The sequence below is a fragment of the Dasypus novemcinctus genome, chromosome 15, assembly GCF_030445035.2.
Source record: "Dasypus novemcinctus isolate mDasNov1 chromosome 15, mDasNov1.1.hap2, whole genome shotgun sequence".
Classification (NCBI taxonomy): Eukaryota; Metazoa; Chordata; class Mammalia; order Cingulata; family Dasypodidae; genus Dasypus; species Dasypus novemcinctus.
Window position 1 is genome coordinate 15,951,539 of NC_080687.1, and position 144,179 is coordinate 16,095,717.

At 40.2% G+C, this 144,179-nt stretch overlaps 2 pseudogenes; one reads left to right on the top strand and one right to left on the bottom strand.

Annotated features, from left to right (window-relative positions):
• Positions 1-38,125: 38,125 nt before the first annotated feature.
• On the bottom strand, positions 38,126-83,039 carry LOC101421155 (pre-mRNA-splicing factor ISY1 homolog pseudogene; annotated as a pseudogene).
• A 9,265-nt stretch (positions 83,040-92,304) lies between these two features.
• On the top strand, positions 92,305-92,787 carry LOC105747015 (large ribosomal subunit protein eL21-like; annotated as a pseudogene).
• The last annotated feature ends 51,392 nt before the right edge of the window (positions 92,788-144,179 follow it).

The following is a 144,179-nucleotide window of genomic DNA, read 5'->3' on the forward strand; positions in this document are numbered from 1 at the left end:
AATCTGAAAAGGAATGACTATTATTTTTATTATAGAATAAAAAGTTTTGCACAGTGACAGGCAAATAATAATAGCTTAAAACACCTCTTTCGAAAGGAATGAATAAATGAATGACACTAGATAGGAAAGAAAAGAGAAGGGACAGTAAGTAAAGACTGGCCCAGAATCAAGGAAGTGTTTCTTTAGGCTAGGCTATTTGAGCATGTGTGGAGGCTGAAGAAGAGATACCACTAAAGAAGGAGAGTTTTGGATATACAATGATGGAACAAGCTAGTTCGGGATCAAGAGCACTGAGGAAAGAATGGTCTTGGGCACAAACTTAAAAACTCAAGAGAAGAAAAGAAGGTTTTCTAATAAAGCAGAGCAGTAATAAAGAAAAAATGAAGTTGAATTGGTTCACATTGTACGTGTGTAACTTTATCTCCGTGAAACAGGTAAGGATGTTGATGAAGAACAACAGGTTAGGAGCTAGGTAGACAGCTCTGGTGGAGTTTAGGGTATAAATGATAGTAATTAATTGCTAATGAGTTTAAATTAGTAAAAAGGGGCAGATTAAATTGCCATATTATGTTACAGAATTTTAGATACTTTGTTTTAGGTTTAGTTGTAATGATCTAATACTATTTCCTGAATTTTGATCTAGATGTAGGCAGTACAACAACATCTTGGCTCTGTGATAAATGAAATATGTTCAGATTCCACAATCAGTTATACTTCCTCTGGGAACCATTCTCCTGTCACCTCCCAAGAACAGGCTGATCCTCATCTTGTTTTTGCTTGGTTTCTGACTCTGATGGAGGAAAGAGAAGTGAAACACATCGAATGAAAACAGTAAGAGATAGTTTCTCATGCAGACATTTAGAAAAAGGAAATGTGTGCCTTGATAGAAAAAAACTCTCCCTCAATGACTGTAAATAAATTCTATATCATTTCTTGTACCTTTGAATGAATCTTGGTCATTGAGTCTGCAGACTCAAACTGTGCATACAAGACCTACGTAGTTCTCTCTTGCTGTAAGTCAGGATCTCCATATGTCCCATGTACTCAAATTTGCTAGTTTCCTTGCTAAGAGCTCTACTGTGTGTTTTCCCCTATGGGTAAAGGACAACTTCTCCTTGTTGTAATCACTGTGGAGGCAGAGTGCCTGCCAATGCCTTGACCCATAGTGAAGTCAGTAAATGACAGGTACTAACAAAGGGAGCATGGTGGCTTTCCACACTGCTCAGCAATATCAGGAGTTCCTCAACTCTATGCTTATCTCTGTCGTGACTAGAACTTTCTTTCAGGAATTACTTAATGGTAAGGGAGACCTCAAATCACTCATAGGAGAAATTACCTAAGTTAAAGATAGTAGACTGGGGGTTCACCCACTATTCAACCATAAATTTTATGCTGATTATTTGTTTTAGTTTGCTAAAGCTGCTGGGAGCAAAATACCAGAAATGGGTTGACTTTTACAATAGGGTTTTTTTTTTTTTTTTTAGAGAATACTTTATTAGTTTCTGTAATCAAACCCATGTAGATAAGACCTTACATATTTAATACAGTGCGTTACCCCTGTACAAATGGGAAAAAAATTAAATTTAACGTTTCTAGACCAATATGGCTGTTAATTTCTGTACAATGCCAACTCAACATGGTACAACTGGGATACTTTTTCCAAAGTTGACAGCACAGCTAAAGTTTCCAAAAATTCAAATTATATATATATGTATATATATATATTTATATAAAAAGACCAATAGCAGTATGTTATGCATCAATAGCAGCAACAGGTTTTCCAGGTTCTGCAGTCATCTGAACAAAATTATAGAGACATCCAGCACACTCCATTAAAAAAAAAAAAGAAAAAAAAAGTAAAAAACAAAAATCCCAGAAAACCGAAAGTTCTGTTACTGTTATGGTACCTGGCACCATTTTTTATTAGCTTCTCAATCATCATCTGGAAAGAAAACATTCTAGAATAACGTCATTAAAAACAGGTCTGATATAGCACGGTCACTACTACGTATCATAAAGCAGGTACAAGATATTTTACATTCACAGAGGTATGATACAGTATTGTCCTACATCTATAATACTAGAGGATACAATTAAAAAAGGCATTATTTGAGACTTGATTCTACTTTTCCAGCAGAGGGCCCAAAGGATGGTGTGACACAACTCTGGTAAAGAAATGCACCTTCTTAGATAGGATTTTCTATAATTAACGGCACAGTTCTAAGGACATTGCTCTTCATGAACATCAGCTAAAAACTGTAAAAAACAAAAATAAAAAACAAAACAAAACAAAAATCACTGGATTCATACAAAGATGACGGAGTGGTGGCAAGCAGGATTCAACCTAACTAGTATTTTACCAAATCTGTCATGTTTGAATGGTGAGAGCTCCATGGAAGAAAGGATAGGCCAAGTAGCAATTCAAAGCTTCGGGCCACAACCAAAACACAGCATCATTTCAAACAGAAGCAATAGCCAAACACTGCCCATTTGAAATTATTCAAGGATGCTGACCTCAATATTTAATCATCTGTTCACTCATCCAGGAAGAAGGGGAGATCAGTCATTGTACTTTGATTGTGTTCAACTAAATTACCTTGTTACAAAAATAGCAAGCTGCCAGAATAAAAAATAAGGCTCCTCTATCCAGCACCAGTTATCTTCAGTTCTTCACCACCAAGCCTAAAAACACTATTACCACATTCAAGGACATAAGGGAGCAAAGAAACCACATCTGATGTATTTATTAGCTGGGATCATCACACTGTTCAGGCTGAACTATTCCTCTGTGGTTATTTTCTGCCTATTCTGGTATTTTCATCTAACCATAAGGATTTTAGTTCTAAATTATATGCACTCAAGGAATGTGTGCACTTATTTGTAAATAAGTTCTGACTGAAGACATGTGGCCATGAACAGAGCATGGGTTATACAGTAGATGCAAGCTTGCAAAGCTTCATTTTTACTGGTACAGCAGCTATGTGTCAGTATAAATTGCTCCTATGTCCCCTGTGCATCTCCAAGCTCTGGACAGAATAATGTCACAGACCATTTTATCCCTTTGGCTGCTGGCATTATCTGACTTCATTCTCCCTCTTCCCTCCCTCCCCCTACCCACCAATCCCCTGCAATAAGCCATGGCCATTAAGATTTTGTTTCTTCGGTTTTGATCGCCTGAGGTTTGATTGGTCCAGTTCTAACAGGTTTGGCGGCTATGGTGGGTGCAGGGGATGGCTTTTCTTCTACTTTTTCCTGACAGACACCAGGAGGGTCAGTCAGTGTTTCAGGAGGTTTACTTGATTCACTGTCCACTTTCTGGGCTTTGCCTCCTATCTGTTTGCTCTGTTGCTGTTCAGAGAAGAACCGTTGCGTGGACTGAAGAACCTCTGCTCTCTGCTTTGCCAACAATAGGGTTTTATTAGGAGAAAATCTTACAGTTCTGAGGCTGTGAAAATGTCCAAATCAAGGCATCATCAGAGATGCTTTCTCAGCTTCTCAGCTTCATTCGATCCTGGGCTTCTGCCACATGGCAAAGCAAAATAGCAGCAGATCTCTGCTTTCTCCTCCAGGCTCACTTTCTCCCGGAGCTCAGCTATGGGTGATCAGGTCACAGAATGTCTCTTCCTGGGCCTCATCTCTTCAACATCTGGCTGCTCCACTGAGAGGCCTTGGGCCTCTCTCTCAGTATCACAAGGTTTCCTCTGCCTTTCCGTAGCTGTAGGCAATCTTAGAGTCCTCCTCACATGACCTGGTAAAAATGTCAACTCTTTCTGTCTGTGTTCCATTTATATAAAAGGATTAGGACTCAACCTGGTCCTGCAATCTAATCAAAGGCCCTGAACTGGTGTGATCTAATCAAGTGATCTAATCAAAAAAGACCTTAACTAAATCTAACCAAAAGGTCTAACATAAGTACGTTTACATGCACAGGAATGGATTAGCTTATGTCTGGGGTCCACCAAAGACTCAAACCAGGACACTTTAATCCAGGTCCTTGGCCTTGTATTTTGAGGTACCAAATTGACTAACTTCCTCACTAACCAGCTCCTCTACCACAGTTTGAGCCTGCAGACTTATAAAGACTGTAAGAAGAAGGAAATCCAAGCTGCATCAGGCATACTTTGAAGAGAATTATGATGGAAGTATTTACTAAAAAGTCCTGACAAATAAAATACTATATATGGTATGGCTTATTTGTGAATCTGAGCTGTTTCAGGCCAATTGTCTTTATAATCCCACAAGTGCTTACCGTGCTTACCAGCTGATCCATATTTTGATATCAACTGCTGGACATGACTGAGATGGTGAAAACATTCTCCTGGGATGGGAGTAGAGATTCAAACAAGTTTTCTTAAAATAATGCCAGTGTGTGTGGAATTTATTTTTTATTTTTTCTTTTTTTTTCTTTTTTTTTTTATTGACTTTGTAATAATATTACATTAAAAATATATATGTGAGGTCCCATTCAACCCCACCCCCCCCAGCAACACTCATTCCCATCATCATGACACATCCATTGGATTTGGTAAGTACATCTTTGGGCACCTCTGCACCTCATAGTCAATGGTCCACATCATGGCCCATACTCTCCCCCATTCCATCCAGTGGGCCCTGTGAGGATTTACAATGTCCGGTGATTGCCTCTGAAGCACCATCCAGGGCAGCTCCATGTCCCAAAGACGCCTCCACCTCTCATCTCTTCCTGCCTTTCCCCATACCCATCAGCCACCATGTCCACTTTTCCCAATCCAATGCCACCTCTTCTATGTGGACATTGGATTGGTTGTGTCCATTGCACCTCTATGTCAAGAGGAGGTTCAGATTCCACATGGATGCTGTATGCAATCCTCCCACTTTCAGTTGTAATCACTCTAGGCTCCATGGTGTGGTGGTTGTCCTTCTTCAACTCCATCTTAGCTGAGTGTGGTAAGTCCAATAAATCAGATTGTAGGTGCTGGAGTCTGTTGAGGCTCAGGACCTGGCTATCACATTGTCAGTCCAGAGATTCAAATCCCCTAAATATATCTTAAACCCCAACATTAACTGCACCTCCAGCACATTAGCATGAAAGTCTTATGAAGGGAGATCCCATCTGAGTCCAGATTCATCACACATAAACACCATTTCCAAAGAGGGGCCATCTGACCTGGTAGTTAACCCCATCGGCCATGACCATAACTCCCATGGGTCTCTTTAGCCCTCAAAGGAACCGATATCTGGGGGTTGTATCTGCTTTATCTGTCTCTCTGACTCTGCTCAGTTGTGCATAAGGGCAATCCTTCTGCCAGCCTCCAGACTCTTTTTTAGAAACTCGTAGCCATATAAACTCATTTCTCCTTCCCATTTCCCCCTTACTTTAGGTCAAACAGCATTTTAAAGTCATGTTATTTTATGTAGACAGGGATATTCTGCTAGTCCGCATTAAACCTTCTGTATAAGGTCATTTTCCAGTTGCATCATCAGTTGGTAGTTGATAGTGGTCCCTCGGTGCCAGGGAGGCTCATCCCCGGGTGTCATGTCCCACGCTGGGGGGAAGGCATTGCATTTACATGCTGAGTTTGGCTTCGAGACTGGCCACATTTGAGTAACATGAAGGCTGACAGGAGGAAATTCTCAGGCACAATGTTGCTCTAGGCCTTGTTCTTATTTTAGGCTTATCAGCTCACAAGCATAGTCATTAGCATCAGGGGCTCACTGTTGAACCCTCACTCCCTCCCGGTCCCCGCCGCTGCACCTGGGAGACTGTCGCTGTTCCCCTAGGGACCACGACAGAGCAACACTGGCCAGGAACCCAGTACCCCCCCTGCTGTGGTTTTTAAATTGTTGCCACTATGAGTATATCCAAACATTACCATGCACCCTGGACATATGTTCTGTACAGCTCCCTGTCAGCCATATATCACCTGTCAATGGCATCCCATACCAGTATCCCTCCATTGCCATTGTTGAAACACTCTGTGATCCAGAACTCCCCGAAATTTGAAGCCCAATATAATGTCAGGGTCCCTTACTAGGGAATGGCATATAGCGATGGGTTTAAAGGTTAGATAAAGAATATGTGTTGACTTGGAAAAAATTCTACATCCTATCTTTTTCTTTTTTTCCCCTAATTATTGAGCTTCTCTTCACAGGAGCCCCTAGTACCAAAGCCAAACAAAGACATCACAAGAAAGGAAAATTACAGACCAATTTCTCTAATGAATCTAGACGCAAAAATACTTAACAAAATGCTTGCTAATCGTATTCAACAACACATTAAACGTATTATACACCACGACCAAGTGGGATTCATCCCAGGTATGCAAGGATGGTTCAACATAAGAAAATCAATCAACGTAATACACCATATAAACAGATTGAAGGAAAAAAATCACATGATTATATCTATTGATGCAGAAAAAGCATTTGACAAAATACAGCACCCTTTCTTGATAAAAACACTCCAAAAGATTGGAATACAAGGAAATTTTTTGAACATGATGAAGAGTATATATGAAAAACCTAAAGCCAATATTGTTTACAATGGAGAAATCCTAGACTCCTTCCCTCTAAACTCAGGAACAAGACAAGGATGCCCACTGTCTCCGCTCCTATTTAACATTGTCTTAGAAGTACTTGCTCGAGCACTGAGGCAAGAACCAGAAATAAAAGGCATTCAAATTAGAAAGGAAGAAGTCAAAATTTCATTATTTGCAGATGACATGATCCTATACATAGAAAACCCTGAGAGATCTACAACGAAGATTCTAGAACTCATAAATGAGTTTAGTAAAGTCGCAGGTCATAAGATCAATGCGCAAAAATCAGTAGCATTTCTGTACACCAATAATGAGCAAGATCAGGAGGAAATCAAGAAACAAATACCATTCACAATAGTAAATAAAAAAATCAAATACTTAGGAATAAATTTAACTAAAGAGGTAAAGAACTTATACACCGAGAACTATACAAGATTGTTCAAGGAAATCAAAGAAGACCTGAATAAATGGAAGACTATTCCTTGTTCATGGATAGGAAGACTGAACATTATTAAGATGTCTATCCTACCAAAACTGATCTACACATTCAATGCAATCCCAATAAAAATCAACACAGCCTTCTTTAAGGAACTAGAAAAACTAACTATGAAATTTATTTGGAAAGGAAAGAGACCCCAAATAGCCAAAGACATACTGAAAAAGAAAAACGAAATTGGAGGAATCACACTACCTGACTTCAAAACATACTACAAAGCTACAGTGGTGAAAACAGCATGGTATTGGCATAAGGAGAGACACATAGACACATAGACCAGTGGAATCGAATTGAAAGCTCTGATATAGAACCTCACATATACAGCCACATAATATTTGATAAAGCCACCAAACCCTCTCAACTGGGAGAGAGTGGCCTATTCAACAAATGGTATCTGGAGAACTGGATAGCCATATGTAGAAGAATGAAAGAGGATTACCATCTCACACCTTATACAAAGATCAACTCAAGGTGGATCAAAGACCTAGATATAAGAGCCAAGACCATAAAAACCTTAGAAAGCAGTGTAGGGAAACATCTACAAGACCTTGTAATAGGAAATGGATTTATGAATATCTCACCAAAAGCACGAGCAGCAAAAGAACTAATAGATAAATGGGACTTCCTCAAAATTAAAGCCTTCTGCACCTCAAAGGAGTTTGTCAAGAAAGTAAAAAGGGAGCCCACACAGTGGGAGAAAATATTTGGCAATCATATATCTGATAAGAAACTTATAACTTGCATATATAAAGAACTCCTATATCTTGAAAATAAAAAGATAAACAACCCATTTAAAAAATGGGAAAAAGACTTAAACAGACACTTCTCCGAAGAAGAAATACATATGGCAAAAAAGCACATGAAAAAATGTTCCAAATCTCTAGCTATCAGGGAAATGCAAATCAAAACTACAATGAGATACCATCTTACACCCATAAGATTGGCAGCTATGAAAAAAACAGAAGAATACAAGTGCTGGAGAGGATGTGAAGGAAGGGGAACACTCATCCACTGCTGGTGGGAATGCAGAAGGATCCAACCATTCTGGAGGACAGTATGGCGGTTTCTCAAAAAACTAGCCATAGATTTGCCATATGACCCAGCAATACCACTGCTGGGTATATACCCAGCAGAACTGAAAACAATGACACAAACCGATATATGTACACCAATGTTCATAGCAGCATTGTTCACTATTGCCAAAAGTTGGAATCAACCCAAATGCCCATCAACAGATGAGTGGATCAATAAAATGTGGTATATACACACAATGGAATACTACTCGGCTGTAAGAACAAACACACTACAAACACATGTGATAACATGGATGAATCTTGAGAACCTTATGTTGAGTGAAGGAACCCAGACATTGAAGGACAAATACTACATGACCTCAATGATATGAAATAACCAAGCTGCCCTAGATAGCAAGAGACTGAACGATAGGCTTACAGGAAATCGGAGGGTGGAGGAAGGATGTGAGCCGATGTCTGCAGGGGTGGAATTTAAAACGAGATGGTGGTAAGTATGAACACAAAGAAGAGATAAAAGGGGGGCAAGGGGTTGCCTTTGGTTGGGGCTTTGCGGGTTTGAGGGGGGCTGGGGATGGGCGGATGGGTAACATTGCCCAAAAGTGGGGGGAGGGAGGGGTAGCATACGAACACAGGAGAGGGTCAGGTGTTGGTGGAGAGTAAAATGCCGAGAAAATCATATCAAAATATAATAAAGAGGGTTACCTGTTTAGAATGCTCGGAGGGGAGAGTCTGATGCAGGACGGGCTCCTGGGGAATGTCTAAATGCTCATTCTGCCAGAGTGGGTGACACCATGGGGTAGAAACCCAAGTAGTGGGAGTGGGGGTGGACCCACATCCTGGGGAGGACTAATGCCATCAAATAGAGGGAACTGTATCCCTCGAGAGAAAGGGTGGCTCCCAGGGCATTGGGGCAGTTGAGCAAGTTAGGCCCTGAACACTATTCCATCTATCTCTGGAAGTGGCTCCTCAGGAAACAGAGGTTGGCTGTCACTGTGGGCACCAAGCTGGAAGGGAAAATGGACGTTAAATGTGTGGAACCAAGGTAAATGGGGGGTAAGAGAGGAGTTTCTTGAGAGTACACAAGGATGGATATAAAACATGTAATATTACACCATAACATATAGGAGATGACAGACTGATAATGTAAACCATAATGTAAAATATAGGATAACTAAGAATGTAAAAAACTGTGTATCCTAAAGTATGCACCACAATGTAAGCACAGATGTCACCTTGTTTGAAAGCTATTGTCTCAGACTCTGTACATCACGTTAAGTAAATATGATGTGAATAGGGTGTAAGAGTATCGCTGGGGAAGGGAAAAGGTTTTGTGGTGGATGTATGGGAGGGCTGTATATTATATATATGCATTGCTGTGGTCTAGGGCTCCTGTGGAATTTATTATAAACAGGGATTGTCAGATATATATATATATACACACACACACACAAATATACATATACAGTTAATTATCCAATTAACCATTGGCTAATTTTATTCTTATAGTAATCATGGAACAAAAAGTGTTAGTATATTCATAGCTGTCACAGAAATCTCTGGATATGATCATGGACACTAAAAACTAGCTGTAAATATATTATTGATACTGAAATTTAAAGACAATGGAGCAGTATACTCTAAAATTTTAGAACTTATAGAGACCATAAAAATAAAAAATTCCACCATATGTTATAGGTAGGGAAACACAAATTGTGCCTAACTGGTGACAGTTGAGATTAAAATATAGGACCATTAAATTCTATCAATATCTCTTGCAACCAACTATGATGCATTTTGTACTGTCCATTTTGTAATCTGTCTTAAATACCAAAATTGCCATTGTCTTTTTATTTTGCTAAAGACTGTGTCCTGTAGGTTATATCAAAATAAAAATAATAAAATGAGAATCAAATCAATTCTGTGGATTATTTAGGCCCTATTCATATTCACTAATATTTTTCTCTTGTCATATGCAAATAAAGACAAGCTAGGAACTTGAATTATACAGCTTAAACTTTAATGCTTTACTTCCATTAAATTTGTGGGAACAAGATAATGCATTAGAGAAGAAATGAAACAATTTCCTGCTATGTATCTAAGGACAGTTGAGATGTACTCCATGGTAGCAAAATTTATTTAAACAATCTTTTAGCAAGCTAAGTGCTCCTTGAAAACAGTTATTGACTTCCTGTAATTGCCATAGGTTGTGTTCTCACCTTTATTTGAGCTATGCACATCAATCTGTATGCATCTCCATCCCCACTGCCTGCTTATGGGCAAAACAGAGTTAAGCAATATCCAGTAGCTCCTTCACATGCTATGGCCATAAATGTTTTTTCTATTAAAGGCAGCTGGATATGAAACTCAATAGGGCCCAACTTGCAAAGATAAGGAAACTAATACAGGCTATGGGCATAAGCATTGATCCACTTTTCTAGGTCAACAGCTGTTTGTCTGCTGGTCTCTCAGATTAAAGTATGAGAAAATGATGGAACATCCATTAGTGTATCATTTATTACTCCTTCATTGTCACCACTCTCAGTGCTGTGGCTTGCTTTTTTAAATCATAAATTGCTACCTTATTATTTGTTTGATTGCACTGCAAAAGCCCAAACTTAAAAAGAGCAATAAAGCCAGAATATCTTAGGTTGCCAGAGCTGCTAAAACAAATACCACAGATCAGTTGGCTTAAACAACAGGAAATTATTGTCTCTCTGTTCGGGAGGCTAGAAGCCCAAAATCAAGGTGTCAGCAAAATCGTGCTTTTTCTGAAGTCTGCAGCATTCTGGTGGTGGCTTTTAGGCAACCTATAACTCCATCTCTGCCTCTAACACTCGGCCCTCTCTTTCCCCATCTGTTTCCTCCTGTGTCCAAATTCCCTCTGTTTATAAGGACGCCAGTCAAATTGAATTAAGGCCCACCCTGATTCAGTTATGCCTCATCTTAACTAATAGGATCTTTGAAGATCCTACTTACAAATGAATTCACGGGCACAGGACCAGGGTTAGGACTTGAAACCTGACTTTGTGGAGGACAGGGTTCACTCTGTAACACAGAGTTATATGACCAAGAACCCTTTTGGATAGTTTGTGAAACATCTTTTTTCTCAGACTCGCTCAACCTGCTAGAGCTAAGGGTAGGAGTCAATATATTTTCCAAGCATCAAGGAAAGCACCATAATGAGCAGTATTTCATAAGGGAGCCTCTGGTAGAATCACAATATGCTGTCACCAATGAAGAATATTTTCATTGCATTCATTTGACAATATTAACCCAACTCAGCAGTAGACCCCTCCATTTGGCCAGACGACAGCTTCTGCTGGCTTCTTAAATATGAAAAATGTAATAAGTTTATACCTATTGAAGACAGTGGTAAATTACTCCTGACACTGTGCAATTTTACTTGATGAGTCCAGAGAATGTGTCAGCAGTTGGTGTAGTTACTTGTGAAAAACTCTCTTTTTGAAGTAGAAAAATGAAACTTAGGTTGCACTTACCTTTGCAACTGGACATCTTTAAAACTTACTGGCTTACATGTGAATATTCAATAACTATACAATACAAATTTAATCTTCTTACGCTAGATTCTGATGGTTTGGGAGAAATTTCCTTAAAAGCATTCTGGCTCAACTTCATATTTTTTGTGGCTATTTCTATTAGCAGATAAGATACTTTGTGTGATTTTAACATCTTACAGCCTGTAGTCCATTCATTCCATTAAATGCCTTCTTTCTTCACAGTCCATAGACATGGCTGTGAGAAAATCTAACCACAGAAGGAAATTTTAATTTTTAAGCAGCTGATGAGATGGCAATCTGTCTTGGTTGCTGCCATAATCTTCCATTTAGAGCTGACATGTTTATTCTTGGGCATTTAAACTGTGGCACAGAAAGCCACGAAGGGAGGCCAGTTATAAATGTTAAATTTGATTGGAAATGACATTGCAAAATAAACATGCCAAAGCACAGCAGAGCATTCTCATATGCATCCACACTATCTACCCTCATTGTACTCAGTCACATAATCTCACAGACACACAAATGCAAAGAGAGTACCCTTCTTTGCAACTCAGCTGTACTCAGGTATACACACAGAGACATACATGCACATGCAGAGAACACGGAATAATGCTGAACAATCTCTATCCATTCAGTAAAAGAAAAAAATATGACATGAACATTGGTTTAAAAAATGCCATTTTACTCAGCAATACAGTATATAAAGAAGATATTAAGGCCTATTATAAAAGAACATTTTTAAAGACACAGAAGGAAACATTCACTGTGAAAGTTCAACTGGAAGGTCTGTTTTACACATCACTCAATGCTCTGATGAGAAAACAAATGAACAAGAATAATAATTTTAAAGGAAGGAATCGTTTCGTAAAAAATATGGCCACATAAAAAAATATAAACCAAACTGGGCCTACTACCCAGAAATCAGGCAAACAAAGACCAAAACTGGATTAAAAAAGAAAATTAAAGAAAAGAGGACATTTAAAAGGCATTTTTAGCAAACCAGGGGAAAAAAAAAAACATAGTCAAGTGCGTTGGAAAATGGGATGGGTAGGGGAAAGAAATAACAGAAGGGAGAAACAAGTAGAACACAAAAATACTAAAAATCATCTCTTTCTCCATAGTGCTCCAACTTTAGGAAATTGCCTTCTATCTCAAATATCACTCAAACAGAGAATAAACTTAGGGGGGAAAATGAAATGTATAAAGTTTTAAATCCCATGCCTTTTATTACTACTTTTTCTGGGTTGCTTAAAGGATACACAGTTTGGGCTTAAGTAACAACTTGAGAGACAGAATATTCTTTCAACCTTTTGGTATGTGTGAAAATCGTATATGTGATTGGATGTGTGTGTGTATTAGTATAATGACTGGAAGTGATGGGAGAGGAATGTTGGTTGCAAATTTGCCAATATTTCTCCTTTGTCCCCTTTCAGACAACATGTCCTCTACAAATTTTGAGGCTACTACTATTAGTGGTTTTCCACGAAAGATCAGCTGCTTTTCACAAATCTGCCTTGTGGTTTAGAGACAGGCTCTGTCCTCGTACCTGATTGTCATCGGGTCTGGCATTTAACATCAAGTATAATTTGTGAAGACACTACCTGAGGTTAGCCTAGTTAGGACCATGTCACATGCAAGTGAAGAATCCATGATCATAGATGAGGCATCTGGAAGTTTTAGAGTAAGTTATAACATATGGGTTTAAATAAATAAATAAAAGCAAACATGGCCTTCAATATGTTTAAAGTGATAAATTCCAAATGGGTATGGTCCACGTTTATCTCATCTCATTTCTTTCTGGAAACTTATTTCCTTTTTAATGTAAAGCCTTCTATTTTCACCACATTTCTCCAATTTTCTTTATTTTCTGAGTTTTGACCCCAAAAAGCTCATGTCATTATCCTATACCTGCTAACATTACCCTCAAGAGTAGTTAGATAGAGATTTAGTATTATAAAATAACGGAATACCAATTGGCCAATTTAGTCTATGTGGCTGTGGGCATGGAAAGATGAAATGGTAAAATGCTAAATTGCTAAAATCAGGGAAAATGTCTAATAATATTACACAGGAAGAATCATGAAGTTCATGCTTCTGAATGATAAAGACATCCTTTTCTGACTGGACTCGATTTTTAACTCCTTCCTCTCACCTAAAATAGAGTAGAAATCCTACCTATCTTATAAGTAGGCTGAGCCCCCAGGGCACACAGATTAAGAAGCAAGAGGGCCTTGCCAGTGGGCCCTGCTTTGGAATTTGTGCTCCTGAATGTGATGGAGTTAGACTCAAATGTGACCTTTCTACACATGCTTCTTCTGTCACTTTTACTGAACCTGTGGTTGGCGCCAGAGTTTGTGTATGCTCAGGAGACTGAATCTCTGGGCTGTTCATGTGCCAGCTGAGCCCTGAGCCTCAGCAGAGTTGCAATGCCTATTCTCCAGTTCACTGAACTTACTCTGGTCAGCTGATGGGAAGGTGAGAATGGTCAACCACCACACCAGGGAACCGAGAGTGTCTACAACTGCAAACAGGAGAATTGCATCCGTCATCCATGTGGAATCTAAACCCCTCCTTGAATTAGAGGTAGAGTGGATATCACCATCCCAGGGTCCATAGGATGGAGGAATATAATATCGATTGGAGTGGACTTGCTGGTATTCTACTGTAGAACTGTTGTGACTCTAGCTATGGAAGTAATTTTATCCTTGATATGGAGATGGTGGTCATGGGAGTTGCTGAGGGCAGGGATAAGGAGAAAGAAATATGATATGGGGCATTTTCAGGACTTGGAGTTTCCAGAATGATATTGCAGGGACAGATGCAGGACATTGTACATCCTGCCATAACCCACTGGGTGGACTGGGGGAGAGTGCGAACTACAATGTAAACTGTGGTCCATGCAGTGTGGCAGTGCTCCAGGGTGTATTCACCAAATGCAATGAATGTGCCTTACTGATGAAAAACGATGTTGATTTGGGAGGAGCAAGGGGTGGGGTGGGGAGTGGGGTATATGGGAACCTCTTACATTTTTTAATGTAACATTTTATGTGACCTATTTATCTTTTTTTAAAAAAGACAATAATATAAATAAATAAATAAATAAAAATAGAAACAAGAGTGGACCTGCCACACTGTCAAAAACTGAGAATGGTGTGAGATTTCACCCCACCCACAAGCTAACAAGTTAGCCTGCCACAGTTTCATGGATTTGGCAGAAGACGCAAGGCTCCTGGGTCAGAGACAAAAACGTCATTGCTCACAGCAAAAGCAGTAGCCAGAGCATCAGTAGAGTCCCATGAATTCCTCATTCTCCAATTTCCACGTGGTGAAATGAAGGACCAAATGACACATACACCCACAGTGGGTTATATTACTTGAGAGGAACTCTTTGGAGAAGAACTTCTTTAGTTTTATAGTTAGCAGAAACAAGCTTGCTCTTTTTGAAGGGAAGACTTCTCCTTTTCTCTCAAGGTTGCTCTCATTGCAAACAAAACCCAAAGATATGGCCTAGGTCAAGGGCAGTCAAGGCCTTGCATTCTTGGCAAGACAGCAAGATGTGTATGAGCACAAGAAACCCAAGGAATAGTGTCTCTCAACAAACAGCACCCAATTAAAGAAGCCACTTCAGGGATAATTATTCATTGATGACAGACATTTTGAATAATTTGAAGATATCAAAACCATTTTGGAAATACAGTTAGTGGTGAGGATTATGCTGCAAGTTTGAAGTAATTACAAGCCAGGAGAATTAGTAACAGTCTCTACAACTTTCACTAAACTCTCTGAAACAGAAAAGTGACCATATCTGCCTTAGTTCAAACTCTAGCTCAGAGGAATATGTAACCTTGGGCAAGTTACACAATCTCTTTATGAATTAGTTCCTCATCTGTATTAACAAAGGGAATAATAACTAACTCTTGAGTTGTTGTGAGGTTTAAATGAGTTAATATTTGTAGGAAATATATGTGTGTGTGTGTTACCTACCACAACTGCCACTACTACCATCACCTTTACTATCATCACTATAATTATTACAAGAATACACCGGACAGGAATAATATGGAACACACATTTAATAGAGCCAGGACAATGAAAGAAGATAAATACATATTGGAATTAGAACAAAGATTGTTTTCTTAAGGATTTTACCAACTCCTGGTAAGGATGAAATAGAGTTGATATCAGTATCTAGTGTTGTTTATATTTGGTATTATATTTAAGTATGTAATTATACTTAAATTTCCCAATAACATCAGAAATAGTTTTCATAATATGATTTCCAATTTTTTAATTCTAATTAAATAGATTTTGTAGTTGCAATAAAGTAAATGAAAGACATCCTCACAGGAAAATAGAAGCAAGCTCTAACTAACTGCTGCATTAGTGTCTGAAGTAGATCACTTAGCTGTGCAGTACCTGGGGGATTTGCCCTACCAAGAGTTGTTTCTGGGTGGGGTGTTCCATATGTCACAGCAACACAGAACTTACCATTCATCAAAGAAATGTCCCCAAATGATTAACAATGAGCAAGTTTTGCTCAGATGTCTGCTTCCAGAAAAGTGCAAATAAAGTACTTTTCCTTATTTCTTCCACTAAATAAAACTAAAAACCCTGGACATTATATATAAACCAAACATAAGAAGAATCTGAAAGGTAGAGAGGGGAAAACATGGTGACTATGGTCTTTGGAGCCCTGAAAAAAGGCATGATGGTGAGTTTCTGGCTTTTTGGTTTTGTTTTATTTTTTGAGGGGGCTCATATATTCTAGACTTGGAGCTAGAGAAGCTACTAACACAGAAATGCCAAAAGATGTGAACAAAAATAAACTCCTGACAAAATATTGTTTCCTCTAACCAAAAGACCAGAAAAGGGGGAAGCCTAGTAGGATGGAAAACATTTAGATAATAACTGTCCTATTCCAGTCACATAAAAGACTTCAGCCCCATCTCCATCCATGCCAGCAAAGGTCAAGCCTAGAGTTCCACTTTCTCTGGGCTGTAATGAGTGACCTCAAACCTTCTGCCCCACAGTAAAAGTGTCAGAGAAGTCTGGAACTTTTATCCTGGCTGAACAGTAATGAGGTCTCCCATTGCAATTTCAGTGGAGTCCATGGGGAGAGACTTGACTGCCTTCCACACCCAGCAGTAATGAGAAACCCTATACCCTCTCTGCTGTGGTGTCAAAGGACACCTAGTGGATAGTCAGGACATTCATTGTCATCCAACAATCATGATGGTACTCCCTGTGGTGTCAGTGGAGGTCAGTGGGGAGCACGAATGAGACATCTGTCCACCCACCCCCCCAGGTAGGCCTAGTAGGGATCCAGAACACCTATCATCTCCAGATAGTAACAAGGATCACCTCACTACCTCTAATATCAATGGAGGCAAAGTGCCTGGACTTCTACCCTCATCCATCTGGCAATAATGAGGCAGCATCTTCCCTTTTCCTGCAAGAGCAATGTCAGAGAAAGCCAGCTAAATGAGAATGCTTAAATAAGATAGAGTTTCATAACATAATGCCCCAAATGCCCCACTTTTAAAAGAAACTCATTCCTCATACCAAGAATCAGAAACATTTCAATTTGAGTGGAATAAAAGCAGAGGCAATCAATTGATGTCAAGGCAAAGATGAAAAGAGGTTAGAATTAACAGGTAAATATTTCAAGCAGCCACCAAAAATTCTTCAATGAGAAATTACAAACACTCTTGAAACAAATGAAAAAACTAGAAGGTCTCAGTGAAGAAATAGAACATATAAATAAGAAGCAACTGATAGTGTAGAATGAAAAATACAATCACTGAAATAAAAAACTCAATGAATGAGCTCAACATCAGAATGAAGGGGACAAGCAAAAGAATCAATAAACTGAAATATAGAGCAATACAAAGTACCTAATTGTAAAAAAAAAAAAAAAAAAAAAGGAAAAAATCAAGAAAATAACCAAGAAAAGAACCTCAGGCTGGGAAACGGATTCGGCTCAACTGATAGAGCACCTCCCTACCATATGGGAGCCCCAGGGTTCAAATCCAGGGCCTCCTGACCTCTGTGGTTAACTGGTCCATGCACAGAGCTGATGTGTGCAAAGAGTGTTGTGCCATGCAGGGGTGTCCCCCATGTAGGGGAGTCCCACATGCAAAGAGTATGCCCCATAAGGAGAGTTGCCCTGCAAGAAAAATAAAGCACAGCCTGCCCAGGAGTGGTGCCACACACACGAAGAGCTGACAAAGCAAGATTATGCAACAAAAAGAAACACAGATTCCCAGTGAGACCTGATAAGAATGCAAATGGACACAGAAGAACACACAGCAAATGGACACAGAAAGCAGACAATGGGGGTGGGGGGAAGGGGAGAGGAATAAGTAAAAAATAAATCTTTTAAAAATAATAATAACCTCAGGGACTTACATAAGAAATAGGGAAGCAGATATGGATCAAGTGATAGCTTCCACCTACCATATGGGAGGACCCGGGTTCAATCCCTGGGGCCTCCTGGTAAAAAGAAGAAAAGAAAGTATGCCCACACAGCAAGCCAGTGCCCACACAAGTGTCCACACAGTGAGCCAGTGCCTGCATGGTGAGCCAGGGCCCCACGAGTGCCTGCTTGGTGAGCCAGTGCCCATACAAGTGAGTCACGCAGCAAGATAATGATGCATCAAAAGAGAGACAAGGGGATAGTCAAGGTGAAACACATCAAATACCAGGAACTGAGGTGGTACAATTGACAGGGAACCCTTCTCCACATCAGGGGTCTCCAGGATTGAATCCTGGTGAATCCTAGAGGAGAATGAGAAGAGAAGATAACACAGACAGCAAAAACAGCAGGGCAGGAGGAAGGGAAGGGAGAAAAATAAATAAATAAATAAATAAATAAATAAATAAATAAATAAATAAATCTTTAAAAAAATTTTGAAAAAAGAATTAGCATTCATGTCATTAGAATATCAGAGAGGGAATAGAGAGAGCTGGAAAAGTATTTGAAGAAATAATGCCTGATACTTTTTAAATTTGGCAAGACATAAACCTACCTATTCAAGAAGGTAATCTAGGTCTAAATGGATAAACCCAAGGAAACCCATGTCAAAACACAACAGTCAAAATTCTGAAAACTAAAGAAGGGAAAAAAATTCTGAAAAAAACCAAGAGAGAAAGGATATATTACCTACAGGGGAAAAACTATTAGAATGACAGCAGATCTCTCACCACAAGTCATGGAAGCTAGACTGAAGTGTCATAAGTGCTGAAAGAAAGAACTATCAACCATGGATGAATTCTGCATCCATGGAAAATATCCTTCAAAAATGGAGGAACCAAGACATTCTCAGGGAAAGGAAAATAACACAATTTTTAAGCAGCAGATCTACCCTTAAATAATAATGGCAGAAAAAGAAGTTCTCAAACCAGAAAGGAAATGATTGTTTTATAAAATAAAATCTTGACCTCAATAAGGAAAAATAACAGCTCTAACTCATGTTTGATGGTTGAAGAAAAAATAAAACACTGTTGGCTATGGGCCTAAATATATGTAGAAAAACTATTTAAGACAATTATACTATAAAGGGAAAAGGTAAAAGGATGTAGAGGATGTAAAATTTCTATACTTTACTCAAACTGGCAAAATATAGACACTAGTAGACTATGAAAAGTTATGTGTATATAATGTAATACTTAGAGCAACTGCTTAAAAAGCTATACAAAGAGATATACCCAAAACCACTATAGATTAATAAATGGAATTCTGAAAAATGTTTAAGAAACCTGCAGGAACTCAAGAAAATGAGAATGGGAAAAAAAGCAAAAGTAAAATACCATACTTAAGCTCTAACATATCAATAATTATGTTAATTGTAAATGGCCCAAATATGCCAATTAAAAGATATAGATTGGCAAAGGGGGTTTTAAAGTGTGACCCACTTATGTTTTCTACAAGAAACTCAATTCAAATTTAACAGTATGAGTAAGTTGAAAGTGAAATTATTGGGGAAGATTATCATGCAAACAGTCACCAAAAGAAGGAGTAGTAATATTAATATTAGATAAAAGAAATGATATTACCAGAAAGAGAGGGCTTTTAAATAAAGACACAGTAATTCTCAAGTGCATTCACCAGAAAACAAACTATAAAATATGTGAAGCCAAAACTGATAGAATTGAAATGAGAAATAGACAAACCCACAACTAAAGTTGGAGATTTCAACACTTCTCTCTCCACAACTGATAGAATAACTAGACAGAAAATCAGCAAAACCGCGAAATATCTCAACAACATCATCAACCAATATGAACTATTTGACATTTTTAGCACCACTCATCCATATACATTCTTTTCAAATATTCAGAGTGCATTCAGATAAACCATATGTTAGGCAATTAAGCACACTTAAACATTAAAAAAAAAAAAACCTGAATGTTTTAAATGCAGGGTATATTCTAAGATCACAAGTAAATTAAGCTAGAAATCAATAAGAAAAAAATAAAAGTAAAACCTCTAAATATTTGGAAATTAAACAACAAATTTCTAAACAATCCATGGTTCCTACAGAAACTCTCAAGGGAAATGAAAAATACATTTAACTGAATGAAAATGAAAGTACAGTATCAAATTTGTGGTACAGAGCTAAAACATTGCTAAGAGGAACATTTGTGGCCCTAAATGTTAACTTTAGTAAAGAGGAAAAGTTTCAAATAAATATTCTGAGCTCCCACTTTAAGAACCTAATAAACAATAAGGAAATCATCCCAAAACAATCAGAAGGAAGAAAATGAAGATAAGACCAGAAATCAATGAAACTGAAATCAGTAAACTAATAGAGATTAAATGTTAAATTATATAGCTCCTAGAGTTGATGTGGATCCAATGGCAGAAGGAAGCCAATCATGGTCTTCCTTTTGCTTCTGCAATATTAAAAATTAAGAGATGCAATGAGGGGGCAATGGTGTACATTTCTTTTTTTTTTTTTTTTCCATATAACCCACTCCCCACCCCCCCCACCACCACATCATTTTTGTAAATTGTATTTTTTGAAGGTACATACATCACATAAAAAATGTTAAATTAAAAAATATAAGAGGTTCCCATATACCCCCCACCCCCACCCCACTTCTCCCACACCAAAAATCTCCTGCATCATTGTGGCACATTCATCGCACTCCGTGAACACATTTTGGAGCACTGCTGCACCACATGGATAATGGTTTACCCTGTAGTTCACACTCTCCCCCAGTACATTCAGTGGGTTATGGCAGCATATATAAAGTCCAGCATCTAAATGCAGTATCATTTAGGACAACTCAAAATCCCAAAAATGCCCCCACATCACATCTCTTCTTTCCTCTCCCTGCCCTCAACAACTGCTGTGGCCACTTTCTCCACCTCGATGCTAAAATTTCTTCTATTACTCGTCACAATAATTTTATAGTAGAATATCAATAAGTCCACTCTAATCCATACTTTATTCCTCCATTCTGTGGACCCTGGAATGGTGATACCATTGCACCTCTAGAACAAGTGGGGCATCCACCATACATGTGGAATGTACATTTCTTTAATAACACCTTTATATGAGCTAGGCTTCTTCTCTTTGCATAGTCTGGAGACATTCCTTATCCACTATGGCAGTGGCCTGGAACTATGTACCTCAGAAAAACATGTTTTTACTTTTAATCCATTGCCCAGGTTGCTCACCTTGATGACGCCTTGATTTGGGACTTCTCCCAGCCCTAAAACTGTGAGCCAATAAATTTCCATTGTTTAACTAACCAATTGCATGTATTTGTTTTAGCAGCCAGTAAACTAGAACCATCACCAAATGAAAAAGGTTAACATAGAATGAGTCTTTTAATGGCTATTTAAGTACATGCACCTCCCCTCATAATCTATTACAAATGAACAGAAAAAGAAAGTCTGGAAATTCAATCTACCTCTTCCATTATGGAATAAGGTCTTAGTGGCATATGAAATGTAAATCTGATTCCTTTCACTAAAGTTTTATGATAAATTCTTAGTGCTTTAATGCCTTGATTCGGTAGTATGAGGTTGCATCCAGAAAGACAAAACAGACTCCCAAGCAAATTGAGGCATGTGTAGCAGGAATACAATTTTATAAATTTTGCAGCATGAAGCAAATCCCTGTGGCTGCCAACCTTGTCATACTACCTTGGCTGTCAAGTCCTCCCTTATTAACATGCTCCTTTTATCATTCATTAATAATGACAGCAAATAGAATAAAATAGGGACATTTCTTGTTTTATTTTTGCTGTGTCAGCACTACTTAAATATTAGATCCATTCTTCAGTGATAATATCACATTCTCTAGATTGTTCCAAAACTAATAAAACTAATGATAGCATCACTCATGCAGCTGGTAGGAAAGGGAACTTGGTATGTCTAAGTAGATCAATGTTTACACATCTTAATTGTAGCATAAAGTTTTCTAAATCTAATCTGATATTCCACTAATTGGATGATTTAGACATGCCTCTTTTTAAACCACATAAAATTATGTCATTTAATTAAAGCTAAACTTTGACATATTAGAAGCATGCACAAATTAAGATGTAATCTTAAACGGCAAAGTAAAATCAAGTTTTATTTCTGCAGATCACAGTGGTTAAGGTTGGCAGTCTTTAAGAAAGTGATAAAAAAAAGCCTATTGTTAAATAAAGACATACAATGAAATGTAAAGAGGACTCAGGCTTCATGGTGTACAGATTTGGTTTAAATCTCAGCTCTACCACTACCCTTGTTTGTAGTACATGGAAATTTATATAGACTCCCTGTTAGGGTTTGAATCATGCACCCCACAAAAAATATGTTCTTAAACTTAATCTGCATTCCTGTGGATGTGAACTCATTCATAAATAGGACATTTTGAAGATGTTATTATTAGTTCAGGGTTGACCAAATTGACTCACGTTGAGTCTTAATCCATGTTTCTGGGGACCTGATAAAGAGAGAAAATTCAGATTCAGTCAGTAGAAACCAGAAACCAGAAGACAAAGCTAGAAATGGGAGAAAGCCACATGAGCATACCAAAGGACATCACCACGTGTCAGAGGACTGTTAGCACCAGAATTCTTCAGACTTCAAGGAGAAAGTATGATCTGTCAAGAACTGTTGGATTTTTAAATTTAGTTTCCTAGGCTGCTCAAGCAAATACCCTTGAGACAGTTTAGGCTAAACAATAGAAATTTATTAGCTTATGGTTTTGAGGCTAAAAGAAAGTCCAGATCAAGGTGTCATCAAGGCAATACTTTCTCCCTGAAGGCTGGAATTCTGAGGCATGTGGCAATGTCTCGTGGTCTCTCCCTTCTCTTCAGAGTTCCATTGATGTCCAGCCCTTGCTTCCTGTGACTTTTCTCTCTCTTGGTTTGAATTTCACTCTACTTATAAAGGAATTCAGACTTACAGGATTAAGATTAATCGTATTTGAGTTGGGCCTCACCTTCTTAACAAAAGTAAAGAAGGTTAATTAAATTCAATTGGTAATCTAAACTTAAGAACATGTTTGAATTTAAGAACATGCTTTTTTCCTGGGGTATATATAGGTTAAACTACCACAGACTTCTAGCTTTCAAAACCAAGAGCCAATAAATTGTGTTATATAAGTCAATTCATTGTATGGTATTTGTCATAGCAATTCTGGCAAACTAAGACACTCTAAACCAGGGTTTTCTTATCTATTAAAATAACAATAATAATAATAACACAAGTTGATAATGTTAATTCACTAAGCTAATTCATTTTATACTCATAACCACAATCTGAGTAATCCCTTAACTTTTTCCAATGAAAAACTGAGACTCAGAGTAGTTAAATAATTCACATATGGTCATGAGGGTAGTTTGAATAGACCCAGGATTGGAACCTAGGGAGTCTAATTCCACATTCCTTTCACTATCGCAATATAAAATCTGTTATAAATGTCTTGCATGTAAGAAGTGCCCACTATAAAAAAAATTGTCCTTATTACTATTATCATTATTATCTATAATACCCCAAAACTTTTAAAAATGAGCCAAGACCTAGATTTATTACTGTATTAGTCAGCCAAAGGGGTGCTGATGCAAAATACTGGAAATCAGTTGGTTTTTATAAAGGGTATTTATTTGGGGCAGAAGCTTACAGTTACCAGTCCTTAAAGTATAAGGTACTTCCCTCAACAAAGTCTTTTGCCACATGTTGGAGCAAGATCGCTGCTAGGGTTCAGGTTTCATGGTTTCCTCTGTTTCCAGCATTCATTTATCTCTGGGCTCAGCTCCTCTGTTTTCTCCACAAGGTCACCTGTAGACTATGAGGCTGTCTAGGCTTTGCCTCTCTCCACAAGGCCAGCTGTAGACTATCAGGCAAACAGCTCTCTCTCTCTCTCTCTCTCTCTCTCTCTCTCTCCCTCCCTCCCTCCCTCCCTCCCTCCCTCTCTCCCTCTCTCCCTCTCTCCCTCCCTCCCTCCCTCCCTCTCTCCCTCTCTCCCTCTCTCTCTCTCTCTCTCTCTCTCTCTCTCTCTCTCTCTCTCTCTCTCGACTAGATTCTCTCTGGACTCAGTTGCTCTGCTTCTCTGTGTGCTTACTCTCAGGCTCCAGTTCAAAACTTCAACCTCCCTTCTCTGTGTACAGTTTCTCTGAGAGTTCCTGCCCACCAAGGTGGCAGTGATGCAACATTCTACTGATGTGGCCCAATCAAAACCTTAATCATTATTTAATCAAGTAAAAATGAAACTTCTGAATTTAATATAATATGTCCAGAAGGACAGACCAGTTTACAAACATAATCCAATATCTTTTTACGGAATTCATAAACCATATCAAACTACCACACTCTATCCTCTGAATTCCAATAAAACATTACAATATTCAAAAAACCTTATTTCAGTAACAATACTAAGTACAAAAATCATATCATAATCATATTTAAAGAAATAAAATTTGTCTTGGGACAAAGTCTCATCTGCTGTAGACCTCTGAAACTTATAAAACCATTTATCTGCTTCCAATACACAAATGGACAAAGGATAAATATTTTCATTATTGTAAGGAGAAATTGGGAGGGAAACATGAGCCAATGGTCCTCTACAGTTCTGAAAGCCTGTGGAGCACACTTCACTATATTTCAAAGTCTGAGAGCCATTCTTAAGATGATGGTTTTCCTCCTTGGGGCCACATGGGGACCCAACCTTTCCACAGGCTTCCCCAATGGCCATTTTCTTGGTTCTACCTTCATTAAGCATCTGGGTGTCTACCAATGCCTCCAAGAGCATTGGGGTGATTGCCACACTTCATCCAATCTTTGGGTTAGAATCTTAACTCCCCTGGTACAGTTAGGTGAAGGCAACATCCTCCCTAACTTTTGGCATTCAGCCTCAACCCTCTCAGAGCAAAGAGTTGACCACCTAACCTTCCCTAATCCATGGGGGAAAGGTCCACCCCTCTCAGACCTGTGGGGTGCTGACCTTAACTTCCCTAATCCTTGAGGAATGTGCTCTACCTTCTCTGTACCCTGGTGCAGCAAAACACTCACTGAACATTAGGTGGGAACAGCCACTCTCTTCACCTGCTGGGGCAAACTCACCCTCTCTTGGCCCAAGGTGAAGTCTTAATTCCAGATCTCAGCTTCCATGGTTTTCCTCTTAAAGCTGTTTCTCCTTCAATCTCTCCTTTCCATGTCCCTTTTAGTCCAAACTGACAGTGGTTTTGTTTATACAACTCTCTCAAAAAGCTTGTTGGTTTAGCATGCAAGAAGCAGGAGTCCAAGCCATCAGACAGTGACACTTTCCACAAACTTTGCAGTTTCTGATATAACTGCATCTTTAACCTTGATTGGAATTTCCAGAATCAGCTTCTGTTTTCTTTGCGCCGAAGAGTACAGTCCTCAGCTTATTTTTCTCATCTAGCATTTTGCTCTAAGCTACAAGGAGAAGAAAGCCACATTCTCCAAATTTACTTTGGGAAGTTCTTCAGCTAAATGCCCAGGCTCACCATTTTCAAATTCAACATTCCATAAAACACCAGGAGTTAATCTTGCTAAGTTCTCTGCAACTTTAAAACAAGAATCACCTTTACTACATTTTCCAATAATAATTTCATCATTTACTTCTAAGGCATCATAAAAAATATCTTTATCATCCTTATTACTAAGAGTCTCTTCAAAACAAGCTAGGCCTTTTCCATCAAGCATCTCACAATTACTCCAAAAAATACCCCTTGCCCATTTATAAAACTATGCCAGCATTTTAGTAATTGCAAAAGCACTTCCCCACTCCTCAGTACCAAATTCTGTATTAATCAGCCAAAGGGGTACTGATGCAAAATACCAGAATTCTGTTGGCTTTTATAAAGGGTATTTATTTGGGATAGAAGCTAACAGTTACCAGGCCATAAAGTACAAGTTACTTTCCTCACCAAAGTCTATTGCCATGTGTTGGAGCAAGATGGCTGTCAACAACTGCCAATAATTTGGGCTTCTTGGGTTCCTCTCTTTCCAGGATTTTGTTTCTCTCTGGGCTCAGTTTCTGTGCTCTCTCCCCAAGGCCAGCTGTACACTATCAGGCAAATGGCTCTATCTCTCTCCCAGGGGTTCTCCTGTGTCTAAGGAGTGGTCTCAATTCTCTGTGTTCTTCTCCTGTGTGTTGACTTCCTGGACTCCAGCTCAAAACTCCCAACTCTGTCCTTGTCATATCTTTTCTCTGTAAGTCCCCACTCACCAAGGGGCAGGAAACTCAATACCCTTTTGACATGGCCCAAAGTCCTAATTATAATTTAATCAATTAAAAGTGATACCTCTGACAGACCAGTTAACAAATATAATCCACTAACTATATTCACAAACAATGTTAAACGGCTACAATTACCAAAATATAAGTTTCTGTAGCATTCATCTAATATAATTGAAGCTGTCATGACATACATGTAACTTATAATTTAACTTGACAGTTTGCCCTCATTGTTTATTTTAATGCTAATCTTAACATTTGTCTTCACCTCCTCCTCTTTTTTTTTTACCTCTTGTACCACACTCCAGTCAAGTGGAAAGATTTCTTTCTCTCCTGTTAGATAGTAATATTCTTGAAAACAGGAATGATACTTGATTTACCCTTTTCTCCCCAAATTTGTGCTTACTGGCTGCCCAAGAATTGGCACACAATAAATATATGATGATGAATGGAAGGTTGCTTCCTCTTTAACAATGTGTACTTTTTTATTTTTAGTAGATAAAAAATCTAATAAAAAACAAAAGTGTTTGGGAAAACCAAGAATTCCCTCCATATTTGATTTTTCCCAAAGAAAAAGAAAGTAGGTTTTGAAGACTATTTGAAGGTAAGAAGGAAGCTTTGTGCATAAAATTCTACTTACCTATTCATGCCTGCTGTGGACTGAATTGTGTCACTACAAAAGAGATACTATCCTAATCCATAGCACCTCAGAATGCGAACTTATTTGGATATAGTTCTGTTACAGATGGAATTAGGCAAATGAAAATAAGGTCATAGTAGAATATGGTGGGCCTTTAATCCAAAATGACCAGTGTCTTCATATGAAAAGGAAATTTGGATGCAAGTAGACAGAGGGGAAAACACCTTGTGGCTACTGAAGAAGAAAATGCCATGGATTGCCAGCAAGTCACCACCAGAAACCAAAGGAGGAGCATGGGGCAGGTTCTCCCCTGCAAGTTTGGGGGGAAGCTTGGCCCTGCAGACAACTGGATCTCAAATTCCTGGCCCCCAGAACTTCAATACAATAAATGCCTGTTGCTTTAAGCCACCCAGTTTGTGGTACCTTGCTATGGCAGCCCTAGCAAATGAGGACAATATCCTTAGAGCAGCAAGGAAGAGTTAATATTCACTGTAAGAAAGAAAAGAAAGTCGTGTAAAATACCTAGCTGCTTCCACATGCAGAATGATAGAAAAATTATAAAACCTTTCCAAGTATTATATTATGTTGGGATGAAAGTAATGAGAAGTAAGCCTATACAACTCAGTGCTCAGAGAAGTTCAAGTGTCTGATTCCATAGCATCAATGCTAGGGTGTTAAAAGACCAAGGCCAGCTTGACTGAAAGCTATGACTAGAACAGTCCATGGAAATCATTCCATTGCTGGCTACATCTCTAAGTGTTTTCAAGAAATTGAAGCCCCTATTAATTATATTATATATTTCTGTCTGTACATTATTTAATAAGCCTAAAGCTATCATTCCAAGCTTGGAAAAAATGTGAGAAATAAAATCCAAGTGTCATTCACAAGAATGTTTGCTTTATGTGAGTGAAACTTAGATTTCAACATCACAGTAACTTCTTAATTCAGAAGTTAGTGATTTAAAAGATATTTTGTGATTATAGGTTCTAGTATGGCATAATAAAGGGAAGAAAATTCCTAGACCATAAAGGCCTTTGGTTACATTTCTTGGCATATGCCATAGAGAGCATTATAAAGATCAGAAATGGAGATTAAGTCTGCACATACAACATAAGCCACAAAGAATAAAGTGTGACCTTCATTTCTACATTCTAAGGCACAAAGAATTGCCCCCTAAAATGTAAACAATTATGGGACAAAAACCCATGTACTTTAGCCTCAAGTATCAAATAGGTTAGTGCCAACTCAGTCTACAACAATATGCATGATGATAGAATATTAGCTGTGCATGAATGATTTTTAATTCTAATTATCATACTGATCTGCTTTGTTACAATAATGAACTGACCATAGAGCCATCTCCCTCAATCTTTAAAATAGCTCTCTATTCTTTGCTTTATTCCTCATAACTTTCATCTGTTTTATCCCTTCTTGGCCTACTGTGGTGGATCTCCAACCCAGACCCCTGTATGGAGCACTACTCCACCATGACATCTATGATTGAGTAACTTCTAAAATGCAACCTTATAATTTCACTCTTGACCTGAAACTACACTGGTCCCTCATCATTTTCATATTCTTTATATACCATTTAAATTCCTATATAGTCTGACCTCTGCCCACTTCTCATGGTAATCTTCTGCACTCCTCTACAGTTCCCCTAAATGAACAATGTCGCAGACTATTGAGCTATCTACTTATTATATTCTTGCAATGCCTTTCCCATTGTGTAAGTTGACTGCCTGGTGAACATCTCATCTTTTAAGGCTCAGTTCAAAGCATTGTCTCTTCTAAGAGAACTTTCTGGTCCCCACCTTTTTCCAGGTGAAACTAAACACTCTTTCCTTCTAATCTACACTCTGTCTTTTTTTTTTTTTCTTTTCTGTATCTTTTTTTTTTCCTATTTTTTTTTATTTTTACACTCTGTCTTGTATCTACTTTTCTCTAACTCCTGACTATACTTTATATATTTGTACATATGTTAACATTTCTGGTTACTGAACTATAAGGTACTTGGTGGCAGAAATCATCTTATTCATTTTATATTTGCAATGTTTATATAAGAGTTGCATAGTACCTATTTGTTGAATGATTTAAAGGCCATACAATGTATTACGCCAAATATCTAAATCTCCTTCCACTTCCCCTGGTCCCCTTTTTAAAATGTCTTAGGTATCTTGAAAGTCTGATATAATTTAGACGTTCACACTAAATAAATTGCACAGTTTGTCAAATCCAGTCAAGTTCAAATTAATTTTGAGTTTTTATGACACTATTACACAGTTCTGGAGATGTGGGGGGAGAGTCATTATTCTTTTGTGAGTATATGCATGAACAATCAAGAATATTTTTCCACTACATGGGTAAAGTCACAATGACACCAGAGTTATTTCAGCCCAGCCAAAAATCACCTGGCCAATTTTTAGCAGTTTCTGGAGGTCTTTCTGATGGTTTAAGAATCAATTGTGTGGAAAAAGTAGCCACAGTAGTTGCTGAGGACTGGGAGAGGGAAGAAGAGATTGATGGGGGGGGGGGGGGGCGGCGCATTTTCGGGACTTGGAGTTGTCCTAAATGATACTGCAGGGACAGATGCTGGACATTATATATCCTTCCACAATCCATTGAATGTACTGGAGGAGAGTATGAACTACAATGTAAACTATTATCCATGAGGTACAGCAGTGCTCCAAAATATATTCACCAAATGCAATGAATGTGCCACAATGACAAAAGAGGTTGTTGATGTAGGAGGAGGGGTAGGGAGGATATGGGAACCTCTTATATTTTTTAATGTAACATTTTTGTGATCTATGTATCTTCAGAAAAATACAATTAAAAAATAATTAATTTTTAAAAAAAGAATCAATTGGGAAGCAAAGCATTAAACCTATTTGAATAGCACTCTACAGTCTGCTAGAGCAGCCATTCTCAATGTGTGGTCCTATAAAATCTACTTTTATAATATTAGTAGGACATGGTATATCTATTTCGCTGTGATGAAATTTGCATCAATAGCACAAAACATGGATAAAACTTCTGGTGACTTAGCACAAATCAGGGCAGTGGCACTACACTGTCCTCAAAGGGTTCTCTGGTCCATGAAATAGTGACTAGAAAAACTCCATCCATTCACAGGACAGATTAAGGAAAACTTTCTGTCTTACTGCAGACTAGGTGGGACAAAAGGGGAAATTAAAACTCCAGACATGAGCCATCTGTGTTCAGGGGAGGGAAGCAATATTTATGCTACTTCTATGCAACAGGAACAACAATATGAGAAAATTCCATAAAAATTGATAAACCACTAAGACCCAGATAAAAATCAATGCAAAACATCTCTGTATAGAAACTTTCAACTTAGCACACAAGACTCTTTAAAAATATCACACTTTGGATAAGCTCACTACTAAATGTTACATATCAAAAAGAAATGAAACACTATGAGAGACAAAAGTACAAAATGATAAATAGAAGAACATCATAAGAACTTGAGATAATAGAATAATCTTCAAAGAAACTATAGATCAAGAATATTTAAAATGATTAAAGGATTTATTTTAATATAATAGAAAATTGATCCCAGAAGAAAGTACAATATTAGATTCAAGAAGTAAAACAAAAAATATCAAGCAAAGACAACTATGTTTGTATATCAAAATGTTGCTTTAATTAATAAGAATAACAAGAGTAGCACTAATAATGATCATTAAGTAGGATTTGAGGATGCTCGATAAATTACAAGCATCTCCTGCACCTGTGTATGGAACTAGTTAACAAGACAGAAGGGTAGGTCGATAGAGATCAAATATAGCCTTTAATAATGAACAAGCTGATATTTGAGAAAGTGAGTAATATGGTGGCAACAATAGGCTTCTTTATAACTGAACACCAGAATTGTACTTATCCCCTCTATCACAAGCACTGCTTCCCTTGAAAAATTCGTGCAAAGGAAGAGCAGAAAGGTCCTTCTTGTGGGAAGCCAGATTCCACAAAAAAAGGAATAAAGGAAAAATCTGTGCTCAACAAGCTCAGTCCCTTTTTCAAATTCATCAGTAAGGTAAGTTTTCCTTTTTCACTTTGAACTTTGGAAAAATAGTTTTCATAAAATCATGATTGTGACAAGTGATGAAGCTGGTGTATGAATTTCAGATTAAATAACAATATTGTATCAGCGTTACATTTCCTAAGTTTAATTTCTTAAAAGGAAAAAAAAAACACTGATATATTAAGGGACAAGTTGTAAATAGCAAGCTTGCTAACTTGAAACCTAAGCTATGAGACCATAAGTTGCAGACAGAAAAGATATAGAATGTTTCTTGCAGGAAGATTTGATGATTTATAATCCTCAGGATAATCTTAATGAAGAAATAAGTAATCTTAAGAATTGACATGTTTCCTTCTCCATTATAAATAATCCTAGCATAACAGAATGTCTCGAAGTTTTACTAGAATTATGCTGTAACATAACATTTAAGAGATTATTTTCCAATTTTAAAAAGGATTCAGGAATATTCTCTTTGTATGGAAATCTCTCTAATTCACTTTCCTTACCTTGAAAGCTAAGGAAAAGTTGGCAAGCCTCAGATTACTCCCCTAAGTTATGACTTCTGAGAGGGCAAGAAATAATAGGTCCTTACTGACATGGTTGATCTGAACAAAAAGCATTTTAAAAATAGAAGTATCTGTTCCCTTAAAAATGTTTATATATGCAGACATACACACATACACACACATACTTCAGCAGTCAACCATGCATCTTTCTTCCATCAAAGGATAAAATGACATTGTGAATCAAAGAAATTGAGGAAAACACTAAGAAAAGACTTCTGGAATCCCTTGTTCACCTACCTGGATGAGAACATGAAGCTATTTTGAACTGTCTTGAGTCTCTACAAAATACATAACATAGAGATACCTATCATGGTACAATATCATAGAAAACACGGACTCTAGAGCAGTCATTCAATTTCACATATGGGTCTGTATTAGTCAAAGGGGTGCTGATTCAAAATACCAGAAATCAGTTGGTTTTTACAAGGGGTAGAAGTTTTTATTTGGGGTAGAAGCTTACAGTCCAGGCCATAAAGTATAAGCTATTTCCCTCACCAAAGTCTTTTGACATGTGTTGGAGCAAGATGGCTGCCAGCGTCTGCCAGGGTTCAGGCTTCCCGAGTTCCTCTCTTCCTGGGGTTCATTTCTCTCCAAGCTCAGCCCCTCTGTTTTCTCCACAAGGTCAACTGTAAACTATGAGGCTATCTAGGCTTTGCGTCTCTCTACAAGGCCAGGTGTAGACTATTAGGTGCATTGCTTGTTTCTCTTTGCAGGGCTTTCTCTCTTTCCTCACAAACAAGCTCCTCTGTGTGCTTACTTCCTGGGGCTCCAGTTCAAGACTCCAGCATCAAAACTCCAACTAACCCTTCTGCCATATCATTTTCTCTGTGAGTCCTTGCCCACAGAGATGTGATGATTAATGTGGCCCAATCAAAGACTTAATCATTATTTAATCAAGTAAACCTCTGAATCCAATTTAATCTAATATGCCCAGATGAAAAGACCAATTTACAAATATATTCCAATATTTCTTTTTGGAATTCATCAATAATATCAAATTGCTACAGAGTCTCACCAGTGAAATCTCCACACACCCTGACTCAAGGGTTCAACTGAGGAATATTTCAGTTTTATTTCTGTCTTCTACCTAATTGGTATCCCTGTTAACTGATAATGCTTTTGAGTTCAGTTTTGATTATATGGAATTTTAGATAAAACTTCCAAGCAGGATCCCTGGGGGTTAAGTTCATTAAGCAGAGACAGAGCTGTGAACCCTGGTACATCCTGACTCCCTTCAATAAATTCTTTCAATAAATTCTCGTTCAACACATACTGAGCCTTATGACATGAGTCAGAACCATCAGATTAACAAGAGAGCATGAGGACCCAGGAGAAAAGGTGCGCCATGTGTAAGGTGTTGGATGTCTTAGAGAGTGTGGCAGTTTTAGGGAACAGGAGTTTGAATATAAAGCAGGCAGGGGACAGAACATAGAGATCCCTGTATAACTGCAAGGACCTTACCCTGCAATGGATAAAGAGCTACTAAACAGAGCTGAAGATGAAGCAAAAATGCTTCCCATCAAATGTTGTTTTCCCTCATCAAATAGACCTTGCTGAAATGTCACTGATTAGACAGTGAAAGACAGAAATGTACCAGCAGAGTCTGAGTTTGTGGAAATGAGGCATGCATGTCCAGTTCCTGAGAGAACATTCTGAGTGTCTGAGACTGACTTTCCAATGGCGTCAGTATTATTTGAATCAATGGCTAGTCATAAAAATGGCATTATATCTATATGCGTATATGTACTCATTGTTCCCTCAGTCTACTTTTCAAATGGTTAGTGTCTTACTTTGCCAGGGCTGCTAGGGCAAACACCACACTGGTTGGTTTAAACAATTGGAATTTATTGTCACAGTTTTGGAGACTAAAAGTCTAAAATCAAAGTATCAATAGGTCATGCCTCCTCCAAAGTCTGCACTGTTCTGATGGTGGCTTGCTAGAATCAATCTCTGCCTCTGTCACATGGCAATCTGTCTCTTTTGGTCTCCTGTGGTTTCTACTTCCATGTGCAAATTCCCTTTGCTTTTAAGGATTCTTGTCATACTGAATTCAGGTCCACCCTGTTTCAGTTTGGCCTCATGTTAACGGGATCTTTGAGAACCCCACTTACAAATAAGTTGATACTCACAGGACCAGTGGTTAGGACTTGAACGTGTCTTTATGGGGTACATGATTCCACCTAACACAGTCACCATTTGAACCCCAAAAGATATGTTCTTTCTACATCAAAATACATTGACCTTATCCCAATATCCCAATGCCTTAAGCCATTTCAGTATCAACTTTAAGTCCAAAATCTCATCTGAATAAGTTATGGCTGTGGTCTGTCCTGGGGTAAAATTCCTATCCATCCGTGAACCCATGAAACCTAGGAAACAAATTATATGCTTCCAAAATACAATAGTGGGACAGGCAGAGGATAGCCATCCCATTCTAGAAGGAAGAAATTGGAAGGAAAATAGAGTTACAGATCCCAAGCAAGTCCAAAGCAACTCCAGTCTGAGAGACACCTGCAGCACCAAACTTTGCCCTCTGGACCTCCTGAAGTGGCAGCCCCACCTCTGCGTGCAGGGACATCAGCCACACTCTCCTGGTATGCTGGAATAAGTTGCCCTTTCCAAACACTGGGGTGGTGGTCCCTCTCTCTGGGGCCCAAGGACTTGCAGCCCAAACTTTGCATCTAATGTTTCTGCCCTTGGGATCATTCTTCTTTCATTTCATCCCATCTCTATACCTTTCAGTCCATCCTGGCAGTGTTTCTGCTTAAACAAAAAAACTCAATGATCTTTCATGCAACTCAAGGAGACCTGCAGCAACAGGCAGAAAGATCTTCCACACACCTTTTCTGGATAATTTTGTCTCTATTCCTGACTTCCTCTGAGATGGTTGATTGGATCCATAAGTCACATGCCTAATCTTTTTGGCAAATAGTACTTCAGCCACACTCTCTTCTGGCACCCCATTCTCTAGGCACTCACCTCCCAGGAACTCAGAGAAGGATCAGATAGAGATGCTTCTGCTTGGTCTCAGAACATGCTATCTAGATAAGCTGAGAATTTTCCAAATCATCAAGTCTGGTTCACATTTAATTGACAGTTCAGACTTCAATTTAAAGCTTTCCTCTCTTATTTTATGACAAGCAGCAAGAAGAAACCAGGAGGCATCTCCCACACTTTGCTTGGAAATCTCCTCAGCTATCCAAGTCATTGCTTATAAGTTCTCCCTTCCACCTGACATCAGACCACAATTTTGCCAACTTCTCTGCCACTTTATAATAAGGATCACCTTTCCTCCAGTTCCTGATAATACATTCATTACTTCCATGTAAGTCCTTATAGAAATACCTTTAGCATCCATATTTCTATTAGCATTCTGTTTGTGGCATAATACGTATTCTCTAGGATGATAGTGTCTTTCTACAGCTTTCCTAACTTCTTTTTGAGCCCACATCAGAATCAAATTTAATGTCCATATCTCTACCAACAGTCTCTTAAAAGCATTTAGGCTTTTTCTATGAAGCACCTCAAAATTCTTCCAGCCTCTATCCACAAAGCCACTTCCACATTTTTAGGTATTTGTCACAGCAGCATTCAAATTCTGGTACCAAAAACTGATTAGTTAGGGTTCTCCAGAGAAACAGAACTTATATATGGATTATATAAAGAGATTTATTATAAAGGATTGGCTCATGATGGGAGCTGGCAAGTTCAAACTCTGTTGCAAGCTGGAAACTGAAAAAGATGATGCTCAAGTTCTTAGTTTGAAATCCACTGGTAGATTCCCAAACTCTAAATCACTAGATCTTTAGGGTTTATCTTAAAGTATTAGTAAGTCTCACCCACAGGACAGGGGCAATTATAATAATTAAGGGCTAAAGACTCTCTCTCTCTCTCTCACACACACACACACATACATACATACACATGTTTTTTCTTGAATCTTTAAAATTACCATTTAGCTTCCTGGAATGTGTTGGAGAACAGGGGTGTACTCACTGAGACATGGAGACTGATTGCAGGCAGAAAGTTTATTAGGAAGCTCTCCCAATGTAGGGGGTCTGAAGAATAGAGTTCAGCTCCCCTGCTGGCATGGCAGGGTCTAAAGAGAGACTTCAACCTGCTTCTGGAAAGGAGAGATTTGAATTTATACAGTACGCTCCTAGGCAGGGAAATGATAGTTGACGGGAGGGGGTCAAGGATCCCAGTGAGGTGCAGGGGCCAATAGGAAACTCTAGAGGTGAAAATTTTCCCTTGTATAGCTAGAGGATAGTGGGAGAGGGAGTTATGTTTTCCTGGAACGCTGGAGGAGCAGGTGGTGCTTTGAGCTGCAGGGAGTGAGGGTCTTTATCTCACTTTATTCTCATTTCCATGTGGTTTCCTTGTTCAACCTTTGGGGAAGTGCCATGCTTTCAGACACATAGGCTTTGGGGGGGTGTCTTTCCTCAATGCATGTTGGGGGAACTGAGTCACAGCTTATTAATTATTGCAAACCTACTGAGAGGGAACCTCTAACACTTGTATCCAGAAATAAAAGCAATCCAGCCACCTCAGTTACAGCAGTTCAAGCTCAGTGGTGGTTAAATCTCTAGAAAGTTGAGGCTAACTAATTTGCCAATGCTGATTTTTAAAAACTCATTCAAATTCCTGAGTTGAGGATCTTGCAACAAAGCCAAACCCAGTGCAGTCAGGATGTGTCTTCAAGGAAAAACACAGACAGACAAAGGGAGTCTAGAGATATTTTTAGGGTCTCGAAAGTGAGGAGCATTTCAAGGTTATCAAAAGGGAAAACAGAATAATCTATTGCTCAAAACCACTTCAACCCAAAGAGGAAGAGGAACGGCTGTAAAAATCAAGAATCTCAAGGTATGGAAATCGTGGGGGGGTGGGGGGGTTGTTATTGGGGCGGGTGTGAGAAGGGTTAGCTGAACAAAAGCAAGGAGGCTCTGACTGAATTAATAAACCAGGTCCTGCATGGGGCCAAGTGCCAGTGCTGGGGCCCCACCTGAGCCATCTTATCTCTGCCGGGCCCCTTTGTCCTGCTAAAGGCAATCATTTCTACCTGATGAAGGGCTGACAAGGGACAGAGAAAATGGGCCAGGAAGAAGGAAGTAGCAAATGAATGAGCACTCAGAGACCCGAAGCTTGAGGACCTTTTGAAAGTTGTTCTCAAACCCTCTCTTAAAAACTTCACAACTTCACACAGAAACACACCCTCAGGGGGGAGAAGGTTTGAACTGAAGGTGTAAGAATAAGACCCAGCAGCCTAATTAAGCAGATCCCAATCTGCTCCTCTCGGCCCGCCTCCTCCGCCTCGGGGTCACCAGTAGGCCACTTCTACCCTTTCTTTTAAATGAGGTTGGAGAGCTGTGGAGGAGGGGTGGGGGGGGCAGGAGCTACAAACTTCAAATAAACCCAGTCTGTTCAAGTTCTCAATTAAGACATTAATGAGGGAACAACTGGGATCGTAGCTTGACTCCACAGGTCCATCTCCCCACACGTAAATGTTTCTGAGCTCCCGGCTCCAGCACCCTGAGAAGGAAGGCGGGCAGTTCATGTGCTCGGAAGGGGGGACCCGTCAAGTCGCTAAGATTTATATAAACGAGGGCATTGTGTGTTCAAAAGGAGATTGGTATGTTTGATCTCAGCCGTTATTGATTTACCTTTTCCACAAGATAACATTCATTAGGTAAGATAAGTCAATGTTGATGTGTTCCCTTTCAATTGTCAACAGGTAAAACACAGGGGCAGCCATCACACGGGGTGTAACTTCAATCCATTATCACCGGGCTGAGACAAAAGCCATTTTCCTACCATACCATTACCTGAGATGACTTATGACTCCAGGAGCACAAAACCGCTTTTATTGTGGGTGATTGCGAGTGTGTGTGTGGATTTGGGTTGCAGTTCAAAGGACTAAAAGCCGTGGAGAGAGGAAGCTACTTAGTGACAAGTTCTCAAGGTGTTTAAGGTTTGACTCTAACGTCTAATTAAAATCTACCCTTACCCGCAGCTAGGTTTCTTTTAAGCCAAACCTAATTTACTTCCTTCCCTGGACCTCAATATTTGTGAAACCAGGAATTCTTTGTAAGAACCCCAGGCCTAAAGTAATTTAATTTTTTCTCCTTTTATATAAAAATCTTTAATAAAAACAGCTCTCTGTAGAACAGGTTATAAAACAAGCAGCAACCTTGAGCTGCTACCACCCAGGCAGGACTGGGTGCAGCAGCCTGAGGGGGGTGGGGCCCCCCGAGAACTGACAGGAGGACCTGATCCCCAAGGCACCGCTCTGCCTGATGATTGACAAGTGGGAACGTGGGCTCTGGGATGAGACAGCTTCTCATTTTTCAAGAGAAGTTCTGCGGCTTTTCATGTAAAATTACATTTTTTAATGTTGGCCACTGATTGCTCCTATCCCCCCCTCAACCCAAATCACAATACAAAGCTAAATAAAACTTTGAGGCAGCCAGTTAGCAACCTGTTTTACACCCTCCAAAATAACAAGTGGATGCGTCCAGTAGCAAAATACTCGTAGAACTATCAGCACTAGAGGGCCTACCAGGGAAGGGAGGGCAGACCTCCCCACCCCAGGATCAGTAGCTGAGGTCAGAGCAAGGTCAGAAGGAATGGGTGGTGGGTTAGGAGCAGGAAGCCTTGCAGAGCGAGCCTGCCTCTCGGCAATCCCAGAATGCCCAGTGGGCGGCGGTGTTTGTGGGTTACGCTTGGAGCCAGGGGGATGGAAGGACCCCACGAGGTCCTCCAGACCCCACAGAGAGCCCTGGCTTGGTCCTGGTGTCCCAGGAGCCTTTGGGTTTCTTCGCTCTCGCCTGCAGGGTCTCGCTTGCTTGCTTCTGGAGTTCCCTCTGCTTCCTTGGTGCAAGGGCTTCCTCTCCCTCTTGCTGTGACTCCCGCGATGGCCCTGGGCCATAAGCGATGGGCTTCTGCTGCCCCCTTGCCCTCATTCTCCTGGCTGCCTTCCTGGCCAGACTCCTCCCTGTTGGCAGCATGACCTTGATGTCATCTTCCTTTTCTCCTCCTGCCTCTCTCAGCTTCCCACGTTTCCATTAATCCATCTGGGAGTGTCTTTTCAAACTTCCAAAGACACCACAACACCATCATCTTCATGGAGGAGACTGTAATCCTCAAAACCGAGCTTCTTCGTGAGCCAGCTTGGTGTCTTTCGTGGAAGAAGAAGAGGTTCTTTTTCAAATAGCTCTCTAAACCAGGTGAATCTTTTGCTGCTCCAGAGTATTTGTAATCGCGGTGTCCCGGGACCTCCTTCCTTTCATGATCCGGCATTTTAGGACCGACTTTCCCATAATCAGCTCCACTCGGCAATTTTGTCTGGACCTCAGTGGCCTTTTACTCCTAGCAGTTGGTTAATGTCATCATTCAGGTCGCGTATTCAGAATTCACCTAAACCGGCGTTCTGAATTTGAGCCATTTTTTTCGGAGGTCCTTCTAATAATCTGTTGTCCGTGTCTCAGCTTTGGGCGGCTGGGTACATTCTGAGGTGAGGAAGGGTCTTTGTTCCTTCACTTTTCCCTCTTCCAGCTGAGCTTGGCGGAATCTCACTCAGGCCTCATGCCCTTTTCTGCATTCCCAGCCAGTGTGGGTGAGGGCGCCGCTAAGGCCACGCCACAGCCTCAGGTGAGGAGGACCCCGGCCAGAACTCTAAATTAATTTAATTTTCATTGAACAGTTAGAGTGACTCGGTCCATTGAATTTCCAGCTAGTAAATTATTTTAATCAAGTTGAGATGTTTTAACAAGTCAAAGCCATTTTCCATTAAATACATAAGTATGGAGTCACTACTGTGTTAACTTAGGGCTGCTATTCCCACCCCTATCCCCTCCATGGCTCTCTCATCTGTTTGCTCATTATTTTACTTATTGTCTGCTCATTTTCTGCTCATTTCTTCTTTAGGAAGCACCAGGAACCCAAACCAGGAGCTCCCATGTGGGAAGCAGTCACCCAAGTGCTTGAGTCACATCCGCTCCTTGCTCATTTTGTATTTGCTTGCTGTCTGCTCGTTGTTTGCTTGCTGTCTCACTCATTGTCTCTGCTTGATGTCGGCTCATTGTTTGTCTTCTTTATTTTTTTTTTTAAAGATTTATTTTTTATTTATTTAATTCCCCTCCCCTCCCCTCCCCTGGTTGTCTGTTTTCTGTGTCTTTTTGCTGCGTCTTGTTTTCTTTTGTCCACTTCTGTTGTTGTCAGCGGCACGGGAAGTGTGGGCGGCGCCATTCCTCGGCAGGCTGCTCCCTCCTTCACGCTGGGCGGCTCTCCTTATGGGTGCACTCCTTGCGCGTGGGGCTCCCCTACGCGGGGGACACCCCTATGTAGCATGGCACTCCTTGCGCACATCAGCACTGCGCGTGGGCCAGCTCCACACGGGTCAGGGAGGCCCGGGGCTTGAACCGCGGACCTCCCATGTGGTAGACGGACGCCCTAACCACTGGGCCAAAGTCCGTTTCCCTGTTTGTCTTCTTTAAGAGGCACCAGGAATTGAATCTGGGACCTCTCATGTGGGAAGCAGGCATCCAACTGCCTGAGCCATATCCATTTCCTAGGGCTGTCATTTCTTGAAAGAGCAAGAAGGTAGTAAGTCATCAAGTGGCAGCCATCTGACACTGGTGTCATATATAGCTGGAAGATGAAAAATGATAAAGAGGCATTCCAACAGGACCCAACACTTTGGTTTTTGTGACACCTTGTACAAATGTGCAGATTCCTTCCTTTTTACAACTACTACTCATTTTAAGATGAAAAAATCTATTAAACATATAGAATAGAGTTCACTAAAATTAATCTTTCTTAAAGTCTGTTTTAACAATCTGTATTGAATTTCTCTCCTCTGGTCTTCCATAGCATTGGAATTTTCCTTTGCCCTTATACATATTCACATTATATCTAAATTATCTTTTTATTTGACAGTTCCCCCAGGGGATTGTACAAGCCCAAAGATCAGAGACCTTGTGCTATTCATCTGTATTATCTCTAGTACCTAAAACAGGGTCTGGTGTCAATGTTTGTTGAAGTAAACTGGGGGCTAGAAGGAAAGGAAACCAAACCAACCCTTCTGATCATAGGGCTTTTTTCTCTTGACACTTACAGAGAAAGGTGCCTAGAGTAGAAAAAAATTAAAATGCCCCCAGGTTCCATCTCTATGGAGATATATACAGACCATAAATTAATCTGATTGCACAAGGCAAGGTCATCCTTTCTTACTAGAATTAGAAGAGGTAAAAAGGGTTGAGAGAGAAAGAATGGTAGGTGGAGCAGAGGAAGCAGGTTTGGACTCTCTTTATCCCACTCAATCTCTGTGAGATCACAGTTGCAATTTGGAGATAGAGGTGTGCCTGTTTAGGCCATAGACTCTGAAATGAGCCAAAGAACGATTTAGGGAAGAGAACTGAATTGCAAGATTTAGGTTCTCTATTTTCGGTTCTGTCACAAATTTGATTTGTGACTTCAGGAAAATCTCTTCATTTCTTAAGCCCTCAATTTTCTTATGTATATAAAGAAGAAGTTGGATCACATAATTTAACAGACTGGGCATCCACCAGGTGCCAGGCCTTGCTGGAGGTGCAGGAATACAACAGTAATCAAAACAAACACAGGCCCTGCTCTCAGGGCACTCACGGTCTGAGGAAAACACATTGTAAGGAAGAAAGGCCTGTGATATTGAGTGACTTTGAGGATGAATAAAAAATCCCAAGGCTGAAAAGAAACCAAGTTCTTCTTTGGGGCTCTATGAAATAAAATATCATGAATAGATTCATTAAAAGTTAGAATTGGAAAGAGCTTTATTGATTTTCTCATTTCCCACTTAATTTTCCAACTGAGGATAATGAGTTGGGTAGGTCAAGAGAGAGGTAAGTGAGTGTGTGGGTAGATGGATAGATAGATAGATGATAGATAGATAGATAGATAGATAGATAGATAGATAGATAGATACAGCTCAAATCATACTATATATTTACTTATTTACTCTCAACAGTGTCACATGGGCAGTTTTCTGTCACTCTTAGAGGGTCAGCAGTGGTGTGCTAAGCACAGCTGGTCAGTTCCTCTGCCCAATGTCATAATCAGTCAGCTGGTGACTTCATGTTGGTAGCTTAAAATCGGCCACTGTGGAAGTTGGCAACTATGACAGATCAGGGCTTTTTTATTAAATTTAATTTTTTTTGGTAAATACACTTGTTAAGCATTTACCAGCATTCTACTGTTCTTGTAGGTCCCTTCCAACTGCTGGATTGGGCATCATTTGATCCTAGTAAAAGAGTTAATATTTTCTCCAAGAACTGTCATTTTTGTAGGAACTAGAGGGGCAACCATAAAAATAAAAAAGTAAAATGAAAAGCCTCATCCTTTAGTCTTGGAACAATGTGAGGGATTGTCCAATTCAACAAAATCCTCCTTCGGTCTCTGGAATTTGTCTAGTAGTTTGAGTGTGAGAATCCTTTTTTTAGTTTTATTTAATTGCCTCCAGCTGTAAGAATCCCTTTTGCCTCCAATCTATTGAAACCAGCCTTTTGGTTAACCTCCCTGTTTATTTAAACTCCAAACCCGCAGACTGTTTTCCCTTCTTTTGTTTTATCTTGTGCTTCAGAGACTGGAAGGTGGGTTGTAGGAGGTGGCAGGAGGCCCAGAGGCCAGGGAGCAGCACTTGGAACACAGGGGACCCCTTACTCTGCTGGGGAGGAGGCAAGAGAGTTTTAGATACAAATATTATGGGAGATTGTGATCAAGAACAGCCCAGAAGTTGAAGGTCATGGTCATGTAGGTACTTTGATGTTTTGTGACCTTGGACAAGTCACCTGTGCCTCACTTAACCTTGGGTTTCTCATATGGGGTGAAAAGGATGAGATTAAATACTTCTCAGTTACTTTCAGCTCAAAAATTCCATGATTTTCATTGAGAGGGAAATGCTATCTTCCCAATTCAAGATGCTGCTTTTTCAGTTAGGATATTAACCAGTTCTGCTGGAGTCCCTTCAGCTCCATAAAACACTGAATTTACAAAATAATGTTCCAATTACATGAAAGTTATTATTTTAGATGCCTTCGAACCTGAAAAAGAGGACTCTGAAAGAAGAGAACGGTGTATCTAAATAGACACAGAAGAATCTACTCACTAAGGGGATACACCTTTTCAAGAGGGTATCCAGTGTCCCAGACCCTCACCTGGGTTCTACTGACTATCTACCATGAAAATAAAACTAGAGGTGCAGGTTTCTTCATCTCTTAGCAGACTAAAAACAGAATAACATAAGAGCTCTACGCTTCTACAATCAGGCTTAGCACGAGATGGAGAAAAAGAGATAGCTTAGAGTTTGGCTATGTAGACAAAGACAGAAAAAGATAAAAATAAGGTAATTCTCTCATAAAGCCAAGCTTCCGGGGCCATTTAGTTTTGGGAACAACAGCCCTTCCAATCTGATTGGTGTCATAGTAGAACAGGTGCTATTAATATAGGTAGTGAAGAAATAGCTTAAAATGATCCATAAGACATTTATTTAGATAGGAACATTTGTTTTCAGAAATCTTAATTATTCTTCAATATAATGAGTCTGCATACTCAAATAGGTAAGCCTTATCTAACTGAAAAAAGAAAGGTCTCATATGGAAAACCTTCTCAAATCGTGCTCTTGTCAATCAAAGACCCTTTGTTCATACTCATCTGACTGCCTGAAATTCTCTCCCCTGCTCCTGCCACATGGCCATGTTCTCATCCCAGGTCTCCTTAAATGACATTATTGTGGGACTCACAGCAAGCAAAACATTGTTCTAAGAACATTAGGTATTAACTGGTATAATTCGTATAACAACTCTCTGAATTAGTTATTCTCATTATTCCCATTTTATAGATGAGGAAGCTGAAGCACAAGGACTTTAAGGAACTTCTCAAGATCATGTAGCAAAAACAGCAGAACTGAGATTGAAGTCAGGCAGGCTTACTGTAGACTCCACGCTCAACCATAGCTATCACCACCACCCCTGCCCCCACACACCCCTCCCGCCCCCGCCACCACCACTGTTCTTTTTCCCAGCACCATGGGGTCTTACAGTTGTTGTTCATTTAAAGTACCTGCTTATTGTCTTTCCTACTGGAATATAAGCTGTATGAAGGCAGGGACAGATGGGGCTCGTTAGTAAGTGACTTCTGTGCCTTTAGAATAGCAAGGTTTAATGCAAAGCCTGGTTCAACTGCTCAGTTTCCAAACCTACAGAGAGGATCTACTTACCAAGGATTAATTACTCTATTTTTTAAAAGTTGATTCCTTATGGGCATCAAGTCTTCATAAAAAAAAAATAAAAAACATTCTTTTGCATCTTACCTACTATTTCATAGTCAAACTATTGACAGATTCTTCATGAGGGGAAATGAGAGGTCCATAGATTTAATTTGTGATTGAAAGCTTTAAGTGAAATACTGCAAGTTTTGCTTAGGTTCCTGGACTGGAGACATACCAAATGTCTAAGCAGAAAATAACAACAAGCAGGAATGTAATTCTTCATTATGTTTCCATAATTCCATTCCATCTTAGTTTTCCCTTTGTAGACTGAGAAAAAGGACGTGAAGAGAGTGCATTCCTTTTACGTATATTGTCTAGAAAGGTCAACGTCTTTCTAAACTGTGGCCACCATTTAAATGTGGCATGTACGTGTAAGGTTTTAGGCATTCATTCCCAGGCAGGCGGTCTGGTATAGTAAAAAGGATGCCAGCCTTCGGAGCTGGCAAGCCTGTGTTTGAACCCCAGCTTCAACACTTTCTAGCTCTCAAAGTGGTTTCCTCATCTACCATGATACTTACCTGATAGAGTTATTGAGACGAATAAATGAAGTAAAAGACAGTTGGTAATTTTCTTAGGGCATAATTGGCTTTTGGTAAATGTGGCTCTGTGTTCTTCCAGCTACAGTAAATCTACTGCTTACGATAAACCTTTCAGAAAAGGTCTTGTGGATAGATATGCTTCTAGATACATTACTAAGTTCCAGAAGTTAGGATATTTTCAAAGGTAAAAGTCCATGAATGTTACTCTTGGGGCATTCAAGAGTCCAGTATTTGGGCTCCTAGGTGATTTCTGTTTGTGAGCGCTTCGAGCAGTCCTCCAAGCCTGGGGAACGCTTAGCTGTGGGAGGTCCTTTCCGGGGCAGGGCCTTGTGTTCCGGTCCTGGGGAGGGAGGCCTGTTTGCTTCAGCAACTCTGGAGAAAGTCCTTTTAGCTCCATTATGCTTGGCAGGTGTTCAGAGGGCCAAGGGCCCCAGGGAAAGCACCTCTCCCAGCTTGTGCGGTTGGCATTTATGCAACATGCTACCATCACTCTGGGGAGTCTACCTGAGCTCCCCTGTAATATCCAGGATCGCCTTGACGAAACTAGGAAGCACCTGATGTGTTTCCTAGGAAGCCCCCTCTTTCACTGTTACACCATTTATTACAGCTTTTAGCCCATCCTCCTCGTCCATCCCAGGTGCTCAGGCATCTGAGTGGGTGGCCCACAGCCCATTATCTAGGGCTCATGTCCCTGTGTACGAGAAGCACCCATCCTTACTGTCTCCATTAGATACGGTAGCGTGGTGTTACAAAGAAAGCTTCTCTGTAGGCCAAGTGAGCCTAAGATAAGAACAGCCTGTAGCCATTTCAAGAGGAGTTCCCGCACAGTTAAAAGAGAATCTTGCTATCCATAATATCAGTTCCTGAATGATAGGCTGGCAGTGAAAAGGGAAATTAAGGATTTTTGGACAATCTGGAATGGATTGTTTTGCAGGGAGACTTCTTGGAACCTCTTAAAGCACACCACATGGGGGACCAGCCACGCCTCTGCTAGTCTGGGTTCTAGGCCCACAGTCTCTTCTTTCCTCCCCACTTTCAGCCCCCACAGTAGACATGTAGACACAGAAGAAGCCCATGTACATATACTACATATGTGTTCATGCATCCTCGTGCACATGTGTTCACACATGCAAACGCACACATGCTCACCTGTACACACACAGATGAATGGTGCTGGGAAATGGTCAGCAGGCATCACTGAGGAGTGTGCTCACCTGCTAGATGGAGTGTGGTGGGTGATGGTGCAGTATCACCTTATTCTGCTTTGGATATTTGTTTCTGAACCAAAATATCTATCTTCTACCACTGCCTGATTGGAAAGAAAACATGAGCCCAGGTTCACAGCTTTAGATAGGAAACAGTCTATTCCTCCTGACGGAGAAGAAAATTTGCTTGAAGCCCGCTTTTCTGTGGTGCTGGGATTTCTGCTTCACCTTCTAGCTCGTCTCTCCTTCGTATTCTCCCAAGATCAAAATTAACAGGGTGGGAATGGAGAACACTGGTGTGTGAGCTCTTTGGGCATCGTCCTCCCGCCTCTGCCCCCCTCAGCCTTGGGCATGTGGGGAGAGCTCAGCTGATCTCTTGGGGGGAACAGGGTCTCCCCTGCCTCTGGCGCGGGAGAGCAATGGCTTCGTGGTGATGAGAGCCTGGTGGTAATCACACTTCAGTGACATCCTCTCGGTTGTGCTTCTGGGGACACTGGGTCTCTCTCCCGTGGCCAGCCCCCCACACACCCCTCCTCTGCCGCCAGCCCAGGCCCCCCATCGAGGCTGCCCTGCGGAGACCTGGCAACGTCAGCATGTCCCTGGGCAAGGAGGCCCCCAGCATTTCAAAAGGCTTGGGTTTAGGAAGCGATCACCCCGCTGGGTGAGTAAAGAAGTAAAAGCATCTGTTGTTGTTGTTTTTGTGTCTTTTTTTTTTTTTTTAAGTTTAAGAGGAAGAGGAGAAAGAGCTCAGTAACGTGATCCTTCACTAAACGCCAACCTGCTCTGAGCACAGCCAGGTAATATCCATTACACCAAGAATTTCAAAGGTTTCTTTTTTTTTTCTTTCTGAGATTCTCAGCCACAATGCTGCCCATTGTTTACACTTTAATTAACTTCTGTTTTACTGATTTATTAAAAAAAAAAAAAAGATGAATTAGCCTTCTGCTTGGAGTTGGATTATTGCAATCTGAAACCTCTCATACCTTTCTTGAGAACTTCAAAGCTCAGCAAAGGTTGTTTATGTGCAGGAAATCAAATTAGCAAAACTATTACAGTGGCTTAATGGCTTAGGGTGGTCAGGTTGATGGGAAACTTTAATTGGAAAGCTACACACAGCCCCCTCCCAGCTTGAATCTGACTCTCTTAGAGCAATTCTCAACCCTAAGGAGGTTTCTTAGCTTCTAATTGAGTGGTTAAAAGGAGATGGCTGCACTGGCGTTTGTGCAGGTAAAATCCCACGTATTTCCCATGGAAAGGTTCAAGTGAGAGAGAAGGAAGAAGGAAGTGGAGGTGAAATTAGGAGGGAGAACCAAAAAAAATGTTGCGAATGAAGACAATAAGTTGGAAAATGAGAAACATATTTGAATATGTAATGAAAATGAATTGCATAATTCAACAAAAATAAATGCTGGGTTCATTCAGAAATAAAACACCAAAGCATGTGGAATACGTTCTGGAAACCTAAAGAAGGCTGCCTGGCCACATTTTAGGCAACCCAGCAAAAGAATAATTATATTCTAGTGTCAGCACATCCTCTTTCCACAATGACCACACACACACAGAAAGGAAAAGAAAGTTATTTCTGACTGTTGTACAGTTATAAGGAAATATAAGATTCGAAGATGTAGAAATAGCTTCATGGAAATTGTATACACTGATTAGGAGCCTGTTCAAAAGTTTGTCCCAAACTTTTGACCTTGTATTTTTATATCACTTGTTCCACATTTAATAAAATGTGTTCATTTGAACCACAGTGATGCCTGGTAAGGACCCTGAAATGATCTGATAACAATAACTAAATATTCAAAAGCCTTTATTCTTTATGACCAGAAAATAACTGCATTAAACTTGATACAAATGATGTGCTTGCTACACTTGGTCCAATGTCTTTACAGTAAATGCCAAACCAAAACACTTGAACCACATCCACAGAGCTCTCCCAAACACCCAGGTGGCTAGCTGTAAAAAGGAGAAAACCAGAACAGAAAATAAACATCCTAAGCACCAAAGCATAAATTATCACACTCTAATCCTTAGTTGTTAAAATGAACAGATTCTCCGGAACAAACCTTTTCCTGTAACTCTAAAATACGTAATTCAGTGTCTTACGCTTCTATAAAAAGTGGCCAAAACTAAAGCCTTACTAGAAGTGGTCAGACAGAATTATCCCAGAATCTGATACAGACCTTAAAAAGATTAAGCTATAATAGGCTGTATAATTCAGAGTAACTTAACATGCTTCTAGAAATTGGGCTGAACCTGAAGAATTCTAGGTAATAGGCCATAAAGAAATTTCATGAGCTGTTTCTCTTTTGGGCTATAATGAAAGGAACATTAGAACTGAAGGTAGATATTTGAGCTCAAGCCCTGGCTTCTTTCCACTTAGCCATGAGACCTTGAATAAGTTTATACATATCTCAGTATATTCATCTAAAACTTGTGAGCATAATTAAAAGCATTGAAATATGATTAAAAAGGGAAATGTTAGGTAGAATATATGGTAAGAATAATTTTTTTTTTCAATCCATGGAACTACACTACACAGTGAACTCTAAGTAAACCGTGGACTGTAGTTAATGATACAATTATAAAAATGCGCTTTCAACACTGTTAACAAATGTTCCATACCAAGGCATGGTGTTAATAATAGGGTGGTATATGGGAATCCTGCATCTTATGCATGATTGTTCTGTAAATCCCCAATTCCTCTAATAAAGGGAAAAAAAAACAATGAAATGCACAAAATTTAAAACAAAAAATGAACAAAGAAAAAAAGTACCTACCTCTAGGCCTGTTGCAAAGTACCAGTTAAAGGACATTGGAAACAGAACATTGTACTGAGCCAAAGTTTTGTGCTTATATGGAATTTGAGTTTGTGAGGATGATGTTTTAAAACAATTTTCTGCTATAATTTTCAAAGCTTAATCATATAGAGCGTGAAGAGGAACAGAGTTTTTAAAGCAGGAAATCTCTTGGAGGCCCAAATATTTGGGGCCAAGCTTCCAGTTATTTTAAACACTAAATTTTCCCATATTGATACTTGATTAACAATTATGTACAAGTATCAAAAGTCTGTGACAGGAAGTGACAGGAAGTAATAAGGAAGCTCATTTGTTCACCGTTGCTCTTTGGGTGTGTTTGGACCTGAATTAGGTCATGCTTTCTCAGAAAATTTTAGAAGGAGCAAATTCAGAAACAAGGATGGCCTTTTATAATTAACCCACTTAGTTCTGAAGAAAACAGTTTGAACTCATTAAAAATTAAAACAAGGCAAATATATGTGCACGAGTGACGCATTTGCCTGGCAGCCAAGGGGTGCTGGTACAAAATACCAGAAATCTGTTGACTTTTATAAAGGGTACTTATTTGGGGTAGAAGCTTACAGTTACCAGGCTATAAAGCGTAAGTTACTTTCCTCACCAAAGTCTGTTGCCACATGTTGGAGTAAGATGGCTGCTGACATCTGCAAGGTTTCAGGCTTCCTCTTCCTCTTAATGCTCCGTGGTCCCAGCAGCAGGCTGGGATAAGTCTCGCTCTCTACTGGACTCGTTCCTCTCTGGGTTCAGCTGCTCTGCTCTCTCCACAAGGCCAGTTATAAACTATCAGGCAAATAGCTCGTCTGTCTTCCCAGGGCCTCTGCTATGTCTAATGGAGCCTTCTTTCTTTCCTCACATAGCTGCTCCGCTGTGCTTTTACTTCCCAGGGATCCAGCATTAAAACTCCCCTGTGTGCTCTGCTGTGTGGTTTCTTCCTTCAGCCCTTGGTGGGCAGGGACTCAACATCCTACTTACATAGCCCTATCAGAGCCTTAATCATAATTTAATCAAGTAAAAGTGAAACCTCTGAATCCAATACAATCTAATATGCCCAGTGGAACAAACCAGTTTGCAAACATAATCCAATATCTATTTTTGGAATTCATAAATAATGTTAAACTGCTACACATACTTAGTAAAATATAGTGCTTTCAAAATTTAGCATGCAGGTTGCAACCAATCCCAGAGAAAAACTTAATTGTGTGCTTAAACAAATAATAAAATTAATAGTGGGCTCACATTTTTAAATAGTATGGAAGTGTTTCTTAGCCCAGCTGCACCTCCTTAAAAAGTAGAAAGTGGTACCATCTCCATATACCATATGGGAAACAGGGGTCTGGCCAGAGTAAGTAATTTGCCCTGAGTCACACAGTTAGTGGAAATTTCAAGGTCAGAATTGTTTATACTCTCGGTTGCCTTTTCATCTATCAATTTGAAAATTAAAAGAAATGAGACCATTTGGTATATTCTGGCATGATTGCATGTTTTGGGTGTTCCCAGAGTTCAGTAAGAGAGCATTTTTTAGAAAGATCTCAAACCAAAATGAAAATACCAGATGTCAAGCACCTAGAGAAACTAGAGTCCAGTTACCATTACAAGCACTTAAATTAAGCATATACCCCTCCATTATAGGCTGTTGAGAGATTCATCCAGGGCTCTTTTAATTCCCAGAAGATTTACATCCACAGGAACAATCTCTGGGCAAGAGAAAGACAACAGAAAAGGGCCTTAGCTGGGAGCCAAACGGCCCATGCCAGTAAGTAACCACCCCTGGCAGTGGGGCACAGCCTGGCCTGAGCACAGAAACCAGACAAAGCCAGATAAAGCAGACTCCCCAAGAGCAGGGAACCCAGGCCAAGAAGAGGTAGGACACAGGAGGCTGGGCAGTTAACAGAACTGGGGAAACTTTGTGAGATTACTCCTAAATGGAATGAACAGCTTTTAAACTGAGTAAAGTCTGAGCCACACGACCCTGGGAATGAAGTCAGAAACAATAAACATCCAAGCGCTCGATTGGATAGCACTGATGAGAAGTGCCCAGGAATCCTTGTCCATGCCCAACGGAGGAGTCCTGCTCGGCTCAGACCCCATTCTGGAAGTTATACACTTCTGATCAAAAAGCAGATAAGGAAAGGGACTGCTTTTCAAAATGACACGGACATGGAAAGCAACATGCAGTGGGAGCAAGGCTGCTCAGCCCAAGTGCAGAGCAGTAGGAGAGACCAGTGGCAAGGAGCAGCTCCGGTCCAACTGCCCAGGTAATAAATAGCTAGGACCAGGTATTCAACAGCATGTGATAGGGGGAAGACCATTTCCAAAGGTACACAACTGAGAGAGATTTGGAATTAAAGTAGACTCAGAGGAATTAAAGACAGTTCACAAATAGTAAGAAGGCCTTTGAAGCAAGAAAGAAGCATTCCAGTGGGAGAGAAACTTTAGAAGAAATTAGACCACCCAAGAAGCATATCCTTGACCCAAACAGAAGAAAGTCTAATATTGCAACCAAACCTGGCTAAGGGTTTTCACAATTTGTTTGATGAGGCTAAAGAAAAATAATAATAATATTGAACCCCCCTAATTACACCCAAGTTAACAGTATAGTATATAGTAAGCTGTATAAAACTTCATTTTCATAGGTTGGGTTAAGCTGTTTTTTCTTGGCTAATGCTTTAGTTAATCTGGGTTAGTCATAAAGTACCTAGTAAAAGAATCCCTCGTTATTGTTACAGATAGATATTTGGACTATTTGAACCAAGATATGGTAAAACCAAATCAATAATACCTAAGGCTATAGGAAGCCTTATAAATCTACACATTTAACTCTATCTATTCTATATACCTCTTTATCACATGGAGGGAAAGAAGGGTAGACAGCTGGATGGGTGATGGTGGACAGATGGGGAAGCAGGTAAATGAGTGGTAGAACTAGATGAGCAAAAACTTAAGGGAGAGGAGAAGCAGAAGGAGACAAGTACAATTTATTCCTGCTATTAAAGCTTTGACTTATTCTCCAGTTTGTTTAATGGTAGTTCATTTCCATTTCCTTCTTATCACTTTCAAACTATAGGCTCCTAAGTGGCATGGCCAGACCTCAGTGAATTCTTTCTATACAGGAACTAGTACAAAACTACACATAAAGTAAGATTTTTTAAAAATTGAAGACTTGAAAGAACAATAAATATATTAATATTTAAGCCACTGAAAGGCAATTTTACCACAAAGGGCAGGTTTTATTACAAAGGGCAGGGATATATACTCTAAAGTAAAATTTCAACAGACTATTACTACTAGAAGGGAAATACATACAAACAAAAAATAGAAGAGGGCAACTCAAGTGTGCGTTAACCAATGAATGGATAAATCAAGTGCGGCATAGCCATAAAATGGGATATTATTCAGCTGTAAAAAGGAATGAAGTTCTCACATATGAGACAACATGGATGAACTTGAAGACACCACATTGACTGAAATAAGCCAGAAATGAAAGGGCAAATATTATATGATCTCAGTGAAACAAAATAAGCAAATTCATGGAGAATATATGTTACCAGGGGGGTAGGGAAATGGGGAATTAGCCTTAAACTGTACAGAGTTTCTATTTGCATTGATGGAAAATTTTAGTAATAGGTGATAGTGATGGTAGTACAACATTGTAAAACTAATTTTTTTGGCTGTTAAGCTTTTAATAGAAGGAAGCATCAATGCAAAAAATGTCACATACTCATTAGCATAAGAATTAATGTAACTTCAGGAATACACAGTGTGTACCACCTCATGAAAGAAATTTTTTTTAAAGATTTATGTATTTATTTCTCTCCCCTTCACCCCCACCCCAGTTGTCTGTTCTCTGTGTCTATTTGATGCGTGTTCTTCTTTGTCCACTTCCGTTGTTGTCAGCGGCACAGGAACCTGTGTTTCTTTTCGTTGCATCATCTTGTTGTGTCAGCTCTCCATGTGTGCGGTGCCATTCTTGGGCAGGCTGCACTTTCTTTCGCACTGGGCGGCTCTCCTTACAGGGCACACTCCTTGCACGTGGGGCTCCCCTGCATGGGGGACACCCCTGAGTGGCAGGGCACTCCTTGCGCGCATCAGCACTGCGCATGGGCCAGCTCCACACGGGTCAAGGAGGCCCAGGGTTTGAACCACGGACCTCCCATGTGGTAGACAGATGCCCTAACCACTGGGCCAAGTCCACTTCCCTTGAGAAAGACATTAACTCCATAAAGTTTCCTGAACTTTATGATAATTAGAAAGATTCTGGAAGTTTTTACCGAACACCTTTATCATTACAATTTCAAATGGTATCTGGAAGGAATAAAAAATAGGAGGGTCTTTATAAATGTGGTCCAAAGAATTCTAGTGTAGTTGAATCTGGGGCAATGACTGTGAAATTTCCCCAGAAGGGCTAGAGTCTAGATGGCCATATCACAATCTTAAAAAGTATCTCCAAAATAGATAGCCAGTTGAGAGGCTTCACTGAATCATATATGTGAATGTAGTTAAAAGGGGAAATTTTAGGTTATATGTATGTTCTTAGAATAAAAAGTTTAAAAACAAACAAATATAGGACTGTACAACACAGCGAACCCTAATATAAACCATGGACTATTATGACTAGTTCAATTCTAAAAATGTTCTTTCATCAGTTGCAACAAAAGTATCATACTAAGGCAAGGTGTTAATAATAGGGAGGTATATGGGAGTATTATGCATGATTTTTCTATAGACCTACAATTTCTCTAATAAAAAAAAATCTAAGAAAGAAATATCAGGGTGAGAAGTAGAGAAATAAATAATCCTGGAAATGTAGCCAGAACATCATGACAAGAGCTTACCTCCATATTCCTTCAAACAGCCCCTCTTGAAATGAACCCATATAAAATAAGAAATTCAGCACAACCAAAATAATAACAGATGTACTTTAAATGTTCCCAGACCTAAACACCTTGGAAAGCTGAGGTCGCATTCATTAAAACGGATCCCTATCTTAAACAATTTTGACACATGGGCTTGGCTTTCGTGGTGAGCAAAGGAGGCCTTTGAAGAAATCTATACCAGGCCAGCTAAGGTCTGTCATACAGGGTTTTCCTGACCTTTTATTTTTATATCACTTGTTCCAGTTTTGTCAGAACCATGGAGGTTTTCAAGTAATGGTTCATTACACTGACATTTTAAAGCAGTGCGAGCCTGTGCTTTGGAAAGGCAATGGTGGAGGTTTAAATACAGTCCAGTGCTTACCTGCAGCTCTTCCCTCTGCGTGGTGGGTGCACTCATTAATAATTTGGCACCTTCTAGCTCTTCCCAAATGGCACTACAGCTGACTTAATCAATTACCTGGACTACCTGTTATCGCATCCCCAACCCTGCAGGTGGTGAGCGCTCAGTACACATTATTTACTGGCTTTTCTGCACCGGAGGGTTTAGGCGAGCCTTGAAATGCACTTTAAAATGCTGCTGGAATGACTTCAGGGCTACGGAGGGACCAGGGGAGACCTGTAGGCAATCGGAGGCCTGGGGACTGAGAGCCACATTTGGGCAAGGTGATCCTAAGGAAACTAGGAATTCTAGCTCGCGTTTGCCCTAGAGGCAAAATGGGCCAGTACAATTGGTCCTTTCCCTCAGCAAGGTCGAGCAGTGAAGATAAGTCCTTGAAATGGCATTCTAGGGGACTGGGCTTAAAGGCGAACCCAATCCACCATTGGAGAAACGCCCTGGGTGTCTAAAGCTGCTTTTAGAAGGTAAGGGGTTAACACTATCATTCAAGCTCCATCCAGCAGAAAGAATATTTAAAGCACTCCTTGGATTTATTTTATCCACATTCATTTCCCACTGCAGTCTAATCCTGTCCTTGCTTTACCAGGATAATAAAATGGTCAGTATAACCAGAGCAATATAAGGATGTCCTTGGTGTACAGTTGCCAGGTTACAGGCCAGACCCCTTTAGTTTTTTGGGTTTTTTTTAAAGACGTTTGGATTACATAAATGATACATCAAAGATATAGGGGATTCCCATATACCCCAACTCCTCGCCCTCCCACACTTTTCCCCATTAACAACATCTTTAATTAGTGTAGTCCATTTATTACACTTGATGAACACGTATTGAAGCATTGCTACTAACCACGTCAATAGTTTACATTATAGTTTACACTTTCAATCGCACATTTTTGTAGGTTTTGATAAAATGTGTAATGCCTGTATCTGTCATTACAATTGCCAGACCCTTTAAAGCAGCACCTGTACGAGCCCCCCACCTGCCTGCCAGATTTTCTACTGTTCATTATGTCTTAGTCCCGGGAATAAATGCATTTCAGGAGGCAAGAGGAATCCCTGGCACTTTTTCTCATTATTAAGAATGAATTATTTTGAGATTTTAATTCCAGGGCCCAAAAACCCAGTTACCAACCTCATGAGAAAACGTGTGCACGTGTGTGCCTATCTAAGATAATGGCCTGTCCTCTTAGCCTTCTCACACGGACATTATTTTAGAGGTTTCTTCTCCCGTCAGTGCTTCCATGCAATTGCATTTCATGTTAATGGGAAAGGTTTTCCAGGCAAGAAACCCCTCCAGAGTCTCTACAGAATGGATGTCAAACACTGCCCCATAACTCACCTGGCCCACACCTGGAAGGATGTGGCTTTCTCTGGACTTATCTCACATGTAAACACGTGTGTCACATGGGACACAGGTCATTTTCACAGAATTGTTTTCCAATGCCATTAGACATACGCTTGCAATTCACTTCCAAATTATGCTGTGGAAATCTTATGTTTATCATATAATCCTCACTTAGGTTGGTTACACGTACTTGGCTATTCTGAACTCATTCGCCGAGTAACATCTAAAACAGAAAGCCGCAAATAGAGCACTAGAGGTTCATTTTTGTTCTATAATGCCTTTCCAAACTAAAGGTATTTTTGTTTTCCTATCCGGCATAAAATAAAGTGATTTTTGCGATCATCTTCCTGCAAACAAGTTGTATAGCCGGAGCCAAGGTCTCAACTGTCTCCACGCAGTTGTCCTCAGGCATAAATTAAGATGGTCTTTACGACATATGCACCTCTGTCCTTTTCTGATCTGAGTGGACAGGAATGGGGTGGAGACAAGAGGAAGCATTTTCCCAAAGTTGCTGCCTGTAAATGTGGACATCTATATATATCCTCATCAGTAACTGGTGTATTTTCTAGCTGTGTCTGCTTGTGCATATCGGTTTATTTTAAAGTGCTACAGTATTATCAACATAAGGCACTTATGTTGAGATGAGTCCCTAAATTAATTAAAAGGATTCGGCTATTTAAGAAAGCAACATAAGTGTGTCCAAACTGGGGGCAGACAGAGGAGTGAATCAAGAGAGAAGACACTCTTGGCCCGCCGCCGAAAGCATTTAGAGGGCGTGTGTACCAGCGGGGGGTGGGGGATTGTTTAGAGTGGAATCAGGAGGCTGTTACAAGGAGGGAAGAAGGAGATTAAAGCTTTAAAAGAAAGGATAAACTTTCAGCTTCTGAAAAAAACATTCCTTAGAGGTCCTTTGGAAATAAAAGAAAATCATCTTGAGGAAGCATATGTATTATAGGAGGAACACAATGGAAAATAGAAATTCAGATACCTCTAGAGGAAGGCTGGATGAATCAGTGGAAACTTGTTTTGCCCAAGTGTTCACCCTGTGCCTGGCACATGCTGCCTCGGTCTCAGGCTCTGCTGTGCTGTGAGATGGCCCCGACACCACTTCCTCATCCCCCAGGGCTGCACAACTGCAGTGCTCCCATGGGTCTGGGCATCAGCATGTTGCCCTATGCAGCTGGCCCCTCTCTCTCGAGGGATTTTTCGTGGTGCATGTGTCCCGCAGTAAGGTCCTGTGATGAAATTCTTTCCTAAGCCCCTGGAGTCGTCCCGCTGTGGCAAGTCCTCTTACCACAGCCATCTTGGGGAGGAAGAGTGATCGCCCAACTCCAGCCCCTCACGTGGTGTTGGGGATTGAATCACACCCTCCACAAAAGACTGCTCAAGTCCTAGCCCCCAGTCCTGGGATAGGAACCCATTTGTAAAGAGGAACTTTGAAGATGCTGCTGCTAAAGTGTGGACTCACTTGTGAAGTGGATATTCAAAGATGCTATTTAGAAGAAGCTGAATGGCATTCAGCTGGGCCTTAATCCTTGCTGCAGAAGTCTTTCTAAGCAGAGGAAATTCATCTCAGTCAGGCAGCAGAAGCCAGAAGTCAGTGGAAGCCAAAGGAGTAGACTTGAAGAGAGATGGCCATGTGACAGAGGATTGCTGGAAGGCTACTGACTTTGGGAGAAAACAACCTGTGCCTTGATGTTGGACTTCCAGCCTCCAAAAGTGTGAGAAGTAATTTCTGTTTTTAAGCCAACTGCTGGCATGGTATTTATCGTAGCAGCCCTGGCAAACTGAGACAGGTGGAAAGGCACTGAAAAGTGAGCAGCCACACAAGATGGTGTTCCCTGGAGCTAAGAATGGAACCAGGAAAGCGGATTTGGCTCAACTGATAGAGCATCCACCTACCACATGGGAGGGTCAGGGTTCAAATCCAGGGCCCCCTGGCCCATGTGGTGAGCTGGCCCATGCTCAGTGCTTATGTGTGAAGGAGTGCCATGCCACACAGGGGTGTCCCCCACGTAGGGGAGCCACACACACAAGGAGTGCGCCCTGCAAGGAGAGCCACCTTACGCAGAAAAAAAAAGCACATCCTGCCCAGGAGTGGTGCTGCACACACAGAGAACTGCCACAGCAAGGCAATGCAACAAAAAGAGACACAGATCCCTGGTGCTGCTAACAAGAATGCAAGCGGACACAGAAGAACCTATAGCGAATAGACACAGAGAACAGACAATGAGGGTGGGGGGGGGGAGGGTGGGAAGAGAAATAAATAAAAAATAAATAAATCCTTAAAAAAAAAAGAATGGAGCCAGAGCTGGGTGTATAGGATCTGAAGCAGCCCAAGTGAAATGATTATTTGGGCTGCAGGTGAGCCATCCCTGAGGCAGCCTCTCAATAGTGCCCTCTGGCCAGCGTTTTTGCACCAAGAACACTACACAAAGGGCACAGAAGGACCCTATTCACCCTGAATCTCTGCTGCATCTATCACCTGAGACTGCAAAAGAGGTAAGAGACAAGAGAGATCCACCACCTCAATGACCTTGTGTAGTGGGCCATGGGATGGACACCCCTGAACTTTGAGGAATCACACACAATGTACTAGGGATGGGATGACTTTGAAGGCCATGTGGAACCACCCTCTCTTCCTGTCCCTACCCTCCCACACACATAGTGGCTCGTAATATGATGATGAGCTTTAAAACTAACGCCGGGGAGCGGGTGTGCTCAGTAGTTTGCGTGCCTGCCTCCCATGTATGAGATCCCAGGTTCAATCCCCAGTACCTTCTAAAAATTAAACAAACAAATAAAGTAAAACTAATTACATCTATCCAGACATAATTGGTCTCTGGTAACTCTAATGTGCAGCAAGGGTCAAGAACCACTGGGCCAGCTTATCACTATTATATGTTTATGTATTGAAAAATATCAGCAATGGCAACCCAAGTTTTAATAATTGCCATGTCAGAACATCATCTTAGATTTCATAGAGAAATTATAATGGAAGATGTCACATGCTCCTTTCACCCAATTTCTCTTCAAGGGGCAGCTATCTCATAGTGTAAGCCATGCTGGGCTTAGCTGTATTCCAGTAGTCACCCAGTATTTCTGAGTCTGTCTGAGAAATAGGTTAACGCCTACCTAAAAGTTTGGCTCTGAAACTTAAATAGTCTGTGGTCTGGTGGTCTACAGGCTAGTTGAATATTCATAAATCAACAGGTATTAGCTCAAGGAGGGGTGCTACACATGCCAGATGGGAACAAGCCTACCCTTGTGGCTCCATGCAATTCATTCATTTCCCCTTGGTGGGGTCTCAGGCATCAGGAGGTGCTGAGTTGGATTCAGTCTTCTACCTCTTAGTGCAAGAATGTTGCTTCATCAGGGTAACAGGATGTCTGTTCTGTTCAAGGAGCCATGCCTGGAACATGGTAGATGTTTATTAAACATTTTTGAATAAATTAATTAATATGTCTTGAGGTCAGTCATGTAACTTCTTCAAGTCTCAGGAGACTCCTCAGTTGCATGAGGAACATTAGTGCCATCTTGATATCTTGGGGACCAGGCAAAAAGGTGGATGTGGTGTTTTCTTCCAATGCCAGGCAGTCCTTGGGCTCCTGGAGTTGACTGCTGCCATAATTTAGGAAGAAATTATCAAATGAAGAACTTTCCATTTTGTTCTATGGACCTTTGTTAGGGCCTAAGTTAGAACAAAACTTGATCAAATATTTCTCAGCAGTGCTCCTCCTGTAGACTAAACGCCTTCAGCTCCTTCTACAGTACTGAGGGAAGTTGTTTCTAGTCCTATGACTTTCAAGTCATCTTTGATGGGACAAGTGATTTGCCAATGTCCTCCTGAAATGTGTGTCAATACTCTAGGTGAGATCCGATGTGAGCAGAACAATAGTAACTTACATGCGTATAGTACTTAGGATATGCCAGGCACTGGTATAAAAGCTTTACATAAAATAACTCATTTAATCTGCTTAACAACCTATTAGGTAGGTACTACTACTATGCTCATTTTAGAGATAGGGAAACTGAGAACATAGAGAAATTTACTAATTTGGTCAAAGTCACAGAGCCCAGAAGTGGCAGAGCTGCCATGGAAAGCCAGGCTATCTGGTTGCATCATCCATGAACTGACTGAGGTGATGCAGCCATTGTCTAACAGAAGGGAACTGCCATTTTCCTTGTTCCAGATACAGCATATCTTGTAACCTAGCCACATCACCTCCTGAAACACAGAATGGTAAATTGAATCCTGTACCCCAACAAAAGATATGTTCTTAATCTGAATCCATATTCTGGTGGGTGTGAACCCATGTGTAAACAGGGTTTTTTGATGATAGTATTAGTCAAGGTGTGGCCAACTTAAATCAGGGTGCATCGTAATCTGTATGAGCGGAGGCCTTCTAAAGAGAGGAAATTTGAACACAGTCAGAGAAAGCAACAGGAAGAAGTCAGTGGAAACCAGAACAGACCCAAGGAGAGAGGGGTTGCCGCATGACGGGAGGCAGAGGGCAAATCAAGGATCCCTGAGGCTCGCGACCAGCCAGCGCCAGAGTGCCACAGACGTCAGCGAGAAAGCGTGGCTGCGTCTATGCCTTGATTTTGGACTTCTGGCTCTGGAACGGTGAAACAATAAATGCTTGCTGTTCAAGCCAACCCACTGTGTGAAATTGGTCGTAGCAGCTCTAGCAAAGAAAAACAAGCAGGGTTCAAGGACAAACGAACAGTAGAGACTTTCAGGCAAATCCCATTTGCACTTCCTGTTTGCTCTCTTGTGTGGGACCGTGGCCAACTGACTCCAGCTCTCTGAGCCTCGGTTATTTCATCTGTAAAATGGAGGTGGTGTCTGGTCTGCAAGGTGGTCATGAAAGTTGAACAAGACGATGTATCTGAAATGCTCTTGCTGTGCATGGTTCTCTGCAAAGGCTCTGGGACTCTTGTGAGGAACAATGAAAACCCCAGATAGAGCACCTGGCACAGTCGTGGGGACATAGGGGCTGATAAATAACTGTTAGTTCTCTTCTCCATTACTCTTAGTTCATTTATCCTACAGTCTTTTTCCAAGTAGGCTGCTGTGCAGTATGTGTTCCATTCAGTCAGGAATCACTTGCATTTTAGGGTCTAAGTTTAGGCCTTTTTATTTGTTCCCATTACATTTCACTGTATTAGAATCATTCCAACTTGTCATGCTAGGTTTAGAGCTTTATTCATTTATTCAGCATGAAGCTAGTCCTTAAACTTCATGCCACCACCCAATTAGATAAATATACTGTTTGTAGCTTTACTTTTTTTTTTTTAAAGATTTATTTTATTTATTTCTCTCCCCTCCTCCCCCATTGTCTGCTCTCTGTGTCCATTTGCTGTGTGTTCTTCTGCGTCTGCTGGCATTATCAGGTGGCACTGGAATCTGCGTCTCTTTTTTGTTGTGTCATCTTGCTGCATCAGCTCTCCGTGTGTGCGGTGCCAATCCTGGGTGGGCTGTGCTTTTTACAGTGGGGCGGCTCTCCTTGCAGGGCATATACCTTGCACATGGGGCATACCTATGGGGGCACCCCTGTGTGGCACAGCACTCCTTGCACATGGCAGCACTGTGCATGGGCCAATGTAGCTTTACTTTTCTAAAAGAAATATTATCAGTTAAGTACTATTTATTGTTCTGTCAAGTATTAATCACATTAGTCAATCTCTTTTTTTTTTATCCCCCCCCCTTGCAGCTTGCTTGCTGTCCGCTCTGTGTCCATTCGCTGTGTGTTCTTCTGAGTGTCTGTATTTATTTTATTTACTCCCCACCCCCCCCTTGCAGGTTGCTTGTTGTCTGCTCTTTTGCATCCATTCACTGTGCTCTCCTCTGTGTTTTTTTTAACTTGTCTCCCTTTTTGTTATGTCACCTTGCTGAGTTGGCTCTCCATGGCACTTGCGGGCGGGGTGGTTCTCCACAGCGTGTGGGTGTGAACCCAGGGCCTCCCACATGGTAGACGGGAGCCCAACTGATTGAGCCACAGCTGCTTTCCTGCAGGTTTACTTTTAATTGATTTTAAAATCTCAAAAACAACCCTGCCTATTGCCATATTGAACAATATTCAACATCCTGTTTCCTGTGAAAATCATTCTAAATTCTAAATAATTTGGTTCTATTGAAATATTTAAGTGTTTTAGTTCACTAAATAGATGATAAGCTCCTGGAAGCCAAGGACAAGTCTTTGTATTATACCTTCTTTGCTTCCACCGAGTATGTGCTCAGCAAGTTTTAATTGGGCCCAACTTCCTTTGGCAAACTAATATACCTCAGAGGTGTCCTTGATTTGGTAATGATACTGGCTCTCTGTGTTCTCTGATGACTTTCTCTCTAATGCCTCCTTTCCTATCAGGATACTGTTTACACCTTGGTACCTGGAGCCCACCTGCACCTACTGTGTCACTTGCCAGGACATCCATCTTATGTACACAGCAGCTAACATATGATTGCTTTGCCTAGTCTTCCAACAACCCAACATAGAACAATCCAACATAGAACACCTTTGCAAATGCATACTGCCATTTTCACATATTCACCAAATCTGATTTTTATAACATTTCTTTTATAGGCTAACTTCAGAACTAATGTTTCCTGGTTAAAAGCTTTTAGAAGACGGAAAATTAACAAGCAATCAAATGATCATTAAATAATTCTCATTTCTGCCATGATGGTAGGTCATTTTGGGTAAGTTTGTGAAACTATTTTATCACTTTGTTCCTCACGTATAAAACAGAATAGCCCCATGATTCTTTTTCTCTCTTGAGACATGGCTTTGGGAATAAAAGGATGGCGCGTGTCGTACTTTGATCCCTGAAAAGACTGACGTAAAGGAAGGTAACTGCTGTTAGTACCAATCTTGCTAACAGACACAATGGCTTCTTTTCATTCTCCCTGAATTTAAAAATCCTTTGCATTTTCTGTTCTGATAAGGCCCAGTTTCAACGTAAGATGGATGTTTTTCCATGAGTCACTACCTGATGAAATCAGAGCTTTAGAAATGGAGACCTTAACGCAATCTCGATTCCATTAAGGCAGACAGCGTTGTTCTAATTCCTGCTCTAATTCTTGACATAAAACTTCTCCTTTAGATGCGGTGATGACAAGAGCATTTTTTCACAAGCTTTATGATGCTTAGTTCAAACAATAACTACTGATATCAGCCGATTCCAGAGAGGGAATTGCAAGAGGTGCTGTATGTATGCATTTTAATACATCTTTTTTTTTTTTTGAAGTGGCTGCATGGTTCATCAACCCACTTAGTAGTTGCCTTACTAGTTCTCTTTTTAATTAATAGACTTGTGAATAACCACAAGCCCCTTGTGGGACACACAAACACTAAACAGATGACTAACTTGCAGCCAGCAATCTGCTCAACACAGAGAGCCTTAATTTAAGCCATACGTGGTCAAAAACAAAGGCATGGCAAGCATGCAGCTTAACGTATAGTTTTTGGTCTGTTTCAAGTTAAATAAGTCCCCGGTGTGCAGAAAGTAACCTTCATAAAAGTGAAAGCGACGGTTCTGATTTATTGCCACCCGTTAGCATAGCTCTGACCTGCTTGATCCAGGCAGGCATGAGCATCCAGAAGGACGCCGTTTAGAGCTGGGCAGGAGCTGAAGGCCAGGGGAGGTAGCAAACTACAGCGAGAGAGAGAGGAGCCCAGGGAAGGCGTCCTGTGGCAGCTTGCTGGCCAGCAGGTAACTGCAGATTCCTGTCCCGGGTGGGGAGCCCCGAACATGCTGCCACTGTCATCTGGCCCCATTTATGGACAAAACCCATCTCCTGGGGGCTGCAGGGAGGGGGCAGGGTGGCAGGTCGTTCATTAGAACCTGGCTGGAGGGCAGTTCAGCTCTGTAAACCACAGCTGTCTAATTGGTTTTGCTTGTGTGTACTGTCTTAGCTTTTACAATGGGAGTAGGCTTCCCAGCCTTTCTAATTAGATTGTTAAACATAATAGCCGAATGGCACAGCAGTCAAGAATTTGCCCTTCTCTTTGTAAAGCGCAAAATAGGGCTCAGGAAAGATTCAGGATTTTTTTCCAGCCCATTTCTCCCATCATTGTATCTGATGGTAATGAGACAGAGTTTATTTCTTTTTAAAAGCTTGCAAAGGAGCACAGGCTAGGTTGAAGTTCAAACTAAATGTCAAAACACACACATGCAATACAGTAGCAAACTTCTATTTCCTTCAGCCTCTCGTTTCCCCTAATTGGTGCCTTGTTGGCAGTCTCCACTGAGAGACCAAGAATGAAATGGGATTGGAAATTGAATTACCCTGTCACCCCTCAAGGTGGTCTCCAGACCTGGGAGAAGGAAAATTAGAAGAAGCGGGTAGGGAAAAAAAGACCTTCCTGAGCTTGTCTGTGTAGTCTCCATTTTATCCAAGGAACCGAAAGGAGGTGAAAGAAAAATGGGAGACCAAAATAAAAAGGGAAGAAGAGTAAACTGACAAGAACAAAAGGCAGGAGATGGGGTCAGCTAGATGATACCATTTTCTAAGCCTGCTGCTCCTACAGCTTTAAAAAACATTTCTCTTCATATAAAAAAATAACATTTTCATTGGAAGATCTGTGGCTCGCCAAGATTCCCTTCTGTATCTTATTTCCTTACTGGTTTTCATCATATCTGTACATTCGCCATATACGTAACATGGTCATATGCTTAGCATAATTCGGGCTCAATGTTTGTTAGAGGACCTGCACATAAGTTTTTATTTCTTTCATGTAAAAGGAAATGTATTTTCTCCTGCATCCTCCTTGCTCCCTGGAATGTAAAGCACCAGCATGTTGCTTACGTTATCCTCTGTGCCTTAATAGGACTCACCCCCAGCCACCTGGCATCTGAAAATAGTCATGGCTTCAGACACTGACTGAATTTGCCTTCTCTTTCTAAATGAGAAATAGGAAGGCTTTCCTCTCTTCTGAGGCAGCCGTGTCAAAGCTTTGTCCCCAGAGAACCCTGATCTGGTAGGTGCAAAGTCTCCACAGCAAGAAAAGAATTTTCTTCTTAAATGTGTTAAGGAAAGTAAGGCCTGGGAGAAGATGTGGCTCAGACAGTTGAGCTCCCACCTCCCACATGGGAGGTCCCAGGTTCAGTTCCTAGTGCCTCCTGAAAAACCAAAAACAAACAACAAATGACAAAACCAATTCAGGGAAGCCCATGTGGCTCAGTTGTAGAGTACCACCTTCCCACATACGAGGTCCTGAGTTCAATCCCCAGCCCCTGGAACCTCAAAAAGGAAGTAATGCCTGGCCCCAGCACCATGATGGCAGATTACTGCCTTGAGAACAGTTCTGCCATTTTTATTCTATTTTGACCTCATCCTACAGAGACAGCTATTACTTTTCAGGGTTATAAATAATAAAAGCTAGCAGTATATATCTCAAAAGTACCTTCTATTTAAAAAATGAAGGAAGGAAGGAAAGAAGGAGGAAGGGAGAGAGGGAGAGAAGGAGGAAGGGAAGGAAGGAAGGAAGGAAGGAAAGAATGCTCATCCACATTACTGAAGGATTTGGACTATTTTTTTAGACTGTTATTTTTCTCCTTACCTTATTGGTTGGATGACCCCATTCTCTGATTGCGATCTTGAGATATCTTTGCCAAGATTCAGCAATCATTCCAAAACTCAACTCTATTTATAGCCCTTTGTTTGCTACACAAAGTTCAGTCTGCCTGTGCTTTTGTTCTGTATGGCTGGCACACACCCCTTCTCCTAATGAGCATTCAGTTCAGAAGCTACAAACTCTGTCCATTGGTGCCAGGCCTGTGCATTCATTTTATAAAAATTAGACCTGAATCCCTCTCGTCAGGGCAAATGCCCTCTTGGTTGCTGCAATACTCTGGCCACTGCCCACTTTCAGTTTACCTGTCTGGAGCTGGAAAGCAATGGAGTTTAGAACTCCTTTTTTTTTTCCCTTTCACCCATTTTGTACTTCTGTCCGCCTACGGTTTACTACAAATTTATCTTCTGACTTTGACTTTACCTTCAAAACTCAGTAACTCCTCCCTTGTAGCGCTTCCCAGAAAAGTTTGTTTTGTCGATCCATGTGGTTGTTTGATAACTCTCCTCAAAATTCACTTCTGCTTTGAAATGTTGCTTGGACCTCATCTCCTAAATAGTCAATATCAAGAGGGATGTCCAAGGGAGAAATATGGAAGAAGGAATAAACTAAAATGGAAACAGACCCAGCTATATCACGCCAGAGTGAGTCATCCTTTGCCTGTATTTTCACGTGATTTGTCTCATTTGCCTTCCTGGGATCGTGGATGCTTAGGTTGAGCAGTACTTGACCCATTTACGTGGTTCCACGTGAAGTCCTCCTAGGACAAGCGATTACTGTGAAGGACATTTTTCTAAAGTGATGAGAACAAATAACATTGTATGGAAATCGTTTAAAGAGTTACAATGATCTCTTCCTTACAGCTTACAAATTTTTGAAAATTGAACCATAAAATCAGTACAGACTCTCACCTCTGGCCCTCGACCTTTCAATAAAAGAACCATGTGCCAGCAACCAAGACACTTGTGCAAAAATACAGTTGTGTAGTCAAGGCAAACCCAAATACTAGTTTTGTTTTGAAATGAGAGACCCTCCCGCATTCTGATGCCATGTGATGTTTCTCATTCCAGGCTTCATTTTGCACACATGGGTGCCTTTAAATCGGCATTCGTGGAAACAGTTTTAAAAGGTCCTGAAACTGAGAAGTGGATTATGTCAAGGACTAAAATTACTTGAGGCGTTTTTGATCATACAGATTTTGGAATATGAACAATATGAGACATGTGTCCATAATGATATGGGTATGTGTGCATTCTGTATTTCTGAGATAACACATCAAGTTTGAACAGAATGAAATTGATCCACATGCTTTATATAATATTTTATTTAGTTTAGAACAGGTGTCGCAAATAGTGTCTCAAATATGACTAGAAATGCTCCATCACACTCACATTCCTAGCAATCCTCCACTTTCCTTCTAAAAGCTTATTGACAGCTGATTTTGCTCCTTGAATTTCTAAGAAAATAACTTTCCATCTATATGTGAACATATCATTCTTATTTTTCAAGTATAAATATCAGATAATGTGACTCTGTGTGACATATGGGAGTTGGAACACAAGACTTACCAAAAAAAAAAGAGAGAGAGAGAGAGACGAAACACACATAAATCTTTCCTTAGACTTACTCCATTTCTTTGTCCATTTCTGGAATGAGTTCCAGAAAAATACTCCTGAAATTAAAAAGTCATGGGATAAAGTTGGTCTCTCATGATTCAAATGTTGTGTTTTTCCTATATATCATTCCATTTCCATTTCAGAAGTAGATTTTTTTGAAAATTACAAGCTAAAGGCCCAAGAATAGGCCTTTTAGAAACATTAAGCAGGTATGACATTCAGCCTTTTAGCTATACAAACGGAAAAGGACTAGGAATGCATGAGTGTCTTGATTTACTAATTTGCAGTTAGATAACTGTCCTTACAGGAAGAGAAAAGAAGCTCCGTCCGCCTGTCCCTCTCCTTTATTACTGAGAATAGGATAGCTTGGACCATGATTAAACCCATGGGTGTCTATGAAAACACGGTGACTGAAGAGTCAAAGGCTTGTCTGCGAGAGCCACGTCTGGACTCACGCTTCTCAGGAACTCTGGGAGCGCCTCTCAGTGGTCATAGATATGATAGGTTACGTTTTCCCAACCCAAAAACATCTCCTCTCTGCAGCCAAGCCCACGGTCACAGGTCATCCTACACAGGAAACAAGGGTGCGGGCAGAGGCGGCCTTGCAACTCCATAGTGACGGCTCCCAAGCAGGGTGAGGTCCCTTGTACTCAGAGGAAATACAAACAAATGCAGACCACTAAAGTCAGGGGCGTCCACACAAAGCAGGGAAAGCTCAAGAGATGTCATCTGAAGTCGAGGAAGAGGAAGCTCGCCGTGGACAAAGATGCTGTGCTTTGCAGGTAAACTGATTTTCTCTGGGACTGGTGTTGTTTAAGTGAGTTCCCAGGTTACAGAAAGTACCCACCTTCCATCTATTACTGGGGTCGGCAAATGGGCCACATCTGGTCAACTGCCCGCGTAGATACCACCCATGAGCTAGGAATGGTTTTTATTTCTAAGTGGTTGAAAAAATATCAGAAGAACAATAATATTTCATGACATGAAAGATTATATGAAATCCAAATTTCAGTTTTATTGGAACACAGGTACATCCATGTGTATACTGGTGGCCTATGCCTGCTTTTGGGCTACAAGGGTGGATTTGAATAGTTACAACAGAGACCCACAAGACCCACAGAGCCTAAAATATTTATTACCTGCCCTTTACAGAAAAACTTGGGTGACCTCTAATGTATTAGATTGCCAAGGCACTGGCAAGGCTTCAGAACATCGCCCATCTCACGGACCAAGGCTCCTGACCTGGTCAGCATTTTAACAGCATTAGACCATCATTTTCCCAACAGAAGTGAACAGGTATTAAATAAATAGACACTGGCAATTTGTCACCCCAGTAAACAGTTCCACTGGGAAATATCAATTGTACTGGAGCTAAGAACAATACTTCTTGCATATGTAAATAAATAATAGGGTAAATTATTAAGGAAAGTTGAAACTTTGGATATTGGTATCATAGTGAAAACTGTAACCACAGCCAAAAGTTTTGAGCGACTTTGTCAGTCACAGAGCATTGAGCTCCATCATTCAAATCTAGGAAGGATATCTTTATGTTAATACATTTATGCTGCAATTAAGAAATGGTGTGAAATGCAGATCTTGTGAATTTTTCACTGGGAGGCCTTAGTATTTACATTTGTGCCATTAGCTAAGTCCTCAGAGGTAAACATAATTTATATTCATTCATTCATTCATTCATTCATAGAATTGTTTCCTTATTCATTCATTTATTCAGCAAATATTTAGTGAGTCCAAGTGATAAATAGATGAAATAATAAGGCCTCTGCCAGCAAGCAATTTAGAGTCAGTTAAAAGGAACAGACATGTGGGCAACTAAATAAACTAAAATGTAAATATTCCCAAATAGGAAAGAAGAATACAAGCATAAAGCACCAGAATCGTTCCTTGTTTCTCTGTCTACCTAACATTGAGCACTCACTCCCAGGCCTCCAGAGGCTAAGAATAATTGTTGACATCAATTCAAAAAGGGTACATTTGAGAATTTGACAACTCCCGAACTCCAAAAGTGAGTCAGGAAAACAGGATCAATTCAGAATGAACAGGAAATATCTTCTCAGACATCTAGAGGAGAAAGGGTTGGGATGGGCCCGCGACCTCCCCACCTCTCCCCGTTCCCCATTATTGAGCACTCCACCAGCAGAAAACAGGAAATAAACATATTTCGCTTTGCTGCTTTGAGTGTACAAAATGTGCAATCTAAACTAGGCCTCAGGAGAAAAGTCATGCTGGATTTTTATTCCTGGTATGTGGTTAAACATGTTTTCATGTTGTCAGAGATTAAATAATTAGGAGAACATGGTCAAGATCAAAAGGCAGCCCCATGTCACAACCAATTAGGAGGCTATTACAACCATGACAACGCGGGATTCCCGCTGGTGTGATACCTGCTTTAGCGAACCATGTGGGCTCAATATGAAGCTAGATTGTGTACTCTAGGACTTTTCATTTAAATCTTATTAAAAGAGCTGCAATCCAATAAATACCAAAATAACTGAGGTAAAATGGATATTAAGTTAAACACAAACTAAAAGAAAAAGAGGTGGTCACTGGCTTATAAATTAGAACTCCTTTCTTGAGGAAGTCCAGATAGAAATATTATAATTTTATACACAAGTTAAAACCTATCCCAGCCCAATATATTGTAAAAATCTTTTTTTTTTTTTTCAAGTCTGTACATTCTCATTAAGAATGGAATGTGTTGATAATTCATACAGGGCATCTGAAGGGTCATCTAAATTAGCACACTGCTATTACATCGGTATTTTTGAGTGATCTGTTTGTTGCCTAATTTTATGGATTGAATGAGCCAGAAAACCTCACCTGAAACTTCCCCTATGCAGTACCCTTGTAAATGTTAAGTGAATTAGAAATCGCAGGAGTTGAGTTGAATCGTGTCCCCCCAAAAAGGTGTGTTCCAGTCACAAGCCCCAGGCCCAGGAATGTGAGCTTCTTTGGAAATAGGATCTCTGAAGATGAGGTTAGTCACGATGGAGCCAAACTGGAATCCAATATAACTGTTGTCCTTATGAGAAGAGGAAACTTGAACACAGACAGAGAAAGCGAATGGCCATGTGACAGGGGCCGCCACCGAGTTATACCCAAACCAAGGAACACCAAGGAACACGGGACTGGCTGCAAGCTTCCACCAGAACCCTGGAGCCCTCAGAGGGGGCTGATCTCAGGCTTCCCGCCTCCAGAAGCGGCTGGCAGACAATGCATTTCCACTGTTTCAAACCACTCAGTTCATGGTCATTTGTCACGACAGCCCGGGGGAGCTAGGCCACCTGGTCACCAGACAATTCCAAAACTGGAGCCTTTTTGCCTTCTGGAGTATTTGGGGCTTCAGATATGGAGACAAGTGACAGAGCCCAGAACTTTGTGAGAGCAGAACAGTGGACCCAAGCACTGAGGCCCTCCAGATGGAGCCAGCCCCCACACACATGGGGTTGGCTATTTTACTCTGTTTAGTTTCTCACCACAATTCTTACATGAAAATAAATGTCCACACAGTTATTTTTTAAAAATTTCTCTATAAGAAAACACCTGAATGACTCCCGGGCCAGACCCCCTTATGAATAGCACTGAGGTCACACCTACTGACCCAACTACTCTTACCTGCCATTTGCAGGACCCCGTGTTTCCCCATTCTGAGGTGCTCCCCTCTGCCCAGCATCTTCCTGGAAGCCAGAGATGGCTCTGATTTGTTGCAACATCCTCTACCCACACTTCCTGTGATGTTTAGGCTATTGTGTCAACTTGGTCAGGTAATTGTGCCCAGTTGTTTGGTTCAGCAAACACTGAGCTAACTGTAATACAAGAGCATTTATGGACTTCAGTCATGACTGACTTTACTGCAGTGGTAAATCATAGAGAGCTGATTACAATTACATCAATCAGGGAGATTGCCATCAGCAATGAGTGACACTTTATCCAATCAGTGGAATGCCTTAAAAGGAGAAGTGACTCCAGCATTGAGTGAGAATTTCCCAGCTTGTCTTTGGACAGCCAACATCTCCCACAACTTGTCAAGAACCTTCATTGGACTTTCATTGCAGCCCCTGGTTGCAGCCTGCCTGTGAAACCTGGACTTGTGCATCCCCACAGCTTTGTGAGAGACTCTTATAGAATCACATACTATTGACAGATATCTCTTGTCGAGTCTGTTTCCCTAGAGAACACTGACTAATACACTTCCCATATTGTTTTGCTCCAGTCCCCAAGACCAAGGCTTGCACCAATAAAGGACTGCCCCTGCTGCAGGCCATGCAGCAAAGACCTTGGGCTGCCACCAGCTCCCTCCTCAGGCCCTCTGTCCCTTCAGTGGCTGGACTCTGCTCTAAATTTCTGACAGTCCCGGAGACAGCTGTTTTCTCTGCAGCCTCTCTGTGTCTCCAGCATTTTTCAAGTCCTTGTCTGCCCTCTAGGCAGCTGAAGTGTCATTGCTAACCCCTGCCCAGGGTCCCCACTCCATGCACATTTGCCCCAGCTCCCCAAGGATCCTTGACTCTCTCCCTCCACACCTGTCTGCTGCTCTCCTTGTGGCCCATGTTAAAGCCCCGGCAGACAACAGTCTTGCTTTAGGGCCTTGCACTTAGGACAGGTGTCCTGGTCACTCCTTTTCTGTGCTCCCTCTTTCTGCAGGTCCTTTGGCACAGATGCTTGACCCTAAGTGTGACCGCTCTTTTATTTTTAGCACAGCCTTCCTTTCCCAGGGTGCATACCTACCAAAAGGGGACAGGATCTGGAAGGGTTTTTGTAAAAGCTGCATGTTGTACAACCACTGCCTCCCCCAACCCTCAGCCCAACCTCGGCTGAGCGTCACCCTTTCTGGTGGATTCTTCCCCCTGTTCAGCTGACCTAACTTAATGGGACATGCCTGTCTATCAGGACCCACCCCAAGGAGCAACATCCCGATTTCCTCTCACAATGAGTTTTAGATATTCAAGCCGAGATTTTAGAGAACCAAAACTTAATATAAGTGAACAGTATGATGTAACCACTAAAATTGCTAGTGCTGTCTTAAGCTGAAAATCTATACGTATGGCATCCAGATGGAGAGAAATAAGAGTTGCATCAGACTGTCTGCTGCTCAGACTTCTCAGGCACCAGGAGCAATGCTGGCAAAGGCACTTTTAAAGAAAAATTCGGCTAACTATGCTAAGTCTATGTGATAGTTAGGCTAATGTATGAACTTGGCCCAGGTGATTGTGCCCAGTTGTTTGGTCAAGCAAGCACTGGGCTAATTGTAATACCAGGACATTTATGGACTTTAGTCATCAGTGAGTTTACTGCATAGATGCCTGATTACGTGTCTGTCAATCAGGGAGATTGCCATCAGCAATGAATAACGCTTTATCCAATTAGTTGAATGCCTTAAAAGGGGAAGTGATTTCAGCATTCAAAGAGAATTTCCCAGCTCATCTTTGGACAGCCAACATCTCCTGGAAACTCATTAAGGACCTTCATTAGACTCTTACTGGAGCCCTGGTTTGCAGCCTGCCTGTGGAACCTGAACTTGTGCATCCCCACGGTCATGTAAGAGAATCTTATAAAATCTCATACTATTGACTGATATCTCCTGTTGATTCTGTTTTCCTAGAGAACCTTGACTAATACAGTCTATAAAGAGGTAACTCAAAGGGTGAGGGGCTAAAAGCCAGCCTACTTAATCAGTAATTGAAAGGACTATGGATGTTTAAAGCTGTACAACAAAGGGGAGGCATGATTCCTGGTTTCAAAGAGGAAAGGTTATCAAGCATATGAAGAGGTTACCTTGTTCTGTGCTGCCTAGATAGGAAACTAGGCCAAATACCTAGATATCCCAGGAAAGCCGAATTAAACTAAATATAAATGTTCCCTCTCCTTCTCTCTTTCCCTTCTCCTCCCTTCTCCTTTTTTATTTTCTTTCCAACAAGAGACCTACCCAACCAGGGCATCTGCGGCCTGGTAAAGTAGCCTTCTCCCTTTAAAGGGGGAGAGGGGCTTGGGCAGGGGCTGGGCGCCTCACAGGGTGGGACAAGCTCTAACATTTCTTCCAATGCTAAGGTTCTGAGATGAGAGTCGTCTAGCTGCCTGAGAGCAGAAGAGGCTCCCCAGCTTATAGGGACCATTCATCCATCCTATTGTGCCTTTTCTTTAAATGGTATCAATACATCCTCATCATAGAAAAATTAGAGAAAACAAATCACTAATAATAATATAGATAAACACCGTTGGTGTCTTTAGCTGTCACATATATATCTGTCCTCAGTTTTCCAGTCCCCTTAAATGTTAGGAATGGTGGTTCTTGATTTTCCAATGTTCTCTTTTTCAATCTCACGTGCTGAAATTTCTTTTACTGAGTGTTTTCATCCCATGCAACTATTCCTTGGAAGTTGAAAACCAGAGACTAGTTGATCTACTGGTAGGAAGGCAGAATTAGGAATTCCTGAATAAAAAAGCTAAGAGAGGCTTCTCTCAACTTTGAGATTCTGCATAGGAAGACTGGACAGTAGTAGAATGGAAAAGAGCCTCAAAAAAGTGGCCATCTCATTTCAGCCGCCAGCCTCAACTCTTCAGCACATCTTTAGTACATGGCACGAGCTAAATGGGATAGCTATTTTTTCCCATGAATCCAAAATTATGAACTTGGGATAGTGCCTGTTGTGGGTCAAAAAACTCCATACCCTCAGCAGAGAAAAAAATCAAATGAAGAGGTCAGGCAGAGGGCACAGGAAGGTCACCTCACCGGACAAGTCCCGCCCTGGGCAGGGTGGGCTTTGAAGTGCCTTGCCAGGTGTGTGTAGGAAGAGTTCTCTTCAGCATTGTCAGGAGAAGGCCACTTTGCCGACAGCCCCGGTATCTCCTCCCATCTCTTGGTCAGAGGAGTGTGACATGAACAAAGCTCCACAAAGAAGGGGAAGCAAGGGTGAGGGGGAGAGGAGAAGCAGCTTCCACTTCACCCCTCTCCTGTCCCCAGCCCCTTGCCCACCCACCCACCCCCAAGATTTTTCAGTTGGCGGGAATGTAGAACATGGCCACCGACGGCCCACTCTAAGATGGGAGGTGCCTCGTTAGTCTCTACGGATTTCACAGAGGAAGCAACAACGCGTATAAAACTCACTCAGAGATCTCACTAAATTCTTAGACTCCACAGTTCCAGAGACAAAGAAAAGCTCAGTCAGAGGATCAGAGCGGCCAGCCTCCTCCTAGGTTTTTCCTTTCAGCAGCAGTAGGCCCCAGGCCCACCCCAGGCCCCCCTAGACCCCCCCAGGCCCTGAGGAATGCTGCGGGCCTTCTTGGGAGGCTCGCTTGGGCCCTGGCTTTCAACTTGCTTCTTGCTTCTGAAGTTAGCCCGAACAATGGAAACAATTCCTTTCCATGATTAAAATCTTCCACCCTCTAAAATTAGTCCCAGGAAATTAGAACACCCGTAATTGTAGGAGGCCACACAATCCCAGCAGTTTAAAGTGGAGTCATTTACGGAAATCACCGAGAAGGCGAAGTCCTTAGAAGATATTTCCTCAGGACTTTTTGTCCTATAACTTGGGGCCATTAAAGGGTCATCAGATCTCAATGGCCCTCAGTCTCCCAGTTATTAAATGATTCCTGTTCAGAGATAACATGGAACTGTTAGCAAAGAGAAGTTGTGACATGCTGGCATTTCCTCACACAAAGTGAGAGCGATCAATGTGTACTTTGTGTGTGAGTGTGCATGCATGCACGGGCATTTTTGATTAGAGATCCATGAATTCTAGATTCTGTCCTTCGCTTTTTTCTTTGTCATTACAGAAAAAAAATAAATCACAGAAAATCCAGGGTCATATTTCCTCCTTTTCACACTGTCTATGCTCAAAAGCTGATGACAGAAGAGCTTTATATAGCAATATACATGCATAAGATCAATCTTATTACAAAATGTTGGCAATGCAGCCCTGCAAATGAGCCCTCAGTTATCCAGCTAATGAAAATGACCCTGCATTTTCCATAGAAAGAACTGCATTTTTTATAAGCATCCTTTCTTGCTAGAAAAGGCTATCAAAAAGTTTCTGTGATTTGGCCAATGCCCGGCTTGAACCCCTGCCATCAGGTCACCGCCTCCTAGGACCCAGAAAGCTGCACTGAGGTTCAGCTCAGGGGAGGAAGGCGAGGAAGGAGTGGAGACACCAGTGTTTTCCAGGGGTTCAACCTCAATTTCCTTCCATTTGTCGTGAGCTGTTGAAACATATTCCTTAATGGTCTTCATTATTTCGGAGTCCCTCCCACCATGTGCCCACTGCCTTCCCTTCCACTCATATATTGTCTCATTCTCTGTCTATGAAATCATTGGTTTCAAAGCAGTGCCTTTAGGACTTGAAATTCTGAGCATAATTATCCTGTCCCCAATCTCTCCCTGCATTTCCCAGGTGGTGTCATACGTTTCAATCAGTCCAAAATGATCCTTGTCGCCTAAATTTGAACATGCATCATCTATCCAGCACATAGTTATTGAACTTTTACTACAAGAAACATTTGGCCAAGACCAGAGGTATAATACCAAAACAAAGTGGACACAGCCCTGCTCTCGTGGAGTTAGTAATCTAGAGAAGGGACTCAGAGAGTCACAAATGACACAATTCAGTAGAAGATCAGAAATCTTTTTTTTTTAAAGATTTATTTATTTATTTATTTCTCTCCTCTCCTCCCCGCCCCACTCCGGTTGTCTGTTCTCTGTGTCTATTTGCTGCGTCTTCTTTGTCCCCTTCTTTTGTTGTCAGCGACGCGGGAATCTGTGTTTCTTTTTGTTACGTCATCTTGTTGTGTCAGGTGTCAGGTCTCCGTGTGTGCGGCACCATTCCTGGGCAGGTGCACTTTCTTTCGTGCTGGGCGGCTCTCCTTATGGGGCGCACTCCTTGCACTTGGGGCTCCCCTACGCAGGGGACACCCCTGCGTGGCACGGCATTCCTTGTGCACATCAGCACTGAGCATGGGCCAGCTCCACACGGGTCAAGGAGGCCCGGGGTTTGAACCGCAGACCTCCCATGTGGTAGACGGACGCCCTAACCACTGGGCCAAGTCCGCCTCCCAGGTTACAAAGTACCATGGAAATCCAAATCATTGAGCACTAATCCAGCGTGAGTGGTCAGGGCAGTATCCTGCAACAGTGCTCTGAAGCTAAGGTGTGAAGTATGATGTGTAGGCAACTACACAAGGGTGGAGGACTCTGCAGACCCTGGACAGAAGGGGTGGCTCGCCTTCCAAGAATGCACCTCCCACTCAGCGGCACCTGGAAAATCCTGCTTCCCCTCTAGGAACCATTCAAATGATGCTCCCTCTTGGAGAGCCTGACTGCATTCTCCCAAACAGAATCAGCCATGCCCTCCTCCTCATTGTGCCACCGAGCCTTTTACAAACATGTACTAAGCAACTACTGGTCCACACACTGGGATACAACTGTAAGTGAGGCACAGCCTCTGTTCTGAAGGTTTGACTGTTTAGGTAGGTGATCTACAAGAAGGAAAAGGCAATACAAAGGTGAACACAGGGCAGGGTCCCAAAGCAGGCTTTGGAGGGTCAGGGGCTCCCCGGGGGGAGGACAGGTCTGGGCTGAATTCTAAAGAAGAAGAAGAGTCAGTCAGGGGAAAAGAGGGGCTTCTAACTCAGAAACATAGCGGGAGTAGAAGAATCAGAAAAATGAAAGTAGCTCAGAATTGCGGGAACCCCAAGAGTGTGAATAAGTGCCAATTAGAGATAATGCCAAAAAGTCAGGTTGCAAAGGATGCTAGGGAGCTGGGCTTTAGCCTGAAAGGAGAGGAACCAGAGAAGGATTTTCAGGAGGTGAGTGATGTGCTCAGATTTACATTTTAGAAGATCTTCTGGAAGAAAGGATGAGAACAGGCAAAACTTCAGGCTGCCACAGAGTTGAGGGCAGAGATGGTGGCCAAGGTGGTGGTGGAGATAATAAATTGATTCAAGAGATGTTAGCAACAGCAATTGTGGGGAGCTTGGCTGGGGGAGGGCTGGGTAAGGAGAGGGATCAGGGAAGACTCCCAGGTTCCAGGCAAGTGATCAGTGATAACGAGGGTGGAGCAGCTTGGTGGAGTAGAGAGCCCGCAGAGCTGTGAGTCAGGTTCTGGAATATGAGCTTCACTCCCGTGGATTGTATGTCTTAGGCAATTTACAAAATAACTATGAGTATCCTCCTCTTAAGATAATGTTTACCTCGGAATATCAGTATAAGGACTAAGTGAGATAACGGCTAGGAAAATTATAAAGTGCAAACCACTCCTCATGTGTCTTCTTAATGTCTTATTGCCATTACTGTTCTTGTATGGAATGGGCTTATGTCTACCCAGAGCGAAGGATTTCACAGGCCCCCCAAATTAATGCACCATGGAGTGGCCCCAGCAGGTGCTTAGTCTGTAAAGGGCCACAGCCGTCTGTTTATCAACTATCAACAGACCTCTGAATTTATTCTGGACAGCATTGTCCCTCACTATGGGGCAATACTCTCCAGCCTCCCTTATTGCTAGCTCCTCTGGGTGGAACTTCCAGAAGTGCTCCTGAAAGACTGAATGCATGACATTCCAGGCACCATTTACAGTTCTGATCAGTATGCAGATGAGAAGGCTGGGGTTCTTGCCACCATACTGGGCCATGAGGTTAAGGACTTTACCCAAGAATTAAAGAGGAGAGATCTGGAAGAAGTTTGGGTCCCTGCAGCTGTGGAGTCATTGCCCAGTCCTCAAGTGTTCTGCCCTGTGTTGATCTACATGAAGAAATAAATATATTCCCCTCTTCTTTAACCTACTGTTTTTCAGGTCTTTGTAACTCACAGCCAAACCTAATCTGAAGTGATTCATCTGATATCCTAATAAGTCATCAGTAGTTTTATCTCTAAATATAAAGAACTGGAAAAAATAATGTGGGTTATGTAATTAAAAAGAATGCCATAATAACATCTACAAGTTTAAGTAAAAGGGCAAGGGGGAAGAGACCAAATCTAATCTTTAAAAAGGCATTCCATTTACTTTGACAAAACTTTTTACATTGAAGTAAACATTTTAAAAAATTTTCCACAAATAATGGTAAAATTCTCTCACTTTACAGTAAAAAAAAATCAATATTCACTGTTATATTTCTACCATATTCATTGATAATTTTCTTTTTTAATCTATCTTTTCCAGGAGACTGGTTGTTGTGAAAATCTTAAATTCAGCCTTTTAAAAAAGCATTTCAAAGCAAACCTACTCGAAAATTCTCAGAGAAGCAGGAAAAACAATGTAATTTCCCTGGATCTATTTGAAAAAGTTGGATGAATTTCACTCACCTTCTCTTCCCACAAATTCTTTTTTGGACCAAGACAGAGTATGGAAAATTTCTATGAAGAATTTGATATTACAATAGGTGAGAAAGAAATAAAGTTGTAGGTAAAGTGCAAAGTACACAGACAGACTTTGGGGTGAAGGCTGTCATAAAACAATATTTTTTAAAAAGCAAGCACTTGCCTGGAAACTTTAAAGAAAACTTTAAATGTAGAAAGTATGGTATTGCTATTTTCTAAAAGTAAAATTCATCTTTATCAACCTTATACTGTTTCATGTCATAGGCACAGTTTCAAAGGAAGACTTGTTGACTCAACACAGACAAGATTCTGGAGCAGCGAATGAAATAGCTTACCGTCTCCAGCAGATGTTCTGCTAGTACATTTGTCTAGTCAGTCCACCCCAACCCCCCCAACATAAGGACTTTTTCAGCCCTTCACCCCTCTCCTCCAGTTCCTCCATCTATGCTTATTTCAACAGGGGACCCGACTCTGACTTTACAGAGAAAAGCTGAAGCCAACAAATGGGAACTTCCACCATTTTCAGACAACACACAGACATGCTCCCTCCATCTGAACGCCCATTCTAGGTGCCTTTGCTTCTTGTCACTCAAGAGAAGATGTTTATTTTCCAGGCTCGAACAATCACTGCACCTGTGCCTTTAACTCTATCTGCCCCCCACACTGCTGAGGATTGGTCATGCTCCCCACAAAGACAAGTTCAAGTCCCACTCACCAGTCCCGGGGGTGTGAAGCCATTTGCAAATAGGACCTTAGTTAAGGAGTGGATTCATTGGTGAATAGGATCTTCGAAGATCCTATGTAGATGAGGCCAAAGGGAATCAGGGCTGGCCTTGATGCATATGGCTGGAGTCCAGATAGGTCAAGGAAATGTGGACGCTGTGATGGTTAGGTTGATGTGTCAACTTGGCCAGGTGATGGTGGCCAGTTGTTTGGTCAAGCAAGCACTGGCCTGATTGTTACTGTGAGGGCATTTCATGGATTTAAATCATCAGTAAATTGCTTGCATCTAAGGCTAATTACATCTGCAGACGGAAAAGATTGCCTCCTACAATGAGAGGAATCTCACCCAAGCAGTTGAAGGCTTTAAAGGAGAAGTGATGATTTCAGAAGTCAGAAGAGAGAATTTCCATCTCCACTTCAGTCAGTCAGCTTCTTCTAGGGAATTCATCAAAAACCTTCATCAGAGTTTCCAGTTTGCAGCCCGCCCTCTGGAAATCAGATTTGTCCCCCACAGTCGCATGAGACAGTTCTTATGAAACTCTCATAATATTTACATTACGCATATACGGTATACATATGTGCTGGTTGGCTCTGTTTCCCTAGAGAACCCTGACTAATACAGATTGAGTCAGTCAGAAGAAGCCAGGAGTCAGTAGAGGCCAGAATTCATCAGAAATCAGACACAAGGAGAGAGAAACTGCCATGTGCCAGGCAGAGGTGCAAGTCAAGGAAGCCCAAGGATTGAAGCAAACCAGCACCAGAAGAACACCACAGACTTTGGGGAGAAAGTATGGCCTGCCAAGAGTTTGATGTGGGGCTTCTAACCTCCAAAATCAAGAGACCATATATTCCTGATATTTAAGCTAATCCATTGGATGGTATTTGCTATAGCAGCCCTAGCCAACTGGGACATACAACCTCCCTGGAACTTCATTCCAGCGATTGCTACTTTTCTATCTTGAATATGCACTGCATCCATCCCAAATGCATCTGTATCCCTCCTCTTGGTGGCTTCTTTTCATCCCCTCTCTGATCTCTTTTATGGCCAGGTTTCTTTAAAGCACTTTCTGTCTGTGCTGCCTCTGTTTCCCTCTCATTCTTCCACTGGTTGCAGTAGGGCTCCTGCCCTCTTTGCAATAAAGAATCCTAAAATCTATCGATTTCAGCACATTTAATACCTATGACTTTCCTCTCGAAATTCTCTTTTCCCTTTCTGTGATATATTGCTTTCTGGTTTTCCTGGTCCTTTCCCGAACAGTCTGAAAGTTCGTTACCTCCCACATGGGCATTTAAAACTTGAGGTTCCTAAAAGATATGTCCTATATCCTCTCTACTTCTTTCTCTACCTATGCCCAAAACTCCAGTTATTCCCTGTGCCCCAAGAAGTGCCAGATGTGTATCTGCAGTTCAACCCTCTCCTCTATCACGTCCAGTTAACCACATGGTGATTTCACACTCAGTATGAACCACACTGAGCTCGTGATTCTGCCCCAGCCCTCTTCCAGGTTTACCTCTGAGTTAGCAGATCCCTGTTCACTCCTGTGTCAGTTATCCAGGTAGAAACCTAGGAGTCCTCCTTAGCACCCCCTACGCCGTCATCCCCACATCCAAATCTTCACCAAGTCCATTCATTTGGCTCCCGAAAAATTTATTAACTCAAATAACTTTCCTTCAACTAACTCTACAACCTCCAGGCTTTCATCCACCTATTCTTGCTTCTTTTTTTTATGACTCTGATCTGTACAACACAGGCTCTTATCCCAACCCCTTCAGCCTGTTTGCCACTCCGTAGCCAAAGACACATTTGTAAAATGCTACTCTAATCATGTCAGGTTCTTTTCTATCCACTCCCAGAGCCCCTCCAGTACCTCCCCTGTTTTCCCACGGCACTTTGAATGAAGTCAAAACACCTTAGCGTATCACACAAAATGCTCCCTAGACAGGTCCCAGCCTACCCTTCCAGTCCTACGCTCACTTGCAATTTAGACTCAAGCCACAGCAGCTTTGTTCCACTTTCACAGCTAAATTTTTTATGTTAGTGATTTTAAGAGATCGCCACATAATAAGAATATTAGCTTTCTGGTAGACAGGTTGCAAATATTGCCCGGATTGTGGCTTTTCAGACCGAAACAGCCATGTTTTCTATACCCACCCTTGTGGAGGATCACACATAATCCCTCAGCAATGAATCCTGACACTGCAGCCTCCTTGGCAAGGTAAACGTGACTTGGAGTAAAGTACAGGGGCTGGGAAACAATGCTCAAAGCCAGCAACCTGCAAAGCTAAGTTTTAGAAATAACCACCTTTCAGAGGTAGGAAACGGCAGACATCCTTTGTGAGAAAGATACTGAAATTTCAGGGAAGCAGCACCACAGGGTTTCTTACCTGACCTTTTGTGAGTTTTATTCAAAGCAGACTACAGCAACGTGGTTCTTGGCCACCTCTAGTTCTAATTTTAGCTCAGATGCATTCAATGCAGCTGAATAGGCACATTCCTCATTATTGTATTTCCCTCACAAGCATTTTTTTTCCACCCATGGATAGTCATGATTTTCCTTATTTCACTAGGGGACCTGGATATTTTACTGCCTTATCCTGTGCCCCTCTCCCACATTATTTCCCTTTCCATATCCAGGCTGAAATGTGGTCCCAGGGAAGGGACAGGTAAAGGGACCAAAAAGTAGAAAATTATTGAAGAGTAAAGAATGAACAGGAGAGCAGCTCTCTCATCTCCATGCCAGTTGTGTAGGTCAAGGCACAGTGGGAAGGGTGCTGGGCGTTGTATTAGTCAGGATTCTCTAGGGAAACAGAACTGACAGGAGATACCTATTTAATAGTATGAGCTTTTGTAAAACTGTCTCATGCATCCATGGGAATGGTCAAGTCCAAATTCCATAGGGTAGGCTGCAAGCCAGGGTCTCCTATGAAGGTCCTCAATGAGGACCAGGAGATGCTCACTGTCTGAAGTAGAGATGGGAATTCTGTTGCTGAATGCTGAAATTACTTCTCCTTTTAAGGTCTTCAACAAAATTGGATGAGATGCCACTCATTGCTGACAGCAGTCTCCTCAGTTAATTGTAGATGTAATCAGCCATATATGCAGTCAACTCATTGATGATTAAAGTCCACGAAATGCCCTTGTATTACAAATAGCCCAGTGCTTCCTTGACCAAACAACTGGACACCATTGCCTGGCTGAGTTGACACATTAGCCTGACCATCACAGTCCAACCCTCATCAACTTGGCAGCCATACATATCACCTTAAACCATACTTAATCTCTAAATAAAAATAACAGATATATTTATGTATGCCTAACAATACTCAACTGTCCTGCATACAACTGGAAATGCACTAAATCTCCAGAATAGGGTGCAAGTCCTTAGGAAATATTCACTCTTAGATGATATTCTTAAATGCTACAACATGAAACTAATACAACTTATGTCATATGATAAGGGAAAAGATAGGGAAGAAAACAAAGATATTTGTTTTATGTACATACACAAACATACTCAAAACAAGGAAGAAGTATTCATGACCACTACAATCCTCATTTCTATAACTGGTCACATGGTTGAAGTTCATATCTATCACTACCTTCTTGCACTGCCCATTCCATGTTTCCTTCCTTTATCCTCAGCAAGCACCTCAGCTGGCCTTGATTCTCTGCATGGTGGGGTGACCCAAACTTTCATTCCTGAAGATTCTGGACTACTGTTAGTTCTGCTGGGATTGGGTTGTTGCAATTTTCCATTGACTTAATCACAGGGCACATGGTAGTACTGAGAGATGCTGTAGGGGATCTCCTGTATTCCAGTCAAACTCTTATTATATACTTTGTGTAGGGACAGTCTTATTTCTCGTTTATAGTCAGGATTGATCACCCCCGCCAGTACAGTAACTTCCTTCTTTGCCTGTTGATTCAGAGGCTTGAGGAACCCAAAGTGGCCAGGTGGCTGTCTTAACTTCAAGTTCAATAGAATCGTGATTGTGTTCCCTGGAAGCCCTCCTCCTTTTGGAACTAAGACCTGTAGACCAACAGAGGTGATGCTTTGGTTTGAACATTTCATGGCCTTGGAACTGTAAGCTTTTACTCTAAATAAAATCCTCATTTTTTTAAAGCCAACCCAAAAATTTCTGGTCCTTTACATCAACAGCCTTTGGCAAACTAAGACAGCTCCTTTATTTTTGTTGGATATATCTCCCATCCTCTGACAAGCAAATGTCTTACCAATAAGTCGAGTAGTTGCTACTTCGTGTTCACTAGGTCCAATTAACATCATATCATCAACATAATGGATCAGTGTGATGTCTTGTAGAAGAAAGAGATGATCAAGGTCCCTGCGGACAATATTATGACAGGGCTGGAGAACTGATACATGCCTGAGGCAGGACAGTGAAGGTATTTTGCTGACCTTGCCAACTTAAAATAAAATGTTACAGGTGGTTCTTACTAATGGCAATAGAGAAAAAAGCATTTGCCAGGTCAACAGCTACATGCCAAGTGCCAGGGAATGTGTTGATTTGCTCAGGCAATAATACCACATCTGGAACAGCAGCTGCAACTGGAATCTCCACCTGGTGAAGTTTAAGGTCACTGTCATCCTCCAAGAGCAATCTGCTTTCTGCATAGGCCAAATAGGAGAGTGGAATGGGGATGAGGTGAGAATCACCACCCCTGCATCCTTCAGATCCTTGATGTGGCGCTGATCTTTGCAATCCCTCCAGGAACTGGTATGGATTTACTATTTTGCTCAGTAGGGGCATATGCAGTGGCTTCCACTTGGCTTTTTCTACCATAATAGCCCTCACTCCACAAGTAAGGACACATTAGCCTCACCATCACAGGGGTTAAGTTTAAATTCCTTTATTAGCACAATCCTTTCAGAAAGGAATTTACAAAGCTAAGATCGTCTTCTCTCTTCCCTCCTCTCACTGGTCCTCCACCAACTGACAGTGGCATAACAGGCAGGCGAGACCCTCAAGCCACAGAGTCAGACTCTACTGATTGTGCAGAAAATACTGATATTAAAGACAGCCATCTTCAAGCTGGGTGCCTTGACTAAGTCAGACTGAACATTGTGGCTGTCTCACATCACTGAGGGTTTTCTAGTCAGTCAAAGACACACAAGGACTCACCATTCATAGCTTACAACAGTCCCAAGTAAAACTAGCTAACTGGATTTTACGGCCCTAGATGCAAAGTACATTGACTGATGTAACATGTATCTGCTCTTCTATGTCATAACTTGGAAAAAGGGAAGGGAAAGGTAGAACTGGAAATTCATTTGCTCTGCTCTTCAATTAGAATCGGAACTGAAGAAGGCAGCTCTCCTGGACAGCTCCTCAGGTTAATAAGCCCAGTGCTCTTTACGTTTGCACCTAACACCTAGAAAGATGTTAGGCCAAGCAGCCAAGCAGCAGCTTTCAGGTTAACCAGACTGGGCTGGATGCAGGCTCTTCCCTTTAAGAACTCTGTAACCATGACCAGGTTACTTAGTTACTCTGAGCCTTCATTTCTTCTCCGTAAACTGGTAATAAAATTGTATGCAGACTGAAAGTAGCAAAGCAACTTGCACATTACCTACCAAACAATAACTAAAATTGTAGTGTTAAAGAAGTTCAAGGTGATAAATTTCTAAAGTTAGATACTGTATGAGTTTCCTAGAGTTGCATAACCAAATACCACAAACTGAGTGGCTTAAAATAACAGGAAGTTTTTCTCTTACAGTTCTAGAGTCTAGATGACTGAAATCAAGGCTCGACAGGGACATGCTCCCTCAGAAACATGTAGGGGAGTGTTTAAGTTTGCTAAGCAGCTCAAAGCAGATACTATGAAATGGATTGGTTTTTAATAACGGGAATTTATTAGCTTACAGCTGAGGCTGTGAGAAAGTCCAAATCGGGGCATCATCAGACCAGCTGCCAGTGGTCCTGGGCTCTTCTCACATGAAAAGGCAACAGGGAGTGGTCTCTCCCTGTTCTTCTGGGCTTCATTTCTTCCAGCTTCTTACTTCTATAGCTTTCTCTCTTTCTCTCTGTATTCATCCCATTTATAAAGGACTCCAGTAAGAGGATTAAGACCCACCCTGCGCCACACCTTAGCTAAACTAACCTCATCAAAGGCCCTCTTTACAATAGGTGTACACCCGCAGGAATGGCTTAGCTCTAAGTACAAGCTTTCCTGGGGTCCACATAGTTCTAAACCACCACAGGGAAAGTCCTTCCTTGCTTCTTCCTAGCTCCCGACAGCTACTGGTGACACGTGGTGTTCCTTGGTTGAACTGCAGTACTCCATCTCTGCCCTCGGTCAGCACATGACCCTCTCCCTGTTTGTCTGGGTCTCTTCTCCTCTTCTTTTAAAGACATCATTCGTTTTAGATTAAGTGCTCACCCTCCTACCATATAATGTCATTTTAACTAATTCCATCTCCAGTGCCCCTATTTCCAAATAAGGTCACATTCTGAGAAAGTGGGGATTAGGATTTCAAGGAGACACAATTCAACCCATAGCAGATACCTTAAGGGTACGGTTGATTTTACCAGAATGAATTTTACTTCAGAGTTCCTACAAATTGTCAACAGTATTCATTCATTCATTCATTCATTCAACAACTATTTAGTGGTCACCAACTATATGCCAAGCACTACTCTAAGTACTTGGAGTATATTAAATGGTGTACTGACAAAGGTTTAACATCTAGCACTGTTAGAGAGAAAAGTCTTGATTTATAGCATTTACCAGTTTCATGGTTTAAATACTGTCACTATGGCCAATTTCAACCTCCCCAAAAGATGTCACTACAGTCAGTGTTGGGAAGAGATGCGAGTGATTGACTCTGGCTCCAGAAAACTCCTGGGAAATCAATTAAAAAACACACACACACACCCCCAAACTTGCCCTCATGGAGCTTCCTTTCTGATATCATCCCTTGCAGTTAAAATGTGACCCAGTCACTCCCTCCCCCCTTCAACAAATCTCTTTACAAGGAATTTTTCAGGGACAAAATGAAATTGAATGAAAAAGAGATGGTCTTTAAATTATCTCCATTATTACCTTTATTTTTCTTTTCTTCATGAGGCATCACATCAAATATTGACTCCTGTGCAAACTTTATGTGTGAAGAGCTAAAGCTCATTAAAAACAAAAATGAAAAACCAGAAAAAAGAATTCACACTCCTGCAAAACTGTAGATGCCTCCCTCTCTTTACTCCAGTCTTACCCAAAGCTAAAAACCTCTGCTGATTGAGGGGAACCTGCAATGGCTTCTTTTCCTCTGGGTACAACTGAACTGTGGAATAAGCTATGCTGGCTCAGGGTAGGGGGAGGAAAAGAGAGAATGTGAGCTTCACAGGGGCTGTTTTCCAATGAGTCTTTGCAATGAACTTACAAACACATTGCCCAATGCACAGACCTTGTCCAAAGCAACCTTTCCAATGTCAAGTATGTAAGGATGAGTGACAGTAGGAGGCTAAGTATGGGAAAGTTTTACAGCCCCCAGTGCACAGCTCTGCGACAGTACTAAATATTTCCTGGACTTTCTTTTTTAATATGAAGCAGTAAAACTGGGAGAGAAAATGAATATGACAGACTTTTGCCAGTCTGGGAATTTGCAGTTCACTCTGTTTGCCACTCCGCCTACAAAACTAGGCTTTGTCCCCTGTGGCTCAAGGTTCAGGGGGGGGCCCATGGTGCTGCCAGCTGCTCTCGGGCAGCCTCCGAGCAGGCATGCCACGTTATGGAAAGGGGCCTTTCAGGCCGGAGCAACCTGAGCCAACAGAAGGGACGTCCCAAAATAAACATAGTTGACCTATATTTGGCCTAAATCCTCTTGCTACTTGGACTTGTAACAGACAGATACCTGGCTGCAATTACTCAATTCTACTCATCCCTGCAGTGAAGTCATGTAGTCATGACCTCTTGTTTATGACATCAGAGTCTGTGGATGTGCAAGTCTGGGGAGATTTATAATGCTGAGGTGGATAACGATCTGGTGAGGAAGCAAAGGAAAACCAAGAAACTTCGGCAGCCGTTTCTGCTTCCAGAGGCCCAGGGGGAATCGAATACAGATTGAAATGCCTTTTTCTCCCCCATAATATCTTAAGCCAACTCAACGCAAATAGCAGCAGCGGCCTATATCGTCCGCATAGTGGACTCTTATTGACTACATCCATCCCTAGACAAGTTTTTATTGTTCCTAAGCAGCAGCCAGTTCCAAGTCCTGGCCCTTTATTTACTTGCTCTGGGACTTTGGGGAAGTGTCTTCAGCTCTCTTAGTTTCCTCATCTGTAAAATGGGACTACTACTAGTAACTACCTCATAGAGTTTTGGTGAAGATTAAGTAAGTCATTATATGTAAAGCATATATGCCAGAACAGCATCTAGCACATAGTAAGGGCTACATAAGTCCAGCTATTTTAAAGAAGAATTGTAGGGGCAAAAGGGATAGCTGGATAGCCTTTCAAGGTCATGCTAGAGATCACAAGGATGGTTTGATTCCACAGGGGTATGCATCTTTTTTTTCCCTTTGACTAGCTAACTCACATACAAGTTAACTTATAGTTATGCAAAATTATTAATCATAAATTAATAAATTAAACAAAATAGTTGGTGCACATTCATTGTACCTATCAATGACAGTCAGAAATTCAGCCCTTTTAAAAATATATCCTGTAAACTTTCAGCAGCAGCATTGTTTTATATTTATTTTCTCATTCATTAAACAAATACTTATTTAATAGGACTACTAAGGGTTAAGTACTGGAGATTTCCTCAATTTCAACAACACTTCAGCTCTGTATTAAGTTGGAATTTGTTCATAAAAAGCTACTATTTGGAGGAGTGATGTCAGTGAGATGGTGGAGTCGGAAACTCCAAACTCCTGTCCCCCCAAAGAAACAACAAGAAACAAGCAGGAACCACCAGAACCAATGTTTCCAGAACCCTGGAAAACAGTCGAAAGTGCGTAGTGATTAGGTGAACTCTGAATCAGGAAAAAGGTGGCAGTCAAGGCTGCAGGAAAGCCTCCGGTGCCTTTGGTTGCCATTTCCCACCCTGGCTCCTAGCAGTCTTGAAGCCGCCTATGTTCCCAGTGCAGGCTGGTCCCTGGTTCTGGCGTATGTCTCTTCTAAGGCATCTGGTGGATAGTTCAGGACCAACCCAAGGTACACATCTCTGAATTGTCCCAGAACTCTCTCAGGACAGAGAAGTGATTGCTGTGAAATCACTGTAAGAGGATGCTCCAAATAGAGCCTCCTGGGGCAAAAGATTACAGCTGAGGCACAATAGAGAGGCTGGGACTGGGGAAGAAAAGCTCTAGGGACTTTCCTTGGGAAATTAGGGCACTCAGGAACACTCATGTATTTGGGGGAATTTAGAGAGCCTCACTGCAAACCCAGGACAAGACGTATACTCAGAAAAGACCTGAAACGACCCTAAGTTTTAACCTCAGGCTGAACTCTAGGTTCAGTGAAATCTGGCACAGAGATAATCTTCAAAGACTAGGATTATTATTTTTCCTTTTCTTTTTGTTGTTGTTTGTTTTGCTTATTTGTTTTAATGTGTGAGTGTGTATTTTAAGTTTTTGGCATTCAAAGGATTCTCTGGCAAAACAATGGCTGACTGCAAGCTAAAGGAACAACTCCAGTGACCACAGGGCAAGGAATACAGTCTTTCCAAAAATGATCTGGAAAAATCATTAAATCATTAAATAGACTACTAAAGCTTTCAACAATCTAAAAAAGGGGGAGGGATCTGATTTTCATAGTTAACACCTTAAAATATTTGGATGTCCAGATATCAACAAAATAATTCACAAGTCATACAAAGAAACAGGAAAGGATGGCCCATTCAAAGTAATAAAATCAAACAACCAAAAAGCACCCCTGAAGAAGAACAGACATTGGAATTACTTGGTAAATGCATTAACTGTCCTAAATAGGCTCTATAAGCTAAAGGAAAACATGGACAAATAACTGAAAGAAAGCAAAAAAATTATATATGAAAAAAAACAAGAGCCTCAATAAAAAGATATAAAATATTAAAAAGGAACCAAACAGAAATTCTAGAGCTAAAAAATAACTGAATTAAAAATATTTAAGGAGTGGATGTGGCTCAAGCAATTGAGTGCCCACCACCCACATGGGAAGTCCCGGGTTCGGTTCCCAGTGTCTCCTAAAGAAAACAAACAATGAGCAGACAACATGCAAAACAGTGAGCAAATAACAAGCAAAAACAACACAAGCAAAGAGATGGGGGAGTCAACTCAGGGGAACTAATGTGGCTCAGTGGTTGAATGCTAGCCTCCCACATATGAGGTCCCGGGTTCAATTCCCAGTCCTGGTATCTCAAAAAAAATTTTTTTTTGTTGGTAGAAGGTTCATCATTACATATAAGCAAGCAGAAGAATCAGTGAGTTTGAAGACAATTGAAATTATCTAGTCAGAGAAGCAGAAAGAAAAAAAAAATGAAGAAAACCGAACAAAGCATGAGAACCCTATGGCACATCAAACAAACCAACACATGCATTATAGGAGCCCCAGAAGGAGAAGAGAGAGAAAAGGGGGCAGAAATAACATATTAAAAGTACTTTTTAAAAACCTGTCAACCGAGAATTACCTATCAGGCAATACTATAAATAATAAGGGAGCTATATTAAGACAGTCCCAGATAAACAAGAGCTTGGGAGGGTTAATTACCCATAGACCTGCCATAAAAGAAATGTGAAATGGAGTCCTTCAGTAACATGAAGACATATGAAGAAATAAAGATCTCTGGCAAAGGTCACTGCATGGGTAAACATTAAAGCCAGAATAACTATAGTTTTGGCTTATAAATATACTTTTAATTTCTTACATGGTGTAAAATACAAATGCATAAAAACAATTATAAATTTATATTTTCGAATGCACAATGTATAAAGGTATAATTTGTGGCAAAAACAATAAGGGGGGGACAGAGGGCTATCAGAGCAGTGCTTTTGTGTGCTATTGAAGTTAAGTTCGTATAAATTCAAGTTTGATTGTTATAGGTTTAGCATATAAAATGAAATCCCCATTTGTTAACTAAAAATATCTTTATAAAATATTACAAAAAGAGAAATGAGAAGAAAATCAAAAAGGTTCACTACAAAAGATTAACCAAAAAAGAAGGCAAAATAGAGGAAAAGAGGAGTAAAATAGATATAAGATATATAAAAACAAACAGCAAAGAGCAAAACTCCTTTTTTTTTTCAGTAGTTACATTAAATGTAAATAGATTACACTCTGTAATGAAAAGGCAGATATTGACAGAATGGCTAAAAACTCATGAGCCAACTATATGCTATCTGCAAGAAACTCATTTTAGATCTTAAAACACAAATAGGTTGAAAATGAAAGTGAAAAAAACATTCTTTGGAAAGAGTACCCCTTCAAAAAAGCTGGAAGATCTGTATTAGTCAGTCAAAGGGGTGCTGATGCAAAATACCAGAAATTGGTAAGTTTTTATAAAGGGTATTTATTTAGGGTAGGAGCTTACAGATACCAGGCCATAAAGCATAAGTTACTTCCCTTATTAAAGTCTATTTTCACATGTTGGAGCAAGATGGCTGCCGACGACTGTGAGGGTTCAGGCTTCCTAGGTTCCTCCCTTCCAGGGTCCTGCTTCTCTCTGGGTTCAAGTTTCCTTTCTTCCTGAGGCTTGCTTCTCTTTCCTCTGTATGCTTACTTCCTGGGGCACCAGCTTAAGACTTCAACATCAAACTATGACATCAAAACTCCAACATTAAGAACCCTCAACTCTGTTCTTTGCCATGCCTTTTGTCAATGCCCTAATTACGTGGCCCATTCAAAGCCTCACTCATAACTCAATCATGCCCAGGTACAGACCAGATGACAAACATAATCTAATATCTATTTTTGGAATTCATAACCATATCAAACTGTTACAACATCTAAACTAATATCCCAACAAAATAGACTTTAAGTTAAAATTTTTACAAGACACAGAGAAGGACATTGATAAAAGGATCAATTTGTTAAGAAGATATAATAATTTTAAACATATATATACCTAACAACAGGTTCCCAAAATGCATGAACTGAACATTGACAGAACTGAAGAGAGAAAAAGATTGTCCTGCAATAATAGAGACTTCAAAGTACCGTTTTCAATAAAGGATAGAACATTTAAACAAAGATCATTAAGGAAATAGACTTGAACAACAGTATAAACCAACCAGACCAAACAGTCGTATATAGACCATTTCACCCTATAACAACATCATACACATTCTTCTCCAGGGCACATGGATCATTCTCCAGGTTAGACTATATCTTAGATCACAAAACAAGTCTGATTTTATTTTGAAAGATTTAAATCATACAAAGTATCTTCTCCAACCATAATGGTGAAACCTGGAAATCAATAACAGAAGCAAAACCAGAAAAAAAATCACAAATACTGTTGAAATTAAATAACACACTCTTAAACAAACAATAGGCAAAAAAAAAAATCACAAAAGAAATTAGAAAATAGAGATTAATAGAACCAAAAATATGACATATCAAAACTTATGAGATAAAGCCTTTGGAAATGTATAGCTATAAATGCCAACATTAAAAAGAAGAATGATTGCAAATCAATAGCTCAAATTCATGCCTTGAGGAACCTAGAAAAAGTAGAGAAAATGGAATCCTTAGCAGAAAGAAGGCAAGAATGAAGATTAGAGTGAAGATAGATGAAATAGAGAATAGAAAAAACAATAGAACAAACAAAACCAAATCTGGTTCTTTGAAAAAATGGTAAACCTTTAACTAGATGAAAAAAAGAAGACACAAGTTAACTAAAATCAGAAATGAAAGAGGGGGCATTACTACTGGCCTTACAGAAATAGAAAGGATTATAAGAGAATATTGTGAACAATTATACTCCAACAAGTTAAATAATTTATATGAAATAGACAAATTCCTAAAAGCCCACAAATTACCTGAACCAACTCAAGAAGAAAGAGAACATCTCAATAAACCCATAACAAGAGAGTGAATCAGTAATCACAAACCTCCCAGGGAAGAAAACTCCAGGACTTGATGGCATTAATGGCAAATCTAACCAAACAGTCAAAGAAAAATTAATATAATCATTCTTAAATTCTTCCAAAAAACTGAAGAGGAGAGCACAAGTTCCAAATAATTCTATAAGGCTGGCATTACCCTAATACCAAATAAAGACAATATAAGAGAAGAAAATTACAAACTAATATCCCTTGTGAATATAGATGCAAAAATCTTGAACAAAATCCTAGCAAACCAAATCCAAGAGCTCTTTACAAGAATTATGTACCATGATCATGTAGGTTTTGTTCCAGGAATGCAAGGGTGGTTCAAAATAAGAAAATCAGTCAGTGTAATATACCACATTCATAGAATGAAAGAAAATGCACACTCATGCACACTCACATACAAGATCATCTCAGTTGATGCAGAAATAACATTTGACAAAATAACCCTTTTATAATAAAACACTCAGATAACTAGGAATAGAACTTCCTTAACATGAAGAAGAGCATTTATGAAAACCCATATAAAGAGAGGACATTTGGAAGCAGCCAGCCAGTAGAAGCCAGAAACAGGAAGATGTCAGAATACAGAGAAGCAAAAAGTAAGAGAAAGACACAAGAGGATAATGTATGTGGAGGTTGAGAACCAAGCCAAGGAACCCAAGGATTACAGCGAGCCAGTGCCAGAGTACTACAGACATTGGGGAGAAAACATGGCAGGCTGAGACCTGAGAGTGAAAGTGAACCCCTACCTCTTACCATATACAAAATTCACTCAAAATACATCAACAGCCTAAATGTTAAGAACTAAAACCGTGAGACTTTTAGAAGAAAACATAGGGAAAATTTTTATCACTTTAGATTTGACAATGGATTCTTAGACATTTCACCAAAAGCATGAACAGCAAAAGGAAAGAATAGATAAAATGGACTTGATCAAAATTTTAAAATTTTGTGCATCAAATGTTATTTTCAAGAAAGTAAAAGACTTTTCATCTGGAACTGTCATCTTGCAGTAATTCACCAAAATGACGAACACAAAGGGAAAGAGGAGAGGAACCTGCTATATGTTTTCTAGGTCTTTTAGAAAACATGGAGTTTTTCCTTTGGTCACATATATGTGAGTCTATAAGAAAGGTGATATCGTAGACATAAAGGGAATGGGCACTGATCAAAAAGGAATGCCCCACAAATGTTACCATGGCAAAACCAGAAGAGTCTACACTGTTACCCAGCATGCTATTGGTATAGTGGTAAACAAACAGTCTAATAGCAAGATTCTTGCCAAGAGAATCAATGTATGCATTGAGCATATTAAGCACTCTAAAAGCTGAGATAGCTTCCTAAAACATGTGAAGGAAAATGATTAGAAAAAGAAGGAAGCTAAAGAGAAAGATCCCTGGGTCCAACTGAAGCGCCGACCTGCTCCACCCAGGGAAGCATACTTTGTGAGAACCAACGGAAAAGAGCCTGAACTACTGGAACCTATTCCCTCTGAATTCATGGCATAAGTGATATAAAAATAATAATAATAAAAGACTTGTGGATTGTAAAAAAAAAAAAGGACTTACCTACAGAATGAGAGAAAATAGTTGCAAATTATATATCTGATAAGGATTTAATATCTAAAAAATACAAATAACTGTTACGACTTGACAATAAATAGACAAACAGCCCAATTAAAAATGAGCAAAGGACTTGAACAGATACTCCTCCAAAGAAGATATACATATGGCCAATAAGCACATGAAAAGATGTTCAACATTATTAGTCATTAGGAAAACGCAGTTCAGAACCAAAATGAGATACCTCTTCATACCTACTAAGATGGCTATTATTTTTTAAAAATGGAAAAGAACAGAGCTAGTAAGAATGTGGAAACTTGGAACCCTCATACATGCTAGTGGGAATGTAAAGTGATTGAGACACTGTGGAAAAATAGTTTGATAGTTCCCTAAAAAGTTAAGCGTAGAATTCCTATAAAACCTGGAAATTCTAGTCTAGGTATATACATGAAAGAATCGAAAGAGGGTGTCAAGCCAATATTGTGTGTCAGTGTTCATTGATACACACTACGCATGGTAGCCAAAATGTAGAAACAGACCAAATGTCAATGTGGTATACACATGTAGTAAAATATTATTCAGTCATAAAAAGGAGAGCAGTTCCAAGTCATGCTACAACATGGATGCTAAGTGAAACATTATGCTAAGTGAAATAAGGAAGACACAAAAGAAAATGATTGTGTGATTCCGCTTGTGTGAAACACCTAGAATTAGCAAATTCATAGAGGCAGAAGTAGATTAGAGGATAGCAGGGGCCAGGGAGAAGGTTGATTAGGAGTTATGGCTTAATGGGTACAAAATTTCTGTTTGGGGTGGTGAAAAAGTTTTGGTAATGTATGATGGCGATAGTAGCACAGTATGGTGAAGGTAATAATGCCTCTGAATTATACACTTGAAAATGGTCTAAATGGCAACATTTGAGAGAGAGATATATTATATATATATGCACAATAATTTTTTAAAAGACCACTATTTGCCTCATGGTATTTTAGGCATCAGTGTTTTCCTAAAAGGGTGCTATTAACCACACAGACTGGCTGTCCTCTTTTTCATTTTCAAAAGTTTCAGGTAGTTCAGAAATATTCAATGTCTGTCATCATCATTTCACTTTCTCTTCCTAGTCATTCTTAAACAGAGTGACCATTTTTATAGCCTGACTGATCCTTGGGGAAGATATCTCTCTACTAAGATCATGCCTTCTGAAAATGTAGAGCTCCTAAGAGAAACTACTGAGAACATTATATTGCTTTTAGATGAAAGAGTCCTACCAGGTGGTCATCAGTCCATTTGATCTCCTAAGACTTCAAACGTGTAAGTTAAAAGAAAATACACAGTACAGGAAACCCAGTACTAGTGAACTTAGGTGTATCTTTGATTCCCTTGTCTACACAGATTTCACAGGTGAGCAGAACTTAGCCCAAACTTGCCTTTGCCACCCAAGTTCATTGAAATGGAAAAAAACAAGGGGGGTTGGGGAGGGGCACTGGCCTGAGGGTGAATCTTTTCACCCCTTAAAACATAGCCCCACTCTGAGGGTGTCTTTGGGTTTGCCATCATCTGGAAGAACTCACGTGCTCCATTACTTCCCAGCCTTAAAAACCATGAAAACTAGGGGAGACAGAAGAACTGCAGCCTGAGAAGGTTCAGGTGAGACATGCTTTCAGACATCTCCCCCCCAATGCATCCTGACCTTCAGGGACTGTAAATGCTCATCCCATTGGGATTATTCTAAATCAAAGGCCAGCACACCGCAGCTGCACAAGTAAAGAATGCCTAAGAAAATAAATACTAGTTAGAGGGCCATTTAATACAGTTAACTGCCGTGGGTGGAGGCTGGAGGGCAGTAGCTTTTAACAAGTTTTATTTGAAAGACTAAATCAGTGTGGTTGTCACGACAGTTGTCTTTGTGGCTGAAGTTGTATTGCTAACAGATGGAAATCTGGCAGCCTTTTCTAATTTATGCAGATGCTTTACAGAAGGAATTACCGTCTAAGTTATTTCAACATTAACCTTACACAAACGGTTCTCCCCTGTGTTAATAAACAGAACATTTTAGGGCTGTTCTGGTCAAAACACTAGCAGAAATATTCAGCAGTTCCTCCCTTTTCATCTCTGTTTGCCCTCTGAAAATTTATTAATTAAAAAAAAAGCCTTCTGTAGATAATCACTGCCTGAAAAAAAAAATGTTTCACAGACATCCCCATCTGCAAATACCCTTTCTAATCATCAAGTTACATAAAGAGTCAGGGTCTCCCGAAAGAAAAATAAACTTAGAGAACCTCGAGGTTGGCAATTTGCTGTTTAGGAAAGCCAGTGTCCAAAGCAAATTTACCATCCCCTCTCTGGATTTGGGGAGATCAGGTTTGGAGAACGCTTTGTAGTTTAAAAAAAAAAAATGTAAAAAGGAGTTCAGTATTTCATATTTAAACACCAGGGCTGCTTTTAAGGAAGCAAAACTTCTTGAACCGTGCTATATTTTAAAACAGAACATTATGATACGTGGAGACATACACCCAAACAGAATCAGCCAGCCAGCAATGGAAAGAGTGGAGGGCACACCCAGGAGCGGAGTTCTGGGAACTCCTGGTACACCCGTATGCAAATCATTTAAGAGCAGGGCAGGCTGAGTTCCCAGAGGCAACGCTTTCCATTTCTGAAACAGCTCTACCTTCACACCAAGGTAATTGATCACATGCCTCTGTCTCTGGACCACCGACATGCCAGGTCAAATCTACAGCGACTTTGCTAATCCTCTATTATTATGAAAGGAAAACCATCACGGAACGTTGGGTGTACGGTCTCAATGAATTTGTGGCTTGATACTAATCATTCTTTTTTTTCTTTCCTTTTTAAATAGTTTTGGGTAATTTGTGGAGTGACAATATAAACCACTGGAACAAATGACTTTCCAAATAGTTCCCAAGTACTCCACCTACCTTTTCAAAGACCAAATAGCTGCTCCCAAAGAATTCTGTGAATTTGACTATTTCTCAATATGAAACTTGTAAAGGATTTCTCCTTTAGCAAAGACAGATGACACCCTGGGCTGGCTAACCTGTAAATAATGAGATTTCCTGGAAAACCTATCAGTGAGTGTTAAAAAAAAAAAAAAAAAAAATCAACCACAAAAGAAAAACGATTTTAGCAAAAAAAAAAAAAAAGGGGGGGGGGCAGGGAAGCAATTACTCTAGTTTCCACATGTGGTTTAAAGTATTAAGTATTTGCCCACCAAAACAAAGGCCAGGTTATCATAAATTAACATTTTACACATGTCACATGTGCATGGTCATTCACCTACCCCCATTTGCTGCCTTTTGAAGACTCTCCTGACCAGCAGGACAGGAGATGTGGTAAATGGGCCCATTTGAGGGTTCAGGGGCTTGGCTCTCCTGGGCTCAAAGGCAGTGAGAATTTTTGTGACCTCAACTGACTGGCATTCTTTTAAGTCTGCTTAATCTCTGAGGTGTCGCCAAGAGGACTCGCTGCCTAACATGCATAAGGACACTGAGTCAGGAACCAGTGTTCGATGGTTCGGAAAACTGTTTGATGTGTTTCTATAGTTTATTGTGCAGAATGTATAGCTTTCTCCATGCTGCCGATCCTGAGCTGTTCACATCCTCCAGCTCTTTAGGAAAAATAGGCCCATTGGGTGGTATGGTGAGATGATGAATGAGTGTGTACATGCTGTGCTTGTGTGAGTGTGCAAATGTACACGTGCAAGGGGGCACTCAAGTTTCAGAAAAGAACTGGCCATGAGAGCTGACAACAGAGCTCTTAGGGCTTTGGGGTCAGTAGGGGAGTGGGAAAACTTCACGACACTTCAGTTTTGCTCCTTTCCAGATCCCAATGGAATGTGTGAGACCTAAGGTCCATCATGGCAGAGGGGCACTGAGAAGCCTTCAAAACATCATCCTTATTATTTGTGCATTCCGTATTCAGGAATTCACCAACTCACTGAAATTTATTTGCAACCCCAAAATCAGTATCATGGCAATTTCATTATGTTTGTGGACATGGACAGAGCAGCGAAAAACTTGATCCACCCAATCTGCACGTTTCCCACTGAGGTCAAACAAGATAACACCCTGCCTTCCTATTTCAGCTTTCACACTATAAACAAGTGTCCTTTTTTATGATTTACTTAGTGCCACATTTTTCACATTTTTGTGCTTTTTTTGGTAGTTTTACTGTTTAAAATGACCAAGTGTAGTGCTAAAGTGCTGTCTAGTGTTGCTAAGTGCAAGAAGTCTGTGATGTACTTTACAGAGAAAACACATTTTATATAAGCTTCATTGTGAGTTCAATGTTAACAAATCAACAATATATATTAAACATGGTGCCTTTAACCAGAAACATACATACAAAAATGTTATGCATGGATCTGCTGATGAAAGTGTTGTGACCAGAGGATCACAGGAACTCATCCCTGTATTTCTCCTAGGAGACATGGGTCAGTATTTATTAATTCAGTACACCCAGTGACTTTATAGAAATTATCTACTGCAAATAATACAATAATAATTGACTATATTTAGGGTCAAAGCACATTAAAGTTAGCAGGGCTCACTCATCTCCTCCCTGGAAGCTCTCTAGAGGCTGCCCCAAGAAACTTTTTAGCCAGGACACTTATGTCTTCCTCCCAAAGCTATAGTCATGCAGAGCAAGCCTGCTTGCTTCCTTCCTCCATGTCTTCCCCCAGGTCCCATTTCCCTAGGATAAATAAGGAGCAGGGAGGTTATCATTTGATCTGCGTATCTTTTTCTTTTCAGTCCCATGGATAAACCAGTCAGGTGTGGACCCACTTGGTATGATTTAGGGCCATCCTCATTAAATAGTTAATATTACTTGACCACTGAGCATTTGCCAGATATTGTGCTAAATCCTATTACAAATATCTCTCCACTCTCCCAAACAGACCAGTGGGGAAATGAGCACACACAATGAGTCTCAGACTAGAGGTTATGTTTTCTACACATTCTACTAATTACACACTTCTAAGGTCAACCTTAAGTAAAATTATAAACTAGGTACAATGGTCTTTGGGCCATAGTCTAGGTTCCTTCTGTCTACTCTGTGTTACCTTTTATCCTGCCTCTTTCAGGTACCTAGGACCCTCTTATGCCTTTCCTCCTCTCTATCTATGCTAACTGCTTGGTTTGTCAGGCTACTCTGACAAATACCACACAGTGGGTTGGCTTAAACCATGGAATTTATTGGCTGGCAGTTTTTGAAAGCTTAAGTCCAACACCCAGGTCTCAGTAGACCATGCTTTCTCCCCAAAGTCTGCAGTGTTCTGGTACTAGCTTGCCGGAGATTCTTGGGGTTCCTTGGCTTGCATCTCTTCCTCTTGTCACAGGGCAATGTTCTCTCCTCTCTCTTGACTTCTGGATTCTTCCTCTTCCACATGGTTTTCTTTTACTATTTCTGAATTTCTTCTGCATATAAAGGACTCCAATAAACCCAGATTAAGACCCTCCCTCATTTGGATGGCCACACCTTAACCAAAATTAGCATCTCCAAAAGGAACTATTTACAAAGGATCACACTCATATGGATGTGGATTAAGATTAAGAATTCTGAATTGGGATACATAATTTAACCTACCACACCCACAAAATAGAACATGAAATCTGCTCTCCTCTGAAAGGAGTAGAAAAGCTTATAATAGAGCAAACTCCTACCCTGCATAGTCACTCATTCCTTGGTGCAGGAGTCAGGAAATAATGGTCTGCTGGCTAAACCCAGACCACTGCCTGTTTTTGTAAATAAAGTTTTATTGGCACACAACTGTGTCTATCAACTTACATATGCTCGGTAGCTGCTTTTGCAGACTAAAAAAACTGTGACAGAAACTGTATGGCCCACACGATGGAAAATACTTACTCTCTAAGTCTTTTACAGTAAAAGGTTGTCAATCCTTGCTGTAAACCAGCACTGACCAAAAAATATCATGTGAGTCACATGTGTGCTTGAAAATATTCAAAGAGGCACATTTCTAAGGTTGTAAAAAGAAAAGGATGAATTAATTTTAATTTTTTAATTTCACCCAATATTATAATTTAACAACTCAAACTAACCACATGTCAGGTGCCCGATGGCCACATGTAGCTAGTGACTACCATACTGAACAGTGCAGCTTTAGTCAGTTTGGAACCAAAAATATATTCAACCAGTAACCATGTCAGGAGGATTTCTTTACTCCCTTTCTCATTCAGTATTCTAAGAAACATGCCCAGCTCACATGCATAACCAGCTATCCAGTGCCTTCTAATCCTGGTTATTGGGACAATTCTCTAATTTTACCATTTCCTGAAGCTGCATTGACAACATATTCTAAAATAGGTAAGTTTGAAATAATTCATTGTACCTATATGTTACTATCCTTATAATTGATTCTTATGAAAGTTTCTAAGTGAACTAGGTTTCTTTTGTTTTGTTTTGTTTTTTTGTTTGTTGGCTTGGGATTTTGGTGATATCCTGTATCAGGGGTTGGCAAACTATAGCTCAGGGACCAAATCTGGCCTGCTGCCTATTCCAATAAAGTTTTATTGGAATACAGCTCAGAAACATCCATCTGTTCACATATTGTCTATGGCTGCTTTCCCACTGCCTCAGCAAAGTTGAGTAGTTGTGTGACAGAGACCACAAAGCCTAACATAGCTACTAACTATTCCTCTACAGAAAAAGTTTGCCAACCTCTGCCTCAGTGCCCTTAAGTTAATCCAGAGGTATCTGAAATCTGTAAAATCAAATGTTTTAGCCTCTATTGATGGAATTTAAGTCACAGCTGAACAGAGGGAACCTTGTCTGGGAAGGTCATGGGCTCTTTCCACATACCACTGAAACTACCACATGAGTCTACTCTAATCTGACATGAAGCCTGTATGTTGTGATCCATGGCAAAACATACACCATCCATTCTTAACAACAAGAAAATCTATGAGAATTAATAACAATGATAGCAAACACTTCACAACTCTAGCCATATGCCAGGCAGTGTGCAAAGTACTTGAGAAGGGTTGAAACAACTCTATCTGGGTGTCTTCTGTTCACCTCCTATATTAGTTTGCCAAAGGCTGCCAGTGCAAAAATACCAGAAATAGATTGACTTTTATAATGAGAAATTTATTAAGGGTAAAATCTTACAGTTCTGAGGCTATGCAATGTCCCAATCAAGGCACCAGCAGAGATGCTTTCTCACCAAAGTCAGCTACTGGTGATCCTGGCAATCTACCACATGGCAAAGCAAGAGGGCAGCCGATCTCTGCTGGGGTCTCTGCCTTCCCCCAAGGTTCACCATTTCCCAGAATATAGCTGTTGGCAATCTGCCATGTGGCTTGTCTCTTTTGAAGCCTTCTGTCTCAGACTCGGCTGTTCTGCTTTCTTCCTGAGCCCAGCTGTGGGTGATCAGACATATGGTGCATCTCTTCAGCCTTGAGCTGCTTTATGGGCCCAGCCTCTTGTGGGCTTCAAGTCCTCTCTCTCACATGGCTGGATCAAAATACAGAGCTCCCTTTTCTGTGTCTCTCTCTGTATCGCTGCTTATATAAGGCTCCAGGAAGAGGGCAGAGACCCAACTTGCCTCCCTGATAGTTCAATCAAAGTAATATAATCAAATAACCTAATCAAGGTCCCTTAGCCAAACCTAATGCAATCAAAGGGTCTGACACCCACAGGAATGGATCAGTTCAAAAACACTCTTTTTTGGCATTCACCAAATTCAAACTGTCACTCTTCCCCATATTCACCTTTCCCCACCATGCTTTCTGCTCTGGGGGCTAAACTAAATGGACTATCTCAAGAATCCCCCTACACTCTGACCACATGTTGGGTTCCATCAATGGGAAACCCTTGCAGGGGAACAGAAGGAAAGAGAAAGGTCCAGATATGTATTCTCCTGCCTTCTTCCCTGTAGAGTACCATGCAGCTAGCCATGTCCTGAGACTGAGCCACTCTTTTCAAGGTCACCTCTTCCAGACAGCTCTCCTGTTCCAGAAAACACTATTCCTCCTTCCTTTGTTCCTAGAGTCAACAAAATCTTGCAGTTACTGGAACCATGTACTGCACTATTCTGTGTGATTTTCCTACACCCAACCCAATCTTTGGTAAAGATTTTTTATTAAATCATCCTCAAATTATCCTAATTGCCTTCTATTGGCAAGAACCCTGCCATCTGTTTCCTGCAGGAACCCTGACTGATGTACAGACCTATTTAATATTCATTCTTAACTTAGGCTTCATGAATCCCCAAAGGATCTATGGGTAGAACTCAATTTCAATAAAATTGGTTTCCTTTGTAATCCTCTATAATTTATGTTTTTAAAAACATTCTTCTGTGAAGGGTCCTTAGGCTTCACCTGATTCATAGCATAAAGAAATGAGCTGATAACTGATTTTTTCTCCTGCTCTCTACTGAAAATAGTAGAGAATAAGAGAATTCATTGATGTCTATGAGAAAGAAGCTAAAGAATCCTCTCCCTTTTACTCACCTTTCTTCTCACCCTTCCTCCAGGATGAATCACGAGAATTATTTTCACAGGTATGGAAAGAAGTAAGTTGGTTCTACTTTTCTTGGGAGAAGGACTATCACCTTTTTTAAAAAACCTTGCTTCTGTCTCTCTTTGAATCTCTCTCTCCTTTCTTCTCTCCCCCTCCCCCTTCCCTCTATTCTTTTTCTTTCTTTCCCTGACTGCCTTTGGATGGAGTAAAATGTCTGGGCTGGGACAGTTCCCACAAACAAACAGACCTGGTTAGTTCTTATTTTCACTCTTTTACTTGACTCTGTTCTTCCAAGGTTCTTGAATACTTTAGGTACAATGGGTTTCCTCCAGGTTCAGCCATCTTCTCCTCTTTCTGAGTTCTCTTCTGTAATATAACTAAGGAAGATAGACCTGGGGAAAAATACTCTGCTTTCACAAATCTTCCCCCCACCAAAAAGGGCCTTAGTAAATTTTCTATGCCAGTTACATTTTCTGATTTGGACCGAACAGTCTTTCTCACTTCTTTGGCATTTCTCATGAAAGAAGATCTTATCCAGCCTTTTCTTGCACCAGACTGGAAAGATCAAAGATGGGGCTGGCCTTTGGGGTGACTGTTATATTTCTTGTTCATTTAGAATGACCATTAAAGATTATTTTCCATGGAATTCCACCTAACTCACTAGCTCCTAGAATTTGAGGTGTTGTTTGGGGGCAAAAGCCACTGTTAACATGAAAAATTAAATTGCTTTGCCTTTTTCTCTGTGCATGGACATGATGGGATGGGTGAATGCTCAAGATGTTTATGTGGGTGCTTCATAGTTTGTACAAAAACACCACTAAAATATTAACTCATTATTTTCACCACCTTTATAAGCATCTGGTCTAGGATTATTGCCCTCTATCATATTAAGAATTGATCATCATTGTTTAAGCCATTAATACTAAAAAAGGAAATAAACTAAAAACCATATTGCATGAAGTAAGAATAATTGCAAATCAGAGACAGGACAATGTTGATTGGGAAACAAAGATGTAGTATATCCAGTGTCAGAACAAGATTATGTGGTACTAGGAGTGAACAAGATTTATGCATAGATATTTTAATTTGCAATCAAAAAATACAAGTAGATAATGTATTAAGATGATGGACTGTGGATTATAAACTGGTCTGTGGTAGAAACTGAATTCATGGCTACCATGAGTTCAAAGAAAGGAATATCCAAAAAGTTAAAAAGATTCAAGTAAGCATTTCAAAACTTATATTTATCTCAGAGGCAACAATAGGACTAACATATAAAATGCAGAATAGTATCAGAAAATTTTGACAGTAGAAGAGCAACTAAATGGAGGATAAGAAAACATCTGACTGAGTCAAAAAGATGGAAAATGCTAGAGAGCACAGAATAAATCCCACATACCTGTAGTTACAAGCTCCAACTGCACAAAGCAAACATTTTCAAAATTTTATCTAAAATTTTTGACAAAAAGATGCCTCTCTTCCTTTAGCTTACATGGTGCTAAAATATTTGTTAAAGATAAAGTGGGTTGAGGATTTTGTAAGGACTAATTTATCAATTAAAAGATACCAAGTAAAAGAATGTATGTGGAAATGCCACTTAATTCTACAGGCAGGAAAAACCCATAATTGAACAAATATAGTAATTCAGTTGTTACTAAGAGAAACAGGCTTCTAGGCTGATAAATGAGGACTCATATCTGTGTGGCTCAGAGAATTCCTTTTGAAGAGATGGGCTTGCAGTTGGAGAGGTGGAGAAAGGGACCGCGTGAGGTCCGAGGTTGCCTCTGCTCCCTTCTTTCCCCAAGTTTCTGTTGTCTCATCTGTATAATGAGAAATAATATGAACCTGCATAGTAGTTATCTGTTTTTGCATTTCTATTATCCATTCATCTTCAAATGCCAGCTAGACCACTTAATAGCTTAATACTGCCCTTAATTCTGGGGGGAGATCCACCTCTTCCTCATGTTCGCCTTTATCCATAGCTTCAGTTCCCCAAGTCTAAGCCAATCAGTTTATTGTGTTCCTCAGGTCAAAGCAACAGGTCCAATGGTGAGCATGGAACCAAGCTGATTCTCAAATGTTTTGCTGGAGCTTCCAGGAAGGGGTTTTCTCTTCATCCCTGGACTTAACTCTGGGTTGAGTCAGGATAGAGCTGCTGCAACTACTTTGCAATGGAAAAGCTTCCCTCAAGTGAATGGGACCTCTACAGAAGAAGCCTAGCAGGGAAACGGACTTTGGCCCAGTGGTTAGGGCGTCCGTCTACCATATGGGAGGTCCGCGGTTCAAACCCCGGGCCTCCTTGACCCGTGTGGAGCTGGCCATGTGCAGCGCTGATGCGCGCAAGGAGTGCCTTGCCACGCAAGGGTGTCCCCCGCGTGGGGGAGCCCCATGCGCAAGGAGTGCTCCCGTGAGGAGAGCCGCCCAGCGTGAAAAGAAAGAGCAGCCTGCCCAGGAATGGCGCCGCCCACACTTCCCATGCCGCTGATGACAACAGAAGCGGACAAAGAAACAAGATGCAGCAAATAGACACCAAGAACAGACAACCAGGGGAGGGGGGGGAATTAAATAAATAAATAAATCTTTAAAAAAAGAAAAGAAGCCTAGTGGAGAGCAAGAAGGAGAGAAACCAGGCTTGGCAATTTCATTCTAGCTACGCCTGATGCTGGCACCACCACTGAACTTTTCTGTTACGTGAGACAATAAATTTCCTTTTTTGTGAAAGCCAGTTGGAATTGGGTTTTCTGTTGCTTGCAACAGAGAATCCTGGTTCAAGCCTGTTGAGAGGATTACATAATATAAGCCTGCACAACACTTAGTATAGTGCCTAGGCCTAAGCAAACTCTCATGAAATGATAGCCATTCTTGTTATCATTTCTTATATTGGCCAAAGCAAAGTTGAAACAAATCTTCCATCACCTATTTTGTTTAGCAAAGATAATAATGGAATAGCTCAAATAAAATATTTTATGAGATTAAGAGAAAGAAATACAAAAGCAAAACACAAAAATGATTGCCTTTTATGAAGTTTGTAATCCTCACTAAATGTTTTCTTACCTGCTTTGGTTTATGTGACACCTGAGCCTTGGTTATGTTCTCATGGAAATTTGTTTGGGTTAGAAGCACAATGAAGATTTTCATGCCTAAGGAGTCTTGGGCCATCATTATATCTGGGGGAGACCCCTAGTTTCCTATAAGGCTGGATGTTGGTCCCCAGGCCATCAACTCTGGTATTGACCTACACAGCACTACAGTAAACATGTCTCTCTGGTCCCCTCATGTGTCCTCCCTGATCCCTGGCTTTCTGGATGAGGACAGCCCTTTCAGAATTTTCTGAACTTCATGCCTGTATTAGTTAGACAAAGGGGTGCTGATGCAAAATACCAGAAATCTGTCAGTTTTTATAAGGGGTATTTATTTGGGGTAGAAGCTTACAGTTACCAGTCTATAAAGCATAAGTTACTTCCCTCGCCAAAGTCTGTTTGCCACATGTTAGAACAAGATGGCTGCTGACATCTGCCAGCGTTCAGACTTACTGGGTTCCTCTCTTCTCAGGGCTCATTTCTCTTCCCGCTCAGCTGCTCTGCTCTCTCCACAAGTCCAGTTGTAGTCTATCAGGTGAAAAGATCATCTCTCTTCCTGGGGCCTCTGCCATTGTCTAACAGAACTTTCTCTCCTTTCTCACATATCTGCCTCTCTGTGTGTTTACTTCCCAGGCTCCAGGATCAAAACTCTCACCTCCCTTCTTTGCGGTGCAGTTTCTCTGTGTGTTTCTGCCCACCAAGGGGTGGGGACTCAACATCCTACTGACATGGCCCAATCAAAGCTCTAATCATAATTTAATCATGCCCAGAGGAACAGACCAGTTTACAAACATAATCAGTATTTCTTTTTGGAATTCATCAATAATATCAAACTGCCACAATGAGTTTCAGCACTGAGCCCAAAGCCCCTCAGCTGCTCCTGAGATTATTCTTCTTTGGAGCCTTTGACAAGATTTCTGTTGTCTTTGTATTCTGTAGAATTAAGTCTGGTTCTCTGTTTCAGTGGCTCAGCTTACTGAAAGCTGTATAGCTTGGAAGGCCAATGTAAGCACCTTAGAAGCCTTAGGTTCATTCATTCAACAAGCATTTATTAAGTGCTTACTATGGACCACACTGTCTATCAGGCTGTTGGAGTAGTCCCTGACAATATCCATCTCCATGAAGCTAAATTGAGAAACAGATTTTTAAAAATAATATCAACAAACGCATAGAGTACCAGTTTTCAATTCATGATAGCACATCAGCTCCTCTGGGAAGCTTTGAAAAAATGCAGTAAGCAAGATCTACCTGAGAACAAGTGAGCCTGAATTTCTAGTAACAAGAGCTACCTGGCCACATAGAACCACTGCCAAGGAAAACCATCAATGCAGAAGAAAGGGGATTTGTTCAACAAATGCTGTTGATTGACTACTGGGTGCCATTCAAAATGTAGTTGCAAATTTAGGTAAAATTTCTGATGAGGGGTCATTGCAAATTCAATAGCTTCCTGAGAATTTCCTTTTCTCCCCAGGAGTTTCAAATACTTTTCCCATTTTAACCTTTTTTATGAGTACACTTCAGTGGCATTAATTGTACACATAATGTTGTGCAACTATGACTACCATCCACTACCACAACTTTCCATCATCCCAAAAAGAAACTCTGCACATATTAATAAGTCTCATTCTCCCTCCCCACACCCTTGGTGACCTCTAATCTGATTTCTAAGAATTTGCATATTCAAGAGAGTTCAAAAATGTGGAATCATATAATATTTGTTCCTTTTGTCTGGCTTATTTTACTCATAATGTTTTCAAGGTCCCCCTATGTGGTAACATGCATCAGAATCATTCCAGTTTATGACTGGGTAATATTCCATTTTGTGCATATACCAAATTTGTTTATTCATTCATCTGTTGATGGACACTTGGGTTGCTTCCACCTTTTGGCTATCGTGAATAATGTTATTATGAACACAGGTGCATGGGGATCTGTTTGAGTCCCCGCTTTCGATTCTTTTGGGTATGTACCTGGGAGTGGAACAGCCAGGTCATAATGGTAATTCGATTGAACTTTTCGAAGAACTTCTTCCCTGTTTTCCACAATGGCTGCCCCACCACCATCAATGTACAAGAAAGAGTCCTATTTCTCCATAGCTGCACTGTTGTTTGTTTGTTTTTTTTCTTTTCCATTAAAAAAAATAGCCATCCTAGGATGTATCAAGTGGTATCTCACTCTGGCTTTGATTTGCACCAGCACTTTCTTTTGTTTGTATTTACTTGAACAATCATCCATGTGATTACTTCAATTCAGCAGCTCAGTTTATGTAATTGACTTTGAATCTATTTTTAAAACACTTGCTGAGTAACACAGATAAGAAACCTCAGCAATCTGGCATCTATCTACAGTTGAATTCATTAAGAAGCCTTCTGTGTAGAACAGTGATTTGATCTCTGCAACATAACCTTTCCATTGAACTGCAGAAATCAGAAAATCCAACATAAATTATTGAAAAGAAGCAGTGACAGAACATAACACCATTACATTTATACCAAAATTTTTATGGACCCAGTATGTATCACAAATTTTAAAACAAGTATATTTGTATAGTGTACATGTTTTCCCCAAATAAGGATTCATTTTGTGCCAATTTTATGAAGCCATTTAAAACATATATCATCACATTTCTATCACATTTAATGAAAACAATTACATCTAACAGCTCAGAAGGGATTTAAAAAAAACAATAGAGTGAAATATCCTAGTAATAAAAAGACGTAACTGATGTCTGAAATCAGCTTGAAATAAAAAATGCTAGTGTCCTATATTTTAAAACCTATTATAGTAGCAGAAAATGTTCAAATCTAATTTAACACAGATGCAAAACCACATTATAAATATCCCACAGAAAGGTCAATGTGACTATACTCATGAATTTAAGGACTCTCACAGGAAAATTCATTTTCGTGGAAAGGAGGCCCTTTTCTCCTGCTTATGGAAACCTGTCTATGTGCATTAGAGGGACTAAACATACTCATGATGCACAAAGTGATTCTTATCTTGCAGTTTGGATTTAAAAATGTATTTTCTTCACACCTTAGGTTATAAACATCTATGGCCTCTTTTCTTTCATTTCTGTTGCATGAAAAGCCAAAGTACTGAAGGTTTGAAGATACAAAAATGTTTACATCAGGACAATGCCAACAATTCATATAACTGAATATTAGACTTACTTATTCCTAGACCGGTGCTTAGTTCCTTTGACTCTAACTTTCTACTAGGCTATCCTGCTCACGCTCTCTCTTTCCAGATTGTCTTGGAGCCTGACTTATCTCCTAAAATGAGTGATCAAGGTATTTTACTTTCTGAAAGACCACCTCATTGAGATTCCCACTGATATGTGTGTGTATGCTTTTAGAATTCAGCTTTAGTTATAAATATGTAAAATGTGTAGATTTATATAACACATAAGTAATTTTTTAATGATTACTGAATAAGCCATTATCAGCCTAACTCTTCCCACCACCTATGGACAGAGAAATACTTTTCCTCCCAAGAACATACGTCCCAACATTATCCAGACCTGAGAGTTATTCTTTTTTTCCACCTTCAACGATATAAATTTTTATGGGAGTTCTCAGCAAAGAAAAATTAGAAATGCAGTCTGGGCCAACCCTTCCCTATTGTGACTCCTATAATTTGTTAGGTCTTACTTAAACCTACAAAGGTTTTAGCCTGACAATGAGAGTGCCCACAGACATTCATTCCTGGTTTTATTGATGTTCTGCTATGGACATCAGCCCTTTCTCAGCTCTTCCGCTGAAATCGACCAAAAAGAAATTCTATAGGAATGGAAGATTTTAGCCATCCAGAAGAAGCTTTTTAAAAAGAAAGCTTGCATTGAAACACCTTTGTGGAACTTCATTTCAGTCTCAAGGGATGAGAAAAATATTTACCTTTTATAAACATATATGAATAGCCCACTAATTAGATGGAGAATCGTCGAATTCCCAGTGAAATCAATTCTTGCTGGTACCACTTATAGATCAGAGGTGATCCAAAATGGTCTTTTTTATGCATACTTTTACTTAAAGCAAGGGTTTAAAGTGTATCCAGCTATCACTCAGTAACTTAATATCCATTGCTTTTTGGGAGAACAGAGATATTTTGATGCTGGCAGCAGCTTTTACCCATATTTTCAGAGGCCACAATATGCCCAATAAATGCTAGTGCTATATGTAATGCTTTCCTTGACACGCGCTACATACAAGGAGGATTTAACAGTGCAGTCTGTCAAGAAACATAAAATAATTTCATATGATTGTATCCAGAGAGAAATACAAATGTATCACATTGCTTTTTAGAAAAATGAAAAGATAAAATAAACATTACGCTCCCCTCCAACTCCTAAAAAGAGACCTTTTGGAAAACAGATCTCCACCTCATGAGATCAGAACTCACTAGTTTCTAGACCTCCTAATTTCATTCAGACAACTAGTCTGTTTGCAAAGAAAAACAGCAAAAAAGAAGGATCCCCTCAGCTAGAACCTTACCAGGGAACTGTCGAAATTTCCCAATCTCAGACTTATTTCTGTAAAGGTCAGTAACCAGACTCCTGGCTGTGAAGGCAGACAAGGAAGTGTTGAACACGAAGGAAGAAGGCTAGAAGTTGCAGACACATACTCACACCAAAATCACTTTACCAAATAGAGTTCACGAACATCCAAGCTTTGGTCCGATTTTTTTTGTTTAACTTTTTCTTTGGCTTTTGGAATCAAGGAAAAGCCACCCTCTTGGTTCTTGGTTTTTCTGACACTCTTTTATCTCAGCACCTGTCAGATGTGGGTAAGCATTTTCTTTTTCTCCCCACCCTACTGGGGTTTGCTTTTCTCTGCTCTCGTACATGCAGCTATAATAGACTCGCCGTGCAGCCCCAGTCAGATCTCTTCTGTTTTCCTGTACAGGCTTAGCATTCTCATGCTCGCCAATTCCTTGGCTCTTGCTCTTGTCTCGTTGTCCCGCGACCACAGCTGGGCAGACATCCAGGGTCTTCGCCATTATAGTGGCTCACAGAGTCTACCCAACAGTGTTCAGACTGGAGGGATGACCTCATAGGGAATTTATTTTTCCTTTTGAGTCTAAATTTTGTGAGTCGGAACACCAGACTGATGTGTTTTCTATGTCAGGTCAATGAAACTTGAGCTATTGAACAAGAGTTGAAGTCTCTGGCAGCTCTCTGCCACTCCAAAAAACCTGTTGGGTGCAAAATGTTAAAAGTTGGATTGACCATCATCTGGAAATGAGACACAAATTCTACTCTACACACTCAAACCAAACATGTAAACACAACCCATCTGAGCACTACAGGCAAAACCTTAAACACACCAAAGTCAATACATTCAAAAGCTATGGTTATGACAGCAACCATAATTCACGTATTTGTAGCATTTCTCCTTCGTGCATAAGGTGTTAAATTTAACGGTGTCTCATGCAAATGGACAATATTAGCCAAGTTAGCCACTAAGAAACCACAACTTCAAACCATGTATGCTCATTATCACACTCACCGTGAAAAGAGCCCTTGTTAACTCCTTCTCTATCTAAAGGAGCTCCTCAGTTAATATTATTTCCATCAAGGGGAAGTGCAAGCTTGCAAGGTTGACCTCTCCAAGATAATCCAGGAACTCGATGACTCAGAATTCCCCAACCTACAGTTGTCCGAACTGTAGTTTGTGGATTGACTTTGATCCTTAAGTAAGCATATAAAAAGGCCAAAGGGCAAGTGGCATATTGGGACATTTCAGTTAGTTAAGTTGACTTGTTTACAGATTTTTAAAGTTTTATGGACTTTCCAACTATCATCTCAGGCACTGAATTGAGTTCTACCAGAAACATCAAATATAGGTATTTTTAAAAATCCACAGATTGTAGGCCAATGCTTTAAGTGTTTTATTATTATTATTATTTTATTGTCTTTTTTTAACAGATAAATAGATCACATAAAACATTACATTGAAAAACATAAGAGGTTCCCATATACCCCACTCCTCCCACATCAACATTCCCTTTCATCAGTGTGGCACATACATTGCATTTGGTTAATGCACGCTGGAGCCCTATCACACCTCATGGACCATGGTTTACATTGTAGTTCACACTCGCCTCCAGTTCATCCAGTGGGTTATGGCAGGATATACAATGTCCTGCATGTGTCCCTGCAATATCATTCGGGACAATTCCAAGTCCCCAAAATGCCCCATATCACACTTCTTCCTCCCTCTCTCTGTCCTCAGCAACTCCCGTGGCCACCATCTCCATATCAATGATACAATTTCTTCCATTGCTAGAGTCACAACAGTTCTAGAGTAGAATACCAGCAAGTCCACTCCAATCCATATCATATTCCTCCATCCTGTGGACCCTGGGATGGCAATGTCCACTCCACCTCTAAATTGAGAAGGGGCTTAGATGCCACACGGTTGATGGGCACAAATCTCCTGCTTGCAGTTGTAGACACTCTCAGTTCTCTGGTGTGGTGGTTGACCATTCTCACCTCCCTGTCAGCTGACCTGGGTACATCCAATGAACAAGAGAGTAGGTGTTACAACTCTGCTGAGGCTCAGGACCCAGCTGACACATGGACAGTCCAAAGAATCAAGTCTTCTAAACACCCCAGTGCCAATCACAGGTTCAGTAAAAGTGACAGAAGAGGCATGTATAGAGAGGTCATATTTGAGTCCAACTCCATCACAATCAGGAGCCCAAATTCCAAAGTAGGGCCCACTGGCAAGGCAATGAGCTCCAGACCCATCTGTCATGACCAAAGAACCTGTGTGTCTCCATAGGCCTCAGGAGCACAAGTACCTAGGGTTGTGTCTACTTTGGCTGCTCTGGGACCCTGCTGAGACATGGGTAAGTGCGACCCCTTTGATGACCTCCTGACACATTTTGAAGTCTCTTAACCATATAAACTTATTTGTCTTTACCATTTCCCCTTTTATTCGAGGTCTTTTTCTAGTTGTATCTAGTTGTACCATCACAGCTGGTGATGATAGTAATCCCTTGGCACCAGGAGGCTCATCCCTGGAAGTCATGTGCCACACTGGGGGGAATGTAATGCATTTACGTGCTGAGTTTGGCTTAGAGAGTGGCCACATTTGAATAATACGGAGGGTCTCAGGAGGTAACTCATAGGCACCCTGCAGCTCTAGGCCAAGTTGAAATTTCAAGCACATAGGCTTATAAGCATAGTTGTCGGTATCAAGGGCCCATCTTTGGACCATCCTTCTTCACTGGTCTTTGCCCTTGCACTTGGGGGATTGTTGCTGTTCCATTGGGGAATGTGACAGAGCTCCCCCAGACAGGAAGTCGGCACTACCTCAGCTGTCACGTGTAACTCTATCTACTATGACAACACCCAACGAACTTCTGAACATATCTATTTGCCCTATCTGCATGCCCTAGAGAACTCCCTCCCACCCATGCAGCCCTGATCAATGACACCCCACACCAGTGCTTCTCCCCTGCCATAGTTGAGCCCCTCTGTGATCTAAAACTTCTTCAAAAATGAAGCCTAATATATTGCCAAATACATTAGAAGGAAAATGAAATAGTATTGACAGGCTTAAAGACTAGAAATAGAATACATAATAATTCAGAATAACTAAAATAAAGGAAAAATAAATTGGGATATTAAAAAATGAAAAATATCATAAAACTTTGTTTTTGATGTTTTGCCTTTCATCAGAGTAATAGGTGCTGCCCTGCATGTATAGTGGCAAGGCAATCTTTTCCTTCCTTCCTCAGTGGCTGTATCCACCCTCCCCCTTTTTTTTTTAATTTTAGATTTTGTCTTCTAAAAAGTTTTAGATCACAGTAAAGTCACATATACAGTATAGGGGGCTTCCATAAACCCAACATCAAACCCTTTTCCCCCTTCCCCAACAAAGAATTTTTCACATGTGCCTGTTATATTTGCTACAGCTGATGTACAGATATTTAAACATAGCTACTAACTATGGTTCCAGTATGGTGTTCATTATGGTTTATATTTTAGACTACACATTTTTCTAAATTTTTGGTTATATTATGGTTTACGTTATGGTTTACATTTTAGACTATACACTTTTATAAATTTTTGGTGAAATTTAGCATGGCTTATATCCATCATTGCTCAATCTTGTAGCACACTTCCATTGCCACCCTGTTACACCCTCTTTTATCTATTTTATTCCTCTCTTCCCCTCCCCTCAAGACCCACAGTGACAACCAACTTCACTGTTTGATGAACAAGATTCATAGATATTTACAACAATGTTGAGGGCTTGACACTGTAGTCGGTCCTTCCCCATAATCTCAAGAAATACCCTCTCCTCTGTTTGAGAATATTAGGCCTCCCCAGGACGGGGGTACAACACTTTCCCACACATTGTATGTGTCTCCACCCACTGATATAACCCAATATGACAAGACAAATGCTCACACACTCCCTAAAAGCCTGTCACAGGTGCACCCTGTGCCAGATGCCCCTTGTCAAATACCTTAAACAAGTAATCATTCCTTATTATATTTTCTAGAGAATTTTCTCAACATTATAGTTTCCACCACATACCTAACAATCTCCCATGTTCACCCACTCCCTCCAAACCCTCTCCCTAATTCCATGTACCATCTGACCCATCCTCCCAATCCTAGCCCCCCTCAAGCCTGCAAAGCCCTACCCAATAGTATCCCTATGCCCCTATCTTATCCCTTCACTGCACAACTACTTACCTCCACTGTATCATAGATTTCACCCATGTAGGCATCAGCTCACAACCTTCCTCTCCCCCACAATTTCCTGTAAGCCCATCGTCCAGTCTCTAGCTCTCTGAGACAGCTCGATTTGCTTAATTCATATTAGAGAGGTCATGAAGTATTTGTCCTTCAATGCCTGGCTTGCTTCACTCAATATAAGGTCCTCAAGATTCATCCATGTTATCCCATGTGTTAGTACTATATTCTTTCTTACAGCTAAGTAGTATTCCATTGTGTGTATATACCACATTTTGTTTATCATTCATCTGTTGATGGGCATTTGGGTTGATTCCAACTTCTAGCAATAGTGAATAATGCTGCTATGAACATTGGTTTGCATATATCATTATTTTCAGTTCTTATTTTCAGTTCTTCTGGGTATATACCCAGCAGTGGAATTGCTGGGTCATATGGCAAATCTATAGTTAACTTTTTGAGAAACTACCAAACTGTCCTCCAGAATGGCTGGATCCTTCTGCATTCCCACCAGCAGTGGATGAATGTTCCCATTCTTCCACATCCTCTCCAGCACTGGTAGTCTCCTGTTTTTTTGATAGCTACCAGTCTTATGGGAGTAAGATGGTATCTCATTGTAGTTTTGATTTGCATTTCTCTAATAGCTAGTGATGTTGAATATCTTTTCATGTGCTTTTTAGCCATTTGTATTTCTTCTTTGGAGAAGTGTCTGTTCAAATCTCTTGCCCATTTTTTGAATGGGTTTTTTGTCTTTTTATTTTTAAGATATAGGATTTCTTTATATATGTTGGATATTAGGCTCCTATCAGATATATGGTTACCAACTATTTTCTCCTATTAGGTAGGCTCTTTTTTCACTTTCTTGATAAACTCCTTTGAGGTGCAAAAGGGTTTAATTCTGAGGAGGTCCCATTTATCTATTTTTTCTTTTGCTGCTCATGCTTTGGATGTGAAGTTCATGAAATCATTTCCTATTACAGGGCCCTGTAGATGTTTCCCTACATTATCTTCCAAGGTCTTCATGGTTTGGGCTCTTATATTTAGATCTTTGATCCATCTTGGGTTGATTTTTGTATAAAGTATGAGATGGTAATCCTCTCTCATTCTTTTGCACATGGATATCCAGTTCTCCAAGCACCAATGGTTGAAGAGGCCATTCTCTCGCAGTTGAGTGGCCTTTGTGGCCTTGTCAAATATCAGATTATCAGATGACTGTATATGTGAGGATCTTTATCTGAACTCTCAATTTGGTTCCATTGGTCAGTGTGTCTATCCTTGTGCCAGTACCATGCTGTTTTTGTTTTAAAGATTTATTTTATTTATTTCTCACCCCTTCCCCCCTCCCCCAAGTTGTCTGTTCTCTGTGTCCAATTGCTGCATGTTCTTGTCCACCTCTGTTGTTGTCAGCAGCATGGGAATCTGTGTCTCTTTTTGTTGCATCACCCTGTTGTGTCATCTCTCCATGTGTGTGGCGCCATTCTTGGGCAGGCTGCACTTCCTTTTGTGCTGGGCGACTCTCCTTACGGGGCACACTCCTTGCGCATGGGGTTCCCCTACATGGGGGGCACCCCTGCATGGCAGGGCACTCCTTGTGTGCATCAGCACTGCGCATGGGCCAGCTCCACACAGGTCAAGGAGGCCCGGGGTTTGAACCACGGACCTCCCTTGTGGTAGACGGACACCCTATCCACTGGGCCAAGTCTGCTTCCCTACAATGCTGTTTTGACCGTTATAGCTTTGTAGCATGTTTTAAAGTCAGATAGTATGATTCCTCTGATTTCATTTTTCTTTTTCAATATGTCTTTAGCTATTCAGGTTCTCTTTCCCTTCCAAATAAGTTTCATATTAGTTTCTCCAGTTCAGTAAAAAATGCTGTGTCGATTTTTATTAGGATTGCATTAAATCTGTAGGTCAGTTTTGGTAGGATAGACATCTTAATGATATTTACTCTTCCTATCCATGAACAGGGAACATTCTTCCATTTATTTGTCTTCTTTGATTTCCTTTAACAGTGTTGGTGTAGTTTTCTGTGTATAAGTCTTTTACATCTTTAGTTAAATTTATTCCTAGGTATTTGAATTTTTAGTTACTATTCTAAATAGCATTTTTTTTCTTGATTTCCTCCTCAGATCACTCCTTACTGATGTACAGAAATGCTACTGATTTTTGCACATTACTCTTATAACCTGTGACTTTACTGAACTTATTTATAAGTTCTAGAAGCTTTGTTGTAAATTTCTCAGGGTTTTCTCTGTATAGGATCATGTCGTCTGCAAATGGTGAAATTTTGACTTCTACCTTTCCAATTTGGATGCCTTTTATGTCTATTTCTTGCATCAGTGCTTGAGCAAGTACTTCTAACACAATGTTAGATAGGAGCAGTGATAGTAGGCATCCTTGTCCTGTTTCTGATCTTAGAGGGAAGGATTTTAGGATTTCACCATTGTAAATGATGTTAGCTCTGGGTTTTTCATATATACCCTTGATCATATTCAGAAAATTTCCTACTATTCCTATCTTTTGCAGTGTTTTTATCAAGAAAGGGTGCTGTATTTTGTCAAATGCTTTTTCTGCATCTATAGATATGATCGTGTGATTTTTTTTCTTTTGATCTGTATATATAGTGTATTACATTGATTGATTTTCTTATGTTGAATCATCCTTGCATACCAGGGATGAAATTCACTTGGTCATGGTGTATAATTTATTTAATGTGTTGTTGAATATGATTAGCAAGTATTTTGTTGAGAATTTTAGCATCTAGGTTCATTTGAGAGATTGGTCTGTAATTTTCCTTTCTTGTGTTGTCTTTGTTTGGTTTTGGTATTAGGGTAATGTTGGCATCATAGAATGAGTTAGGCAATGTTCCTTCTATTCTGATTTTTGGAAGAGTTTAAGCAGCATTGATGTTAGTTCTTTCCAGAAGGTTTGGTAGAATTCACCAGTGAATCCTTCTCGCCCAGGACTCTTCTCAGTTGGGAGGTTTCTAATGACTGTTTCTATCTCTTTACTTGTGATTGCTTTGATGACATCATCAATTTCTTCTTTTGTTAATGTAGGCTGCTTATGTGTTTCTAGGAATTTGTCCATTTCCTCTAAATTGTCGTTCTTGTTGGCATATAGGTTTTCAAAGTATCCTCTTATGATAGTCTTTATTTCTGTGGGGTCAGTGGTGATATCCCCTTTCTCATTTCAAATTTTGTGTATTTCCATCTTCTCTCTTTTTTTCTTTGGTAGTCCAGCTAAGGGTTTGTCAATTTTATTGATTTTCTCAAAGAACCAGCTCTTTGTTTTGTTTATTTTTTCAAGTGCTTTCCTATTTTCTATTTCATTTGATTCTGCTCTGATCTTTGTTATTTCTTTCTTTCTTCTTCCTTTGGGGTTAGTTTGCTGTTTATTTTACTAAGTCTTCTAAGTGTGCAGTTAGGTCTTTGATTTTAGCTCTTCTTTTTTGATGTATGACTTTAGAGCTATGAATTTCCCTTTCAGTACAGCTTTTGCTGCATCCCATAAGTTTTGATATGTTGTGTTGTCATTTTCATTAGTTTCAAGGTAGTTACTGATTTCTGTTGAGATTTCTTCCTTGACCCACTGTTTGTCTAAGAGTGTAGTATTTAACTTCCATATTTTGGTGCCTAATCTGGGTCTCTGGCTCTTGCAGATTTCCAGCTTCATTCCATTGTGGTCAGAGAAATCATGTTGTATGATTTCAATCTTTCTGAATTCATTGAGATTTTCTCTGTGGCCTAGCATGTGGTCTATCTTGGAGAATGATCCATGTGTTCTTGAGAAGAATGTATATCCTGCTGTATTTGGGTATAGCGTTCTGTATATGTCTATTAAGTCCAGATCCTCTAATATATTAGTCAAAGTCTTTGTTTCTTTATTGATTCTCTGTTGAGATGTTCTGTCTAATGGGAATAATGGTGTATTAAAGTCCCCTACTGTAATTGTAGGGGCATCTATTCCTCCACTTAGTTTTTCCAGTGTTCGCCTCACATATTTGGAGGTGCCCTGGTTAGAAGCATAAATGTTTATGATTGTTCTTTGTTCTTGAAAGATTACCCCTTTTACTAATATGTAGTGTCCATCTTTGTCTCTCACAATAGTTTTGATTTAAAGTCTATTTTGTCCAATATTAGTATAGCTACTCCTGCTCTCTTATAGTTATTGTTTGCTTATAAGACTGTTTTCCAGCTGTTCACTTTCAACCTCCTTGAATTCCTGGGCCTAAGGTGGGTTTCTTGTAGACAGCATATAGATGGGTCATATTTCCTTATCCATTCTGCCAACCTGTTTCTCTTGACAGGTGAGTTTAATCCATTTACATTCAATGTTATTACTCTCCAGGAATTACTTACATTAGCCATATTTTCCTTGGATTTGTGTATATCATACGTTGTCTTTATTTCTCTTTTTGTCTTTTTGCTTGTTCTTATACTCTCCTCTAACTTTGTCTCTCGTTTTTTTCTTTCCTTCTGCAGAACTCCCTTTAGTATTTCTTATTGGCATACTCTCTCAGTTACTGTTTATCTGTGAATATTTTGAATGCTCCCTCATTTTTGAATGCCAGCTTTGCTGGATAGAGTATTCTTGGCTGGAAATTTTTTTCTTTTAGTATCTTAACTATGTCATACCACTGCCTTCTTGCTTCCACAGTGTCAGATGAGATGAGAAATCAGCACTTAATCTTATTGAGCTTCCCTTGTATGTACTAGTTCTCTTTTCTCTTGCTGCCTTCAGTATTTTCTCTTAGTCTTGAGCATTGGATAATTTGACAAGTATATGTCTTGTGGTAGGCCTGTTGGGATTTATACTATTTGGGGTATGCTGTGCTTCCTGGACATATACATCCCTCTCCATTAATAGGTTTGGGAAGTTTTCAGCCATTATTTCCTCCAACAACCCTTCTATTCCCTTTCCTTTCTCTTCTCCCTCTGGGATGCCTATAATGGGTATATTTGTGTGTTTGGTGTTGTCATTCAAATCCCTAAGTCCCTGCTGGATTTTTTCTATCTTTTTATCTATCAATTCTACAATCTGTTTGATTTCAGATATACTGTCTTCAACATCACTAAGTCCTCTGCTTCTTCAAATCTGCTGTTATTTGCTAAGAGTGTATTTTTGATTTCTTGAATGGTAGCATTCATCACCATCATATCCATTACGTTTTGTGTTTGTTTACAATTTCTTCAGTATGCTTGCCAAGTGTTTTCTTAATATCCTTAATCTCTTCCTTGACTTCATTAAGTTGGTCCATGATATTTGATTGGAAAGCTTTGATTAGTTGTTGGATGTTCTGCTTGTCTTCCTGGTTTTTAATTTGTTCATTGGACAGGGTCATGTATTCCTGATTATTGATTGGTTTGTAATTTTTTGTTGCTGTCTGGTCATCATTTTATCCTGGTGGGTTAGTTCAGTTGGTTAGCTTCTCCCTCTAGTCTCAGGTTTTTTTAAGTGCTGTTTTTGTGCATGTGTTGGTTTTTCTCTTTGACACTTTGTTCTTCTTATTCTATTACCTTGTTTTTGTCTAAGTTACCTTGAAGGGAAAAGATTAGGGCCAGAGAAAGCAAAAGAGGTAAGAAAAGAAAAAGTATATTAATAGTGTTGGTAGTAAATGTTAGCAGAAGAACCATATAAGACCTAGGAGAATAAATATTAAACTTGTGTAAGCAGTGTATAGTTACAGGAATAAGAAAGTGGAGTACCTACAACGAAATGGGAAACTAAATATGGAGAAGAATATAGTATGAATTAAAAGGCTAGTGTGATCAGGAGAGAGGGAAAGAGAGAAAAAAGGCCAATAGATAAAGAGTTAATGAAAGATAGAAAACAGAATAGAAGTGTTAGATGTAAAAAGCCAGAAAAATTGAGGGCTAAACAAAGAAAGGGTATGTAAAAGCAACAACAGAAGGTGGAAGAGAGATGTAGGGAGGAAAAGAGATAGTGTTGGTAGCCAAAGTCAGTACACACAGAAAAGAGGAGGTTGAGAATGTGGAAGCACAGGAAACAACAGACAAGTCAGCAGCACCTAATGGAAAAAAGGAAAGACAAAAGAAAAGGAAAGAAAGAAAGAGAGAGAGAAAGAGAGAGAAAGAAAGAGAAGGGTGGGGTAATAAAGAGGAAGGAAAGACAAGATAACAAGGAAAAAAAAACAAGCCCTCAAGCAAGGAGTCAAACAAACATAAATAAAATAAAATAAAATAAAAAGACTTCCCTCTTAAACTCTTATTTATTTAGGGAAAATAAGAGACCCAGGGAAAGCTAATTCAAGGCTATTATCAATGTTTTCACTGTCTCAAAAAGTCCCTTTCGAGGGGCAGGATAGACTGCGATTATTGAATAAACTAATTAAGAATCTGCCCTTCCCCCTTTCCCCCTTTCTCCCTTTCTTCTCTCCCAGGGCAGCAGGAAGCCCAAGTGAGAGCTCCCCTCCAAAATTCAAGTGGGGCCCTGCTGAACCAACTCACCACGGAAAATAATGACCCTCAGTATCTTTGAGGGAGAGCACCCACACCTTACTGGGAACCCTAAATATGCTCTTGGAAGTCTACCAAGCACTTCCTACTGTTCCCCTCCCTTGGGTGTGTTTCAGAGGATTAGTTAATTACCTGGCTCCACCTTCTCCTAGAGATAACCACAGAGTTTGGGTAAATTGTACTGCCTCAGTAGATTCACCTCTCCCCCCTTCTTGGTTTCTCATTAAGCCAGCTGGTATGCCCCTCAAAGCTAAAAAAGGGGTGTCAGGACAATTGAACCCACATTTGTAGGACCCCTCTCCACCCTTCACCAAACCCTCATTCTCGGAGTTTTTCTCCTCCAGCTGTGTGACCAGCGAGGCTCAGGCAAAGCAGGGGCTTCTTGCCCTGGGGATGGGCAGAAACCCCCAGTTTTACCTTGAGCTACCACTCTTCTTGTCGCACTCTCTCTGGATAAATGTCCAACAGCCTCCTGCTTTGTGGGTTCCCAAAACAGATCACTCAGGCAGGATTTTGTCCGCACTTAGCTGTTTTTTGTAGGAGCAATGATATGGGTGCTCTTACTCTGCGCCATCTTGCCCGGCCCTCCCCTGCTTTAACCATTTTGTCAATATTACAGTCTTTTTTATCAGTAGTAAGTTGGAAGTGGATAACATCATCAATTAGTTCTGAAGTTTCTTCGTGAAACTACAAAAATCTCATACCTAGATGTTTAGTTCTACCTGACTGGAGTAGATGTCACACTGTTTTCAAAGAAAAGAGCTTTTTTCCCTGAGGCAGTTTTAAGCTATAAACTCACTTTGGAATTCCTAGACTCTTCTCTTGTAAGCCTGTATCCCAGGGCCATTTTACAAGTAGATTGGATAGAGCATCCAGAGTAATGATCTTAAGGTTCTAAAACCTCACATGACACCTTTTATGAAACAGAGAAGAATTCCTTCTGGACAAGCAAGGTATAAAAGGGTTCCCCTCTGCATGGGTCTCCCTGCTGATCCTGGCACATCCGACTGGTAAACCTTGGGCTGATCTCAGCTTCATGAGCCCAAAAGTCTGAGCAACCAAAGGCTTTGGTTATAGTCAGAAAAAAGAACTCTGGCCAAGCTCCCTAGGGGTCATAACACAGCTCAGTGTTGTTGAGGTATAAGCCAGTTCTACAATTTGCTACTGTATCACCTGGAAAACATTGCTCTATGTTTCACATGTAAAATCCACCTTATAATAGCACCTCATAATTTTGGAATTAATAAAATGAGTTAATATACACAAAGACCTTAGTCCAGTGGCCAGCCAATAGTAAGCAGCCATGGTGCCTTAGCCTAGTGAAGCCATGATCCTTGGTTTAGGAGACGGGAAGTGCAGGTTCTGGCTTTATGTATAGTCCTAACAAATGTGTAACCTTAACAATCATCTGGCTATACTTCAATTTATTTGCCTTTACCTCAGGGAAATGTTGAAATCATCAAAAGAGAAAGTACTTGAAAAAAAGAAAAAGAGTCCATATGATCATGTTATCTTTCAAAGTAATTATGCATTTCTGAAAGTTTAAAGGGAGAATACCAATAAATAGAGTTAAAACATGGAGCTAGTCAGAAAGAAAAGTCAGTAAATTTTGGGGAAGAAACAGACTGGCTCATTCAGACAAGTGCAGTGGCTTCTTAAGGTAAAAATAGCATTGCTAAAGCAACACACTTCAGGTACAGATTGGTTTTCAAGTCTTTTCTACTACACTGGAGGGAGGTTTCTCACCAAAAAAGCTGATAAATGTTGACAACAGCCTATGTGGGATGCACACTGGACTTTGTGAGCATTTATATGATTCACTCATGGCTATAAAACATCCCAATGATAACGCAAGATCTCAAAAGGTCATACTACATTAAGGAATGCTTTAGAAACATGGTCCAAATCTTTGTTGGGGCCAGAATTTTAAAATGAGCGCCCTCGTGTGAGAGTAGGAAGGGTCAGGAGACGGTCAAATTTGCAGACTCATTAGAAGGAGCATGAAGGAGGCCCAAATAGTCACTCCTTTCTTGTTATGTTTTCATAAAAACTTAGAAAAATAGATTATTTCTGTTCATTATACATGCCCTGGTTCATTCCACAAAATACCTTGAGATTATGCGATACTTTTTAGACCTCTCAAATCACGTAACAATTATGCAAAACACCTTCCCCAGTTGGATTGCCCCCTCTCCCCCCAGATAGGATAGGACAGGCTGGAAATGGGAGCTGAGAGGTGGACCCTTAGCACCAAGGAAAGGTGTCCGAAGAGATCTGAAGATGAGCGCAAGGTCAGTGTGTATACAGTCATCCACATCTAATCCACATCTCTGTGGGCCTCTAAAGTCCCAACACTACCTTCTCTGCCCTGCCAACCTTGAAGGGTCCAAAGGTCAAAAAGCTGTAGCTGCCCTTATAATAAAGTTCATTGGCTAGTAATTTTAAATGTCACTAAAAATAAATGGGAAATACCTGCTATGTGTCACCACCGGCCCTGAGTTCGTATCACTAAAGCATTGCAGCATTTTGCTGGCTGTCTTTGACACAAGCTCTATGTCTGGAATGTGATCCATTTTCTGCTTTCAGCAAACTTCTATGAAAATTTACCATGTATTAAAGAATAATCAGGATAAATACTAAGAAATAATAACATTTTGGGACACCTACTATGCACTAGGAACCACAGTTACAAAGATAGGGGAAGAATTTTTTTTTTAAAAAAAACATTTTGCTCTCAGGTGTTCACAGGGATACCAGTGGTTAAAGAACTTCAAACTGTTAAAAAATATATCATGAAAGGATGGTATTAAAAGATTTTTAAAGCCCTCATTTGAGTTTTGCATGAGACGGAAAAGTAGGAAACAGTGAACTCCCTAGGGTTTCAGACAGGACTGTACTTATGAGGTGACATGGAAATATCTTCCCATCCAGGTACAGACAACGATGGGGTGGGCAAGGGGAGGGAGCTGCAGGCAGAGACTAGAGACTAAACAAATGCTTAGAATGTGAAACGCAAAATGAGTGCAAGCAAAGGCAAAGACTGTAGCATGATTTGAGCACAGGGTAGAGGGAATTGAGCTAGAGGAGAGCGATGAGGATGAAAAGTAGGCTGGGTCAGACCATCAAGAACCTTATATGACTTTTACCATGTAGGCAACACTGTTACTCAAAGCATGTTAGATGTAATGTCGAGCAGAGACCACATTTAGTAGCCACTTCTGAGGCAAACTCAACAAGATTTGGTTAACAGTTGGTTATGACTGGGGAAAAAGAAATGGAGGAGAGTGTAGGAGATTCTAGCCCAATAGACTGGCTTGTCAAACCATTAACCCCGGTGAAGAAAATATGTGATTATTCATTCAGGTTTGGAGAAATGATAAAACCCTTTCTTTCTCCATTATGCATACCAACAAGGGCGGAATTCTTTTCCTCTCAATTGCCAACACAAGACTCTTTCTTGGGGGCAGACTTGGCCCAGTGGTTAGGGCGTCCGCCTACCACATGGGAGGTCCGCGGTTCAAACCCCGGGCCTCCTGACCCGTGTGGAGCTGGCCCATGCGTAGTGCTGATGTGCGCAAGGAGTGCCGCCCCACACAGGGGTGTCCCCGCGTAGGGGAGCCCCTCATGCAAGGAGTGCGCCCCTCATGCAAGGAGTGTGCCCCTTAAGGAGAGCCGCCCAGTGCAAAAGAAAATGCAGCCTGCCCAGGAATGACGCGGCACACACTGAGAGCTGACACAGCAAGATGACGCAACTGAAAGAAACACAGATTCCCGTGCCGCTGACAACAACAGAAGTGGACAAAGAAGACGCAGCAAAATAGACACAGAGAACAGACAACCGGGGTGGGAGGGATACGGGAGAGAAATAAATAAATAAATAAATCTTAAAAAAAAAAAAAAGACTCTTTCTAAATGTCATGTAGAGTAAGATACTCTGGGTTCAAATCACAGCTCCACTATTTATTAGATATTAACAACAGAAAAACACCTAGGAAATCTTCAAATACTAGGAAACTATAATGTGTATTTCTAAATTACCCATGGGTCAAAAAGGAAATAAAAAGACAAATTAGAAAAATTTTGAACTGAATTAAAATTAAAACACAACATATCAAAATTTGTTGGTTTTCTCTAAATTAGTACTTAGAGACAACAAAATATAACTATTAGAAAAGAATAAATGTTTCAGATAACTCAGTTTCCATCTTAAGAAACTAAGAAACCAAGAGCAAATGAAACCAAAGTAAGCTGAAGAAAGGTAAGAGTGGCTATCAATGAAATAAAAACAGAAAAAACAATAGAGTAAATCAATGAATTCTAAAGGTGTTCTTCTCAGTAGAATTGATAAACCTCTAGCAGGCTGAGCATTAAAAAAGAGTAGAGACCAAATACCAATATCAAGGATGGGAGAGGTGGCATCACTATAGTTTATACCAATTTAAGTACATTTAGAGAAAACTATAAAGAACTTCATGCCAATAAATAAAAATAAGCTGAATAGCCCTAAGTCTATTACATAAATTGACTTCATAGATAAAACCCTTCCACAAAGGACCATATTGCTTCACTGGTGAACTCAACCAAACATTTAAGGAGGTGATATTACCAATTCTATGCAAACTATCCCAGAATGTTCAAGAGGAGGGAATTCTTCCCATTACATTCTATAATGTCAGCATGACCCTGATAACAAAACCAGACAAAGACATTTCAGGAAAACTACCAGGATTCCTTACAAAACTTACTATCAAAATTTTCAAATGGAATTGAACAGAATATAAAAAGAATAAGATATCACTAGAAGTGGGGTTTATCTCAGAAAGGCATGCTTGGTTTAAAATTCAAAATCAAACAATGTAATTCATCATATTGACAAACTAGAAAGAAAAATATGATTATCTCATAGATGCAGTAAAAGCATTTGATAAAATCCAACATCCATTCCTAGTAAAAATTCTTAGAAAACTAGGAATGGAATAAATGACCTCAACTGGAGAAAAGAGAGGTATAAAAAAATCATAGCTAATATTATGCTTAATGGTGAACATCTAAATGCTTTCCCCTAAATTCAGGGACAAGGCAAGGATGTCAGCACTCACCACTCATATTTAACAGTTTACTTGTTCTACCAATGAGGCAAGAAAGAGAACAATAATGGATATGGTTTGGAAAGGAAGAAGTAAAACTGTCCTTATTGAAGAGAATATGACTATGTAGAATATTCTATTGAATGTCCTAGAACTGGAAGAGAGGTTAGCAACCTTGCAGAATACAAGATGAACATACAAATATCAATTTTATTTCTAGTGACTCACAGTGAAAAATTAGAAGTTGATATTTTAAAAAAGTATATATTTCCCACTTTAGCCCCAACAAGTGAAGAGCTTGAAAGTTATCACTCCTGTCCTTGGAACAAGAAAAAGCTGAACAAACTGAATATCAATGAGTTTTCTTAGACTCACCAGAGAACTAAGCAAACCACTACCCCCAAAGTATGGAGAGACAGGTGAATACATGCTCTTACAGCAGAGATCTGATTACCTGGAGCAGAAGCCACTGAAGAGAGAAACTAATGGGAGCAATTAAATGGTCATTTTGACAAATTGCTGGATGCTGAGTGTGGACAAGCTTGAAAATGAGAAACTTGCGGAGGTCACAGTCTTGGGGCTCCCACACTTTCATGGGTTTTAATGCCAGGAGCGCCACTAGGTTCTCACAGTGAATACTGGAAAAAAAGTCTCTCACTTTTCAGGTAAGTGGAAAGTAAAAGTAACAGTTTTGAAATATGTCCATATTATTATCCATAGCAAAAGGATACAATCTCCAAAGAAAATGACTCTACCAGAGCCTTATTAACCTGGGGCAAAGGCAGTTAGTCAACTCCAGTCCCATATAGGCTTCCTGTCTTTCCTAAATGGAGGTGGGGTAAAAGGTTAAGAAACACTTCTGAAGGACACAGCCAAAGGACTCATGCCCACTAAAATACTGAGATTTAATCACAAAATTATAAAAAGCATCCCCTCCTCCACACCTTACCATCACATGAATAGTGCTGTATTACAGCTGAAAGAGCTGCAAGATACGGACTTTATTTAATAAGGAGTTCTTAGAGAAACTCATAGACAGCAGGGGAGAAAAATAAAACAAGGATACTAGTAGGATCAGAAGCTTTTGACATCTTCAACTATTAAGCACATACCAGCCACTAGCTACGTTAACCTAAAATCTATTTACTTTAGTTTTTTTTCCCAGTACATCATATTCTACTTGCCTCCTATAAAAGGCATGCTCAGATCCCAACGTCTGGTCCAGGGGGTATGAACCCATTTGTAAAGAGGGCCTTTAAAGATGTTAACAGTTAAGGTATGCCAAAACTGAACAACAGTGGGTCTTAATCCAACCTGGTTGAAGTCCTTAAAAGTAAGAAAATTGGAAAGAGAGAAGCCATGGGGAGCAGTCAGAAGAAAAAGGAAAAAATACCCCTATATGCACTGCTATATGATGGAAAAGCCTAGGAACCCCAATGATTGCCGGCCAGCCAGAAGATACGAGCCCTGTGAGGAAGTAAGCCTTCTAGCCTCTGAAACCATGAGTCAATAAATTCCTGGTGTTAAGCCAACCCTTAGTTGTTCCTTTGCACTTACTTTGTAAATGACCAACTTTCAGTCTGTCCCATCTTTCCAGTTCCACCCTTCTATATTCAAGATCTCCTGAATTCTAATAGAGAAAAAAAATCACATAATTGCATAGGTGGGCATGAACACATGATCTTCCCCCTTATCTGCTCCTCCCTTCCACATTGCAGCAATGACAGTTCCACTTCTGATGGCTTGTGCCAAAAGTCCTTCAGAGGTATTCCTTGTGTTCTTTCTTTTTCCTAAACCCATCTGCAATGCATCAGGAAATTCTGGTGGCTCTACTTGTGAAAATTATTTAGAATCCAATAATTTCTCACAACATCCAAGGCCTCTACTTTGGTCCCAACTACTCTCTTCTCTCACCTTGATCACTGTCATAGTTTCCTATCCGGTCTCTCTGGTTCTACACTTACCTTCCATGCAATGTTGTCATAATACATCTGCCAAGGTAATCTTTTCAGTACTCGAGAATATTCCTGTCCTTCTCTGACCCAAACTGCAATGTTCCCCATTTCAGAGTAAAAGCCAAACCCTCCAATGGGCTCACTTCTTCCCCTCCCTGCCATGTTCGAGCCCCATTGGCTATACCAGCTCCCCCATTGCACCTTGAATATGTCAAGCACAGTCATGCCTGGTACTAGAATGTCCCTCCCTCAAATATCCACATGGATAACTCATACCTTTCTTCAAACCTATGCTCAAATGTTACCTTCTCAAATGTGTCCTCCTAACTGACACTGCCACCACTCCAAACCCTAACATGTCCTCCTTTTCCTTTTTCCCTATGCTATTTACCATCTACTAACAATTTATACAGTTTACTTGTCTATTTTGTTCTTGTCAGTCTCCTATAATTAGAATTTAAGGACAGGAATCTTGATTATTTTGCATGCCACATGCTTCAAATAAGAGCTTGGCTCACATAAAATATTCTGTGACTATTTGCTGAATAATTAATGAGTTTTTGGTGTCCCATAGATACACTAATGTATGAAAGAATGGGCTGTAGAGTCAAAACCCTCCTTCTGTCAAGGTATCTGTCAAGATAACCTCTCTTTGCCTCAGTTCTCTCATCTGTAAAATGGGTATTGATGGTACCTGTGGTAGAGAGTTATAATAAAGGAGTAAATACATTTGGAGCAATTAAAATTCTGGCCAAAACACAGTTATCACTTAATAAATGTTAGTTATTTCCTCTTCCATTCCTATCAAGAGTTATTTAGAATGTTACATCTATCTGCAAGCCCACCAGAAAAAATACGGTATATCAAGCAAGAACATTTTCTAATGCTTGTTCCTTCCATTGAAATGTATGAATACCTGCACTGGTCACTCCTTGGGTCCTGGAATGTTCTACCCTCGTTTCCACATGGCTAACTCATCCCTTCCTTCACATTTTGCTCAAATGTTATCTTCTCAAATGAGTCCTTCTAATTAAAAATGCAGCCCTCTGACCCCTCATTCTCTTTTGTCTCAGTGGTGGAGGGGGGATCCCTTCTCTGGGAAGCCCTTCTCATCGTCCAGGCTTGGCAGACCATCCTTTCCCCTCCTCAAGGCAGCATTTCATCATTCATTCCCTCTCCTCTTTATCTTCAATTGTTCTGTTTCTACTGGCATTCCCACTCAGTGTATGTGTAGGTATTTACTCCAAAGGTAAACAGAAGGTTAAAAATTATTTTCTCAGATTCAAATTCCTTTCTAAACATCATTCTCTCTTCTTCTCCCTTTTTTACTGTAAAGCTTCTTAAACCAACAGTATCTTTGCATGTTGACCCTTTCTTGCTTCCCATTTCCATTCAGCTCACTCCATCCTGGAATTTCTCCCACCACTCGAGTGAAATAGCTGTCAACAAGATCACTAATGGCCTCCATGTTTCCCAAACCATTGGATACTATCTTTTTCTCCCCTAACTGGCTTTTTTTGTGGTACTGGCAATGTTCATCTCTCCTTTCTGACTTCTGTGATATCCATATTTCTGCTTCTCCTCTGAGCTTCATGACTTGTCCATCTGAGGATACTTCACTAATTCATTGTCTTCCTTCCTTCAAATGTTCATGTTCCCCAGTTATTTGCCTTTGGCTCTTTTCACTCAATTCCTGATCCTTTTTCAGAACTCACTGTACCACTCGGCCCAAATTTTATTAGACATTTGTCCTTCAATGAATCCTTAAAAGAAAATTCCCTGTGTCCCATACTGGACCTCTCTTAAAAATATTTTCCACTTTCCATCTCCTATATGTCAGTGAGTGATGCCATGATCCATCGACTTGCCTATGGCAGAAATTTGGCAGACACCCCAGATACTTTTTTCTCATTTAGCCCTGACATCCAGTCACCAAGCCCTACAGATTCTCCCTCCTTAATATCCACTCATACCCATGCCATTCTCTATCCCCAAAGCCATTACCTTAATCCAGGCCCTCATCACTTGTTGCCGGGATTACTGCAACTGCCTTCTCCTACTTCTAGCTGCCTCAAACCTGGCATTACTCCAATCCCTACTCCACACATTTGCCAATGTGTTATTTCTAAAATACAGATCTGATCATGCCATTCTCCTGCTTAAATCCCTTCAATGGCTCACAATTGCTTTCAGTATAAAGTTGAAACTCTTTATCTTAACACAGAAGGCTCTCCATGATGTGATGCCTACATACATTCTAGCCCCATCTCTCTTCATTCCTCCCCACAACCCCCTTGGTCTCAGTACTGCACTATTTAATTCTCATCAACTGCCCCATGCTATTTCATTCCTCACGGTTTCACCCCCACCTGGCTAGCTGCTTCTCATCATTCTGGGATGACCTCAGTGACTCTGTTGCCAGGGGGTCACCCCAGTCCATTGAAGAATAGTTAAGTTCCCTTAACTATGTGCTGATTTTGCACACCTCTTTCATAATCATGAATATTTTCTAAGCTTATCTATATGCCATATATTGTGTTATGAACCTTTCAAACATAATCATGTTTAACTCTTACGATGGCACTTCAAGACAATTTTTTATTGTGAATAAATTGAGAAGCTATGTTGCTTGCCCACAACTTAAACTTGACAAAACCTAGTCTTTCCTCCTCCAAAGCCCATGCTCCTAAAAACTATGCTCAAACTGCCTTATCACTAAGTATGTGAATTCTGGCTTAGCTTTTCATTTCTAGCACAATACCTGGCACATGGCAGGTACTTGATAAATTAATTAATGAATAGTTTTGATTTGGGAAATATTGACTTTGAGATACCTGTAAGACTTCCATGTTGACATGTTGGGCTTAAAGCCTTGGAGCGCTGACAAATCATCTGAGCTAACTGTGATTACTTGAGACTCCTCGGTGAGCTGAAACCCTGCAGGGGTTCCATCACCAAGGAGCACCCAACTCAAGGAAAAATAAAAAGATCCAAAGATATGACCTTGGAGGAAAACGACCTTGAGGGGGTTGAGTGGAGGTGGAACCTGAAACAGAGAGAAATGTGTGAATGCGGGACACTGAAAGAGACAACCCTGAGAATGTCTCTATTGCTACTAGTATAGGAACTACTAACAGGAAGGGTGAAGAAGAAACAGGCCCATTCCCACTTTGTCCTTGTCCTTGACTCCTGAGCTCAGGGTCACTCACTGAATTCAGATGCCCTGCCAGGTTGTAAGGTGACTCTGCCTTCCCTCCACAAGAGGAGAGTCCCCCTTGCTTCTCACCCTGCATGAGAGTGCATTCAACAGCCTTATCATACAGGGAGGCTAGGATTGTGATTTCATCTTCCTCATTGCCATAGAGACCATTGCAACAGACACACTTAAAGTTATTGCCATTTAAACAATGAGAAAATAAAATATAAAATATGTAGTTCATATACCCAGGGTAATATGAAAGATCAGGAGTCAGTTTCTTTCCTGAATACTTCTCCTTCTTTCTTTCTTGGAAGGTGTGAATGGTACATTTGGCTTAGCATAATAAAGATGTCTAAATCTGTTTTTATATTTTTGCTTCAGGTAGGATTGCCACAGAAGACTTCTGCCACATTCTTAAAAATATATTGACTTCTTCAGCCTTTTTCTCAGCAGTTTTCTCTGCCTTTTTCTTGCTCTTTCAAATATGTAAGCTGTTTATACCCAAATGTTCAGGCATCATGAGCGCTCTCTGGCAGAAAGCTGTACTTTTGTGGAAACATGCCCCCATCCCCCTTCTTGCATGTTCCTTCTTTAACATACCAAATGTTACTCCTTCTCAAGTGCTTGAAGTCATCAAAATTGGGAGGACTAATAGTGGTCATGAGTCACCCTCCAAAGGAACATCTTACAAGGTTTGGAAATGCAACTTGCTCATTGCCCAAGGAAGAGAGACTTTCTTCTCATATAGCAAACCGTTTTCTCATACATATTGTAATTAGAATGGAAGGCCTATAGCAAAGGAATCTTTCTAGTGTTTAAGAAGCTAAAAAAAGCACACGTGCTTTAGGAGATGAAAAAGTCTTTTCCAATACCATGTGGCATTCTGCCATGGCTCAAATTGTGCATCAAACTGTCCTTGAACATGCTGCAAAGGACTTGTGGTGACGGATCCTACACAGTAACTCAGCTATGCCCCCAGGATTGCAGAATCTCTTGCTAAATTTAGTATCAGACTTTCCTGCACTGCTTCTGTTCGTCCTGATTAACCTCCCTCTCTGTTTGCCTGGCTCAGCACAGCAGCAGAGCTTTGGACATTCGATGCTGTCAATGAGGCGGGTGTTTGGGAGAAGGCTGTCTTTTTTTTTTTGCTTATTTATTTTTACAAGCAGACTTGTGGCTGTTTACTTTCTCAACTCTGGTTATCACATATTGGTTTGATGCGGGGTGTTTTGCTTCTTTATTTCCTTTTCAAATCTAGGACTCATCACATGAGACAAGACCGGTCAATCTCCGGAGACAAAAATTCTTTATTCATGTGCAACTCAGGGTAGAAATTGCCGCAGCCAGGGACTCACAAACTTCTGCACAAATGCACTTGCAGCAGTTTGGAAATAGCCTCCTGGGGATTAGGGAGTCCCCACTCAGTGCCCCAAGGGTAGCTGAGGTTCCAGCAGTCAGGACTGTGCCGGCAAAGACCCTGATACAGTGAGGAGGGCGTGCCCCTATAGAGGCCAGATTGATTGCTAATTCTTGCAAGGAAAATTCTTTTAACAAACTTCTCACTAGCCAGTTTGTATTTCTTGGAAATGAAAGTGACTGCACTGCAGTGTTTCTCAAACCGTAGGATCCTAAAGGCTGCTTGCCAAAGTTCCTCCAGGACTACAGTCCAGCTGAACTGCTGCTGCTATCTATGCCCTGCCCAGCCCTGCCCCGCCATCTTGAAGCACCACCTCTGATGGTCCAATTGCTCTTTTAAAAGGAAAACCACGAGAATTTGTTGTTCTCTTCTGGAACTTAACCCACACACACACCTGTTGGTTCTCCTGACCTGAGTATCTTAACAAGACTAAGGTCACAAATCCAAGCCACATGGACCCAAACAATTCAGTGGGATCCAAAGCACCACAGAGTTTGTAACTTTACTCCCAAGAAGATCTTTGGTGCAAGATCCTTCAGCATCTTAGTATCTCCCCACACTTTTCAGGAAGTATTTGTTGACTTGAACATAATTAGCTGAGAGTAAGGATGGCTCATTAGAGATATATCTTCAGTTCTGAAAACAACAGCTCAAATCCCATTCCCTAGTGACAACAGGTCATCCCTAGACTGGACCACAGCATGGTGCTCACAGGCCTTACCCTTCCTTTCACCACGAAGGCAGTGACTCTGTGCTGATATTCCTAGGGCAATGGCTACTGCTACAAATGGGTTCATAACTAGTATTACCATCACTTCCCTGGATAGCAATAACTTCTAAAGGTCCCTGTAAGTGGTTAACCCTAATGGTATTATACATAAATCTGGCCCATGTGTTTAGTGTGTTTCACTGCCTAGTCAAGGGCCCATAATTTTATCAGTTAGAAAGCACGTTTTTGTTACAACTTTTTTTTTTTCTTGTAATAAAAGTAAACCGGGGATGGATGGGCAGGGGAACACAGATGAATTCCATGTGGCACAAAGAAACAAATATGTCCTTTTTTTGATCTCAAAACTACCGAAGAAGTTCAGGGAAATCATTCCTAATGAACCATAGTCAAAAATCATGAATCTAAGCTCTGCCACGAAAAATGATTAATGATTGTTCATGCCAAGTGAGGTGAGAGGCTGTTAAGAGTTTGAAAATTTTCTAGGAGACAAAAAATTAACTTCTCTTAAGCCAAAGCAGGAGGAACAGTAAAGAACAGCCTTTCAGAAAAGAAAAAGGTGAAATAATACTGGATTGCAATAAAGTGCTATAAATTTCCCATCTGGACATTGCACTCAGACATTTTCTTTTGTGTTCAGTTGATCTGGTTGCTAGAGTTTAGAGCAGAATAAAATAAGTATTAATCTTAAATTCTCACCTCAGGTGAGAAGAAACAGGAAAGTAAACGAAGTATAATTGTGTGCAAAGCTATTTATTGACTCTCTTCTTTATCCCATTTCTCATTTGGTCTTACTATTAGCACTCCTTTCTCTCCTAGGCTAAATGAAGGAAAGATGTTATTCTCTTGCTCGGCACAAAAATCAGTCCACAGGGGAAGCAGCTGTGGCTCAATCAGTTGGGCTCCCGTCTACCATACGGGAGGCCCTGGGTTGGCGTCCCAGGGCCTCCTTGTGAAGGCAGGCTCGCCTGCACGCTGCAGAGAGCCGCCAGTCCGCAAGCGCCGTGGAGAGCCAACTCAGCAAGGTGATGCAACAAAAAGGGAGACAAGCAAAAATGCAGAAGAACACACAGCAGATGGACACAGAGAGCAGACAGCAAGCAAGCCGCAAAGTGGCGGCGGGGGGGCAAATAAATAAATAAAAATAAATAGACACAGAAGAACGCACAGCAAATGAAAACAGAAAGCAAACAACAAGCAAAAAAAGCCACAAAGGGTGGGGGGATAAAAAATAAATAAAAATAAAAATCAGTCCACATATTTTGTTCCTGTTAGGCTGAGAATTTTTGGTGACATGATAGAGAGCTGATCAAAAAAAACCAACAAAGGCATCATCATGTGAAAGAATCTCAGAACTGCCATATATAATCATCTTTAAAATACTCAAAAGCTAATTCCTAAATTTTCACTACCCCTCTTAGAAACATACTGATACCATACATGACTCATAAATTCTTGAAAAATTAAAATAAAATCCAATGTTAATGTATGGTACATATAATTAAATGCTCACATCTGGGCTAAGACACTGGTGATACAGCCATGGGGCAAACAAACATGTCTTCATCTTTCTGAAGATGAGGCTCCTGTAAGAAAGTCAGAAAATGAGCAAGTAACTCTAAAATGGAGTGAGAGGTATTTCAGAAGGAATGGGGAGTTAATGCTTGAGTTTGTACACTTTCTGTTTGGGTTGATTGTAAAGTTTTGTCAACGGATGGTGGTGATGATAGCACAACAATGGGTATGTACTTAACGGTACTGAATTATATATGTGAATGTGGTAAAAAGGGGAAATTTTAGTTGAATATATATTACTAGAATAAATTTTTAAAAACATAAGGTTGTACAAGTGAATCCTATTGCAAAAGCTAAACTATAGTTAATAGTATGATTATAGTTTGTACAATTATAAAAAATGTTCTTTCATGAATTGTAACAAATACACCACACTAAAGGAAGGTGTTAATAATAGGGTGATATATGGGAACTCTGTATTTCATGCAGTATGCATGACTTTTCAGTAAACCTTCAACTTCTCTAATAAAAAAATAAAATTGATTAAGGGGAAAGCATGATATTATGCAAGCTTTTAACAGGAAAGCTAACCTGTTGAGTCAAGAATGGCTTGTCTAGGAAATACAGACATTTATATTGAGACTTGAAAAGTTAGCTAAATGAAATGCGGAGGGAAGAAATTCCAGGCAGAAGTCATTCTAGAACTACCAGGAAGTCTGGAAGTTAGAGTGAGGAGGAAAATATTATTGGATGAGGATGGAGAATTTGGCCAGGGTCAAGTCTAGATGGTTCTTGTAAGCCATATTTAAACTTGGGTTTCAGGACATCTATAAGTTTCCTATCATTACTGATTATGGTAAACAAAACAAGCTTTTCTGTGTAAAATGGAGTTTTTATATCAGAGCCATAGAATCTTACTTAGAGTTGAGTGTAACTTGAGAGGCTCTCTAATCCAAATGTTTATGGATTAATTGGTACAAAAATTCCTTCCTTTAAGACACCCTGGGATGTTTTAGAACACATGATTTGTTTATCTATAGCTCAAATTGTTAGAAATGGCTTTAGACCCAAACTTGCTGCCTTGAAACTTCCATGCATATTTATGCCCGCTGGAGTTTCACAGAATCAGTCTAATCCTTTTCCCATCTGACAGCTTTTCAAATACTTAGAGACAGCTATCATGTCCCCATTATGCCTCCAGGCTAAAATCCCTAATTCCCTCAACTGTTCTTCAAATTACATGATTCTAGGCCCATTCACCAACCCAGTTATGCTTCTCTGGGCAGGCCCCAGTTTGTCAAAAGAAAGTAAATCAGATTTGCTTTTTTAAAAAATCAATTTAAATGACTAAACTGAGTTGTCAAGCTATTTGCCTTGTAAACATATATTTTTTTCCTTTGCCTTATAATCCTAAATCTGGAGCTTCTTGAGTTCCGGAACCACAGATTGTATTTGTATTGAAACTTCCAATACTTAATACAGTCTTCTGCAAAAATGAGCATTTAATAAATGTCAGTAGTTAACTGAACTGGTCTTCCTATATTTATTCCTGAGTAAATGAGCTGGCCTAACATAGTTTACAAAATCGAAAAGGGTTTGTGCGATGACACGCACGTTTTGGGAAAACCAGCGTGAACATACTTGCTAACCTCTGAGACCAAGCAGAATGAGCTGAGTCCTCCGCAGCTGGCCCCTAGCTACGACAGCCAGCCACCACAGACGCGGGTAGCTGTGGTCCAGTCACCGCGGTCACAGCTGTTATTCTTACCATTGAATCCCGCCAGCCCAACCGCCAGAGCCAGCCCAGGCGCCTAGGATTTCTGGTTATCTGTATAACACTCTGATGCAGTGCGTCATTATGGGGCAGGGGCTTTTGTTTTGTTTTGCCATTAAATATGCATTTCACTTTGAAATTTCCCTTAAAATTCTTACTAGGCCATGTGTTTTTCATGATAAAAATAATAATAATAATGTGCTATTCATTTTTCAGATGACATTAAGTTGGTTAGATACCTTAGAGAAGCAGGATCAGAACCAAAGAAAGTTGGGCCAACTAATGAAGCAGTTAGAAATTAAGAAAGTGAGTTTAGTAAAAACAGTAGAAAAGGCAAACATATGAAGACCCTAAAAGCTCCCTGCAAAATGGTAACACAGGGGTGAATTGGCTATGTATAAATACAAATAGACGGAAGGTTATTTAGACTTCACAATTTTAAAACCTGGCTTTTATTGGCTATGAGCTGCTCGTGTCTGTTTCTTTTATATATATATGTGTATACATATACACATACACATATATAGTTTACATACATTCATGTATATGGTATGTTGGTCAGAGAGGAAATGTGAGCTAATGTCTTCATTAAACTCATTCAGCTCTGAGCAAAGAACATGGTCCATTTCTCACTCAGTAAGAGAATATGGCTAATATAGAAACAATCAAGAGGAAATGAAAAAGGTAGAAAGGCTCTGATCTCTTTTGAAAGGGTTTCTTATTTATTCCGCAAGTGCCTGTGTACCCTGTTACATGCCATGCTCTATGCTAAGGCCTGAGGGTACAGAGATGATTAGGATGTATTCTAGTGCCTGAAAGAGGACAGGGCCTGTGGAAAAGACATGCCTGTGATTATCAGCCTGCAGTACGCCAGGATGATGTCATGTTAGAGATGTGAACAGAAAAATGTGAAGCAGGCTGAGAAATGAGCCCAAATTGTCCCTGAAAACAACAAAAATAATTTAGCTACTTGCTCCAGAAAGAAAAGAAATAAACCAAATGAAAGAATTATCAAGACTAAGAGTGTGCTCACTAAGATTTTCAAGACTTCCAACTCTCAGCAGCATCATCCCAAAGCTATTGTGTATAAACTCTACCCAGCTCCAACCAATTCTCCGCCTTATAAGAACTGCTCTAAAGTTGCCCAGCCCAGGTCTCAAGCACTCTTCTGAAGCACTAACAGACTTGAACGATGCAGGGTTGTTCCCTGCTGGAGGACAGAGGAGATAATAGTGATCAATTCCTCAAATACCTACTCTGTGACTTAGTCCTAGATTCTAGCTATGAGCCTGATTTACCTTCATGAAATGTCTTCAAATACTATTGCTATAGAGTTCATAAAAACGATCTGACTTTCTGACAAAGTAGAAAGCATTGCTTTTCCTTAAGCATAACTCTGGTATCTCCTTCTCAGTGATTTCTAAAGCAACAAATATATAAATGCAACACAATTGCTTTGGGAAAAGGGATCAGAACATCCATGGATGGCAAATACCATGAGCAGGCTATACCCTGACTCATGAGAGGAAAAAGGGAGCTTAAGGGAGAAACAGTGAGAAAGAGAAAGAGTGCAGTGAAGATAAGTATACAGATTCGAGACAGAAAGAGAAAAAGATATACCAAATGAGGGTGGCAGAAGATTTTATACCAAATCCTTATGCCACAGCTTGTCCCCTGACCCTAATATGGTTTGACTTTCTACTTAAGGTCTCATTCAACACTTTCTAAGATTCATCGGGAAAAATCTCAAGAATTCATTTAGTATCACCAATTCTCTTCAAGCCAAATTGCTCTAGATTAAGGCCAAGAAGATGAGCATGTTTTCTAAAACTCTGAATAAAAGTAAATTCCACAAACTCCTTTAGTGATTTTTTGGCATTTCATAGTGCTTAGAAATTGGAAGGACATCCTTATGTCACACTGGAGCAAGGGAAACAGTCACATCCTAGTATGTTTAGAAGTAAACCAGTTGAAGCTAAAGAAGAAAGTTCCAATGGTTTTAACTGTATTAGATAATCTGGTCACACCTGTTTTCCTTCCCTCTATAAATTTACCTTAAAGTAATATTAATTTCTGATTGAAATACTTTGTGTTCATTGCCCCAAACAACTGAGCAACTGCAAAATCTCCTCCATGCAACAGCCCAGGCCCCTGCTGCTGAGTGGAGCTCCCACCAAGGCTGCTGTGGCCAGTCAATGGTTGCCATCTGGGACAGTAACAAAAAGGAAAAACTCAAAAAGACTTTTTAAGAAATTGAAAATCAAAGAGAGAAAAAGCTTCAAAAATGACATAAACCCAAACAAATTTTGAAAGCTCCTAGAGTGGCTCTCGGATTGCATTGATCTCTCAAGGGGAAATAAAAACAAAGATGGGAGCTTTCAGAGAGTAAGCTGCAGTGATTGTTCCTGTTGAACTGCCTCTTGCTCGGCACATCTAAAGTGAGAATGATATATACTACACAGCAGCTAGAGAACTAGCATCTACCTAAGCTGAGAATCATAGTATGCCAGTTCAATGATACCTCCCTCTCAGTTAACACCATCAAAGCCAATTTGGCACTTGTTCTGTGTTGAATTGCATCTCCCCAAAATCGTATGCTGAAATTCTAAATCCCCAGGATCTCAGAATATGACCTTATATGGAAATAGGGTACAATAAGGTTGTACTGAATGAGGTGGGCCCTAATCCAATATGACTGTTGTCCTTATAAGAAAAGGAAAGGAGACCCAATTGCAGGGGAGAGAGCCACATGATGACACAGGCAGAGAGTGGAGTGATGCACCTACAAGCCAAGGAATGCTAAGGGTTGCCGGTAAGCATTAGAAGGTGGAAGAGGCAATGAAAGATTCACCCCTAAAGGTTTAGAGAGATCATAGTCGTGCCAACACCTTGATTTCAGACTTCCTGCCTCCAGAACCATTAGACTATACATTTTTGCTGAGCCTCCAGTTTGTGGTGCTTTGCTCCAGCAGCCCTAGGAGACTGAGACAACACATCAGCAGATGCCCTTGTCATATCTGGTTGTCCCGCTCAACTACACTGCCCAACAAGATCTTAAGACTTTGTGAAGAGCCATGGAATCTTTATAGTTTTCTTAAAGCAAAGCTAATATTTCCCCTATTCTATGGAAAACTAATTTAAAATGTACACTTACTTGCATATATAGTCATCTATATAATTATCCCTTCATAAAATTTTGCAAACATTCGAATGACAGAGAAATGAATTTTTATGTTATAATATCATTAAGTCTTTGTAGTCAATTCACTTTTTTTTATTATGTTACATAACATGCTTCAAACCATAGAATTAATTTAGAGACAAACATATCAGTTGTGCAACTGCCTAAGAAACATTCCTCCTTAAGTGAAATATTTGCTTCCTGTGGTGGCTTGGAGTTACATGCCTCAGAAAAACATGTTCTTAATCTTAATCCGTTTCTGTGGATGATGTGAGCCCATCGTAAATAGAACCTTCTGATGCGGTTACTTCAGTTAAGGTGTGGCCCAGCTGAATCAGGTTGGGGCTTAAACCCATTACCGAAGGCTTTATACAGAAGGCCACAAAGAGTGGCTCTTGTTTAATTAGCACTTCGGGGCATCATTGTAAAATGAGAGAGTTTGATGAAATAAGCTCTAAAATCCCCTCTTTTCTGAGACTCTTTTTCATTTTATATTAGACCTAGATCAGGTATTGACCTTTTAGTAAGAGAATAGTAAAAGAAGTTTACCTCATGGAAAGCTGTATTACATATTAAATGTACATTTTTTATTAATATTTCTTTTAGTAAAATCTTAGGAACAATTGGTAAATACCACATATATGAACCCATTTAAAATTATTTCCACATGTTTATTTCTTATTTGTATTTTTTCTTATACCAATTATCAGAGTAAGTTATTTTAAAATTTCTTATATATGCCAGTATCCATCAATTTTACAAGGGGCATTAGAAAACTACACAGAAAATTAGGTTTCCATAATCTACTTGATTCTTCATTATCTGGAGCAAAATAGCTTCATAGGGATATTCTTGACTCATAGACATTGTTAAAGAAACATTCAGAACAACTTTGGTTGGACTCCATGCTCTACTCAATCTCATTATAGTTCCATTTGTAGTGGTTTGGAACTGTATAAACCTCTGAGAGTCATGTTTTTAAAGCTAATCCCATCCCTGTGGGTGTATACTTTTGTTAGCAGAGCTTTTGTTAGTAGAGCTTTTGATTAGGTTACTTCAGTTAAGGTGCGAGCCAGGGTGGGTCTTAATCCTCTTACTCAAGTCCTTTATAAAAGGATGAAATTTAGACAAGGAAAGAGAAAGCCACAGAAGCCAGAAGCTGAAAGCAACAAAACCCAGAAGTGAAGGAAAAGACCAGCAGTCTCTACCATGTGAAAGAGGAGTCCAGGACTGCCAGCAGCCCATCTTTGGACAGAAAGCATCACCTGATGATGCCTTGATTTGAACATTTTTTCTCAGCTTCAAAACTGTAAGCTTGTAAGTGAATAAATCCCTACTGTTAAAAGCCAACCCAGTTTATGATGTCTGCTTTCCGCAGCCTGGCAAACTAGAACACCATCCTACTGCAGAGAGAGTTATCAGCAGCATACGGCCTCAAGCCAGTTATTCTAAGTGGAATAAAAACTATTTTCCTAGAGAGGTAGAGCTTTATAAGTATTTAAGCCATTTAAGGTGCGTATATTAGCTGCAAAGTCCATCTTTCCCAGCATAGGGTATAAACTTTTTAAAAGACCTTTCTGCTATGGTATTAGGTAGAGGCAAGTCTGGGCCAAAAACACTTGTCATCAGTTCATGAACACAATTTTTGTAGTTATTTTTAAGAGTGGAAATTCTCAGAATAGGATAAATTTTAATAGACACTTAGCATTTCATTTGTTTGGTACTGCCTCCTCTTCCTTTATTAAGAAGTTTGCTACTTGCACATGGGCCCCAGGAGAAAGTGCCTTTTCTTTGGTAGAGAAGAGCCTCTTACTCAGTCAGCACTTACACTTTCCCAACCTTCCACGATACCTTGGTTGGACTGTTCAAAGAGGTGTTCCATAATGGCTTATTGTTCGCATTGTGCATTTACCCCAAATATTTTACTCATGGCTATGAGGTTGTTTCTCAGTTATACATTTTTTAATTTTTCTTTTCTCATAATAATGTTTTCCTTTGAAATTTAATATAATAATTAAAACTAAAACATTGCCCATATTCCCACAATATTCTTCAAACTCACCATATTTCTGTAAGTGCCCAGGGGGTTCTAGAGTACAAAGAAGAAGTTTATCCACATCAGCTATTTCAAAACCCTGATATGTTTTCCAGATTTGTACTTGTTACTCACTGGCCCATAGCAACAAAATAGGAAAATTAGCAAATGAGTCATTTCTCCTAAAGCCTTACACAGTGACTTTGGCCAAATATTACTTTGGGTTCTTCTTCAGAGTAAGAACAAAAATAATGGAGGAGTTGTGAATTTGACAGTAAGAATTTAGGGACTTTCAATGAATCAAAAAAAAAAAAAAAAAAAAAAGAATGAGGAGGAGGAAGAGAAGGAGAAGAAAATCATGTTCAAACCATGGACTTGAAGTAAGGTTGGAAGTCACACTAAAGGACCTGGAAATATGTAACATGGAGATTTCTTTCCCCTGGAAGTAACACTGCCACTTCCTCAGAAAACTTGAAGGAAAAGCTGTATTCCTCATGATCAAAGCACACAAGCAGAAAGCATGATTGAAGAATGTTTTAAGGAACAAAAAAGTCAGCAACATACAATCTATTTAATTGAAATGCCTCATCAGTGAAACTCAAATCACAATAGTGTATACCAACTTCTTACCCACAATGATGGAACAGTTATTTGCACCTGTGTGTGTTTTAAAAAGAAAGATTGTGGTATCTATAATTTCAAAGCAAGAAGCAGGGAAGATAGGTTAGTCCAGGCTTTTGCCAATAGAAGATCACTTCCCAGGCTGGGACTGTTTTGCTTAGGCAGAGCTAGCGGAGCAGAACAAGACTGTTGGTCTAGTAGTCATCAGTTGTCATTCATTTGTCACATGATCTACATCTAGTGTCTTGGAATGTATGTAAAAAGGAAAATAATACACTATGCTTTTATGGCTTTTAAGAAAATCAGATGCGATGGTGGGCGTCAAAATACTCCGTGGTTGAAGTATCTCATTGTTACTAAGTATCTCTAAGTCCCTATTTAATTTTTTTTAGAGGACAACTTCATGAAGTGTCTTAAGAAAGAGGAAAAGAGGCAAGGAATGGGATTGAATCAAGACTTTTCAGCTTTTTCCCTAAATTCCATCTTCAGTTACACAAAGTTGTTCTTGTTTTTCCTATGAACATTTCCAAAAGTCATGCTTCATTTCAGGTAATAAGAATCATAGATAGCCTCCTTGTGGTGTCTTCTGGATAACTCTTAATGACAACCATTGCTTCTTTGATCTGGGACATGATGCACGTGTTTATTCGGTTCCAAGTTATATTGTTGTTGCTATTTCGGAAAAGTCCCTTGTCTTTAATCAAGTATCATATTGTTAGAGTTTATATATCTAGCTTGATGGGTGTTAGTTGTTTCTTGCAACATCTCTCCCAAATACACATTGAAAGGAAATTTGTTAAAATGTGGATTTGGAGCAACATTAATAAGCTTACATTATAAATTCCCCAGGTGATATTCAAGTGCCTCAGATGTGCTGATCACCAAAAACTATTATACAGAATGTCACTGTCATAGGCAAATAGATTGACCTCTCCATTTTTCTAATTTAAACAAAGTTTTGCATTAGTCAGTGAATCTTCTTATCATATTATAAGCTAAGAATTCTTTGAAAAATATGCTCATCAATAGCAAAATTCCTCTCTATCTTACTTTAAATAACCTCCTTAGCCAGTTATCTATTTATTGTCAGGAAATAGACTCCATTTTTGTTTCCTCTTTATAATTTTTGATTTCAAACTAAGTACATATAATGAATTGCCTGTTAAACTGTGTTCCTCTTTTCTTTTTCATCTCCATGTTCAGGAATCAGAACCATGAGAAGTTCTATTTTACTGGTCATTTCAAAATACCAGATTTTGAAATAAATTTTTATCCTTTTTGAAATTTTCAATTGTTGCTTTTTTATTTCATTAAAATCTGCTTTGATCTTCATTAATCCTGTCTTCTTCATTTCTTCTGTTTTTCCTTTTCTAATTCCTCAGGGTGATTTCCTGTTTTTATTTGTCCTTAGCTCCTTTATTTTTAGCATTTATTCCTTAACAACAAAGTAATTTCAGAACATAAAATTCCCTCTGAGTTCAGCCATGTCCCATAACATTTGGTGAAATTTTCTCCTCATGGCTTTCTTGATCATTTGTGGTTTCTTTCCCTTTTAATTCTGCCTTTGATCCAAAGTTTTATCAGATTATCTTTCTTGATAGTCAGGTATTAAGATGGTTTTATTGACCTTTTAACAGATTCTGTGGCCTGAAAAATCTCTATTTATATTCGGTTTTCTTTGTGGTTAAATAATGAACTCTTTTATTTGCATGAAAGCCATATAAAAATTTTAAATTTGGGAGATGTAAAGCTTATGTGTACAGTTACTATTTCATGTCTATTTATTGTGCTATTCAATTTCTCCAAGCTCTACTTATTTTTCATTTACTAAATCTGCCCATTTTTGAAAGTGGTATACTGATGTTTCTTGATATAAATGTGTTCTCATCACATATAGTATTTTACATCGTTTTTTGCCGTGTGCATTTAGCCACTCTGCTTTTGATACATAGAGGTTTAGGACTTCAGAGTTTCTTTTTTATCATTACTCATTATCCCTCTTGTGCTGGGATTTTTTTATAGATGTTTTCTTAGTTTTGTTTTGTCTAATATTGCCTTGTGTTTCTTTATTATTCTCTTTAGGCCCTTAATTTCAAGTCTTTGCATTTATTGGTTTTAAGTGTGATTATTATAGTGTATAATTAGCTTTTGTTGTATAATGCAACATACCAGTCATCATTTTTAATAAGACTATCCAGTCCAATCATATACAGCATAATGGCTAATAGATTTGATTATACCTCTTATATTTTACTTTATGATTGCTAAATATTTCAAATTGGTGTTTCCTCTTTTTATCATTTTTCTTGGTTTTATCAGTTTGATAGTTTCTATTTTTTCTAATTTTTCCTCTTGCTAATTTGAAAATTGTACCATAACTTTTTCTTGTCATTAATAGTTGCCTCTCATAATTAGACATGCACTTTTTACTATAATTGGAATACTAGTTACCAAATACTTTCTCCACCAAAATGTAAAGTTTTTCCCTTAACAGTGGATTGTTTTCCCCACAGACAAAAAATTGTCATTATTTTCATCTTTTATAATATTGCGTTTTGAATTATTTTGTCCATTTGACCTTCCAGTTTTTAAAGTTGAGTCTCTACTCTGAGCATCTTCAATTTATCTACTCTATTGTTTAGTTGGGAAACCATGTTTTCAGTTTTAGAAAGTTAAGTAGTCTTTATTTTCCTTTAAAAAAAATAAACATTTATTCTTTTTTTAAAAAAATGATTTAAAAAATCATTTTCAATATAAAAAATATAGAAAAGCACAAATATACTAACAACTGTAATCCCACCATCATCAACATTTTGGTATCATGTTTTAAACCTTTTTAAGTATAGAAACAGTTTGTACATTAGGCTATTATGTATGGTTTTATACTTGGATTTCCGCAAGTTAAGCACTCTTTTAATTTAACATTCAACATAAATATCTCACCCAGGAGGGATTTTCCCCCCCCACTAGGCATTCTTCTGACCAACTTCTCTCTCTCTGCACATTTAAATGGACTTTTTCTTTTATAAAGACTTATTTTTATTTATTTTCCCCCTG